Source organism: Barbus barbus (genome assembly GCF_936440315.1).
Source record: "Barbus barbus genome assembly, chromosome: 27".
NCBI lineage: Eukaryota > Metazoa > Chordata > Actinopteri > Cypriniformes > Cyprinidae > Barbus > Barbus barbus.
The window spans coordinates 1,422,391-1,566,569 of NC_136755.1; the positions used below are offsets into that span (position 1 = coordinate 1,422,391).

The following is a 144,179-nucleotide window of genomic DNA, read 5'->3' on the forward strand; positions in this document are numbered from 1 at the left end:
TAATATGCTTTGATACAACACTCTGTAAACAGCCACAGCTTTCAGTAATGACCCTCTGTGACTTACCCTCTTTGTGGAGGGTGTCAATGTTCATCTTCTGGATCATTGCCAAGTCAGCAGTCTTCTCCATTATTGTGGTTTCAAAGAACAAGAGATACCCAGAATTTATACAGTAGGATGGTCATTAATTGAAACTCAAATGTAAATATTCTAATATTTTGAGATACTGATTTTTGACTTTCATGAGAAGTAAGCTGTAATCATGAAAATTAAAACAAAAAAACTTTTGAAATGTTTTACTTGACATGTATGAATCTAAAATATATGAAAGTTTCACTTTTTGAAATAAGTTTTTTCACGATATTCTAATTTTTTTAGATGCACCTGTAAATCAATATACCAGAGGTATACTTTTTATATGACAACCAGGACTCAAAGTGAGCAAACTCTAGTTAGAAAATATATATCTAAAGCATAGTTGGGATGTTGAGATACACAACAACGCAGGAAAAGAGATTCCTGAACAATTAGATTTTATGGGTAAAGTGTCAGAGAGCAGGGACAGGTAACATTGTTTTTTTTTTTTGTTTTTTTTCAGTGGTTCAGGTAGATTTTATTATTGTTTTTAAATTTGGAGTTAGATTCATGCATTTTGCTTAATAAAAAAAAATGTATTTTAGAGTTCATTTTAAATGTACACACGTATATGTTCTCTGGTGTATATGTACTGTATACTTGTGAGATGTAGGCCTAATATGTGTAGCATTTTTTTTTTTTTTTTTTAATGTTAATTAGTAGTGGGATAGCAACATAAGTACAAAACCCTAAATTACTGACGTAAAAGCGTACTTCCTGGTCTCTGCTGTTTTGGAAGATTTGGAAAAGACAAACAAAATAGGCATACACATAACCACTGATCAAACTACATTAAACAGATGTCTTTTGATTAATAGGTCTGACTATTTTTTTTATTTTAAATAATAAGAGCTTTACTTTACTTCGCAAAGTAAATAAAAAGGAGTTTAGAATATTCTGTTCTGTTTCCTACAACACAGAGATAACAGCTCAAAACTAAATGATAAGGATTTTGATGTTGCAAAAATGTTCATCCAAATCTCCACACCTGAACACACCTCTGTGACGTCATGACCGTGATTCGGTAAGAGCGCGTGCAGTGACTGAGATGAGCTCGTGAACCTGCTCGGCTGTGAGAGGTAAGATTCAACTAATCTGTGCACAAAAATATGTGTTCAGTCTCAATATTATGAGTCGTGGAGCATCGGTTTATGCGTTTTCGGTTCGGACTTTGACATAAATGTATCGGTACTGACAAACACAAGCAGTATTTTGTGAAAGTTACATGATTAATTGGCTGATTTGTTGTAATGAATGATTACCGAAGTCCAATGAACCGTCCATATTTGAGCTTTAGTATATTTGAAAGAGCTCCGCGTGTCGCTGCGGTTAAACGAGTGCAACTAACTCGTTACATTTTATAACAAGCAATTGGTCGAAACAGTTTAAATCAGAAGATTATAGTCATGTGATTAATCTAATGATAATAGCCTGTCTTCAAGTTTCTCTACATGGTGTCAAATGATTTAGTTGTTTTATGTAGCGTATTTTAGAGATATCTGCGTGTATTATGGGTTTTTAATAATAGACAGTAAACTCATGTGCTGTGTGTGTGTGTGTGTGTGTGTGTGTGTGTGAGAGAGAGAGAGAGTGATGTGAAACTCTTAAACCTGATCTCATCTGAGCGGTCTGCTCACATTCCACACACACTCATCAGACCAGTCATGCCAAGTGTGTGTATGTATATATATATATATATAACACATTTTAATATTCAGTTAATGAATGGAGCATTCAGACTCAATCTCAGTGGGATTGCCATGATCACATTGCACTTGTGCTGTTTCTTTACTATTTCAGTTTCATTGTGAAGAAGTGCAACAGAAGCTTTCTGATCAGTAACTGCTGAACTCAGCAAACTTTACAAATAGTTTAAGAGAAACAACTTTTTTTTTTTTTCTTCCCAAACCTGTTTGTTCACGTTGCTCAAATTCAATGTCAAAGACTCACCGAGGTTAAACAGGCCTGCAATAAGTTTAGTTTGCACACAGTTCATTTTGTCATTTTAAACCGATTCGATGTTGGCCTTATTTTGAGCTTTGTTTCTACCTTACAGCATTCTAGCATAAATGTTTAACCTTTTTCTTATCGTCCTTTACATGTTTTGTTAGATTAACTGAACTGTTATGAATCAGCCCCCCCCCCCCCCCACACACACACACAGAGTTTTAATTTTACATAGTTCAAAATGGCAGACAATTCAAAATTCCTATTCGAAATCTTAGAAGGTTGTGTATTAGAAGGAAATGTATTTTCAAATGTATCACTGCCTTATTTCACTTTCCTCCATGGAGTCTATAGCAGCCCATAGAATCTTATAACAGAAGAATAATGAAAGTATTAATAGATTTAACAGGTGCCTTTGCATCATTAGCATTTGACCGCTATTTAATAAACATTAAAGTGATATTACCTTAAGACACGCATATTTTTATATACACAAATGTAATGTGCGTCTGAAATGTATTCTAAATGTTTTTTTGTTTTCCTGAATTCTTTTATTCTGAAGCTTCTGAATTTTTATAAGATGCTTTCCACTCATTTCCACTCATGTGTATGTTTGTGTAATGCATCTCAGAGCATATGTTATTTGATGGAAGCAGCCAACCTGGAATAGACTGACTTTTAAACACATACTGACTACATCAATGGCTGACTACGGACATCCTCTGGGTAGCAGCCAATCAGTGAGTGCTCTGGATAAATCAGTGCTCATCTCTGCTGTTAAACCCACTCACTCCCATAATGGCAGCACAGGATCTTCACGCCACTCACGACAGGTCAGTGAACAGCTCTCAGTATTTGTTCTGGTTCTTAACATCTGAAATGTTTGTAATTTCCTCTCAAAAACAAATGAATTATTATCGTAACTCCAAAAAAAAAAAAAAAAAATTATTTTCCCAATACAGAACTCCAGGGATTGGGAAGTAATATCAGATGCAGACTGTTCTTCACGTGTCGCAGGAACGAGTATGGCCAATAACACTGTTCCAGGCATTTGTGAGGGATTCCTCATGAAAAAGCGCAAGTATCCTCTCCAGGGCTGGCATAAGGTGAGTTGCATTGAGAAAATATCCATGGAAAAGATTGCCCACCATGACTTCTGGGGCCTGTACCATGATGGTGGTTAAAGAAACTCAGGGTTACACGATTAGTTCCGAGTTGACAAAACCAAACCAGTCCAATCCGGTTTTGTTGGTACCATGAAGCTGATCATCAGCTTTCTCTGTCAACTCAAGCTTGATTCTGAATGTGTGACATCAGTAATGAGCAGCCAATCACATGCCTTGAAACTGTGATTCACTTCTCGTGAGAGAGTCAGTGCGATTCACTACCAAAGATTAAACGATATGAAGAATTTAAACACATTTACACATCAAGATGAAACGATCTATCCGTGAAAGAGGAAAACTTGAAGAGAACATCTTACCATATAAGTAAAAGTTGTAAAGTTAGTTTATAATATTTATAGGTATAAAAACTAGTGCTGTCAATCGATTAAAAAAATTTACCAATTAATCGCAATTGTTTTCTGAAATTAATCTCACCTAACATTAAAGTTTTTAAATATAGTTTTATATTGCAATTTCGCATTCAATCTTCAAATGTACAAACAGCAAAGACAGTTTATTTTTAATATTTCTTTAATGGCATATTTTTTTATGATTGAAGGCCAGCATCACTGATATCAATACTACTGATGTCTCTATAAAATAGTTTTTTCCCCTGAATATTTAACCATTGACTGTAGCCATTCAGCATTACAGTATAACTGAGAGCTATCAATTTTAACATTAGATTTAACTTCTAATTTAAGTGAACTTAAAACAAACTTCAAATGAAACTATTATAATAAATGGCATGTTTACCTGCCCCTCAGCAGAAATATACAGCAAATGAATAGTTACCAAACACTAAATTCTAAATTAAATATATGAACCCCTTAACGCTATAAAAGTTAGTTTTCCTCCTTTTTCTTTTGTTCTTGGATTAATAGACATCACAGCAGCTGGTTATCTTATTTGCCTGGTTATTTACCTATTTGCTTTAAAAGCTGCTGCTGCTGAACGTGATGCGGATCTGACATCTTATTTTCTCACAACTCTCTTTACCTTTTCTGACCCACTTCAGGTCTTAAAGTCTCTACTAATGAGCGGATGAGTTGGATCGAGTGTTTTAGATGAGGAAGACGTGCCGGGGTGCCTCAGGACAGTTTTAAAACAGTTTCAGAGACATGTTCTTAAATGTGACGCATATATAACATATTGCATGCACACAGTTTTAAGGCAGCTTTAATTGCCATTTTGGTAACTTCATGCCTTAACTGACGGCATAACTACGACATTGCATGCACGTAGTTTCTTTTGCTGTTTGATTGATATCTTTGTGCGTGTATTTGAAGAGCGCGCGCTACGAGCACAGTATCTTTTACGCGCTCGTTTGACTTGCCCCTGGCGCGGAGGTGACGTTAGTTCTGCAATGCATCTAAATAAACTCCTTTTCAAGAAAAAAGTGATAGAGGCAGTAGTTGTGAATGGAGTGGCCAACCCTAGCGTTAATTGCGTTAAATATTTTTAACGCGTTAATCTGAAAAAATTAATCGCCTGCGTTAACACGCTAATTTTGACACCACTAATAAAAACACTTAAAATCTAAACTGAGTGTAATGTTTACAGCTATTGATTAAAAAAATATTTATATTGCATATTATCTATGTTTATATTTCAAATAAAAGCTTAATTACTAGGGCTGTCAAAAATGGCTGAAAAACTAAATTCAAATTTTCTACTTTAACAAAAATTTGACCTTATTTTGATAATATTTGAGGAAAAAAAGCTTTTGGCTTCTCTCCTGAGGTCACAAGAGGACGCATCGAGCAAAATATTACTAATCCACGGTTCTTCAAAGCAATAAAAAAACTTGACTATCTTTGAAAAATTCATAATGTTTATAAACCGTATATAATTAAGTTGCTTAAACAATCAGAAACAAAACGGCATCATGTCACAGTTTAATACAAAGCACGGAAAACCAATCACAAAGAGTAACGTTACTTTTTTTGTTTTTTTCATTTTAAAACATGAGATGCAATGGAATGGAGAAAGAACCACCCATAAATTTGAGACAGGTTTTTTCAAAGTTGAGCTTACAATAATTTTAACCGGCTTCCCTATAGAAAATGCGCAAAATATGCGTTCTGTGTGAACGGCTTGGTTTCAGTTTTGACGTAAACGATTGATGTTCTCCTTTTCTGCAATATTTTGAATGAAAAACATATCAACGTGGGTTCAAATGGATAGGCTAAAAAAAAAAAAAAATAATTAATTAATGCAATGACACCTACCTACATTTTCATCGCATCTCGTGCACCACTGATAAGGCTGCCTGACACACACCTATAATGTGGATTTTTTTTTTTTTTTTAATTCGACAAATATTTGACACTTATTTTTGACAGCCCTAATTACTATTAAACTAAGATGGCTTGTTAATGGATTAAGAGTATAAAAATTATATAAATAATTGTAAAATATAATCCTCTCTAAAAATCAGATGATTTTATCTTTAAAAATGTTTTACTATGTAGCATCCTTGGACTCCTGTAGAGTTAGAGAAACTGGAGGAGTGGCTTTATTACATCAGAGATGTCACTCTCTTTGAAGCTGATTGGTCAAATTTCGGTTTGAGATATCTAAACCAGAACATAGCCTGCCACGGAGCAGGTTAGCTGTGGAGCATAAGTTACTATGGCGATGAACGCTGCTAAAAGCCAAACCACTTTCATGGTACCTAAAACCCAGAGTTGGTGCAAACTAAACCGAAACTTACCTGGCTAGCCAGCTAAACCGGCTTCATGGTACAGGCCCCTGGTATCCTGTGACTCCTGTCCCAATGCAATGTTTTTCTCCTTTAGAGATATTTTGTATTGGATAAGGGGACTCTAATATATTCAAAGACTCAACAGGATGTAAGTAAAATTAATGACTTTTTGTAGTAATTATCTGCTTCCAGTGTTATTCTGTAAGTGTAACTTCTCACATCCTCAGATTGTCAGAGGCAAGATTCACGGAGCTTTAGATGTTAGTCTTGCGGTCATGTCTGTGAACCGGAAATCTAAGCGCATCGATCTCGATGCTGGCGACAGCTTGTACCATGTCAAGGTGTGTATATGTATGACTTAGAATGTTATAGTAGTAGTGTTTGATATTGTAAATCATCACAGCTGCCCACTTTAGCTGAATCTGAGTTAAATCCAGGTCAGTGATAAATCAAGAGCGTGCTCAAATTGCCAGGCTGTAAACTATTACAACAGTGCATTAATTCTATGCTTCAAGAAAAACAATGCACCAGTCTTCTAACAAAAATGTCCTGTTTTGTTTTGACTATCACAATTTAAATTACAAATGTTTTGTAATATTTGCTTGCACAGAAATTTGGTATGATTTTCATTGTCAGGGTTTTTTTTTCTTCATCAGCCGATTTGGCTACTATATTAATTTACCAGCCATTCAGAACTTTTAGCCAAAACGACTAAACCAGATTATTAGAGTTGCAGTTTTTGATTTAAATATTTATTATCTGATTCTGCTGTTAGTTTTTATGACATGCATTCATTGTTTGCATATAAATCCAACCTGTTGCAACCTGTCGATGATGAGTCTGACTCTCTAACCATTAGGCCACAACTTCCCCACCAGTAAATTAACCATTGTTTTTCAATGGTAGCAATATGGCATGTTGCAAAAAAGTCTTGGACATGCAGCATTTATCAAACACTAGGGGCTTGGAATGGGTTGAAAAAGTTGCCTCTCGTCTCAAAAAAAAAAAAAAAAAAATTTAAAAATTCGGCAGTGTTCAATGTGGACACTCTGTCTTTATGCATTGCTTTAAACCTAGGTCCCTTAATGTGGGAAGCCCCTCTTAGGAGAGTGGCTCTGATAGCGATGGCATACACAGTGATAAGAGTAGAATTTAATCGTAGTACAATAAATTTGCTTGTGAAAAACTCTCTAATTGTAACGATTTGTTTGTGGGTGCGTTGACTTGTCTTCTCCTTCCAGGCAAAGAGTGACGACAACTTCCAAATCTGGCTGACCAAACTGACTGCCCATCGGCAATTCAAGAAAAACGAGGCTATAAACATGCACCACGGGGTCCTTCAAGCCCTCTCGACAGGAACCAGCAGCACTTTACCTGCCATGGTGAGTCTTGCACAGAGAAACCGAGTGATGGTGGGCATTTGCATTGATCTTAAATGTGCTTGCATAGACAATATTTGTTACAATTGTTTTTTTGTTTTGTTTTTTCACTGCTTTAAATTTTTCCCCATTGAGCGGTTGTACATTTTCTCTTCTCTAGATTCCACATTATCAGAGCTCAGTATCAATGGTTGGGTCAGAGATGCAGGGTTCCCCATCAGCCTCTTCATCTCGAGGAAATACTAAAGTATCTGATTGGCTCAAACAGACTCGGGAAGCTGACTTGTGCCAGCAAGGTATGCACCTTCTAATACCTTTTAATTCAACATGAGGACATCGGGCCAGTGTGGGACAAGCCTACTAATTCTTCAGTATGGTCTATACAAATGATTTGGTAAACAAAAAATATTCAAATCAAAACTGTATATGAGCATTAAAGTTAATCATGTGTTTCCAAATGTTTGACCACTAGTGTGCACAATTTTAAATTGCACAGTTTCCTGTACACACTAGAGTAGTCAATATCAATAAACATTCTGGTAGCAGGAAGGTTGTGAGAAACTTCAGTATTTGCAATTATCATAGCCTGCTTTTGAAGTATCTTTTTTTTTTTTCTGTAGCAAGTTTGAACCAGTGCAAAGTAGCATCAAATGTTATTCAATGTAATGTTATTTGGACCACTTCTAAAAACAAACAAAAAAAACAGAAGAGCACAATTCCTTTCATTTAAAAAAAAAAAAACTACATTTGAATGTGCTTCACTTCCTCTAACATTCAGCCATTCATAACATGCACAGAACTTGCCAGGTGTCAGCTGGATTTAGCTGAGCTCTCGAGTTTAATCCAAAAACTTCACTGGCATGAGGGTGGTCTTCCCATCACAAACACGGACCTTGAACGTCGAATCAGCATGCAGGTGAGTCTGCTGTTGTAGATCTGACACGGAACGGACAGGACGTCTGTTGTCTTTGTGCAGCATAACACAAAACAAATGTGAGACGTAAAAATGGTGATGATTTTATGACAGTAGCAGTGTTAAATAGCAAAGAGGTAAATATGGTGCTTCTTTTTTAGAATCTTAGTCTTCAGAAACCCAAAAGGAAGTCTGGAAAGATCTGGGGTCACTCCCGAACGCTGTCAGGAGTCGAATCGCTTGGCTTTGTAAGTTCATAATGATATTCCTTGTTTGAGATTGAATACATTTTTCTAGTGCTGGGTAACGATTAATCGCATCCAAAAAAAATGTGTACGTGTGTGTGTACGGTGTATATGTATGTATATGTAAATACACGCATGCATGTATATATTTAAGAAATGTTGTTTTATATTAAATGTATAATATAAATTATATGAATAAATATATGCATGTAAATATTTTCAAAACATATACTGTACATGTATGTCTCTTTGTATACATGACATTAAGATGATGTGACTGCATCACTCCATGTAAGAGATTTCAGCACAACCTCTCCATTTTTCTTTTTTTATTTTTTATTTTTATTTATTTTTTAAATAGACCACACATAGTAGTTAAATCATTTTTATTCATATAGCACTCACAATCCTTGTATGTTTCATTGCAGCCTAAATGTAAATGTGTGTGAAACCCTCCTGTGGCGAGGTTTCTTCAACCATAATCTGTGCAAAACTCTTTATTAATCTGAATCAGAGTTAATGTAGGATTATTTTCTAATAATAATATGTAACATTTTGGTTTAATGCCTTCGATTCCTAGGCCACCAGGAGTGCCCCCCCCCCCCCATTAAGTGGTCTTTTTTTTTTTTTTTTTTTTTTTTTTTCCCTCCATGAGAACATTGTTCAAATACATATGTATGCAGGGTTGAATGAAGAACACAGTTGGGTTGAATGCCTTTCCATTTTTTTTTCTCTGAACTACTGCTTCTGTTTCCTGTTGTAATTCTATTTCCATCTCTGACTTTTGGAGCAGTTTTCTTCGAGCCACTTGGGCACATCAGCTGGCTTGGCTGCTTCCCTTCAGTCCATCCCAGATTACGTTTACTCCCAGCTGTCCACACCTGCGGTCTCCTCACCAGAAGGAAAGCAACTGCAGTTAGACATCTGTGCCTTGTGTGACAAAGGTACATGATTTCTTTCCTTCTGATTAGATGCTTATGTAAATTAGTATAGAACAAATTCAGTTAGTTTCCAAGAAGAGACACCCAGTATATTCATACCTGTATTGTGGAGGCATGAGACCTTCACAAATAAGAGGAAAAATCCTGTACTGGCTCTTGCGCAATGGTCTGAAAAAATGGACGGGGATGAAGAGTACTGAAAATTTACACACTGTACAGGTTTTTTTTTCTCCAAAAAATGAGTAAAGGTACATCTAAAAAAAAAATATATATATATATATATATATATATATATATATCTCGTGAAAGGTCTTTTTTTTTTTTTTTTTTTTTTTTTTTTTTTTTGTAACATTTCAAAAAGTGAGTTTTATATATTTTATATTCATAACATGTAAAGTAAAACATCTGAAAAGTTTGTTTTAATTTTGATGATTAGAGCTTACAGCTCATGAAAGTCAAAAATCCAGTATCTCAAAATATTAGAACATTTTACATTTGAGTTTCAATTAATGACCATCCCTACTGTATAAATTCTGGCTATCTCTTGTTCTTTGAAACCACAATAATGGAGAAGACTGCTGACTTGGCAATGATCCAGAAGACAACATTGACGCCCTCCACAAAGAGGGTAAATCACAGAGGGTCATTACTGAAAGGTGTGGCTGTTTACAGAGTGCTGTATCAAAGCATATTAAATACAAAGTTGATTGGAAGGAAGAATTTGGGTAGGAAAAGGTGCACAAGCAAGAAGGTTGACCACAAGCTTGAGAATACTGTCAAGCAAAGCTGATTCAAACACTTGTGAGAGTTTCACAAGGAGTGGACTGAAGCTGGAGTCAGTGCATCAAGAGTCTCCACGCTCAGACGTCTTCAGGAAAAGGGCTACCAAGCCACTTCTGAACCAGAGACAGCGTCTTACCTGGGATGTGGAGGAAAAAACTGGACTTTTGCTCTGTGGTCCAAAGTCCTCTTTTCAGATAAAAGTACATTTTGCATTTCATTTGGAAATCAAGGTCCCAGAGTCTGGAGGAAGAGTGGAGAGACACAGAATCCTTGTTGCTTGAAGTCCAGTGTGAAGTTTCCACAGTCAGTGATGATTTGGGCTGCCATGTCATCTGCTGGTGTTGGTACATTGCGTTTTCTGAAGTCCACAGTCAACGCAGCCATCTACCAGGAAATTTTAGAGCTCCTTTTCATGCTTCCTTCTGCTGAGAAGCTTTATGGAGATGCTAATTTCATTTTCCAGCAGGACTTGGCACCTGCCCATACTGCCAAAGGTACCAAAAGCTGGTTCAATGACCATGGTGTTACTGTGCTTGATTGGCCAGCAAACTCGCCTGACCTGAATATTGTCAAGAGGAAGATGAGTCACTAGACCCAACAATGCAGGTGACCTGAAGGCCGCTATCAAAGCAACCTGGGCTTCCATACCACCTCAGCAGTGCCACAGGCTGATTGCCGCCATGCCACATTGATGCAGTAATTCATGCAAAAGGAGGCCCAATAAAGTATTGAGTGCATGGAAATGAACATACTTTTCAGAAGCCTGACTTTTTTTTTTTTAAATTGAGCTTATTCTATTTTTCTGAGAGACTGAAATTTGGGTTTTCATTATCTGTATGCCATAATCATCAATTTCAAGAAAGAAAGGCTTGAAATATTTCACTGTGTAATGAATCTATGTAATATATGGGTTTCACTTTCTGAAATGAGTGCCAAAAAAATTGCCCTTTTTCATGATATTCTAATTTGAGATGTACCTATAGGTGTTGGTCTTGTGCTGAGATATTCATCCTGATTACGTAATAAGAGGTACAAAATTTGTCGTTTGGCAGCTTTGTTTCGGTAAAAGCTGTTTTTGCACTTACAAGGAAGTTTTGAGATCTGAAACTTACAGTAATGCTTAAATGTTCCCTTCATCTAAACTTGATGGCTCTTCTCACACTAGATCTAGAAAATAAAAAAAATAAATGGAAGCAATATCTGCTATGTCAGTGTGGGGAAAAACTGTGTACTACATTTACAATATCTCTCATGTTCACAAATACACACACTTGTATATGTGGTTTATGGAAACCGTCCATAGGTTATAATGTTTTGGTTTACCGGGCTAATAATTTTTTTTTTTTTTTAAACCTCTTAATCCCACCCCTAAACAGCCCTTAGAGAAAATTCTGGCTTTTTTTTTTTTTTTGGTAAATGCTGCTTAGTATGTTTAAGCCATTTCGTTTGAGGGCATAGGCAATATCCTTGTAAACCATGTTAATGCTGTAATACCCCTGTTGTTATACAAAAATAAAGTAAAAATAAGTTTACTTTACAACTAAGCTTATATCTTTAAATTGTACTGAAGTATTAAAGTAACCTAGTGATACGAAACAAAACGGCAGACATTGCATTAATATAAACTGATTCAAGGTTGTTTTTTTTTTTTTTTTGGAATGACATTTTCAAGGTTTGGTTAATTTGGTAAAAAACCTAAGCACAGTGGCCTGTTGCATGAAGCTAGCTGAACAAACTCAGTTTCAGAGTAGGTTTACAGTTGACAAAACCAAACAAACCCAGCCTGGTTTAGATCAGGGGCCTGTTTCGTAAAACAAGTTTACCAAATAAGCCAGGTTTATTGTCAGTTCATTTGGTTCAAAATAAGTCAGACTAACTGAAATAAGCCTGGCTTATTTGGTAAACCTGTTTTATAAAACAGGCCCCAGGTTTAGTGGGCTCACAAAGCTCAATATAAACGTTCTCCGTCAACTCCACAGCCGCAGTTTGATTCACTTCTCATGAATGTCATTGCAATTCACTTTTTTTACTGAAGGTTAAGAGATGTTCTTAAAAATAATGAATTTTAAAGCTTTTACAAGGCAGGAATAAACGCTGCTTGCAGCAAAAGTTTGAGAAGGCAGCAGAAAGAAAATGTCTATGGAATTGAATCTTATAATAATAATAATAAAACAAAGTTATAATATATAGGTTTGTTTATGCAAATTATGAAAATTTGCTAGAAGAAAAAGCCATAAATCTAATATCTAACCGAATTGCCTCGATACCACCGAGTATCGAAAAACGTCTTGTAGTTCGGTACCAAATTTCGATACCTACGGGGTTAATCTCATTAACGTCAGTGAGCCAATAAACCTGCAGCACTAGGTGTGTTTGACTAGAAGTGACGCGGTGCTGATAGATCAGTGTTTGACCTCCGCGAGAGCAATTCGAAAGCGTACGGAGCAGTCTGCTCGGTCCGTGTACGTTTTGATAGTTTGTTTTCCAATTTGAAATGAAATAAGCAGAAACGAGAAAACGGCACCTTTATTCGTTTTTTCATTTTTTTGAAAAAAACTAAAAAACGAGATTTCGGGTTGATATTTCGTTTTTTAGTTCAGAGGCATAAAACGAATAAATGACTTCAAAATTCGTTTTCCACATGTGGGCGGTCCTGAGACGCCCCCTTCCGCCGATTGGTCAAGCAAATCTGAGCATGTGACGTCATCAGTAGTCGCTCAGGTCTGTTCAACAAAATAATAGTCCTCTAACGTTACTATGGCTACCGATTCTTAAACTGTACAGGGCAGGTCCCGTTGGGCTTTCTTCTGTGCAACTTTACGCGTTTCACAGAAATCTTTACATCAGAAATATTAAATATTAGTCTGCCACCAGCCCGTTTTATTTAGCTGTGCAGAGTTAAATCTGTGTGGTGAAGCTGCGCTAGACAGCGCCGAGCGAGAGAGGATCACTGACCAGTGTTCAGTCAGCAGTCAGAACTTGGGTATACATTTTTACTGAAAATGACCCGTGAGTATGATTGACAGGACGATAGCGGAGGCAATTAAAAGCGCAATATAACTTCTGTTAACAAAAACATAATTTTTTTTTTTTTTTTTTTTTATATAAGTGGCTTTGTCTTTGTTTTAATCAAATAATTGTGAACCACAAACCGAGCCTTCGTTTTAAAGGGCGATTTCCAAATATATTTTATTTATTTGTTATAATATGGGTATTATGTCACCCGTCTTATTAGTTTGATTATAGTAGGCTATACACAAGTTTTTTTTATTGTACTATTTTACTGTTGTTTTTTAATTAACAATATATCATAACTTATAAAGATCAAAATCTACAGAAGAGATTAACAAATAACATTGGTGTTGTCATAAGTTAACTAATCAATGGGAAAATTTCCTCACCGGCACAACCCTATTCTTAATGTTGGCTACATGTTACAGATTTAATGTTGAGCACATAATGTTAAAGGCTTCTTAAATACCATTACACTCGGTTGAAGAGTCAAGAAGGATGTTAATTTACTGTAGATTTCAATCTGTCATTGGTTGGTGACCCGGTGTAATTATAATAGCATAAATAAAAACAAATACACGTAATAGGCTATGTATGCCAATAGGCAAAACACATCTGCTTTTCCTCTAGATCACTTTACTATGGAAGCCCGTTTCCGCCAATGAATAAAAAATAAAACAAGGTAATTGCGACTTTTTATCTCGCAATTCTGACTTTATAACTCGCAATTCTGAGATATAAACTCGCAATTCTGACTTTTTTTCTCACAATTGCGAGTTTATATCTCACAACTCTGACTTTCTCGCACCATAGCAAACCACTCTCCGTGTAAGGCTTTTGGACGCGGTTGGACAGTAGCCTATTACCGCCGGGCTTTCAGACACAACATTCTTCATTTCTTTATAGTTCTGAGTTTGAGGCAGCTTCTATCTCGTTATTTTAATAACAGCTGTCAAGTCAAAAACTTATTATTGTAACACTATTATTGATAGCTCATCGGCAGCTTTATTTCCAGAAATCCCTTTATGTGCTGGTACAGCAGAATCCGACTGTCCTTCGAGAGCATAATACTTCATTCATACTTCATTTATAGCTACTGCAAAGTTTAGCATCAACCCAAATACACACGGTTCAGCTATAAATCTGAATAAAAAAAATACAAAATAAAAAAACAGTGTTTTTGAGCAGGGTTGGAACTAAATTCTGCAGGGCTGTGGTCCTCAAGCAACTGAATTTTGCACCCCTGAATTAGATTGCATTTATCTGGAATATGGCTTCCTGTGTTTGGACATTTTCATAAACGTTTTCCTGAATATGCTTCTAAGATTTTACAATAGTTTACAGCCAGAACTGCAACCAGAACGAAACCAACTTATATTATTATTGTCTATAGCAACGATAATTTAATCACATAAGTATTATAGGCCTGTAGTCTATATGAAGAGTTCAGATGCAAAAGCCTCTAAGTGCCATCTGAAATTTTCTTCTAAAATGAGCATTTTTCTCAGGTACAGGTTCTTTTCATTGTTATTAAAGTAAAATAACTGAATATAAACGAAAAATACAAATTTTAGAAGAATTTCAGATGGCATTTAAGCTTTTGCATCTGAATTCTTCATATATAATTGACTAAATAATTTTCATTTATTTATAATTTATTTATAATTTTCATTGGGGATGTCTTGCTTGGTCGATATCTTACAACATTAAATACAGGAGATAAGATAATTCTATAGCAAGAACATAGAGATGAAAGCGCGCTTTATGCGAGAGTGAAGGAAATCCACCTGGGTGCATTCATATATATCCACTCTCGTGTTACAATAATACGCGCTTTACTTGACAGCTGTTATTAAAATAACGCGATAGAAGCTGCCTCAAACTCAGAACTATAAAGAAATGAAGAATGTTGTGTCTGAAAGCCCGGCGGTGTCCAACCGCGAGCGCAAAACATAGAAATAAAGAATGAGTCATTTTTATGTTTGTTCAAAAATCATATTCGGACGCAACATTCAACTAGTTAAATATATAGTTCAGCTAATTGAACAAAGTACTGCAAAGCCTTACACGGAGAGTGGTTTGCTATGTGCGAATTGCGAAGTTCATATCGCAGAATTGCGAGTTATAAAGTCCGAATTGCGAGATAAAAAGTCGCAATTACCTTGTTTTATTTTTTATTCATTGGCGGAAACGGGCTTCCATAGTAAAGTGATCTAGAGGAAAAGCAGATGTGTTTTGCCTATTGGCATACATAGCCTATTACGTGTATTTGTTTTTATTTATGCTATTATAATTACACCGGGTCACCAACTAATGACAGATTGAAATCTACAGTAAATTAACATCCTTCTTGACTCTTCAACCGAGTGTAATGGTATTTAAGAAGCCTTTAACATTATGTGCTCAACATTAAATCTGTAACATGTAGCCAACATTAAGAATAGGGTTGTGCCGGTGAGGAAATTTTCCCATTGATTAGTTAACTTATGACAACACCAATGTTATTTGTTAATCTCTTCTGTAGATTTTGATCTTTATAAGTTGTTATGATATATTGCTAATTAAAAAACAACAGTAAAATAGTACAATAAAAAAACTTGTGTATAGCCTACTATAATCAAACTAATAAGACGGGTGACATAAAATACCCATATTATAACAAATAAATAAAATATATTTGGAAATCGCCCTTTAAAACGAAGGCTCAGTTTGTGGTTCACAATTATTTGATTTAAAACAAAGACAAAGCCACTTATATAAAAAAAAAAAAAAAAAAAAATTGTTTTTGTTAACAGAAGTTATATTGCGCTTTTAATTGCCTCCGCTATCGTCCTGTCAATCATACTCACGGGTCATTTTCAGTAAAAATGTATACCCAAGTTCTGACTGCTGACTGAACACTGGTCAGTGATCCTCTCTCGCTCGGCGCTGTCTAGCGCAGCTTCACCACACAGATTTAACTCTGCACAGCTAAATAAAACGGGCTGGTGGCAGACTAATATTTAATATTTCTGATGTAAAGATTTCTGTGAAACGCGTAAAGTTGCACAGAAGAAAGCCCAACAGGACCTGCCCTGTACAGTTTAAGAATCGGTAGCCACAGTAACGTTAGAGGACTATTATTTTGTTGAACAGACCTGAGCGACTACTGATGACGTCACATGCTCAGATTTGCTTGACCAATCGGCGGAAGGGGGCGTCTAAGGACCGCCCACATGTGGAAAACGAATTTTGAAGTCATTTATTCGTTTTATGCCTCTGAACTAAAAAGCAAAAAATCAAGCCGAAATCTCGTTTTTTAAAAAAAACGAAAAAACTAATAAAGGTGCCGTTTTCTCGTTTCTGCTTATTTCGTTTCAAATTGGAAAACAAACTATCAAAACGTACACGGACCCTGCTCTCTATATCGCGCAGTTTCGCTTACTTGACACCATAGGCGTAATTTACGGGTGGGACGGGTGGGACATGTCCCCACCACTTTTTACCAGGCTCGATATTGTCCCCACCACTTTTAAAAAGTAACTGAAAAATAGATTGCGTAAGGTATGTATTAAGGAAAAGCACCATCTACAAATCGTCACTCTTCATAATCTAATTAATTAATTTAACAATTTTTTCCGCCGGTCAGAAGCTTTTCAACATCCTCAAAGATGAATATTAAGTCTCGTTGTGAAACTATCGCGAGATACGCGATATGCGTCATGGGATGTAGTTTCCTTTCCCTATAATTAATTAGTCTACAGATCATGTACCTCTTTTAAAATTTGTTTGTAGTCTACAATGTTAATACTGTATTTTAGTCTTAAGGTCTCTGCACACTGAGTCCGAAATTTTCGCATGCGTTTTTTCGCATTCGCAATCTTAAAAATTCGTCACGCACAGATACCTTGCACACTGAGTCCAATGCGTTTTAATTAATCCGTTGCGAAAGAATTCGCAATACTATACAAAATGTCTTCAAGCAGTGAGGATGATTTTGTTGGCCTCTCTCTTTTTAAAAAAAGAAAAAGGAAATATTGGGTCCATCCAATCCTTAGATTGCGCAGAGAGGAAGGAGAGTTCCACCTCCTTATCAAAGAGCTGCGGGATTATCCCGAGAGATTCAAAGTTTATTTCAGGATGTCAGTGCCTCAGTTTGATACTTTGCTAGCGATACTGAATCCACATATTAAAAAGAAGACCATCAATTTCCGTGAACCAATTTATCCTGAACAGACTGTCTGAGGTATGGATACAGACACAGACACACTCACACACAGACACACACACACCCCGAACTGCGGCATCGGAAAGGTGCGCGCCAGGCATAATAAAATAGGCAACAGCAGTTCTTTATATTCTGTATCTTTGTATTCCGCAATTTGTTTGTCATAAAGTGCTCTGTGCTGCAAGACGAAGTGTATTAATTTGTTTGACAACATTTTGGATTTTGGCTTTCGCTTGTACGGTGGCTCTGAATGGTCAAAACACCTTCTCAAAGCATCTCAAAATGCTTTATACGGATGCGAAAAACGCAAAAAATCGAACCCGATCCGATTTTTTTTTTGACGGACGACAATTTCGGAGGCAGTGTGCAAACGTGATTGACAACGTGAGGTCGTATTTATTTTTCAACGGGCGAAAATTTCGGACGAAAAATTCGGACTCAGTGTGCAATGGCCTTTACTGTGCGTGGCTGCTTCACTAAAAAGCTTCTTATATCACTTCCACACTTTCTTTTGGACATTTTGTTGATGTTTTAACATTTATGCTATAGGTAGCTACATTTACCGTTAACTAGCCTTTACATGTGGGGTGGGGGAGGAAAAAATATAGCTTTTATAAAAACGTCATAAAAAAAGATTCGTCAAAACAATTTAATTTATTTAATTATTTAATTAATAAAGGTAGTTTAACTATTTCAAACACAAATGAACTCTCATTCATGTTTTACACAAGGTTTTGCGTAGTTCAGGATTGGTTAAATTATTTGATTGGATGAGGAAACATTTTGTGGGCTTGTCTTGACTCTTGACGTAATGTTGATTCTTCGTTCAACGCGTGCATTGATCACACCTACTTTTACTAGCAAGTTGTCCTTTTAGCAAGTTGTTCCACATTGTGAATGTTACGTTTTGCTTATTTGGATGTTTATAGACATATTTGTGAATGTGATGCATGTGTGGAAATTAAGTGCATTTCCAACTCTGAACTCAGTCCCCAAGTAAATTCGGTTATTAAATAAACAAATTGCAAAACGTTTTGTGCGGTGTCCCCACCACTTTTCAAAGCAAAGTTACGCCACTGCTTGACACAGACTGAAGCTCGCGTGATTATTTCAGCGTCTGCCGTCTCACTAAATGAGGACATAAACACATGAACAACAGCTCCAGAACTGCTCTGAGAGTCACTTCGTGAGCATTTTACCGTTTGATTTGAGTAAAACTTGCGTCATATTCACACAGAACTGTAAAGGTATTCCCGGAAACCCGTCAAAATAAAAGTTCGGTTTAACTTGGAAGACACTGCAGTAGAAATATATTAATATTGTTCAGCAGAGTGTACATACTGCTACTATTACAATTATTAAAACTCTTATTTGTTTAAGTAATTCACACAACATTTCTTCCATGTTTTAATTTTAATAGTAACATTTTGTTTGCCAAAATAAATAAAGTTTTATTTTCAATAATTTAAAAGAAAAATGAAATTAATGTTTTTTATGCCTTCATTTGAAAACCAGATACAGAACACAGAATTTCTGAGGAAAAAGAAATCATTTCATAAGGCGGTTTTAAGAATAAATTTGAATAAACTTAGTTTTTATGCATTCAAATAATTAGACCTACTACAACACAGAATTTAATAACAATAAAACATATTGTGAAAGAAAATAAAACACTTAAGATTTTAAATTTCTTGAAGTCTTTAACAACCTAGAATAAATGAATAGAAATGATGATTCTGTCTGAGCTATGTGTTTTAAAACGAGCACGCACTAGTGTAAACTGAAAACTATTTGAGCTTTATTAAAATTATTTGTACTGATTTATTGTGTTGTCTATATTTTGTTCCTTTGTGCAGTGGCTCGAGAGATGAGTCCTTGAGTCTGTGTACATGTCAACAAGCTGAAAAGAATAAAACCAAAGTTTTTTGAGATAATGTAATCTTGTTAAAACTGTTTTCATAAAATTGGTATCGAAAAAAGTATCGTTCAGGAACCGGTATCGAACTCAAGGTATCGATATCGAACATTTTTGAACGATACCCAGCCCTAGTTAGGACAATATTTGGCTGCGATACAACTGTTTGAAAATCTGGAATCTGAAGGTGCAAAAAAATCTAAATATTGAGAAAATCACCTTTTAAAGTTGTTCAAATGAAGTTCTTAGCAATGCATATTACTAATCAAAAGTTAAGTTTTGATTATATTTTATGGCAGGAAATTTACATGTATTACATATATCTTCATGGAGCATGATATTTACTTGATGTCCTAATGATTGTTGGCATAAAAGAAAAATCAGTAATTTTGAACCATACAATGTATTTTTGGCTATTGCTTATTTGCTACCTAGCGACTCAAGACTGGTTTTGTGGTCCAGGGTCACGTGTGTTTACTGTGTATATTTATTATGTGTGTGTATATAAATACAAACACATGCATGTGTATATATTTAAGAAAAATGCTATGTTTATATATTAAATATATTTATGTATTATATAAATGTATATGCATGTAAATATTTTCAAAATACTATGTATTTATATATACATAATAAATATACACAGTTACACATACTGTATTATGTAAACACAAACTTTTATTTGAAATTTGACAGCACTGTTTTATAGTTAAACGGCCCTGGGATTAAAAATTGCAGTTTCAATGGGGATATTTTTGTCCTTAAGGTCCTCAGTGTAATTAATCTCACAAGGTACACACGATGGTTACAGAAAATGTAGAGCAAATACTAAAATTCTAATAAAAATATTGGAATTAACACAGGCAAAATAATTAACTTTTTTTAAAAAAAATTTTAAATTTTTTATTTTTTATTTTTTTAGTTAAAGACTGTTGCGCAAGGTAGTCAGTGAAAGTACAGTAATGTCAGAACCACAGACTGGGTCAGAGCTCAAAAGTATTACAATGACAACTCTATACAAGCAAAACAACTCTTGTCACATCCTTGTCTTTATTTTTCATATTTCCTGTGCATAATTTTGCTGGCCTCTGCAGCAGATCACACTATAAATTAAAGCATAATCGCTTACTCTATGTCCTCTGTTTACTTCTGTATGACTGCGTAAGTGTTGCCAAGTCCACAATTTTCCTGCAGAATTGGGCTACCTTTTCCACTGTTTTTCAACTCCGTGGGTGGAAGCGACCCCACTAATGTGATATTGAGCACTAACAAAAAGAGCAAGCTAAGATAACCCGATCAAAAGAGAACCCAATCAAACAAATGAGAAATATATACCTTGCCATTTATTTATTCAGAAAAAATGTAATATTAAATATCTGTGAGTGGCAAACGTATGTGAATCTATAGGATTAGCAGTTAATTAGTAGGTGAAATTAGAGTCCATCTGTTCAGAGGTGTTTTCAGTCAATGGCATGAATAGCAGGTGTCAGTGCTTGGCCTTTTTTATTTAAAGAACGGAGGTCTATCAAAGTCTGATCATGTTTGTGGAAGTGAATCTTGGCACAAACAAGGAGACCACTCTACGAGGCTGCTGAATGCTTTGAAGGGGCATGTTTTCATAAAATATTCTTCCTGAGGAGGAGAGACACAGAGACGTGCCATCGAGAGTCCGTTGGAAGACCTCACAAAATTTGTGAATTCGAGTGACCAACCGAAATGTTGGTGACATGCTACTGCAGTAGACGTATCTTGCCAACCGTTAATATTCATTGGGAATGTGTAAATTGACATCTCTAGTGGTTTTAGAAAGATACCATTTGCAATTAACTACCTAAAAGCTTACAACTTGATGGTGCTATGAGGTTATTTTTTTTGCTCCATAACGCAAGATACTTTGATTTTAAATTTGTATTTTCTTTCATTCTTTTGTCTTTTATAGTACATTCATCTTTAAAATCCATCCATGAATCCCTGGCTCTAGAGCGTGAGCGTGTCAGACAGGCTTGGGCTGGACCTGACCTTCGGCAGTCAACCTCATATCAGTTGGCCACATTGTGCACAACCCTCTCAGAGGTAAATCTTTCCTCCCAGTTTGAGATGGTGCTAGTGTACTAGTACACTTCTGACTACACTGTGAGCTGCTGCTACTACTAGTATCAACTATAAACTGTTTTTGTTACTGCAGACTAGGGGATAAGCTGAATATCTTGTAGTAATTGAAAGAATGCTAGCCCTTTTGTTTTAAAATCACTTGTTTATGCAGTAAGAGGTGTGTGTGTGTTAAACCATTTTATGTCCTGATTCATTTAAATTATACACTGTATGTACTGTCTGTCATGTATGCTGTCTCTTGCCTTACATGCTTAAATTTGTGTTAGTTACTGACTTAACTTGTGTTTAGCTTGAGCTGCAGTCCCATTTAACCAGAGTTCACTCTGTGTCACTGTCATCTGATTCGTCAGATGAGTCCTACAGCACTGTGCGCCAGGATCAGGTGTGCTTCCCTACGTCTGAACTTCTAAATTCAATGTTTTTTATTTATTTATTTAAAATCTGTTGTTGTCAATATGCAGGACACCCCCTCTCAGGACCGTAAGCTATATCGTACACCTTCATTAGCAGACTCTACAGCAGAGTATTTTGATGCCAGTGAGGGGGTTTGTGAGAATTTATCTGAAAATGAAACATCCGACGAATCTGGATTGAGTGATGTCACCACAAGCAACTCTGAACCCGAGGAAGGCCACAGTACGTCTACAATTGGCTAAAATGCCTAGTTTCTACCCTACCTTCAAGTGTCATTTATAGGTGTTTTCAGTTTTGTACATATTCACTCATTTATTGGTGTGGTATTTCTTTTTTTTTTTTTTCAGAAACTGCAAATATGAAGTACAGAGCCAGTGTATCCAGCACAAATGATTTGGCTTCTAATGCTCAGGCCAGTGGGCAACGCACAGTGCTTCCTGCACACAGCACTGATAACAGCCATATTGGTATCCTCAACATCCTGTACAACAACATCGGGAAGGATTTGTCACGGGTCTCCATGCCAGTGGCTCTCAATGAACCGCTTGGTTTATTACAGCGTGTCAGTGAAGAGCTGGAATATTCTGAACTCCTGGATATTGCCAACCGCATAGATGACCCTTTTGAAAGAATGGTAAGAGTCCGGAGCATTGTGCATAAAACTTTGCATACATTTTATCCTAATTGTGTGTACCAACAAAGGGCTGATTTTGCATTTTTTCAGATTTATAAAAGCCCTTTGACAAGTGCACCTGTAGTTTGTGCGTAACCACGTTTAAATATAATTTGCGTATGCATATTCCCATCCATTTGATTCTATGTGAATGCTATGGTCACAAGCCTCCACTAGCTTTCATGGTTGTGGTTCCCAGATGTCAGGGTTTAAATCCCCCAATCAGAGCATGTATCTTAAAAAAGAAATTTTCTGCCTAATGGTTTACTTCATTTCGTCATTATCTAAGCCCAAAAAGTCTGCCATTTTTGGATTGTGTGTTTTTTTTTTTTTTTTTTTTTTTTTTTTTTTTAAACAACCAAGGGGATTTGTTATTCTCACCAAAACTTGGTCAGCGGTAGTCCAGTCTATTTAATAGTTATCAGTGTTTCCCACAGACTTGCACTCTATTTGTGACCATGTCTGTGAAATCCCAGCTAAAGTCTTTATTTTATTTATTTATTTATTTATTTTTTATTTACGGTTTTCTAAATAATCATCCTTCATAAGGTAAAGAACATTCTGTGAAAATATAATTTTGATATCTTTATTACTGACTATGACCATGTCAAAGATTGAAGTCATAGTGAAATAAATGGTTGAAATCAAACTTTGATGCTAATTATGAGAGATCATAAGTAGATTGAGACTTTAGACAGTCGAATTCCTTCAGTGCTATAAAAACACCCGCATGGGGTTTCGATTTTGGAAACGTGCAGTGCTCATGTTTATTTAACGATGTCAAAGCCTTTTGAAAAATCTATTTGTGGCGGTCAGTTTTGATATTGTGGCGGGCGCCACAAATAAATGAATGTATGGGAAACACTATTCACAATTGTATTAATAGAGTTGAGAGTTGAGTGTCATTGGTATAGCAGTGATATGAAAAGCCATGTTTCTTAATGATAGAGCCTAGTGATGCCATGTAGACAGAGAAGAGAAGTGGTCCAAGAACTGAGCCCTGATGCACCCCAGTAGCTAGATGTTGCGACTTGGATACCTCACATCTCCAAGATACCTTGAAGGACCTATCTGAGAGGTAAGATTCAAACCACTGGAGTGTGGTTCCTGAGATGCCCTTTCCAATAGGGTTGACCGTAAGATCTGGTGGTTGACTGTATCAAAAGCAGTGGACAGATCTAGCAAGATAAGTTATGAAGACTTGGAAGCCGGTCTTGCAAGTCTAGCAGTTTCGGTCGAATATCCACTTCTGATGCCAGATTGGTTGCTGTCCAGGAGGTTGTTCTGCATTCGATACGTGTTGGTTACAGACGTGACAGAATTATGCAATAGAATGATCTTATGCTAATTTTTATGCAGACAGTCTCTCTGCCTTTCTGAGAGTGGTGAGGAATTCACTCCTGTGAGGAAGAGGCCAAAACATTTCAAGATGGAGTCTGGTTTAGCTCTCTGTCCTGGGTGGGAGAAACTTGAGTTCAGAGTCGCAATGGCTCTCATTCACGAATAGAGTAGCTTATTCGTGTTCATATGCACATTCAAACTTCTCACAGAAACGTTCATATGCACATGAATTTGTTCTTAACCTTATCCTAATTTGTCAATTTGGAGTATTCTAAATGAGCAGCCGCATGCACAAGGTTAGTCATTTGCATAAAACACGCCCAGACCATCTCCATATAAGGGCTTTCCGCACACGCTTTCCTTCACAGCCTTTCATCACTCTCGTCAAAGATACTCCATGCAACCCCATGTGTGCGCTGTTTGCAGATGCGCTCTCGCCGGACCTTTGATCAAGACAAAGTGTGCAGTCCTTAAAATCAATTCATATGCAATAAAAAAAAAACTTTTTATATAGACGCAGTTTACAGAGCTTTCATTAGCCAGCTGTACAAACGTTGTTATTCAGAGAAACCTCGCAGCGCAAGCTATAATGTAAAGCAGCTTTTCTTTCACTGTATGTGATAATCATTTTAAGATAAAATATACATTATACAGTGGGGAAAAAATAATTTGATCCCCTGCTGATTTTGTATGTTTGCCCACTGACAAAGATATGATCAGTCTATAATTTTAATGGCAGGTTTATTTGAACAGTGAGAGACAGAATAACAAAAAATCCAGAAAAACGCATTTCAAAAAAGTTATAAATTGATTTGCATTTTAATGAGTCAAATATGTATTTGACCCCTTGGCAAAACATGACTTGGTACTTGGTGGGAAAACCCTTGTTGGCAATCATAGAGGTCAGATATTTCTTGTAGTTGGCCACCAGGTTTCCACACATCTCAAGTCATTAAGGTTTCGAGGCTGACGTTTGGCAACTCAAACCTTCAGCTCCCTCCACAGATTTTCTACGGGATTAAGGTCTGGAGACTGGCTAGGCCACTCCAGGACCATAATGTGCTGCTTCTTGAGTCACTCCTTTGTTGCCCTGCCATGTGTTTTGGGTCATTGTCATGCAGGAATACCCATCCATGACTCATTTTCAATGCCCTGGCTGGATTCAATGCCCTTGCCCTGACGGTGCATGGCCCCATCCATTGTTCCTTTTGATGTGGTGCAGTTGTCCTGTCCACTTAGCTGAAAAACACCCCCAAAAAAGCATAATGTTTCCACCTCCATGTTCGACGGAAGGTATGGTGTTCTTGGGATCATAGGCAGCATTCCTGTTGATGCCAAAGAGCTGGATTTTGGTCTCATCTGACCACAACACTTTCACCCAGTTCTCTGAATCATTGGCAAATTTCAGACGGGCTATACATGTGCTTTCTTGAGTAGGGGGACCTTGCGGGCGCTGCAGGATTTCAATCCTTCACGGTGTAGAGTGTTACCAATTGTTTTCTCAGTGACTATGGTCCCAGCTGTCTTGAGATCATTAAGATCTTCCCGTGTAGTTCTGGACTGATTCCTCACTGTTCTCATGATCATTGAAACTACACGAGGTGAGATCTTGCATGGAGCCCAGTCCGAGGAAGACTGACAGTTATTTTGTTTCTTCCATTTGCGGATAATCACACCAACTGTTGTCACCTCACCAAGCTGCTTGGCGATGGTCTTGCAGCCCATTCCAGCCTTGTGTAGGTCTACAATCTTGTCCCTGACATCCTTGGACAGCTCTTTGGTCTTGGCCATGGTGGAGAGTTTGGAATCTGATTAATCGATTCTGTGGACAGGTGTTTTATACAGGTAACAAACTGAGATTAGGAGCACTCCCTTTAAGAGTGCGCTCCTAATCTCTGCTCCTTACCTGTATAAAAGACACTTGGGAGCCAGAAATCTTGCTGAATGATAGGGAATCAAATACTTTATTTGACTCATTAAAATGCAAATCAATTTATAATTTTTTTTTTTTTTCTTTTTTCGGATTTTTGTTATTCTGTGTCTCACTGTTCAAATAAACCTAAAGATGTTGCATTGCCAAATTATAGACTGATCATTTCTTTGTCAGTGGGCAAACGTACAAAATCAGCAGGGGTTAAAATAAGTTTTTTTCTTACTGTATAACTATTATCCTAAGGTGAGTTTTCTTTTTTTTTTTTTTTTTTTCTTTTTTTAAGAATACATTTTAGGATGAAAGTTTGAACCCTGATTTTTTCGTAAAAAATGTTCATATGCAGGTTTCACGCACAAATTTGTGTGTACTCATGCTTCGTGAATGCGACCCAATCTGTTGTCTTTTTGACCGTTTGTCTCAGGCTAACTGCCTTAAGTTGGCGACGTTTGGGCCATCTCATACTAGCATCCTCTGTTTTAAAGCTGTGAGGAGTTTGTTAGTTCGCTTCAGATTTGCTGGCACCAGGATCCCTGACTTTTATGGTCCTCCCATATTTATTTTTGGGTTCTCCTGGAATTTAATTATTGGTTCGTTTCAGTTCTGATCACATCACTATTAAACATATCTTAACGCAAAACAAACAAAGCAAGTCCTTCACTGAAGAAAATTAGCAAATCATTTATTTGCGAAATGCAGGAAACTAAACTGCCTTTGATTCAACTACAATTTAGTAATCCTCTTAATCAGCATTGACATATGGCGTTAAAAATTTAGAATTATAGATTCATAATCTTTCTTTGATTTTCACAAAATGGGTTCTAAATAATATAGCAATGGGGAATGACATTTTCCACCCAAAAAAAAAACCCTTAAAAATATTTTGATTAAATCAACAAGTCACTTTTATGACGATACTGTGATTTCTATATCTGTGTAGATCAAAATGTCCAACCTGGTCACCCAATCATTCTTTAATTCAATATTTATGTGCAATTCATGCTTTAACCCTCTGGGGTCTGAGGGTGTTTTGGGGGCCTGGAGAACTTTCGACATGCCCTGACATTTGTGCTTTTTTCAGTTGCTTATAAAAATATAAATGGCTAAAGTCTAATAACTCTGTAAACCGCACAAAATGGGCTACAATAATATGTTAGCAGCATTTATGTACATGATTGTGTTTGTTATGAGTGTATACAAATAAAAGTAGACCTCTTACAGATTCGAATGGTGTATTGCTCTTATCTGAACGATCAAAAATGGCAGAGTAATTCAAGCTCATTTCTGCCTTATCAGGAAAATCTACCCCCAAAATGCGTATACGCGTTTGTCAACCCCAGAGGGTTAATACACAGTTATCTTAGTTAACAAAAATCTAAATCTCTGCAGTGGATCAGTTGTTTCCCAGGGATAAGGAGATACAAATGCAGGTTATAATACTTATAATAAGAAGGTTATAAGAGTCTCCCACAATAACAGAGGCTTTCCTTTTTTAATGTCACAGTATAGAGATCAGTGTGACTTTCACCTATTATTTTACTCGAAGCGTTTATAATCTTTAAGAGTCTGTTTTTGCTTTTAACAGAAATTAAATTAAAACCGGATACAATATTAAGAACCGATTCAATAAGAGATTTATATACAACTACCAGAATGCCCTTTTCAATGTTAAAACTCCTCAGTTTCCTCAAACATTCAGACAGTGTTTTTAAATGAAAATTGGGAGTCAGTCTCTGTACCTAAACATTTAAAACGCATTCCTTTAGTTTTACTAATATTAAGCCATTAAGCCGCATATAACTCGCCTCAATTTTGTTAATTTTAAATCACAAATTGGATGAAGTATTTAATGATTGGAAATCCTTCACACATCCTACCAGCGCCACACCATCTGCATATTTTAGAAGCTTCAAATTATCATTATAGGTCATTTCATTTGTATAAATAGATTTGGTGATAAAACAGCTGTGGAATTATTTTTTTAAAGATTCAAACAATGTTTAAGATCCTTTGTAATCCTTTGACTAATTAATTGTAGCGTAACACAATAGTGCTTATGGTGCATTTAAGTCATATCGGATAGATCGTATTTACGAGTTGAATGCACTTGAATGGTACCACAAAGTCATTATTACAAGTGGGAAACTCAATTTTCTTTAAGCCCCAAGTTTCTGAGTTGGTTGCATGTCAGTAAAAAAACTTGTCTGACGCAATGGACGCAGGCAAAGAATATAGATATGCAGCGTCTTTATTGATGGTAAATTTGTAAAAAAATTTAATAAAAAAAAATTCAACAATGTACAATAAAACTATGCAAGTTACATATACAAAATATTATATTGTTTAATTACCACAAAAAAACAATTAAAAAAAATGCTGTCTCTTAAAACAAAATGCACGGACCTAATACTGACATGCATCCGGGTTCTTTCTCTGTCGGTTATGTCTTAAGTGAATGTAAACAGCGGTGTTATCTGTAATACTAGTTTTATACACAGTTACCCACTTACAGTGGTGGAAGTTTACATTGACCGGTTTATAAATGCTTCCCATTGCAAAGCTAAAATACTGGTAAAATAAGTAAACTATCTCCAGAAATTTTGGAAATTTAAGCTAAGGTAAAAAGTGTATAAATAGTGGAGATGTTGCATTGCCAAATGTATCTTATAAGTGTTATAATACAACTTATCTGATCTGATACTGCTCGTGGATGGCATTTGTAATGTCAAAATAATGGCCACTGGATATTAAAAAGACTTATAAATATTAAAGTCTGGATAAAATTTTAAACCTGGAAAACATGGTCAGTATAATGCCATTGGAGTTTCATGTTTATTAATGTTAGTTCATGTATTGCAGGGGATTTCCAATTTTTGTCAGCTGAATGTAAAATTTGTTTTTAAAACCTCTGAGATTAAGGCAGTAATTCAGATTTAGATTCAGTAATTCAGATGTGCCAATATGTTGATTAAATTATTGCTGTCGGTTAATGACAATGACACTGGTAGGTCATAGAGAGCCACTATCCTGCAGAGTTTAGCTCCAACCCTGATTTAAAAAAAAATAACTCCGTTGCATTAGTAATCCTGAAGATATTGATTAGCTTGTTCAGGTGTGTTTGATTAGGGTTGGAGCTAAACTCTGCAGGACAGCGGCTCTCTATGACCGAACTTGCCTACCCCTGCTATGTCATGTTGAGGTTAACAATTTGTGTAATTTTTCATAGATTTAATTCTTAACTCTCAACCCCCCTGCAGTTCCTTCATGAACCTCAGTTTGGGAAACCCTGATGTAATGTCATGCATTAATGTTGTTTTAATGATGGCTTACTCGTAAAAACAGACCCTTGCCACCACCTACTGGCATAACAATTAAACTGCATTGACTGATGCTGATAGCTACTGCTGAAATGGATAGTCAGTGGCATAAAATGATTTAAAAAGACCATAATATTATTCATCATGATTATTTCTGAGGCAATATATCGCTGTGACTGGCCTGCAAAGCACCTGTAAAGTATAGCTGCTATGCATCATAAGTTGCATGCAGAGGTGGGTAGTAAGTTACATTTACTAATTTACATTTACTTGAGTAATATTTTGGGGTAACGAATACTTTTAGACTATATTTTAAAATAGGTACTTTTACTAATTACTCAAGTACATTTTTTGTGAATCTGTACTTTTACTTCGTTACTATGGGCGACGCTCCTCTCGTTACTTTATCTTAATGTAATACAAGTTAAAAATCCTTCAATTTATTCCAAACGCGCCGTTTACTGTTCTCTGGGCAATGCCCGTTCGCGAACGATTCATTCTTTGGAGTCAATTCTGTTCGAAGGCTTGATTACACCAGTGAATCGGTTCGCGAATCAGTTTGAATGATTTGTTCAGTTTCCTGCCGCACGCGCGGAGTCGTCTGAAGCGGTTCTCACTCAGCTGTAACAAAGTTTAAAGGGCATATTGCAGGTTAGAGACTCCAGATGTATAGAAAAATACTGTAGGTATACTTATGTAAAATATACTTTAAAATGCGCTATTAAGGCTTCTGGAGTCGTTTTTGTGAGAATTTTATTTACGCATCTGAAACGCGCCAAAACCGGAAGTGACGCATCAAAAGGGAGAGCGGTCCATTTAAACCACAGGAAAACAATGGATCCAATGACAGTTTGGCCGCTGAGGAAATGTTAAATGTGTATTTACACTCATATGACGGACCACAGATAAAATGATGAGCCTGCTATGCAGCCAAGAGAGCAGGACAGGCCAGGATTAGACAGAACAACGGTCAGAGAAGACAAATTGAGTTGATGTGAGGAGAACAGGGCAGGTGTTTGGTGAGAGATCAGTGTTAGCTTACAGATATACACACGTCAGCTAATGTAATCAGGCAATAGCAATGCTAGTATTGATACTACCAGTAATAGAAACTAATAAGCGTTGACCAGGCGTGTCACACTCGTTAATATCCCACACTAACGTTACGTGATAGTGGTTTCTTATCAACGCAGCAGAGAGAGATAAACACGTTTTTGATTCATAGGTGCTTGTGTGGGAGATGCGAGGAAAGTATAGACCTCTCCAGGCCAGCAGACACATGTTTTAGGGCAGAAATCATTTATTACTCTAAGATAAATACTTGTATACATGTATAAATACATTAAAGATTTTAATATTAAAACAGTCTGAATAATTTTGATTCTCAATTACAAGTTAACTCTATTTAGGTCATGACATACCAGTGGCATCAAAAAGTGTTACTTCTAGGTAAACACAATCAATAATGACAGCATACAGACAGGTTGTCCGCTGGGCCTATGGTGCATGTGTTGTCAGCCATTAGAAGATAGTTTACAGAGGAAGGAGGACTTTATAAAGGTTTTGAATGGCCCCATTTTGTTGACAATTAATAAAAAATAAATCACAATCAAGCAGATCTGCATTTATGGTTAAATCAATTCAGTTTTATTTATACAGCACTAAATTATAAATATTATTTCATACCCAACTCAAAACACATCTCAACTGTTAATAAATATATATGTATGTGTATGTGTATATGTATATGTATATATGCCAAACATATACTACCAAAAGAAATACCATCTGACCCATTTAAAAACATTTAACAATCTTTCAGTCTGGGTATCACACTAATGTGTTGTTAAAGTGTGTTAAATGGTGAAGGCTGTGCTAGATATACACCAACAGCCTCATCATGTTGATCCTCTGACTGGAGGGATCTGGAGAGAGGAGCAGGTGTAGTGGACATGACTGGAGGGATCTGGAGAGAGGAGCAGGTGTAGTGGACATGACTGGAGGGATCTGGAGAGAGGAGCAGGTGTAGTGGACATGACTGGAGGGATCTGGTGAGAGGAGCAGGTGTAGTGGACATGACTGGAGGGATCTGGTGAGAGGAGCAGGTGTAGTGGACATGACTGGAGGGATCTGGAGAGAGGAGCAGGTGTAGTGGACATGACTGGAGGGATCTGGAGAGAGGAGCAGGTGTAGTGGACACGACTGGAGGGATCTGGAGAGAGGAGCAGGTGTAGTGGACACGACTGGAGGGATCTGGAGAGAGGAGCAGGTGTAGTGGACACGACTGGAGGGATCTGGAGAGAGGAGCAGGTGTAGTGGACACGACTGGAGGGATCTGGTGAGAGGAGCAGGTGTAGTGGACATGACTGGAGGGATCTGGAGAGAGGAGCAGGTGTAGTGGACATGACTGGAGGGATCTGGAGAGAGGAGCAGGTGTAGTGGACATGGCTGGAGGGATCTGGAGAGAGGAGCAGGTGTAGTGGACGTGACAGTGCTGTGTTCTCCTGGAGCCTGTGGTGACCTGCAGTATTCCTCTCTCAGACGGCATATGCTTGGGAGAAGGAAACACAATTTAGATCACATTCACTGCTGACCATGCTTTTCCACTTGGCCTCCATCACATCTGTTAAGTTACACACCACCGCGGTGTTTGAAGCAGATGTATTAGTGAAGTCCAGTTTCTTCAGCTGCACTAACGCACCGAGGCCCGGAAGATACCGTCCTATTTCTTGTTAGGAAACCTGTGGACTCGATGTCCTGACAGGCTGGAGTTTGTGCAACCTCCACAAACACAATAATTTACCATGACAATGATAAATTGAAAAAAAATAACTACCGAAAACACACTGACTCGCGCGCGCTCAAAGCAGAGTGCGGCACACGACTCCCTTATGTGACGTAATATGACGCGATGTTGAGAAAAATTGTTTTTTGAGAACTGTCAAGGAAAGCCTCGCTTTTTTTTTTTGTCTATATTTGTGCCCTCGTGTCTTGTAAAACATTTTCAAATCCTGCATTAACGGTTCATGTGGTATTTTCATACAAGGTTATATATTCATTTGAAAAAAATGTTTAATCTGCAATTTGCACTTTAAGAACATCAAGAGCGTTGAAGATGTGGCTTTGGATCTACAGTCAGTTGAAAGCAAATCTGCAAAAGCTATTGTTTGCTAGCTATGAAGATCTTTATTAGATGAACACCGCATGTGCTGTCGGTTCCACAGGTATAGATTCGATTACAGTACACAATACCATGACATTACCAGTTTGTTGTACATGTACCTTACACATTAAATACAATGTGACAGCTTATTTAATGAATAAATTATACAGGGTATGAAATCAACACCTGCAAAACCCGCGTTAGTTCCAGGAGGAATGCCTTTGCCTAGACATAATACTGATAGTTTCACAATATTACGCTTGCAGAAATAAGCTACATTTGTTTACATTTTGCAGAACAGACGGAAGAGGATCCGTCATATGCATTTGTTTCGTTATGTTGAGATGTTCTGTAGCAGTCATGTGAGGAGTTTTCACTCTTCTCTGTGTCAGAGGTTATATACATAAATACATTTATAATACATAATATACTTTAAAATATAATTTAATTCAGTGATGCAAATCAGAATTTTTATCAGCTGTTACTCCAGTTTGCAGTCATATGATCTTTCAGAAATCATTGTTTCACAAACCATTGTTGTTGAAAAAACAGCATATGCTGGTTATGTATGTTTTGAATCTGGGATGCTGGTTTAAGATGGTCTTTAGCTGGTAATGTGCTGGTCTTAAGCTGGTCGGAGCAGTTTAAGACCAGCACATGACCAGCTAAGGACCATCTTAAATCAGCTCAAACAGCATCCCATGCTTCAAAACATACCTTACCAGCATATGCTGTTTTATATATTTATGTATGTACTGTGTGTATATACATTTTATCTAAATATCTGTATATCTAAATAAAAATAGACTACATTAAGTATATGATCCAAGGTAACTAACTACTTGTAGGTTTTTTTTTTTTTCTTCAATTTTTACTCCAACTATTCAGACTTACTTTTACTTGAGTAAATATTTCAAGTACTTCTACTTTAGTACAGTTTTTAGGTACTCTACCCACCTCTGGTTGCATGTGTGTAAAAGAACAATGACAGGTTTCACTTTAACACTCCGTCCACCTGACTTGTATAAATTCTAATTTTTTTTTTTTTTATTGTTTTTGTTCATTTATTTATTTAACTTATTTTTTTGGTTTTGAACTTTTGTCTTTGTTTTAGTTTATGAAGATAACCTTAAATAAGTGGACTTGGCTGCATGTGCAGCATTAGCCTGAGGTATTATTTGTAATTTGCCTTTTTCCCCTCTCTCTTTCAGGTTTATGTGGCTGTGTTCTCTATTTCAGGCTATGCCTGGGCCAGCTGGCGTAATCGTTACAAACCCTTTAACCCTGTTCTTGGGGAAACATATGAGAATGTGCGGGAGGACCGTGGATTCCGTTATATCGCAGAGCAGGTATGAGTACTTAATATATAGGTCATACAATATGAAGAACTGTAATTGACGTAATTGCGTTTTAACACAAATTTTCTTCCCCTCTTTCTAGGTCAGTCATCACCCACCTCTGTCTGCCTGCCATGCAGAGTCTGATAACTTCAGCTTTTGGCAAGGTAACGGTTCAAAGTTTTATTAATTTTTCATGTGGGATGTTACATTTAATTTATTTCAAACTAGAGATGCCCAATAAGCAATTATAATGAAACACCTTTTGATGCCAAGCAGTGATGTTTCCTATGGCTTTTGGTGCATTTTAAACATCAGACACCCTCTTCCAGCTTAGCTAAAACTGATTAGACCCTTCACCCAAGCAGCAATTGTTGAGGAAAAATGCCCTCTTGATAGCTATTTCAAGGCTCTCTCTGCAGCATCTGTGCTCTTCGAGATGGCTCTTCATTTATTTTCCTGTGGTGTCAAATACAGATTAGGTCTGGCAGAGCTAGGCCTGTTGTGTTAATCACTATACCGACTTATCGCGGTCACATCCATATACTGTGCGATAAGTTTTAGTGATGCAATATATCACCCATTGTGTTTACATGCATGTTTGTTTACATTTAAAAAAATAAATACATTTCACTGAAATGTAGCAGATTATGCTGCCTCTGTCATGTCTCATCTACTATCTGTGTCTGAGACGGGACTGGATTCGGATCTGTCAAATGGATTTGTGGAATATCATACTCTTGTTGCCTTGTTGGCAATGGTAAATTTGAGATCTCTTCATAACTTTTTTTTTTTTTAATATCCTAAAATCCTTGCTCTGAACTTTTAATTTTACCTAATCTTAGTTCTGCATTTGATTCAGTTGATCACGCTACTCTGCTTAATCTTTTAGGGGATGAAGTTGGCATCAGGGGCATGGCATTAGATTCTCTTCATCTCTCTCTGATAGATCAGTAAAGGGGATGATTGGAAATCCGTCCTCTCCTTTCGCACCACTCACACATGGTGTACCTCAGGGGACCCTTTTGGGTCCTATTTTATTCTGTTTGAATATGCTTCCCTTGGGTTCTATCATGAGGAAATATATTTCATATCATTGCTATGCTGAAGATACTCCGATTTACATTCACCTTAGTTCTGAGAACTCTTACTATGAGCTCCTCAAATGTTTACAGATTAAATGCTGGACAGCAAGAAACTTTCTCTAATTAAATGAAAGCAAAACTGAGGTTGTTGTTTTTGGGACTTCTGGTGCTGTCTCCGATATTTCTAGTAATCTAGATTTTGTCTTCCAGTATTCACCCTTTTGCTAACAATTTAGGTGTAACTATTGACACAGATTTGAATTTTGAAAAACAGATAAGTGCAGTGGCGGAGAGCATGTTTTTCCAGTTAAGGCAAACAGACATTGAAACCTATGCTCTCATGTGAGGATTTGGAGATTATCCATGCATTCATTTCCTCCAGACTAGACCACTGCAATGCCCTCAATATGGGTCTCAATCAATCTTTGTTGTATTGCTTACAGTTACAGCTTACATCTTGCATGCCGGCTAGTGTTTTGCATTCTTACTTTACTTTTTTACTTTTGTCATTTAGCAGACGCTTTTGTCCAAAGCGACTTACAAATAAGAAATAGTAACTAAAACTAAAAGTTACAACTCTATAAATATTAAATACCCACATATTTAAGAAAATAAAGAAATTAAATAAAATTGACATGCATATAACAACATTTCAATAATAAACATATAAAAGAATAAAACTAAAATAAAAAGCGATACTTCTATCCCGTGTCCCTGCCCGGTGGAGTCGCACGGTAGAGTTGATGGTCTTTACACTCTTCGGTCTTCACACTAAGAGGGCTTCACACGACGACTGCTGCGACCGCTGCCGCGCGGTATAATAAACTTTTTTTTTTTTTTTTTTTATACCAATCCAACAAATCACCATTTCAATTCAGCTGGACCCACTTTCCTGTTTATCAACTAAAAATGGCCAAGCAAGTGCACACACTGACAAGATACGCGATACAGTATGAGACCAAACGCGATTTCAGCACCTCTCAACACAGTAAACAAAAATAAGCGTTTCCTAGCAACGGCAAATGCCTGAGACAAGTAAATACACTTACGAGCTGATTTTAAACTTCCGCTGATAGACTGATTCTCTTAAAGACTATTTCATTACACTGCGTTCTGCTGGCGCTTGAACCCACTTTCCTGTTTATCAACTAAAAATGGCCAAGCAAGTGCCATGTGTGGTTTATTAGCCTGTACCCACTGAGGGGTTCTCTTACAAAAATCTGTGAAGAGAGGAGCCACAAACTGGGCTGAGTGTCTAATCAAAATGAGGAATCTGCTGTGCCATGGGTGTTTTCAGAGTTTTGCCTGCCCTGTCAAGCAAGCGTCAAAGTGGATTAGGGTCTGGACTAGGGCTGAACGATATATCGTTATCGTATCTATATCGAGATATGAACTTTCAAGATATTACTATCGAAAAAAGCAACGATATAGACGATATAGATTTCCCCTCTCCGCGCTCGCCCCGCCCTGCATACAACTCTGGCAGTCACACAACGAACATCAGTTTTACGAGTGCCCTTGAATGCACCGCTGAGGTCCCTATTCGACCGCAAACTTGTATGGTATAGCTCTGGAAATTCAGACACACAGAGAATCAGCTGTTCATCCATTTTGAGTTCGGCGCTTGTTTGGATGCCCCGTTTCTATTGGCCGCGCGGGGAAACGTCACAGAGCGCAGCGGCAAAAGTTGAACTATTTTGAACTTTGACCGCGGCGCGCGCGCAAGCTCGCCGCTGGTGCGCTCCGCTGCGCGTGCGCTTTGGTCGGCGCAGCAACTAACCGCCCTCGCGCAGCGCAAGCCATTGAAATGAATGGGTTTCATAGCGCAGCGCATGCCGCGTCCTGTGTGAAAGGGCCTTTACGCCGGTTTCACGCCGGTTTCACACTGCAAGCGTAAGCAGGGCGTAAGCAGCGCGTATTTTTTTCGGCGCCCATGTTAACGGATGAGAGTGTTCACACAGCACGCAGGAGCGGCGCGGCAGCGCGTAGCAGGAGCGGCAGTGCCGCGATCGTTTCGGCGCCGAGTCTATTTTTGCTGTGCTGCTTACGCTCAATTAAAGTGACAAAGCATTGATTATGGACAAAATACACACGAAAAAGTGAAATTGTTCCCCAGAATGTAAATTAATGACATCTACTACGTTGTAAATAGAGTATAAACTTCAGTAAAAAAAAAAAATAATAATAATACTATAGGTCTATATTACAAAAAACTAAATAAAGTTTTTGCTCTAATCACTAAAATTTGTTTAAATTTATACTGTTATTTCAGCTTAAGTCACTGGTTAATTGTATTAATGATGTTAGCCTATATGTGTTTTAACTATATAGTAAGTTGCCGTAAGAACAGGTGTCATGTTGACATCATGATGACGGTACTAGTGCAAATGCAAAGAAGACAATCATGGACGACACTCGTCTAATCGTGGAGGTTGAGAAGCAGACAGTTATTTATGATCCTCATAATTTACTATATAAAGACTTGCAGGCGAAGGAAAAAGCATGGGAGGAAGTTGCATCAGCACTCGGTGCAGAAAGTAACTAACCTTTCTTTCTTTTTTGTTTTCAATTTTTAGCATGCCCACGTACGAACAAATTAATAGCTAATTAACTAAATACAATAGACAGAATAAGGTCACACATGCTACATACATCTACGCTGTAGACTACTATGTCTATTTCAGACTTAATTCTCGATAAATTGATCATTAAAAAACGTGTCTAATAAGAATAAGGTTACTTATTACAGACATTTTTTGGATTTTCTATTTTTGATGGGTAATGTATGTAAATTTTCTGTTTATAAGATAGATAAAAACTACAAATGATTTTCTTAGTAATGTTTTTTTTGTAATGAAATAGGTAATTTATATCATAATTCATATATCAAATTATTAGCATTTAAATTATTCTACTACACATATATAAAATATGTAAAAGCAATTACTGTGCAAGGTTAATGACAACCTCAAAAGCACTGTCAATACTACAATGTAATGTTCAGGATAAAGCATTGTGTTGGCCTCAGCCATGCAAATCCAATCAGTACAGTTTTTGAAGTATTACAATCAGTAAAGAAACAACACTGATGAAATAAAACATTTATTTAAAAATGGATACTTTTCACACAATAATCACACATATATAAGAAATATGAGATACGTATACAATTAAATGTTTCAAGTTGAGGAGGAAGGTAGGCTATTCTTCCTTCATCTTACATTGTGTGTAAACTGCATAGTGTACCCAAAGTCTGCGTCTCATCCTTTTTCGTAGTCTTCTTAACAACATATATAGCGCGATTGCCTTCCTTCTGTCAACAACTCTCACTACACGCCAACAAAGCATAAAAGAAAATTGAAAACAAACTTATATTTCGTAATTTATTAAAAAAATAAGCTTCTTGACACGTTTTCCCTCTGTAATGTATTTTAAATAGAAATAAAACAAAGCTAACTTATTACCCATTATTGAGAAATCTGTACAAAATCCGCGGTTCAGGTGCGCGCTGCAAACGCTGCCGGTGTGAATGCATAATGGATACGCGCTGCTTCTGCTCTGCTTCTGTCCTGCTTGCGCGCTGCGTACGCCCTGCTTACGCTTGCAGTGTGAAACCGGCGTCACACTGCAAGCGTAAGCAGGGCGTAAGCAGCGCGTATTTTTTTCGGCGCCCATGTTAACGGATGAGAGCGTTCACACAGCACGCAGGAGCGGCGCGGCAGCGCGTAGCAGGAGCAGAGCAGGAGCGGCAGTGCCGCGATCGTTTCGGCGCCGAGTCTATTTTTGCTGCGCTGCTTACGCTCAATTAAAGTGACAAAGCATTGATTATGGACAAAATACACACGAAAAAGTGAAATTGTTCCCCAGATTGTAAATTAATGACATCTACTATGTTGTAAATAGAGTATACTTCAGTAAAAAAATAATACTATATATTACAAAAAACTAAATAAAATAAAGTTTTTGCTCATCACTAAAATTAGTTTAAATAATTTATACTGTTATTTCAGCTTAAGTCACTGGTTAATTGTATTAATTATGTTAGCCTATATGTGTTATAACTATATAGTAAGTTGCTGTAAGAACAGGTGTCATGTTGACATCATGATGACGGTACTAGTGCTAATGCAAAGAAGACAATCATGGACGACACTCGTCTAATCGTGGAGGTTGAGAAGCAAACAGTTATTTATTATCCTCATAATTTACTATATAAAGACTTGCAGGCGAAGGAAAACGCATGGGAGGATCACTCGGTGACATCAGCACTCGGTGCAGAAAGTAATAACCTTTCTTACTTTTTTGTTTTCAATTTTGTAGCATGCCCACGTACGAACAAATTAATAGCTAATTAACTAAATACAATAGACAGAATAAGGTCAGACATGATACATAGATCTACGCTGTGGACTACTGTATGTATTTCAGACTTAATTCTCGATAAATTGATCATTAAAAAACGTGTCTATTAAGAAGTTTAAGGTTACTTATTACAGACATTTTTTGGATTTTCTATGTTTTTGATGGGTAATGTATGTACATTTTCTGTTTATAAGATAAAAAATACAAATGATTTTCTTAGTAATGTTTTTTTTGTAATGAAATAGGTAGCATTTAAATTATTCTACATATAAAATATATAAAAGCAATTAGGCTACTGTGCAAGGTTAATGACAACCTCAAAAGCACTGTCAATACTATAATGTAATGTTCAGGATAAAGCGTTGTGTTGGCCTCAGCCATGCAAATCCAAGCAGTACAGTTTCTGAAGTATCAGTAAAGAAACAACACTGATGAAATAAAAACATTTATTTAATAATGGATACTTTACACAATAATCACACATATATAAGAAATATGAGATGCATACGTATACAATTAAATGTTTCAAGTTGAGGAGGAAGGTAGGCTATTCTTCCTTCATCTTACATTGTGTGTAAACTGCATAGAGTACCCAAAGTCTGCGTCTCATCCTTTTTCGTAGTCTTCATAACAACATATATAGCGCGATTGCCTTCCTTCTGTCAACAACTGCAAACAAAGCATAAAAGAAAGTTGAAAACAAACTTATATTTCGTAATTTATTAAAAAAATAAGCTTCTTGACACGTTGTCCTTCTGTAATGTATTTTAAATAGAAATAAAACAAAGCTAACGTATTACCCATTATTGAGAAATCTGTACAAAATCCGCGGTTCAGGTGCGCGCTGCAAACGCTGCCAGTGTGAATGCAAAATGGATACGCGCTGCTTCTGCTCAGCTTCCGTCCTGCTTGCGCGCGGCGTACGCCCTGCTTACGCTTGCAGTGTGAAACCGGCGTTACGCCGTACGAGTCGACGTCCACCAGTGAGTTCTTAAAAATAAAACTACACTTTCCAAATTTTTTTGTATTATGATGTTTTTATTTTTCTGAGAAATGCTTGGTTTTCACCGAACCCGTAGTCATATCGTATCGATATCGAGATATCTGGCATGAAAATCGAGATATGAAATTTTGTCCATATCGTTCAGCCCTAGTCTGGACCTGACAGTCAAGCCAGCTCAATGTCTTCTGTCATGTTCAGTCATGGTAAGGTGTTTCCATATCTCCATCATATAGGGCGAAGTCATATGGGGCACTTACCACCGGAACGTCTCCATAAGGCTTCCTTTTTAAGAATTCAGTTCAAGAATTAAAGGGTATTGCATGGCTTTTCCCCATGGTCATTTGTCCGGTCAACAACTGTACATGAGTTCTGTTTAAAGAGACTGTCACAGGCTAGCGTCATGTGCTGTCATGAATAATTAAGCTGAAATGACAGCATCATCTTACAAGGCCACGCAGTCTCGGATATAACGGAGATGCTGACACATCATCAGTGTACTAGTGTTTTGCAACGTCACATCCTCATTTTTTTTAACCCAAAATGTAAAATAATTATATTAGGGATGCACGATATGAAAAATTTAACCGATAATTAAGTCCTTCTCATGGCCGGTACTGATAAATTCATATTTTTATATTATAATTTTCATATAATCTGTAGTTTGTGCACCCAGGAGAATACAAAATCTAAGATTCACTGATTAAAGTGATATTTTAGTAGCTCTGGCCTAACTATAGCAAACATCAGTCCTGACTTTTCAATAATAAGTCGTGGAATAAGGGAAGTCGTGGCCTAATGGTTAGAGAGTCGGACTCGTAATCCAAAGGTTGCGGGTTCGAGTCTCGGGCCGGCAGGGATTGTAGGTGGGGGGGGTGAATCTCCAGCGCTCTCTCCACCCTCAATACCACGACTGAGGTGCCCTTGAGCAAGACACCGAACCCCCAACTGCTCCCCGGGCGCAGCAGCATAAATGGCAGCCCACTGCTCCGGGTGTGTTTTCACGGTGTGTGTGTGCACTTTGGATGGGTTAAATGCAGAGCACGAATTCCGAGTATGGGTCACCATACTTGGCCGTATGTCACTTCACTTCACTTCAATTTTTTGTGTAAGGCACCACAATACTTTGTACCAGAAATGGTTTAACAGAATTATGACAGACCTATGGTTTATCTGCAATTAACAACACATTTATATTCAAATATTTCATGCATAAAGAAATGCATCTGTTCAACGTTTTTAGTGCACGAGGATGAGAAAGTTATATAGTCTTTAAGCAGTGTTGGGAGTAAGGCGTTACAAAAGTAATGCATTACAGTAACGTATTACTTTTTGTTGTAACGCAGTAGTGTAAGGCATTACTAATCAATTTTAAGTAATATTTTACTCTGTACATGTTCAGTAACGCTTGCATTACAACACACTTTTAGCCCCCTATTATTATTATTATTATTTTAAATTTAACTTAGTCAGGCTCCTACTTTATGTCCCTAGGGCCGGGCTTCGGGCCAATATTCACGTCATAGTTCAGGCGCGGGCCGGTCCTCGGGCCTGTTTTAGGCTTCTCCTTATCTTTCATATTTTAGCCATCCATCAATTATTGATATAAAAAATTTGCCGCGCTGGTGGAAACAACATGAGTCCGTGCTGAGTCCGTCCGTGCTTTATTGCGTGTATTTGAAGCAGAACTCTTCAGCTGTGCTGACGACCCGCTGCTGCGGGACACTAAACACCATCGAGCCGCTCTTGACAGTCGCGGGACTGTCAAGAGCGGCTCGATGGTGTTTAGTGTCCCGCAGCAGCGAGTCGTCAGCACAGCTGAAGAGTTCTGCTTCAAATACACGCAATAAAGCAAAAACCCCAGCAAAAGTAATTACCATGAATGTGTCCGGAGGAAATGGTAAGGATTCGCCATCTCCTCGTTAGACGTGCCTTTAGAGAGAAGTGAATCTTCACGGATAACGATTGTATTGGTTTTTGTTTTCGTTTTTATTTATTTTGTTTTTATTTCGTTAAGTAGCAATTTAAAGCTTTCTTTAGATATATTTATCATGTCTGTGAGGCATGTATTTCGGTTCATTTTTGTGAACGAACGACAGTCGCGCATCACAGATCAGATTTAATTTATCACCTGAGGAGAGGGAGTCGAGCTGACTGACGAGTGAGGGGAAAAAGACAAGACAATGGCAGAAGAGTTTCAAAACGAAATGTAAAAGCGCCTGTTTTAAAAATATTTTTGGATTTTGAAAAGCCTGTTGACCTGCCATTTATCATTTGCCATTAAGGTGATATTGGAAGGTCTGTTTATTTATTTATTTATTTTTTAAACATTCGTTTCTCATTTAGCCTATTTGGTTCCACAGTATTTGCTGATTTTTATTTTATTTAAACTGTGATATTTTTCCCATTATTTTACATCAAGGTGTATGCAGTCTGTGCCTCAAAACTTTCCATCTGACTAATAAACGTTCTACGTTTTATAATTATTTGTTCCTCAGTCTTTAAAAACAAACAACTGCTTGACGCCGAATTGCCACTAATTTAAGAGTGAAAATAAAACGCGCACAGAGCTTACAAGCTATTTAAAACTGAAGGAAACGAGGAAAAGAGAGAAGACTCATACGACGTCTCCCCCCCCCATCCACCGAGGTGATACCGGTAAGGTGTTGACACACGTCGATTAACCAGTGGGAACATTTCTTCACTGTCACAACCCTACTTGATGCCTTTTTTCCTCCTTTCGGAATCCTTGCTGAACATGCGTTGGAAATAGCAATGGCATTGTCGTCCTCTGCCACCGAGAAAAACTTCCAGACCGGCGAAGACATGTTCGCAAATGATGGCATAATGAGCACAACACATGCTGAGAGTCACTGCAGTTTAAAGTTGCAATCACTTGCACTCGGAAAGATGAATCTCAGATTCAGTTCGGATCGGATCCAGTTATCGGATTTAATTTATTTATCGGAGCAATAAAAATGACGTAATTTTCTCTCATATCGGTCGATAATTTATCAGTCCGATAAATATCGTGCATCCCTAAATTATATAGTACATTCAACATTACATGACATTTGACAGTACAGTGTCATTCTAACATTGACAAGGAATGTTTTTGAGACACTGCAGATGAGCCATTCCTTACTTTAAAATAATGAAACTACCAAAGGAAATCGCACACCTCAAATATTTAATATAACTATTTTTTTATTCTGGTTTGTTTTTGTTTGTTCGTTCATTTATTGTCACTAATTCAGTCATTCAACATTTTCAGACCAGAGATGGAAGAATAAGTTCTGGGGGAAGTCAGTGGAAATCGTTTCAACCGGACTGGTTAATGTCACTCTGCCAAAGTGAGTATGGTTCAACTGAGCTCTCTACACAGTTGAGAATCATATTTTATTTAACTTAAAATAGTCAGTTATTGAGAGATGTTAAGTGTCTTTGAATATTTTCCTTCAGTTTTGAGTTTTATATCCAGATGTAGCCATTAAAATGCACATTGAAGGGAAAGGGTCACACGGTAGCACACAGGGCCACCAGGATTTAGTGTTGTCAAAAGTACCAACGTAAAAGTACTTGTCAAAAGTAAGAAGCTGTTGTATTTTTTATCTTCTATTTTTTAGTTTGTATAGGGTAAATATCTGTCAGTAGGTTAGTTGTGTATAGGTTTATATTGTTTTCTTACTTCATTGTTGTATGTCTGTATTTATGTAGCACCGTGGTCCTGCGAGGCACGACATTTCGTTCCACTGTATGTCCCCACATGTAGCGGAATGACAAGGCTCGACTTGACTTGATAACTGTGATGCAGAAATTGTTTATTTCATTACTTAGGTGTTTAAAACAATTATAACAAGTGCTGAACTGTACAATCTTTATTTAAAAAATTTTATAGAACTGTCAATACTGTAGTTTCACCCTTATTTTTAGATCAATAAATAGAGCGGTCTGATACTGAAAGAAACAAAATAAAATTAAAAAAGGGACACGGTCATTAATGTTTTTGTTAAATAAAAGCTTTGATCCGATAAACAAACAGGTACCAAATAAAGAACAAAAAATGATTCTAACAAATTAAAAAAACAAACAAAAACATTCTTAACCATCTGAATGGGGAAAAAAAAAATGTTTTGCTACTTAATGTGGATTGTAGCAGCAATGATATTAAAAATACACAGGTTTTACAAACTCTTTTAAATTGTTGTAAATGGACTCCCCTGCCATTTGTGTTCTCTATCAAAATTGCATAAATGTAATTAATTTTAAACCACAGTTTTAAAACAATTAGTATCTGCAGTCTAAAACTAGGGTGTGTGTTTAATAGGCTGAAGTGTGAAGCCAGATGCTGGAGTAAGTATACATTATGAAGAAAACGGTGAAAACGTGATTGGAAACCGAGTCCATCCCAACTGGCATGTTATCAGAAACATCATACTCATAAACTCAAATGACTGCTTTACAAGAGTCTGTTGCATAAAGAAAGAGTTCAATTTAAGCCGTATGGTTTCCAACATGCACTTATTTAAGTCGGTCTTATTTAACTAATGTAAAGTTGCATCTTTGGGACATGTAATGCATTACATGGGTTTCTAAATTTTTCAACACCAAGCTTAAAATACATATCAGTCATTTATGTAACTCCTCATTTGTGCATTATTGGATGATATAATAAAGTAGATCAATTAAAGCAAATTTAGTTATTTTACCTGCAAACGCCGTTGACTAGTCTCTCCTCTAGATGCAGAGCCATAACACGGTCTTGCTCACAATTCTCAATAAGCAAACAAGATGCCACCATATGTCAGTGGATCAGATATTACAAACTTGATATCTGACAATGGAAATCGACCGAAAATCGTTTTTCCTGATATTTAAGCCTTTCTTTACTCTAGACTCCACCATGGGGAGGTTGTGTGATGCACAACACATTATTTAAATTCTAAGAAGCCTGCCTGCAGGGTGCTCCATGATGACACGTGACTAATTGCATGCTGCCGTGTGAATTTTTATATATATATTATAATAATTTTTTTAAATACGTGCCTTTTAAAGGATGTTTCATCCAAGACCCAAAGAAATCCAAGGAAATTGTTTTTTTTTTTTTCCTAAAATGAGCAAAATAATCTGGTCTGTCACTGTTATTTTTTCTGATCTTTCCTCTTCAGCTACGGCGATCATTATGAGTGGAATAAAGCAGTCACTTGCATCCACAATGTGTTCACTCAGCAGAGATGGCTCGAGCACTACGGTGACGTCGTCATTCGTAACCTCAACAACGATGAGTGCACCTGCAAGATCACATTTGTCAAAGTGAGTTTGTTGTTTTCTCTTCACTTAAATTAAAATTCAGTCATTATTTACTCACCCTGATGATGTTTAATGCTTTCTTATTCAGACCACAAAAGGAGCGTGCACTCCATGTAATGGAAGTTAACAGTGACCAGCTTCAAGCGTTAAAAGAAATGCAGAAGTATCAAAGAATGATCGTATATGACTCGTGCCATAAGTGTTCTGAGGGTATCCTATAGGATTTGGTTTAAAAAATAAACAGAATAAATGAATAGCCTAGTGTTTTACTTTGGGAAAATCCTGGCCTTGGTTATTGGTCACTAGCACAGCAAGCAAGTGCACACAGTTTTGAGTAGTCAGGATTAATCTAAACAATGCATAAAACGCAACACCAAAAAGTATAAAAGTGCATATTAGGTTTCTTCTAAGGTTATATCTCCGGACTAGAATTCTGTTAATAGAAGTCTGTTGACAAATGTCAATGTGAGAACTTTGCTGTTGTTGAAGCTGGTCACTATTCAGTTCCATCATATGGACCAGCAAAGCTTTTATTTCTTTTGTGGTCTGAAAAACAAAGGCATTAGAAAACACCAGGGTGAGTGAACAGTGACTGAAATTTGAGTGAATGTTCCCTGAACTTTTATTTTTTCTTTTGTAGTCATGATCTGTCAAGATTGCAATTTCATTCTCACTGCACTTTTCACAAGACAGATCTTTATGCAGAGACTTTGAATAGCATTGCTGTAGAATAGTAATTAGCTGGTGAAGTGGTTTTACCTGTTGTAGAATTAACAAAAGTTATTGTGCATTGTGGTGATTGAAGCATCTGTCCTAACAATTGTCAATAGACGGTAAGATTTTCAAATGAGCAGTTCATAAATTTGTATGCTTACATTCACACTGTGGAAATATAAACAGGAAGACAGAAGGCAATGAGCACGTTTGACATCTTTACTACACTTTTTGTTAGTTAATGACGTAATCAAACAGACAGTGAACACTAATAGCAATGATTGTTGCGATCTCACTTATAGCAAATTTTGGTAGTTTTGCATGTTGTTTCAGGGTTGACATCATGTGAAGTGAAGTGATGTGACATACGGCCAAGTATGGTGACCCATACTCGGAATTCGTGCTCTGCATTTAACCCTTCCATAGTGCACACACACAGCAGTGAACACACACCCGGTGCAGTGGGCAGCCATTTATGCTGCAGCGCCCGGGGAGCAGTTAGGGGTTCGGTGCCTTGCTCAAGGGCACCTCAGTCGTGGTATTGAGGGTGGAGAGAGCGCTGGACATTCACTCCCCCCACCTACAATCCCTGCCGGCCCGAGACTCGAACTCCGACTCTCTAACCATTAGGCCACGACTTCCCTTTTGAGGTCCTCTGTAAATTCTTTGTAAGGGTTTGATCCAGACTGAAGCTTGTGAAATTCCTAGTTGCCTCAGGATGCCAGTCCTGTGGCAGAAAAATTAGCGTAGCTGCTGTTCAACCCAAGCAAAAGAATGTGCATTTGATCAGATGCAACTGAAGTACAAGGTTATGATATACATTATGTGAATGCTTGGCTACAGAGATGTTTTTAATCTAGATTTAAACAGAGAGAGTTTGTCTGAACCCCAAACGTTATCAGATCTATTCCAGAGTTTGGGAGCCAAATGTGAAAAAGCTCTACCACCTCTAGTGGATTTTGCTATCCTAGGAACTACCAAGAGTCCAGAGTTTTGCGACCTTAAGGAGCAGGATGGATTGTAGCATGATTAGACTAGTGAGGTACGCAGGAGCTAAACCATAAAGGGCCTGTAGAGACTGTAAAAATGTGGTAATATGAACATTTTCTTGACCTGGTAAGGACTCTTGGGATATGTATACCTAATGCGATTGTCCCGTATTTTCCTTTTCTGAAGTTGACAACCCTACATGACATGTACAGATAAGAATGCACATTGAGAAATGGCGGTTAACTCATTTGAGCTAGTAATCAGGGCTGTATTATCCATTTAGCTGTTAGCCAGCTTACATTTGATTTACAGTTACTGCTATCATAAAAATATACTTAAATGTAGGATTAAAATTCTACATGTCACATTTAATGTCCAGTAACAAATTTTAGCAAAACTTATATTTTACTCAGAATTATTGCGCTCCTATCGCATTCCATCTGTTTAGCGCACAAATGTTTAGCATTCCCTCGCATAAGCCTCACTCTCTCCTGACAGCAAAATGGATAAATTTGCATGACTTTCTAACATTTACAGATTAAGAATATCACTGTGATAAGTCTGTTATGCAACACATCTCAAATGCATTAAACAGCACATGTATTTGCTATTTGCCATGGTGTAGGGATGAGCGAGTACAGCATTATCTGTATCTGTATCTGTTAACCATATGAATTATCTGTATCTGTACTCGGACTGGGCGGGGCCTAACCCGGAAGTATGCGGGATTTAACCTGGAAGTGGGTCGGGTTGTCTTGAAATGGGCGGGCTTTAACCGGTATGTTATTTTAAGCATGCAATAGGCCCTTTTCACATGACGTCACAACTTCCGTTTTGACGCGAAGCAGGGTAATCTTACTTCCGCCTTCATTCAGTAAATTATGTCCTGCTTAATACAGCGCCTGTATGTACAAGAATAGTTCAACATAAGTTTGTACTATTTAAATATCAATAAAATGAGGTCTATAATGTTCCCTTTTATTTTTATAACAATGTAATAAAAAAATATTAAATATATTTTTACATTATTGTTTTTTTTTTACTTTTTAAAAAAAATAAATGCGAGTATTTGTGTAAATGAATATAAAACGCACGTCAGTTGTTTTTTAACATCACATTGCATATATCCTGTAACGAAAATAAAATACAATCGATCATATTAATCAATAATAATACACAGAGAAAAAAACAGGGTATACATGTAGTTAAAGTGAATGGAGGATTTGAAGTAATTGTAGAAGTCCAAGGTCTGTAGCACTACGCGGCGGTCCTTTTTGCATTGTTTCAACATTAAGCATTTTATTCTTGAACTGGATAATGGGCTTCTTTTCAGACCACTTGCATTTATGGATGTGAAATTTGCCATGTAGTAAAAAGATTTAATATAAAAATATGATTTGTGTCCATGTCATTTTCCCATAGTAAATAAAAACAGAATCACACTGTTTTTCTTTTTATTGCGGAACTATACGGGGAATTTAATTTACACAGTGTACTCCCAAATAAACTATCCAAGGAATTACATAAACCGAAATAACAAGTGAAAAGATTTCAAGTATATATTTGTGAATACATGTCATACGAATGTGAAAGCAAGCAGTTGGGCAAGCAAGCCTCCCATCTAAGGCAGATGCAGAAAAACGTTCGCAAAAGAATCCGACTGGAAGTACATTAACATTATTAGTCTTAACTCTTAACCAACGCCTTTCATATTTCAAGTTTTTCCCACATTCTCCCGAGAAGTCTTCGGTATAAAGTTAGGGCTGGGACTCGATTCCAAAAAGAATCGATTCCGAGGCGTTGGGAATTGAGTCGATTCCATTAAGGGGAATCGACTCATCTTTTAAGATCTTTTTTCCTTTTTTTTTTTTTTTTTTTTAGTTTAGGATGAAGTCAAGTACTGCCGAAAGAGATGAGTTTTCAGTTGTTGCTTGAAGATTGCCAGGGATCCGGCGTTCCGGATAGGGGTGGGAAGATTATTCCACCAGCCAGGAATGGTGAACAAGAATTTTCTGGAGAGTGATTTTGAGCCTCTCTGTGATGGTACCACAAGGCGTCGCTCACTAGCAGATCTCAGACTTCTGGAGGGGATGTAGGTTTGTAATAGTGAGTGGAAGTAGGAGGGTGCTGAGCCTGTGGTATTTCTGTACGCAAGCATCGGTGTCTTGAACTTGATGCGAGCTGCCACTGGTAGCCAGTGCAAGGAGATGAAGAGAGGTGTAACATGCGCTCTTTTGGGCTCGTTGAAGATCAGTCGTGCCCCTGCATTCTGAATCATTTGTAGAGGTTTGATTGTTTGATGGCAGACCAGCCAGAAGAGCATTGCAGTAGTCCAGTCTAAAAACAACAAGGGCCTGGACAAGAAGTTGCGCAGCATGCTCTGTCAGAAAGGGCCTGATCTTTCTGATGTTGTGTAGTGCAAACCTGCAGGATCGAGCAGTCTTTGCAATGTGCTCTTTGAAGGTCAGCTGGTCATCAAAGATTACACCAAGATTTCTGACCGAAGTTGATGGGGTAATCATTGATGAGCCTAACTGAATCGTGAAGTCATGCTGTAGAGTCGGAGTGGCAGGGAAGACCAGAAGTTCCGTCTTTGCCAGGTTGAGCTGTAGGTGATGTTCTTTCATCCATGCCGAGATGTCCGCCAGGCAGCCTGAGATCCGTGCAGCTACCGTTGGGTCATCTGGTTGAAAAGAGAGATAGAGCTGTGTGTCATCGGCGTAGCAGTGATAGGAGAAGCCATGTGCATGTATAATGGGACCCAGCCATGTAGTGTATGTGGAGAAGAGGAGGGGTCCAAGAACCAATCCCTGAGGAACTCCAGTGACCAGTTGATGTGGTTTGGATACCTCCCCTCCCCAGGCCACCCTGAAGGATCTACCGGTGAGATAGGATTCAAACCAGCGAACTGGAATCCCAGTGATGCCCAGTGATGAGAGGTTAGACAGGAGAATCTGATGATTGACAGTGTCAAAAGCAGCAGAAAGATCCAGCAGAATAAGGACTGACGATTTGGAATCAGCCTTTGCAGTTCGCAGGGCTTCAGTGACTGGGAGTAGCGCAGTCTCTGTTGAATGGCCACTCCTGAAACCTGACTATTTAGCATCCAGTTTGTTGTACTGTGAAAGAAACCGTGAGAGCTGGTTGAAGACAACTCTTTCGAGTGTTTTCCCTACGAATGGAAGGAGAGAGACAGGTCTGTAGTTATCTAAAAGAGAAGTGTTTAATGTAGGTTTTTTGATGGGGGGGGTTACCTGAGCCTGCTTGAATGCTGTGGGGAAGATGTCTGTGAGGAGAGATGTGTTGATAATGTGTGTGAGTGCCGGTAAGAGTGTGGGAGAGATTGTTTGGAGAAGGTGTGAGGGGATTGGGTTGAGAGGACATGTTGTAGGATGGCTGGAGAGGAGAAGTTTGGATACTTCTGCCTTGGTGAGGGGACAGAAGGAGAAGATGGGAGTTAGACATTTATGCATTTTTAGAGCAGTGGATGTAGTTGTTTGGAGGTTGTCCTGTGGAGTTGAGAACTGGTTACTGATTGCCTCTTTTTTCACAGACAAAACTAGAACAAAGTCATCAGCGGTTATCAAAGTGGTGGGAGGTGAAGGAGGGGGACAGAGGAGAGAATTAAATGTTCTGAAGAGATTACGCATGTCTGGAGCGCTGGTGATCTTGTTGTGGAAATGTGAGGATTTGGCAGTGTGGACTTCAGTAGAGAAAGATGAAAGCAAAGATTGATACCTACTCCGGTCCGACTGATTGTTTGATTTGCGCCATTTTCTCTCTGCCACTCTAAATTTGGTCCGATTCTCACAAAGAACATCGGATAACCAGGGGTTAGAAGGAGCAGCCTGTGCTGGCCTGGAGGAGAGAGGACAGATGTCGTCTAGACAAGAGGTTAAGGAAATGGTGTCAGTGGCTGCATTTACATCCAGAGAAGAGAAATGGGTAGGCAAGGGAAGAGAGGAGGATACTACAGAGGAAAGAAGGGAGGGGGAAAGGGAGCGTAGGTTGCGTCTGAAAGTAACCTGCAATCCAATATAGGGATATAGTGGATTGCAGGATTACAAGCAGTTGTTTAATTAGGGATCGGTCATAACTCTGTTCCTGGAGGACCATTGTCTAACAATGTTGCCCATCCCTGCTGTAGACTAAAAGCAAACTTTTTTTTTTTCTTTTTTTTTTTTACTTTCATTATTGTAAAGTTTTTTTTAAAAAAGGTTTATGATGTATTACTCTTTTACTATGCGTCTTAGGTTTACATGGTGATGGATTTAGTGATCGTCAGGTTAATCAACTGACTTTAGAGAATTTGCATTTTTGGGTGGAGCGTCTCTCTAAGAATCTAATAGCGTACTCACCTCATCACCAGATGTATATGACTTTAGTGCATATAACACTAATGTGATTCTCCTTTGTCCAGTCGCGTTACTGGGGTGACGATAGCAGCAAGAATGAAGTGCAGGGCACCGTCCTTGACCGTGCTGGCAAAGTGCTTCACCGCTTCGGGGGATCGTGGCATGAAGGCATCTTCTGTGATACACTTCCCAACCCACAATGCATTTGGAAGCCCAGTAAGTGACCATGCACACAGTAGTGTTAACCAATTTACATTGTTTAGTTTGTTGAATTTGTCTGTCTGTCTATATCGTAATTCACAGGTCCTCAACCAGATGATTACTTTGACTACTTTGGCTTCTCCCAGTACGCCAGAGAGCTCAATGACCTGACGCCTGATATAAAGGATAAATTGCCCCCGACAGACTCTCGTTTCCGTCCAGACCAAAGGTATGTGGCCAGTAATTAGAGATAAAGCGAGATCTGTTTGACGGTTGGCACTGTAATTTGTACTTCCAAACAGTGTTGGGAGGTTACTTAGGGTAATTTGTTATCTGTAACCTATTACATTTCCAATTTAATATATAATAAGTAGTGTAACTTTCAGTTACTTAAAGTAATCATTACATTACTTTTTGATTACTTTTCAACATTTCTAGCGAATGTTTTCAACTGTTAATCATTTTCAAACTTTTAAAGCAGGCAGGGTTAACCTTACAGTAGTAATCAACTCTGATTACTGTCAGACAAAATTCTTCATCACTTAAATTAAAATTATAAGCACAACCACCACAAAATCAGACTTTAGAACCTATTTTTACTTTGAGATCGCTCTGAGGTTAAATACTGATTTAGGCAAGGCAAGTTTATTTATATAGCACATTTCATACACAGTGGTAATTCAAAGTGCTTTACATAAAAGAAAGTGAAATGGTCATTAAAAATAATAATCACAGCAATAAAAACAGGGAATTAAAAAAAATTATAAAAACAAGGAATTTTAAAATGATAGAAATTGATTTTAAAATTGATTTCTATTTAAGAATAGAAAATGATTACATAAAATACAGTGCAGTCAGTTCGGACATAGCACAGTGCTCATTCAACAAATGCACAGCTAAATAGATGAGTTCTGAGTCTGGATTTAAATGTGGCTAAAGTTTTAGCACTATCTGATCTGTTCTGGAAGCTGGTTCCAACTTTGGGCAGCATAATAGCTAAAAGTGGAAAAGTACTTTAAAATAAATCCTAAATGTAACTGGAAGCCAGTGTAAGGACCTGAGGACTGGTGTGATATGCTCATATTTTCTGGTTCTAGTCAGAATCCTGGCAGCAGCGTTCTGGATGAGCTGCAGTTGTCTAATGGTCTTCTTGGGAAGGCCGGTGAGGAGACCATTACAATAATCCACCCTACTGGTGATAAAGGCATGAACAAGTTTCTCCAAGTCTTGACTGGAAACAAAACATCTAATTCATGCAATGTTTTTGAGATGATAGTATGCTGATTTAGTTACTGCTTTGACATGACTACTAAAACTAAGGTCTGTCTCCAGAATTACCCCAAGATTTTTGACTTGATTTTTAGTTGTTTGACCCCTAGAGTCAAGGTATGCATTCACCTTGAACTTCATCTTTGTTTCCAAATGCAATGATTTCAGTTTTCTCCTTGTTTAACTGAAGAAAGTTTTGGCACATCCAACTGTTAATTTAATCAATGCATTGTCAGTCTCTCAACAGTCGCAAAAAGAGTGTGAGTGTTGTTTAAGTTACTGTTTATAAGGTTTGAGAAGGTCTGTCTAGCTGTGGCTAGTTCCAGATTGAAAGCATGAAGGCTGTCTTTATAGATGCTATAGTGAATTTCGAGTTTCGACGTCCGCTCAGCTTTTCTGCATTGGTCTTTTCATACTCTGAACTGCTGTTGATTTTCTCAATTATTTTTGTCTGCCAGTCTTCTTGCTGACTTTTATCGGAGCAATATCATCAATAACATTCTTAACTTTTGAGTTAAATTAATCCAGGAGAAGATCAACAGGGTCTGCAGAAATGCTTGGTGTTAGAGATATTGCCTTCATAAATAGCGCACTAGTGTTCTCATTAATGCATCACTTTCTGACAGAGACAGATCTAGATTCAGTGGTGACAGAGATCAATATATCAAAGAAAATACAGAAGTGAACAGATAGTGCTACATCCTTAATAACAATGGATGAAATGTTTAGACCTCTACTGATGAGTAAATTTAGAGTGTGTCCACGATTGTGTGTGGGTCCATGCTGACTCGGGTCAAAAGTGTTTAAAACGGCTATAATTTATTTTGTAGTTTTGATTTCTACATTATCTATGTGAATATTAAAATCCCCTGTAATAGCAAACCAGTCAAACTCTGTTGAAGAGCTCACTGAACTGTTTTCTCAAAGGCTGGAGAATATTTTAGGAGGCCTGTAAATAATGATAAACTGAGTGCGTGGAGCTCCTTTCAGCACAATACTTAGGTAATCAAAAGACAGACACTGACCAAATGACACTTGCTTGCATTGATAAACATCTTTAAACAGAGCAGCTTTTTTTTTTTTTTTTAGTGAGCGAATGTTTAAAAATGCTAGCTTGATGGAATTACATTTTGTCTCTACAGCAATCTTAGATTGATGCATTATAGGCTGGAGATTAGATTGGTCAGACGTACGGCTTGAGAAGGCCTTAGACTTTCTATCACGTGATAAAACAGAAATAGAGGAGGCTATAGCACTTGATCCCGCTTGATCTGCATTTGTGAATGTTGCTGCTAATATAGCGGGGACCCGACACATATCACTGAGAGCTGTTATCAGTTGTTTTTGGTTCACCTACAGCTGATGGAGGAGGGTTTGAGCTCTGGCGTTGTGGCAACGAAGGATATTATAGTTTTGAATTTTTAAATTAGTTTTTATATTAATATAGTTTTCAAATTTACTATCATTTCAGTTTAGTTTTGGTTAGTTTCATTAATGGTTTTGTTAGTTTTAGTTTAGTTTTTATTTTGTGAACCCATTTCTATTTAGTTTTTATATATTTTAGTTTCAGTTTTAGTAATTATAGATTAACAGAGTTAACAGAGTGTAGAACAAACCAAGACATTTAATTTTAGCAAAGTTGAATGTTTGCAGTTTACAGTTAACTCTTGTGCAAACCTCTTAATAATGAAAATAAAATAATTCTTTACAATTCAGAATCAGAATGAGCTTTATTGGCCAAGTATGTTTACACATACAAGGAATTTGTTATAGTGACAGAAGCTCCACAGTGCAACAGAAAGACAGTAACAGGACAGGACACAGGTAATAAAACAAAATAACAAGAAATAGCCAATAACCAATGTACAAAGCAGCAAAAAAATAAAAAATACACAATATATAATATAGGCGACTATGTATGTACAGGTCAAGTAGTGCAAATTAGAAATGAGAAAATAAAAATAAAATAAGTGAGTGTGGTGAATGGATAATGAATTAGTTGTGTGTTCTACGTTTATTTATTGAGTGTTCATGAGATGTATTGACTGAGGGAAGAAACTGTTCCTGTGTCTGGTCGTTCTGGTGCTCAGAGCTCTGTAGCGTCGACCAGATGGTAACAGTTCAAAGAGGTTGTGTGCTGGATGTGAGGGGTCCAGAGTGATTTTACCAGCCTTTTTGCTCACTCTGGATAAGTACAGTTCTTGGAGAGTGGGGAGGGTTGTACCAATGATTCGCTCAGCAGTCCAGACTACCCTCCGTAGTCTTCTGAGGTCAGATTTGGTAGCTGAGCTGAACCAGACAGTTATTGAGGTGCAGAGGATGGATTCAATGATGGCAGAGTAGAACTGTTTCAGTAAGTCCTGTGGCAGGTTGAACTTCCTCAGCTGGCGAAGAAAGTACAACCTCTGCTGGGCCTTCCTGACAATGGAGTCAATGTGAATATCCCACTTCAGGTCCTGAGAGATGGTGGTGCCCAGGAATCTGAATGACTCCACTGCAGTCACAGTGCTGTTCATAATGGTGAGTGGGGGGAGAGCAGGGTGGTTTCTCCTGAAGTCCACGATCATCTCCACAGTTTTGAGCGTGTTAAGCTCCAGGTTGTTAAGACTGCACCAGACAGCCAGCTCCTTAATCTCCTGTCTGTAAGCAGACTCGTCACCGTCCTGGATGAGGCCGATCAGTGTGGTGTCGTCTGCGAACTTCAGGAGCTTGACAGAGGGGTCTTTTAGATGTGCAGTCGTTGGTGTAGAGGGAGAAGAGCAGTGGGGAGAGAACACAGCCCTGAGGAGCTCCAGTGCTGATGGTTCGAGTGCTGGATGTGAATTTACCAAGCTTTACTAACTGCTGTCTGTCTGTAAGGAAGCTGTTGATCCACTGGCAGACGGAGGTGGGGACGGAGAGCTGAGTTAGTTTATTTTGAAGGGTTTCTGGGATAATGGTGTTAAAAGCAGAGCTGAAATCCACAAACAGGATCCTCACATAAGTCCCTGGTCTGTCCAGATGCTGCAGGATGAAGTGCAGTCCCATGTTGACTGCATCATCCACAGACCTGTTTGCTCTGTAGGCAAACTGCAGGGGGTCCAGTAAGGGTCCGGTGATGTCCTTCAGATGAGCCAAAACCAGTCTTTCGAATGATTTCATGGCTACAGACGTTAGGGCCACAGGTCTGTAGTCATTAAGTCCAGTAATTTTGTATTTCTTTGGGACGGGGATGATGGTGGAGCGTTTGAAGCATGAGGGGACTTCACACAGCTCCAGTGATCTATTGAAGATCTGTGTGAAGATGGGGGCCAGCTGCTCAGCACAGATTTTTAGGCAGGCTGGTGACACACCATCTGGACCAGGTGCTTTCCTTCTTTTGTTCTTCCAGAAGACCTGGCACACATCATCTTCACTGATCTGAATTGTAGGTGTGGGGGAGAGAGGGGTTGCTGGAGGTGTGAATGGTTGTGTGGAGGGGTGTTCTGGGTGGGTGTGGGGGGATCGTTCAAAACGACAAAAGAACTTGTTTAAGTCGTCTGCCAGGTGTTGATTCTTCAGAGTGCTGGGGGGTGGTGTTTTGTAGCTGCTGATGTCCTTCAATCCTAACCACACTGAAGCCGGATCACTGGAAGAGAATTTGTTCCTGAGCTTGTCAGAATAATTCCTCTTTGCCACTCTGATCTCCTTTTCCAGTGTGTATTTGGCCTGTTTGTACAATACTTTATCCCCCTTTCTGTGAGCATCTTCTTTGGCCTGACGGAGCTGTCTGAGTTTGGCAGTGAACCATGGTTTGTCATTGTTGTAGAATAGATGAGTCCTGGTAGGAATGCACATGTCCTCACAGAAACTGATATAAGATGTTACAGTCTCTGTGAGCTCGTCCAGGTCATTTGCCGCAGCTTCAAAAACAGTCCAATCAGTCAGGTCGAAACAGGCTTGTAAATCCCGCTCTGTTTCGTTAGTCCATCTTTTAACAGATCTTAATACAGGCTTTGCAGACTTAAGTTTCTGCCTGTAGGATGGAATAAGATGAACCAAACAGTGATCAGAGAGTCCTAAAGCTGCTCGTGGAACCGAGTGTATGCGTCCTTTATTGTTGTGTAACAGTGATCCAATATATTACTGTCTCTGGTGGAACATGTGATGTGCTGTCTGTATTTTGGCAGTTCACGGGAGAGATTTGCTTTATTAAAGTCCTCGAGAATGATTAAAACAGAGTCCGGGTGTTGTTGTTCACTCTCTGTGATCAGATCAGCGAGTTTCTGTAAAGCTGTGCTCACGTGCGCTTGCGGTGGAATGTAAACATTAGAACGGCTTGCAGTTAATGAAGAGTGTTTCTAGATCTGAACAGCACATCTTCTTTAACACAGTTACATCTGTACACCACCTCTCATTGATGTAGAAGCACGTCCCTCCGCCGCGCGATTTCCCCGTTGATTCTGTGTCCCGATCTGCTCTGATCAGCTGGTAATTAGGCAGATGAATCGCGCTGTCCGGTATGTCGCCATTCAACCAGGTTTCCGTGAAACACAGAGCAGCAGAGTTAGAAAAGTCCTTGTTTGTCCGGGAGAGCAGAAGGAGTTCGTCCGTTTTGTTGGGTAGAGAGCGGAGATTCGACAAATGGATGCTAGGTAACGCTGTTCTAAATCCGCGCTGACGAAGTTTCACGAGCGCGCCGGCTCGCTTTCCCCGTCTGCGCCTCCTGTAGCGTTTGACCAGAGCTACGGCTCCACCAACTACAATGTCCAGCAAAACGTCCGAAAAATCAAAAACCGGTAGAAGGTTTTGTGGTGTGTTCTGCCGAATGTTCAGCAGATCATCCCTGGTAAAACTGATCTTATTTGAAAAACAAAAAACAGGAAAAACAAACAAAAACAATACAAACACTGAGGAGCAACGCACAATAGCTGCCATCAGCGGCGCCATTTTGAACAACAATTCAACAACAATTCAACCAAAGCCCAAAATATGCAACCTATATTTATACAATTTATTAATTCATATTCATTCATATTGTTTAATATGCCAATAGTTTACAAACAACAAGCTAATCAAGGTTTTCAGAGTTACTAGACAGTATCAGGCAGTTGAGTTTTTATCAGGGTTGGAGCTAAATTCTGAAGGAAAATGGCCAGTGCTGGATTTGAGGAAACATGCCCTGCATCCCAGTGTGCATACTATCCACTCTGTCGGCCCTAAATAGTATTAAAAATGACTATCACATAGAATTTAGCATGGACAGTGTGCACACTGTGATGCAGGCATGTTCTTTGCAATCGTCATTGAAACTCTAAACTTTATTTTTGTCGATCTGTGATTTCAATGCATTAATTTGTTGGATCTTTTGCACAGCCCCACCGGTGCACACTATAGTATATAGTCTTTGGAATACTGTACGTGCCGTCTCTCCCTCTATGAACGTACACAATAAGAAGAAACAATATAAAATGCTTTGAAACCTCATACTATTCAAAATAAATGCGATATGGTGATTTTAAATGATGTTTGCACTTTACTTTGACGAGCCGCTCCAGCACGCACGTGCTTCAGATGAGCAACGCACTCAATCCCGGTTCTAAAGCCCCTTTTACACAACACCGCAAGCGCTGAAAACACAGTGCGGCTTTCTCTCATTTTGGATGAGTTTTATACAGTCAAGGCTGTGCTCGTGTCATGGACTCGAGGCAGACGTTACCATAGTAATCGCAAAGTGTGACACAATGATTCTTCACTAAAGTCAGCTCATCCAAAAATGTTAATTCTGTGTCCATTAACTCACTCTCATGTTGTTCTCGCATGGCAAGCACGCTTTTAAACGTTCGTGCGCTGTAAGGTGTGCATTATTATTTCCCATGTCATAGTCCGTGTCTTTTTTTTTGTATTTGTTTTTTAATAAAGCAAAAACGCATTTGACTCCGCTCACGTGCATGAATCACTCTATTTCCCTAAACAACCACAGGTCCGATTTTCTGACACAGAACGAATACGATTATTTATTTTTGCTAATTATTTTAGTTAGTTTTTCAGTTTACTGTTAGTTTCGTTTAGTTTTTTCATTTATTTAGAAAGTTTAATTTTATTTCAGTTTAATAGTTTTAGTCTTGGTTTCAGTTTTAATTTACGAAAATAACCTTGGTGGCAGCGGTCGGAGAGCGCTCACAGGAGGAGGAGGGAGAGCTGGGCCTACAGTCTTTGGTGGTTGGGGGGCCCGCCGTTTTTTATTTGATATCTGGGGGCTTGCAGCGAAAGAGTAGGAGAGTTTGGTCCCAGCATACACCAGTTCCTCCATTTTCTGTGAGAAGCTTAGAAGTGGAGATGCTGGAGAGAGGGATAATGTGTCTAGTGAGATGGGCTCTGGCTCTTGTGTTTCCGGTGGCTGTGATATGTTGTCTTGGCTGTTTTCCAGAAATTCGTCCTTGGGTGCGGAGTCTTGGAGCTGTTGTAATACATCACAGTCTGCTTTAGGGGTGGACGATATGGCAAAAATATCATATCACAATCTTTTTATAAATTTCACGATTTTATCACGATTCTTTGTCTTGTTGGTTTTACTATTTTTCTCTGAGCAGTGCAGCCAAAATAATATCCCTGTTATAAAGACAAAGCCTTTTAAGGTAACAAAATATAAAAAAGTATGGCAGATATTTAGACCAAAGTGAGAGAAGATAAAAAATCTTAGTCATTATTTTATCTTTGTTAATAGAAATAACAAAGATGCACATTACAAATGCACATAATATACAAATAAAATAAACTGTTTTATTTTCAGGTACATTAGGTGTATTTAGCAGGAGCATTCAAGAAACTGTATAAACAAATATAAAAATAATACACTATATAGATTGATTCCTATTAACCTGTTAACGTTCACCAGAGCGACCTCGCACTGAACGATCATTGTTTGCATGTGTCATTGTTTTCTAATAGAATAAATGAAACGGGACAAAGTTAATCTTGTCAAACTATATATCATTCTGAGGGTCTAAGCCTCAAGCATCGACGACAGATCGCTGTTTTTCGATGGAAAGCTTATAAGGAATGAGTGGCACAAATTTGCTACATTTGTGTAAGCAGTACACATCCAAACACGCAGAGTAAAAAAGCCGTACGTACCTTTATCATTGTAATAACGAGCCACAAACGCGTCCACTGCTGAAATCCCAGTTTAGTTAGAGAGGTAAGGGTCCACAGAACAACATCCCAGCGAGCACTTTTAGTCCAGCGAAACAATAACGTTGTAATAAGGATGAATATTCCTTTGTTTACGTTTCATTTCTTCAGAGAGTTATTGTTCGCGTCCGTTATGGAATAAATTACGCTCAAAAACAGCGTCTTGGTGGTAAAAAAACAACACGGTGTTACAGCATACGGTTGTACAAAAATAATGAGACCGTCTACGGAAAAAAAAAGTCTCAGAAAAGCGGAATATAGATTATTTGAATTTGGCGCTCCCTCCTGCCGGCAGTGACGCACGCTACTGTGACGCAACTGTCATCTGAGCGGGGCATAACTTAGCGATCTGCTTTATCCATAAAAAACTGTTTTTTTTTTTCTTCTACATTTTTTATATGTGTGTATTGTGTGGGGAATGTGGCCGTGTCTGCATGATTATAATATGTATGGACGCACATCAGCGTGTTTATTAGCGACTCTATGACGGCTATCATTGTGATTCATTGATCAGCTATTATTGATTTATATGGCCCATCTGTATGATCATCATCTGAATGGAAGCACATCAGCGTGTGTTTACTGACTCTATGACCATGTCTGCCAATATCACTTCACGTCTGGCAGTGATATTTATCATTGTAATAACGAATAACGAAGAATACTTCAGTATACATACTATATACAAAGCATTTTTTTTCTATTTTTTTTTCCTTTTTATTACTCAGATTTATTTGAGCACTAAAAAATACAAAAATAATTATTTGTCTATTATTTTATAATTGAAAAACTATGCAGGAACATGTATAATGACTAAAATAGCTTGTATAATTCTGTAATCCATTTGGTGGTTATTTTTCCTCAAACAGGGGGGTGGGGGGGGACTATAAATAGTTTCAGAAAAAATCTTGCAGGAATCTCATTTTTCATGGTATCTTCTTCAAATTTGAAATATGAACTCATGAGACACGTGGCTTTCGATCCATTACTTTTCTGGATTGCTCCAGGACTTATTTCATGTATTTGTATATGAAATAAAAAAAACATTCAGTGTGGAAAAATATTTTTCAAGGCACGTCAGTGCCTATAACTTATCTTTTTGAGCATTATCAACTCTGGATGATAGATAGTAAAGCCCAGAGTCTCTTCTTTCCAAAGATACCTAATTTGTTTGTGTAAGCACACTTTGTCACAAACTGTTACCATTTTAATTTAGGTAGGTTATTTTCACCTGCGAGGCCACAAATGGCAGTGAAGGTTAACAGGTTAAAGTATCTGTATTCTAATTTTTTTTCTGTCGAGTAGCGAGTTTTTTTTTTGTGTGTTTTTTTTTTTTTTTTTTGCGCTTTGTTTTAACATTGAAGAGAAAAAATTGTCATTTGTCTGTCGATTCTGTCATAGTGTTTTATATTTATACCATCTACTCACTCAAGGTTAGTTTTAAACCTGAATGAGTTTCTTTCTTCTGTTGAACGTTCATTTCAGGTGTACGGGCTCAGAAAAAGCGCATGTCAGAACAGTGCGAGAATGAAAAGCTAAACCGGCAAGGCTTTAAAACACGCATATGTACTTTTGTGATTGGTTAAACTCTCGCGGAACACTGCACTTATTCGCAAAGTGTATAGTCTTTGCTTTAACTGAAACGCTGAGTTAACACTGATGGGAATGTATGTGGCGTTGTACAGTATATGACGGAGGCGCCAGAACTGTAACTGATAGAAAATGCGCTGTAGCACGATACTACAATATCTCTCCAAAAGCAGATCGTGGAGACATTTTTATCGTCCACGATCAAAAATCGTCATATCGCACACCTGAGCTGTGATGAGCTCTGTGGGCAGGGCTCAGACGGGATGTCCAACCACATGATGACTCAAGCTGATATGAATTCCTGTGGTCACTCAAGTTCTGTCTAGGTGTGTGTGTGCCATTCAGGCAGAGTGGATTGGCACATACCACTGAAGGATGACGGAGCGAGAAATATATATTGTGCTTTAGCACTCTTGCACCAAGTTTGTTTGGGTGGAGGCCATCCAGTCTAAACGGTTGTCTGTGGCCCCAGAAAAGATTGAAGTTGTAGAGGATACTATGGCAGCAATACAAGATACTCGTGACAATCTGACGTCTCGAGTGCCTTTGGGTCTCTCTCCCGGTTTGTGCCATCGATTAGTCTGTCGATCGGTTTCAACACTTTGTATTAACTGTTGAGATTCACTAGATTTACAGGACAGGGCTGTATGCTGAGGGGATCCGTGGTGACCATCTGCTGTGTGTTCCTCCTGTTTTGGAAGTCCAGCAAGTAACTTTGTTTCAAGAACCGCAATCCTTTGTAGAAGTTTGTGGCAGTTCATGCAGCAAATAGATTCCACGAGAGGCATTTTCTCTCGTCTGTTTGAATGTCGACAGCTGTGTTTTTCCATCTCCGGAATGTAAACTGCTGACAGTGGGAGGCAAAGAGTCTTTTTCCAAAAACTGAAATGATGGGGTTGCATGACTTTGTTCCAGAGAGTTGTGTAAAGGGTGGGTTTTAGTGAAGTGCAGCGGAGCTTCTGGTCCAACGGTGGAAACACATCGTGATTTTTGGCCTCCTAAAGTTAATGTTAAGGCATCATTGCCAGTAAATAATTTGTAAAGTTTGGTGTCAGTATCACCTTTGTCTAACAGTACTAATCTTTATTGCAGGTTAATCAACTGACTTTACGCTATTAGATACTTAGATACTCAACCCAAAAATGCTAATTCTCTCATCTCATCACCAGATGTAAATGACTTTCATCATATGTGAAGTGTAATGTAAGCGCGTTGTGAAACATTTTGTAACCGTAATAATCCTCTGTTCTTCTGCATCACTTCTCATTTTCTAAACATTTTTTTCAGTCTTTGTGTTCATTTAAAGAAAATCAGTCTATACATCTGGGACAGCATGTGGGTGAGGAAAATGAGAATTTACATTTTTGGGTGGAGTAAAGTTTTATTCATTGTACTTTGTATCTCATTTCAGTTATCAAAGTTTTGTATTTTGCCATTTTGGTCAAATTTACTTGAATGTCATTGTTTTAGTGCCTAGAACATAGCAAGTGAAGAAATCGAGATGGCTGGAAAATGTATTTGAGTTAGATATTTATTTTCCTTTTAGGCTTCTTGAAGAGGGCAAAGTGGAGGAAGCCGATAAATGCAAGGATGAAATAGAGGAGAAACAACGTGAAAGACGTAAGGCAATGACCAAGAGGGGCGAAGAGCATGTTCCACGTTTCTTTGTGTGAGTCCCAGTATTTATTCCATATTTCTGCTTCTAAAAATCTGCTGCCAATCTGAAGCAATTAATTCAGATTAAATTAAATTCTAATCCTCAGATTAATTTTACCAGAGGACCACATATGATAATGGAATATATTCTGTAGATAACATCAATATTTAGAAAAGCCATGAATGTCTGCATATTCAGAGTGAATCAACACAGATGATTCATGAACTAATACAGTTAAAGTGGAATTGTAAATACCTTATTTAAAACAATTTACAAATATTTCTTTCATCAGAAAAACCTTAGATCATGCTGGAAGAGAGGCGTGGGTGACAAATAAAACTTACTGGAAGATTCGAGAAAATCCAGGATTTGCCTGCACTGAAAATCTGGATTTGTGGTGTTGATGGATTTGAAGTCCTGAGATTTGTGACATCCCAGTGTTCTGTTAGAGAAACTCATGAATTTTGGCATGTCAGTATGGTTAGTATATGTGTATAATTATATTTTATATTACTGTTGTGAATTTTAGCATAAACCAAAGACTTCACAGGCAATGTAGGAATGGAGTTTTGGTGCTTTTTAGTCTAAATTGTGATATTCCTAAAGCCATACCACCCTCATTTTTAGTGATTTATTTAAAAATAGGTGTGTGTTAATCAAAAATACTCTCCATATTATGTGTAATGAATAGATGTCTTAATATTTTATTTTTATTTTTTTTATTGAAAGATAAGGTTTAATGTCAGGGACTTTGATATACATCATAGAATTGTCCTCCCAGGCAGTAATGGACTTTGGGACATTACACTAAGGGACATGTACTGATCGTGTTAATATATCCATCTTGGCTAACTATAGTGATTTAGTACAGAATGTTTCCCATTTTACTAGACCTGTATTTGTAAATAATGCATGTCTATACTGTTTGCTGTAAGTTATGTTTTTTTACCAGATGGATTTAATTAATTCTGGTAGAAAATCTTGCATGATCTCACTGTATAAAATAGTTTGTGCTAGATAATTCCTCAAATTAACATAACGAACTTAATTAACATAAATAACTAAATGATTTTCAACCAAATCTACTGAAAATATTTTGGTGACGTGTAATTGGGTTATGTGCAATTTCTTGTGCATTTCTAATCAGATGAGACTTGAATAAATATTAAATTTGAACACAAGTTTGCAATTGTTTTTGTCATCTGAGTGGGAGGAGGAAGGGGAGCTCTGAAAGCATATATCTGTAAGGAGGAGTGACTGCAGTGGAGGGAGAAGAGACTAGGCTTTGGGACACTTTGTGTGTGTGTGTGAAGCAGCTGCCACTTCTTTTGGGTTATTTTGTGAATTAAAACTTTTTTTTGTTTTTTTGCATTTTCCACCTTCCCCAATTCTTTCAACTTCGTTACAGCTATTGTAAGGGGAAAAAAAACTGAAGTTGAAAATCTTGATTAAAAGGTTAATTGCAGTATAGCAGTGACTAAGTATGTAGTACCTTGGGTTCAACTGAGCAGCACGGGTGAACGGAAAACCCCTGCAGTGCGTGTGGGCCCCAATCACAGAACATTCTAAAAGGCATTCACAAATCACACATGGTTTTGCTTTGAAAAGATGTTATATAAAATGGGGCCTACAACAGGTGTTTGTGTATTATTATTATTGTTGTTGAGGAATCCTCCTGTTATTGCTGAAATCAAATCGAATGACTAAAATCACTGCATATTATATGGCCTATACAATGTTATGTAAAAAAATAGATTTGAACGCCATGTCAATAACTACTTTTATTTGGCTCCACTCTCCAATCAAACACAACACACCTCACCTTTTTTGCACTAACAGTTACATGGTAACAAAGCATAACAGTAAACAGTCATTTAACAACGTAAATGGGGACAGCCATTACTAACATTTAACAAAAGCTGCCCATATTAAAAATGTTTCTTACATATTAAATGAAATCTTATTTGCAATGCAGAAAGAACTTCTTGTGCGTAGAACTTCTAACACATTAAGAATCTTGTTTGGTACTGGGGGGAAAGAGAAAAAAAAAAGGAAAAAACAGAGACGACAAGAAAAGCATGGGGGAAAAATAAGGCACAAGACAGTTTACCCAAAATCCCTGACCCTGAGTTGGAGCTGATTAACTCCCGTTGGCAGATTCCTGATAATTTTAGGCAGTTGCAAAAATCAGACATTACTTTACAGCCCCTGTTCCAAAAGCTGTGTGAGGTAGATGGCAAGGCTGTGGGTGTACCAAAATTTTGGGGGGATCGGTACATTTTAAAGAACAGCCTCTTGTACCTTGCTGATATAGAGAGTCCTAGATTGGTAATACCCAGAGCACTGCATCAGATGATCCTACATCTAGGTCACACCATTCCTTGGTCATGACATTTAGGTCAACAGAAAACATACGAACGAATCAGTCAAAGATTTTACTGGCCAAAAATGTATCAAGATGTGCAAGAATATGTAAAACTTGTTCTGAATGTCAAATGGTAGCACCGGTTCGTAAATCAGATAGAAGTTATCTACAACCTTTGCCTATAATTGGAATCCCATTTGATCGTATAGGGATGGATATAATAGGCCCTTTGGTAAAGAGTAGTTCAGGTCACCAATTTGCACTCGTAATCTGTGACTATGCTACTAGATTCAAGATTCAAGAGTTTTATTCGTCACATACACAATTATACAGAGTATAACCAGCAGTGAAATGTAGGTCAGGTCCGCTCCAAGGACAGTGCAATTATAAAGTATACAAATATTAAGAGAAGAAAAGTAGAAAAAAATAAAAAAAATAAAATAAAAAGAATAAAATAAAAAGATAGATAAAAAATATAAATATAAATGTGCAGGTCAGTATGTTGTTGACTTAAATAGTACTAAGAGGAATGTGCAAAATAATGTGCAAAAAAGTTGTACAGGGTATATAATAGCAGCAATATGAGGTAGAAAAAATTATGAATAGCTTATTGATATGGTGATATTTACATGGAGTCAAGTGATGTTATGACACAGAGTTAGAGTTTAGGAGCCTGATGGCCTCCTAAGTCTCTCAGTTTTTGCCATCAGGCTACGGAAGCGCTTACCAGATGGAAGCAAAGTGAATAGCTGGTTACCAGGGTGATTTGAGTCCTTGATTATTTTGACAGCTCTATTTTTGCAGCGTTTGAGGTAGATGTCCTGCAGAGAGGGGAGAGCAGACCCTGAGATGCGCTCAGCTAAGCGCACAACTCTCTGTAGTGCTTTGCAGTCCTGATTGGAGCTGTTTCCATACCACACTGAGATGCACTGAGTCAATACACTTTCTATGGTCCCTGAATAGAAAGTTTTCAGGATTGCTGGTGAGACCCTGAATTTCCTCAGCTGTCGCAGATGGTACAGTCTTTGCCTGGCTTTCTTTACCTGAGTTTGGATGTGTGTAGTCCAAGTCAGGTTCTCGGAGATGTTTACACCGAGGTACTTGAAGCTACTCACCCTCTCCACAGGGGTCCCACTGATCATAAGAGGTGTGTAGGGCTGCTGCTGTCTCTTCCTGAAGTCCATGATCAGCTCTTTAGTTTTGCTCACATTCAGAGAGAGACAGTTGTCCTGGCACCATGATGTGAGTCTCTCTACCTCGTCCAAGTATGCGGTCTCATCGTTGTTGGAGATGAGGCCCAGAACCACAGTATCATCAGCGAATTTGACAATAGATGTGGAGCTGTGAGAGGACACGCAGTCATGCGGGTAGAGAGAGTAGAGCAGGGGACTCAGGACACAGCCCTGTGGGGCTCCTATGTTCAGAGTGATGGAGTTTGAGGTGAACTGGCCAACTTTCACCACTTGAGGTCTGCCGGTGAGGAAGTCTTGAATCCAGTCACAGAGTGAGGAGTTTAGGCCGAGGTCTGTGAGTTTAGATGCCAGCTTGATGGGGACTATAGTGTTGAAAGCTGAGCTATAGTCAATGAATAGCAGCCTTGCATAATTTCCATTGTTGCTATCCAAGTGTGTGAGGGAAGAGTGGAGAACGTGAGAAATGGCATCGTCCGTGGATCTGTTTGGGCGATAGGCAAACTGAAGAGGGTCCAGAGTATCAGGGATGGAGGAGCAAATGTGGCTCTTTACAAGTCTCTCAAAAACCTTCATGACTATAGATGTGAGGGCAACTGGGCGATAGTCATTCAGGCAAGAGGGTTTATTGTTCTTTGGCACAGGGATAATGATGGATTTTTTGAATGAGGTGGGAACCACGGCGGTAGCAAGGGACTCATTAAAGATAGAAGTGAGCAAACCAGCGAGCTGATCGGCGCAGGACCTCAGAACACGGCCGGTTATCCCATCAGGTCCGGCTGCTTTCCTGACGTTCACTCTCTTTAGCGCCCTCCGAACCTCATCCTCCGACACGGTGATTACAGGATCATCGCTGCTCTGCCTGTTGCTTCCAGACGCGCTGGTCGGCAGAAACGCGCCACCGCCGTTGCCATCGAAGCGGCCGTAGAAGATAATTAACTCGTCGGCCAGCAACGGATCTGCTCTCGCCTCCGCGGAGGATTTGTTTCCGAAGTCACAGATGGTCCTCAGTCCCTGCCACATCCGTCGAGAGTCGTTGAGCTGGAAATGAGACTCAATTCTCTCTCTGTATCTGTGTTTGGCGGCTCTTACTGCGCGTCGGAGAGCATAGCACGATGCTTTGTACTCGCTCGTATTCCCAGACAGAAGAGCCTCATTGTAAGCGGCGGTGCGTGTGTTAACCGCGGCACGGATTGTTCTGTCCACCCACGGTTTCTGGTTGGAGAATGTCCTTATCGTTATTGTTTCTGTAGCTTGCTCGGTTAGCGTGTTTACGAAGCTTAATGCTACATCCGTGAACTCGCTGACGTCAGAAGAACTCGCCCGGAACATGTCCCAGTCGACGTCATCAAGCGCCGCCTGCAGCATAGTCTCTGAGTGGGAGGACCAGCGCGTCACTACTCTCTGCACCGGAGGTTCCTGAACGAGCCTTTATTTGTATCTCGGTGTTAGAAAGATGGCGGCATGGTCCGATTTGCCAAAAGCCGGTAGTGAGCGGGCTTTGTAGGCATCCTTGAACTGAGTGTAGCAATGATCCAGTGTGTTTGGTCCTCTAGTTGGACAGGATACATGTTGGTAAAAGTTCGGCTTGACCTGCTTGAGGTTGGCTTTGTTAAAGTCCCCCGCGATGATGAAGGCAGCGTCAGGATGTTTGTTAATGTGGCCGCTGAGCACATCGTGAAGTTTAGACAAAGCCAAGCCAGTGTCCGCCTGTGGTGGAATGTACACAGCAGTAACAATTATCGATGAAAACTCCCGGGGCAGATAAAATGGGCGGCAGATAATGGAAAGATGTTCCAGATGAGGCGAGCAGGAACGCGACAGAATGGAGATATTCCTGGGGTCACACCATTTCTTGTTGATCATGAAACATACTCCTCCACCCCTGGATTTACCGGCCTCTGCTGTTCTGTCCGTCCGAAAGACAGAGAAGTTATCACTCGGCATTACAGCAGTGTCCGGGACCGAGGACGAAAGCCACGTTTCTGACAAACAAAGGATGTTACAGTCCCTAATGTCCCGTTGGAAACTAATCCTGGCTCTAAGATCGTCCATCTTATTCTCCAAGGATTGGACATTAGCGAGGAGAATGCTTGGGAGAGGAGGACTGTGAGCCCTTTTCCGGAGTCTGACTCGAATTCCAGGGCGCTTCCCGCAGTGTTTCTTGATCCGTCGCCTCGGGGGGGTGTTGTTTATCTCCGCGTTCCGAAGAATCTCCAGAGGCCACGCAGGATTCGTGGATAAAGTGTCCTGAAACAGGTTGGTGTAGCGGTTTCCAATGTCCAAAAGTGTTTCTATGTTGTAGGTGATCAGTGCCGACGTGAGATGTGTAAAAAGAGAAAGTAAAACTAAGTAAAAAGGAAGGTAGAAGCAAATTCTCAGTGGAGCGAACCTAACGGCGTCCGAACACAGCGGCGCCATCTTGTGAGATACCAGAAGATCCCTTAGATATCCAGAGGTGTATCCTTTGCGTTCAATCCAAGTTAAACACATTGTGAGATGTCTGATTAGCCAGAGTTGGTGTTCCCTCTGAAATTATTACCGATCAGGGGACAAATTTTATGGCTAAACTGATGAAACTACTGTACAATCAACTAGGCATTAAAGGTGCCATAGAATGAAAAACTGTCTTTACCCTGGCATATTTAAATAATAACAGTTCTGTACATGGAAATGACATACAGTGAGCCTCAAACACCATAGTTTTCTCCTTCATATGTAAATCTCGTGATTAAAAAAGACCACTGAAAAAGAGGCGAATCAGAACATAACACCGACTGTGACGCAACAGTCAGGATCACTACGCCCCCAACATTTGCATAAACCCGTCCTTGTTCTAAGCCGGCCGAACTATCAGAAGCTCTGCAGGTATTGTAAATAAACAAGCGCGGACAACAGCGAAAATAACACAATAAATGTTATGTTCCAGGCCATGCAGGGGGTGTGAAGTGCAGGGATGGGTTGGTGTCTGTATTCAGAAAGGCACAGAAAGCAAATAACGCGAGCCACTAAAGGGACATGGTTAGCTCCTTGCTAGCGGTAGCCTGTTACAGTACATAAGATTTCACTCTCAGTAAGGAGAGATGAGGATGATGGCGAATGACTTACAGATCCTGAGCACCACTGACAAGCATCTGATCTTGTGAAATGTGTGGTAAGTACTGTTGCTCCATAATGTAAACATAGTTTGTGTGATCACGTCTCTTGAAAGTGAACGATCGATGGATCGTTCAAAAGCAGTTTCAATGCCTCGCATATTAATAACGGCTCCCTGATGCCCGCGTTTTATATACAGTATAATTACCCGACGATATAACTGCGAGAGAAAGTATTTAAATATATATTTTCCTCCCTGTGCTTCCTTCTTGCTGATGAGCCGTACTGTGAAACAGCCAATCAGAGCAGAGCTCATTATTATTCATGACCCTGCCAAATAAGCCAATAACAGACCGTTTCATTCTAGGCAGAAATCCTAGGGTTGTAAATGGACATGTAAAATCGTTTCTGGAGATTTTTTGCCCTTACCTAAGCCACATACCTTCTGTGTAGATATCAGAGAACAATTTAAAATACTGTATCAAATGCATTCTATGGCACCTTTAAGGGAATTAGAACTACGCCATTTCACCCTCAAACCGATGGCCTCGTAGAACGCTTTAACTGTACATTGAAAAACATGCTTAAGAAGTTTGTTGACGAGTCTGGGAGGGATTGGGATAAATTACTTCCTTTTCTTCTCTTTGCATATAGAGAGGTCGCTCAATGCTCAACTGGTTTCTCTCCTTTTGAGCTTTTGTTTGGCAGGAAAGTTCGTGGCCCTCTGGATGTGCTCAAAGAGGGATGGACAGCAGAGAAACCAACCCAGTGTAGTATCGCCTCTTATATCTTACAGATGAGGGACAAGTTGGAGACTTTTAGGTCTCTGGCCAAAGAAAATCTACTTGCTGTTCAGCAAAGACAAAAAGTATGGTATGACACACATGCTAGGGAACGGGACTTGAAACCTGGACAGAAAGTTCTGGTATTGTTACCCTCAGGCACAAGCAAATTGTTGGCCAAGTGGCAGTATGTTGTTCCTTGAAAATTGGGCTCACTAACCTATGAAATTGTATGCCCTGAAAGAAAGCAGCCTAAGCAGGTCCTACACGTAAATCTCTTGAGGGAATTCAAGGAGAGAGTGTCTGATCTTGAGGGCCCTCAAGATCTAAAAGACCAAGTGATGATGGTGAGAGCAGTAGTGGAGGAAGAGGATGAAACTGATATGGAGCCAGTTCGATCACCTCAGGAGGTTCCAGGAGACCTCTCACAATTGGAAAACCATCAACAAATGCAATTAAGCAAAGTAGTCCAATCTTTTCCCTTTCTTTTCCAGAGGGGTATTCCAGAAAGCTTGGTTAACTTACCATTTGGTAAATCATAACCTCTGGGTTGATTTACCCCAAACCCGCATACCATGAGTATGTCGGTTCCAAAACACCTGAGAAGAGTTAGTTTAATCAACCTCCTACTGGTTACCCAGAGTTAATGCGCGTACATAAAGGCGTTTTCAATGGATCGCCGATTTCACGAGTCAAAATGGAAAATGACAACGAAAAAAAGAGAGCGGCATACTTTACTGAGGCGGAGTTGGAGGTTTTAATGCACGCATACGAAGAATTCAAGCCAATATAATGAAAAAAAGCATCACGGCTGCATGGGCTAAAGAAAGAGAGTTGGCTTGGCAAAAAATAACGGACAGAGTAAATGCGTGAGTGTATTAAATTGCAAATTTGATATTGCCTCCCCTTTTATTATAGTGCACAATAATTAAACACCCCTTCCGCATCCTTTTGACTGTTAAATCACTACGAAAGCATTTACTTTTCCTGCCATTCATTTCTTTAGATTAAAATACCAGTGTATATTGACTAGGAATATATGGTTTCTTATTTAATAAGGTGTAATCCTTCTGGAGCCAGAAGAACTTTGAGCCAAGTCAAAATGAAACACAAACATTCTGAAAAAAGGTAATATTTGATTACACAATTACTGAACTATTTATTAAACACGATTTAGTATATTCTTTCTGTCATGTAGCTAATAGAAAGAAGGCTGAAGCCCGTCTAACTGGGGGGGCCCACCACCATCTCCCCTCACCCCATCTGAGGAGCTGGCTCTGTCCCTTAATAAAGGGCGACCAGTGGTTGCTGGCATTCCAGGGGGCACTTCATCACACACACCATGCACCACAAGTAACATGGTGAAATGTGATTTGTTCTCATTATGACTTAATATATTACTCTGTCACTTATAAAGGCTTTTTGAACATGCTTAACGTTTTTATGCAGGCTTACTTTATTTAACTACATATGATGTATAGGCTACTGTGGTCTTAGTTATATTGCTTTGATATTTTTTCCTGCATTATTGGTTTCTCTTTGATAATATTGAGAATTGTATGGGTTGTATTTTCTTATAGATGCTGACAGAGGGATTGTATTATTGGACCCTACAGAAAGAACACAGTCTGTCACAGCTGTAAGTGTTTTGTTGTCAGGTACCTTTAGATATTTTTTTATGTTTATTTTTGCCAGATAATGTATACTTGCATATTTCCACTGAAGGATGAAGATGACAATGAAGAGACCACATCTGCTGTGACAGAAGTGGACAATGCTGGTAGATCCACTGAGGTATGATGCACACCATTATAATGCATGCCCCCTTTTTACATTAGAGTAACAAACTGTCATTGTCCTTTCACAGTACATACCTGGGGATTTGCCCACAGATGAAGGTCCTTCAACCTCAGCGCACAATCTAACTGGAGTAAGAATTTGAGTGCAGAATTTGAGTGAATATTGTCTGACTGAATCTCACTTATTTAACTTTTTTTGCCTTCCTAGTTGCCAGCAAAGGAGCTGTATAAGGTCCATCTTCAAAAACAAATAAGAAAAAGTGACATGGAGATGGACCTTATACAGCTTCAAATTAAAAAAGCAAAACTTGAAATTTAATAACTGGAGCATCGCCTTAAGGTGAGAACTTCTGATTAAGCTGTTGCATGTTAAAAGTGTTGTGTATATAAAGCATTGTAATAAAAAAAACCATTTTATTTCATTTTTACTTTCATTGTTTTGCAAGAAATGAACTGCAGAGCAGACCAGTGCAAACATTTTAATAAAAGTAATTTTGACAAATCCTGTCTCTCAATAATCTTCCATCTCTGTTGTGTGCAAAACCCTGTTGGGGGTCCTCTGGGCCATCTTCCTCAATCCAAGGAGGGTGGCTCTCTCCTCTTATAGTGGCAATGTTGTGAAGCACAACACAAGCCACTATGATGTCGCATGCCCTCTCTGGACTGACCCGGAGCCCACGCAGACACTGAAACCTAGACTTCAGGATCCCTATGGTCCTCTCCACCTTGGCCCGTGTTCGGCTGTGAGCCAGGTTAAAGCGAGTCTGTGGTCCGGGATCAGGTTCAGGGTAGGGTGTCATTAAATAGGGCAGACAAGGGTATCCTCTGTCCCCCAGCAAGTAACCATTGTACTGTCCTGTAATGATTCAAGTGTACAATACAAATATAGTAAAAAAAAGAATTTGTATACAGCAAAGCATACCCTCCTGAAATGACTGACATAATGATGACTCGCGGAAAATTCTGGCATCATGCACAGATCCTGGCCATTTTGCCTCCACATTAGTAATGATGTGGGTTGCCTCACATATTACCTATAGTTAGTGGGAAAAAGTAATGAGTTTAATGATTTTAACAAGACAAAAAATTAGGAACACAAAATGAAATTGTTACCTGCACATTGATACTATGAATAGATTTCCTATTAACATAGTCTCCCTCATTTACTGAAGAAGCTTTAATAGGAATGTGTGTGCCATCAATGCACCCAATTACATTTGGAAATCCTGAAATAGAAAGTCATATATGGAAGTTTAAAGTGTGTGTGTGTGTGTGTGTGTGTGTGTGTGCAGGATGAATACATAGATATAAATAGTATGACTACATATTTAATATGCGTCATAGATTTTACTACAAAGGACAAACCTGTCACTCTGTGGAATTCCTCTTTAATAACACGCAGAGGTTTATGCCCAGGGAACTGTACAAACGTGTGTAAGAATCGTTTAAGTGCCAGACATACTGTGCGAACGGCTCTACACACAGTTGCCTTTCCCACATGCTCTGCATCGCCCACATTGTACAAAAAATGCCCTGACACGAAAAACCGAAGTGATATGCACAGAATGTTCTCTGTTCTAAGCGCAGACCCGCGGTTTGGGATATTTGCAATATGTGGTCTCAAGAGATGTGTTAAATAAATTAACGAATCTTTTGAAAATCGATAACGCTCTTTCAAATAATCATTAGGAAATGAAAATACATCAATTCGCGGTCTTATAACTCTCTCCCGGCTAAAAAAACCTCGTATAATTTGTGCCTCGATGTCCACAGGATCGTCATCAAAAGGGCACGCCATGCTCAGTAACCTTCTGAAACAAACTAACCCTGGAACATAACCTGCTACCGAGCAGGTTATCTTCAGAGAGTAAGTTCCTATGGTTACATACATACCCAGAAAGTTACCTCCGTTTTTGGAACCGAAAGTTTAGGTTATCCACTAACTTAACCTTAAACTTACCCGGGTATGTCACATAACCTGCTTTCTGGAATACCCCCCAGGAAAGACCTGGCCGTACAGAGATCCTTACCCATAACATCATCTTGAAAGACACCACTCCTGTTCGGCAGAAACCCTACCGAGTTTCGGAGAAGATGGTAGAACGGCTAAGAACCGAGATTGAGACCATGCTGAAAATGGGGATTATAGAACCGTCCAACAGTGAGTGGTCAAGTCCCATACTACTGGTCCCTAAAAAGGATGGAGGAATTAGGTTCTGCACTGATTTTAGAAAGTTAAACAGTGTATCGTGTTTTGATTCCTATCCAATGCCTCGCATCGACGAGTTGATTGACAGACTGGGTAAAGCATCCTATATGACTACCTTAGATTTATGTAAAGGATATTGGCAAGTGCCACTTGAGCCCTCTTGCAAGCCCTATACTGCATTTCGATCTCCCACTGGGTTATACCAATATACAGTTATGCCCTTTGGTTTACATGGAGCACCGGCCACGTTCCAAAGGTTAATGGATCGTGTACTGGCAGGATGTGAGCAATATGCAGCTGCCTACCTTGACGATGTGGTGATTTACAGTGGATCGTGGCAGGAACATCTGCAGAATCTTACTGACATTCTGAAGAGGCTTCAGGAAGCTGGGCTCACGATTAACACAACCAAATGTTCTTGGGCTCAGACGGAGGTGAGGTACTTGGGGTACTTACTACGACATGGACAGATCAGACCACAAGTTGAAAAGCTCAAGGCTCTTCAAAACGTTACTAGCCCTCAAACTAAAAACAGGTGAGGTCCTTTCTTGGTCTAATTGGCTGGTATCGGCGATTTATTCCCCATTTCGCTTCATTGGCTACTCCTCTGACAAATTTGACCAAGAAGAGTCCTGCAAAATTTTGTTGGACCAATGATTGTGAAGAAGCCTTCAATTCTCTTAAAGACTTATGTCATGAACCAGTGTTGCAGAGTCCCGATTTCTCTAAGAGATTTATTGTACAAGTGGACGCATCCGATGTTGGGTTGGGAGCAGTACTGATCCAAGGAGAGGAGTATGAAGAAAGACCAGTACTGTTTCTGAGTAGAAAACTATTTGAAAGAGAGCAGAGATACTCAACAATTGAGAAGGAAGGTCTTGCCATTAACTGGGTGGTGGACTCCTTGCGTTACTACCTGCTGGGACGTGAATTCACGTTACGGGCTGATCATCGGTCATTGAAATGGATCCAAACAATGCAGAACAGTAATTCAAAGATACTGCGCTGGTGTTTGACTCTGCAGCCATATGTGTTTACAGTTGAGCACTGTCCAGCTAAAAAAATTATTTTATTGCTGATTATTTATCCCGTTTGCCTAACTCAGACCATCCAGAGGGGGAGAAGGGGAGAAAATGTGATGTGGCACTCATGGTGCAACTCAAAGAAAAACCCAGACCAAACTGTTTTGGAAGGTCTTTATTTTGTTAGTTCTTTTCAAGCGGCGGTCACATGAAAGGTGCACATTCCATGGTGACTGTTGTTAGAGAGAAATATTCAGGATGAAGTTGGACAAATAATGGTTATATATTAATGTTCATGTCTTTTTGTCTTACCGGTTCCTGAAGCTGCCTACTAGGAGTGGCCCGCAAACAGGAAGCCGATTATATGCTACTTTGCAGGGGAGGGGTTGGTCTATTAAGAATGTTTAGACCTAATCATAAATGGTTGTTTATCTGCTTTTTAAGGTAATAATATAACTTGTTAGGGGTGATTTATTATTAAAGTGCTGTCTGTAAGCTTATAAATCCTCTGTAACTTGTATAATGTACCGTTAGTACCTGATGAGGGGTTACGATTGGTCAGTTTGAAAATGGAGGAGATTAAAAGAGAAGGGTGTTCGTTGGGTCAGTAGCCAACGGTGTATCCTATTTTTGATATGAATTGAGTTGTATTTTGAACAGTTCTTTTGTTAGTTTTTTTTCTCTTGGGTAAAGTCTTAATTTATATTGGATATTTTGCTATGGTCCTTGAGACACCTTTGTGGAATTTGTAGCATGTGGAATTAAAAAAACAATTTTTTCCATGGACCATTCTGGAGTTTTTGTTTTTTTTGCTGTTTGCTTAGCCACTGCATCGACCATCTTACCACAGAAACATCTTTCATGTACTTGAGCTTTACTCAAGGGTGGTGTTTACCCTTTACCCTTTACTAAGGGTGGTGATGGCGCAGTGGATAAGACACATGCCTTTGGTGTGAGAGACCCGGGTTCGAATCCACTGTGAGACACCAACGTGTCCCTGAGCAAGACACTTAACCCCTAGCTGCTCCAGAGGCGTGCAACCTCTGACATATATAGCAATTGTAAGTCGCTTTGGATAAAAGCGTCAGCTAAATGAATAAATGTAAATGTAAATGTACTCTTAAAATTGCATAAACCAACTTTCTCTCACTGAGAAAGGAGCTTTTTAGCAAATCTGGCCTTGCTTTGTCTTCATTTGCCTAGTTGCCCTTAAACACAGCATTAGTGTTCTTAGAAGGTTTAAACCTTCATTTGCTTTCTCTTCATTTGCTTACTTGCACTAAACACAGCATTAGAGTTCTTAGAAGGTTTAAACTAGTGATAATGTGCTTGGATGCTCAAACATGACCTGCTCTGCAAAAAAACTTTAACACATGAAAATCTGTCTTCAAAAAGCAAATAACATTACATTTCATGAGAAAGAAACATATTTCATGTACTTGAGCTTTACTCATAAAATTGCATAAACCAACTTTCTCTCACTGAGAAAGAAGCTTTGCAGAAAATGTGGCATTGCTTTCTCTTCATTTGCCTAGTTGCACTTAAACACAGCATTAGTGTTCTTAGAAGGTTTAAACTAGTGACAGTGTGCATTGAAGCTCAAACATGACCTGTTCTGCAAAAAAACTTTAACACATGAAAATCTGTCTTCAAAAAGCAAATAACATTACATTTCATGAGAAAGAAACATCTTTCATGTACTTGAGCTTTACTCTTAAAATTGCATAAACCAACTTTCTCACACTGAGAAAGAAGCTTTTCAGCAATTAAAGTTGTGGCTTTGCATTCTGTTCATTTGCTTAGTTGCACTAAACACAGCATTAGTGTTCGTAAAAGGTTTAAACTAGTGATAATATGCATTGAAGCTCAAACATGACCTGCTCTGCAAAAAAACTTTAACACATGAAAATCTGTCTTCTGCATTGCAAATAACATTACGTTTCATGAGAAAGAAACATCTTTCATGTACTTGAGCTTTACTCTTGAAATTGTATAAACCAACTTTCTCTCACTGAGAAAGAAGCTTTTCAGCAAATGTGGCCTTGTGTTCTCTTCATTTGCTTATTGCACTAAACACAGCATTGGTGTTCTTAGAAGGTTTAAACTAGTGATAATGTGCATTGAAGCTCAAACATGACTTGCTCTGCAAAAAAACTTTAACACATGAAAATCTGTCTTCTGCATTGCAAATAACATTACATTTCATGAGAAAGAAACATCTTTCATGTACTTGAGCTTTACTCATAAAATTGCATAAACCAACTTTCTCTCACTGAGAAAGAAGCATTGCAGCAAATGTGGCCTTGCTTTCTCTTCATTTGCCTAGTTGCACTAAACACAGCATTAGTGTTCTTAAAAGGTTTAAACTAGTGATAATATGCATTGAAGCTCAAACATGACCTGCTCTGCAAAAAAACTTTAACACATGAAAATCTGTCTTCTGCATTGCACATAACATTACATTTCACGAGAAAGAAATATCTTTCATGTACTTGAGCTTTACTCTTAAAATTGCATAAACCAACTTTCTCTCACTGAGAAAGAAGCTTTTCAGCAAATGTGGCTTTGCGTTCTCTTCATTTGCTTACTTGCACTAAACACAGCATTAGTGTTCTTAGAAGGTTTAAACTAGTGATAATGTGCATTGAAGCTCAAACATGTCTTGCTCTGCAAAAAAACTTTAACACATGAAAATCTGTCTTCTGCATTGCAAATAACATTACGTTTCATGAGAAAGAGACATCTTGCATGTACGTGAGCTTTACTCTTAAAATTGCAAAAACCAACTTTCTCTCACTGAGAAAGAAGCTTTTCAGCAAATGTGGCTTTGCGTTCTCTTCGTTTGCTTAGTTGCACTAAACACAGCATTAGTGTTCTTAAAAGGTTTAAACTAGTGATAATATGCATTGAAGCTCAAACATGACCTGCTCTGCAAAAAAACTTTAACACATGAAAATCTGTCTTCTGCATTGCAAATAACATTACATTTCATGAGAAAGAAACATCTTTCATGTATTTGAGCTTTACTCATAAAATTGCATAAACCAACTTTCTCTCACTGGGAAAGAAGCTTTGCAGCAAATGTGGCCTTGCTTTCTCTTCATTTGCCTAGTTGCACTTAAACACAGCATTAGTGTTCTTAGAAGGTTTAAACCTTCATTTGCTTTCTCTTCATTTGCTTACTTGCACTAAACACAGCATTAGAGTTCTTAGAAGGTTTAAACTAGTGATAATGTGCATTGAAGCTCAAAGATGACTTGCACTGCAAAAAAACTTTAACACATGAAAATCTGTCTTCTGCATTGCAAATAACATTACATTTCATGAGAAAGAAACATCTTTCATGTACTTGAGCTTTACTCATAAAATTGCATAAACCAACTTTCTCTCACTGAGAAAGAAGTTTTGCAGCAAATGTGGCCTTGCTTTTTCTTCATTTGCACTAAACACAGCATTAGTGTTCTTAGAAGGTTTAAACTAGTGATAATGTGCATTGAAGCTCAAACATGTCTTGCTCTGCAAAAAAACTTTAACACATGAAAATCTGTCTTCTGCATTGCAAATAACATTACATTTCATGAGAAAGAAACATCTTTCATGTACTTGAGCTTTACTCATAAAATTGCATAAACCAACTTTCTCTCACTGAGAAAGAAGCATTGCAGCAAATGTGGCCTTGCTTTCTCTTCCATTGCTTATTGCACTAAACACAGCATTAGTGTTCTTAAAAGGTTTAAACTAGTGATAATGTGCATTGAAGCTCAAACATGTCGTGCTCTGCAAAAAAACTTTAACACATGAAAATCTGTCTTCTGCATTGCAAATGACATTACATTTCATGAGAAAGAGACATCTTGCATGTACGTGAGCTTTACTCTTAAAATTGCATAAACCAACTTTCTCTCACTGAGAAAGAAGCTTTTCAGCAAATGTGGCTTTGCGTTCTCTTCGTTTGCTTAGTTGCACTAAACACAGCATTAGTGTTCTTAAAAGGTTTAAACTAGTGATAATATGCATTGAAGCTCAAACATGACCTGCTCTGCAAAAAAACTTTAACACATGAAAATCTGTCTTCTGCATTGCAAATAACATTACATTTCATGAGAAAGAAACATCTTTCATGTACTTGAGCTTTACTCATAAAATTGCATAAACCAACTTTCTCTCACTGAGAAAGAAGCTTTGCAGCAAATGTGGCCTTGCTTTCTCTTCATTTGCCTAGTTGCACTTAAACACAGCATTAGTGTTCTTAGAAGGTTTAAACCTTCATTTGCTTTCTCTTCATTTGCTTACTTGCACTAAACACAGCATTAGAGTTCTTAGAAGGTTTAAACTAGTGATAATGTGCATTGAAGCTCAAAGATGACTTGCACTGCAAAAAAACTTTAACACATGAAAATCTGTCTTCTGCATTGCAAATAACATTACATTTCATGAGAAAGAAACATCTTTCATGTACTTGAGCTTTACTCATAAAATTGCATAAACCAACTTTCTCTCACTGAGAAAGAAGTTTTGCAGCAAATGTGGCCTTGCTTTTTCTTCATTTGCACTAAACACAGCATTAGTGTTCTTAGAAGGTTTAAACTAGTGATAATGTGCATTGAAGCTCAAACATGTCTTGCTCTGCAAAAAAACTTTAACACGTGAAAATCTGTCTTCTGCATTGCAAATGACATTACATTTCATGAGAAAGAGACATCTTGCATGTACGTGAGCTTTACTCTTAAAATTGCATAAACCAACTTTCTCTCACTGAGAAAGAAACTTTTCAGCAAATGTGGCTTTGTGTTCTCTTCGTTTGCTTAGTTGCACTAAACACAGCATTAGTGTTCTTAAAAGGTTTAAACTAGTGATAATATGCATTGAAGCTCAAACATGACCTGCTCTGCAAAAAAACTTTAACACATGAAAATCTGTCTTCTGCATTGCAAATAACATTACATTTCATGAGAAAGAAACATCTTTCATGTACTTGAGCTTTACTCATAAAATTGCATAAACCAACTTTCTCTCACTGAGAAAGAAGCTTTGCAGAAAATGTGGCCTTGCTTTCTCTTCATTTGCCTAGTTGCACTTAAACACAGCATTAGTGTTCTTGGAAGGTTTAACTAGTGATAATGTGCATTGAAGCTTAAACATGACTTGCTCTTCAAAAAAACTTTAACACATGAAAATCTGTCTTCTGCATTGCAAATAACATTACATTTCATGAGAAAGAAACATCTTTCATGTACTTGAGCTTTACTCATAAAATTTCATAAACCAACTTTCTCTCTCCCAAGAAAGAAGCTTTGCAGCAAATGTGGCCTTGCTTTCTCTTCATTTGCCTAGTTGCACTTAAACACAGCATTAGTGTTCTTGGAAGGTTTAACTAGTGATAATGTGCATTGAAAGCTTAAGCATCTTTCATGTATTTGAGCTTTACTCATAAAATTGCATAAACCAACTTTCTCTCACTGGGAAAGAAGCTTTGCAGCAAATGTGGCCTTGCTTTCTCTTCATTTGCCTAGTTGCACTTAAACACAGCATTAGTGTTCTTAGAAGGTTTAAACCTTCATTTGCTTTCTCTTCATTTGCTTACTTGCACTAAACACAGCATTAGAGTTCTTAGAAGGTTTAAACTAGTGATAATGTGCATTGAAGCTCAAAGATGACTTGCACTGCAAAAAAACTTTAACACATGAAAATCTGTCTTCTGCATTCCAAATAACATTACATTTCATGAGAAAGAAACATCTTTCATGTACTTGAGCTTTACTCATAAAATTGCATAAACCAACTTTCTCTCACTGAGAAAGAAGTTTTGCAGCAAATGTGGCCTTGCTTTTTCTTCATTTGCACTAAACACAGCATTAGTGTTCTTAGAAGGTTTAAACTAGTGATAATGTGCATTGAAGCTCAAACATGTCTTGCTCTGCAAAAAAACTTTAACACATGAAAATCTGTCTTCTGCATTGCAAATAACATTACATTTCATGAGAAAGAAACATCTTTCATGTACTTGAGCTTTACTCATAAAATTGCATAAACCAACTTTCTCTCACTGAGAAAGAAGCATTGCAGCAAATGTGGCCTTGCTTTCTCTTCCATTGCTTATTGCACTAAACACAGCATTAGTGTTCTTAAAAGGTTTAAACTAGTGATAATGTGCATTGAAGCTCAAACATGTCTTGCTCTGCAAAAAAACTTTAACACATGAAAATCTGTCTTCTGCATTGCAAATGACATTACATTTCATGAGAAAGAGACATCTTGCATGTACGTGAGCTTTACTCTTAAAATTGCATAAACCAACTTTCTCTCACTGAGAAAGAAGCTTTTCAGCAAATGTGGCTTTGCGTTCTCTTCGTTTGCTTAGTTGCACTAAACACAGCATTAGTGTTCTTAAAAGGTTTAAACTAGTGATAATATGCATTGAAGCTCAAACATGACCTGCTCTGCAAAAAAACTTTAACACATGAAAATCTGTCTTCTGCATTGCAAATAACATTACATTTCATGAGAAAGAAACATCTTTCATGTACTTGAGCTTTACTCATAAAATTGCATAAACCAACTTTCTCTCACTGGGAAAGAAGCTTTGCAGCAAATGTGGCCTTGCTTTCTCTTCATTTGCCTAGTTGCACTTAAACACAGCATTAGTGTTCTTAGAAGGTTTAAACCTTCATTTGCTTTCTCTTCATTTGCTTACTTGCACTAAACACAGCATTAGAGTTCTTAGAAGGTTTAAACTAGTGATAATGTGCATTGAAGCTCAAAGATGACTTGCACTGCAAAAAAACTTTAACACATGAAAATCTGTCTTCTGCATTGCAAATAACATTACATTTCATGAGAAAGAAACATCTTTCATGTACTTGAGCTTTACTCATAAAATTGCATAAACCAACTTTCTCTCACTGAGAAAGAAGTTTTGCAGCAAATGTGGCCTTGCTTTTTCTTCATTTGCACTAAACACAGCATTAGTGTTCTTAGAAGGTTTAAACTAGTGATAATGTGCATTGAAGCTCAAACATGTCTTGCTCTGCAAAAAAACTTTAACACATGAAAATCTGTCTTCTGCATTGCAAATGACATTACATTTCATGAGAAAGAGACATCTTGCATGTACGTGAGCTTTACTCTTAAAATTGCATAAACCAACTTTCTCTCACTGAGAAAGAAACTTTTCAGCAAATGTGGCTTTGTGTTCTCTTCGTTTGCTTAGTTGCACTAAACACAGCATTAGTGTTCTTAAAAGGTTTAAACTAGTGATAATATGCATTGAAGCTCAAACATGACCTGCTCTGCAAAAAAACTTTAACACATGAAAATCTGTCTTCTGCATTGCAAATAACATTACATTTCATGAGAAAGAAACATCTTTCATGTACTTGAGCTTTACTCATAAAATTGCATAAACCAACTTTCTCTCACTGAGAAAGAAGCTTTGCAGAAAATGTGGCCTTGCTTTCTCTTCATTTGCCTAGTTGCACTTAAACACAGCATTAGTGTTCTTGGAAGGTTTAACTAGTGATAATGTGCATTGAAGCTTAAACATGACTTGCTCTTCAAAAAAACTTTAACACATGAAAATCTGTCTTCTGCATTGCAAATAACATTACATTTCATGAGAAAGAAACATCTTTCATGTACTTGAGCTTTACTCATAAAATTTCATAAACCAACTTTCTCTCTCTGAGAAAGAAGCTTTGCAGCAAATGTGGCCTTGCTTTCTCTTCATTTGCCTAGTTGCACTTAAACACAGCATTAGTGTTCTTGGAAGGTTTAACTAGTGATAATGTGCATTGAAGCTTAAACATGACTTGCTCTGCAAAAAACTTTAACACATGAAAATCTGTCTTCTGCATTGCAAATAACATTACTTTTCATGAGAAAGAGACATCTTGCATGTACGTGAGCTTTACTCTTAAAATTGCATAAACCAACTTTCTCTCACTGAGAAAGAAGCTTTTCAGCAAATGTGGCTTTGCGTTCTCTTCGTTTGCTTAGTTGCACTAAACACAGCATTAGTGTTCTTAAAAGGTTTAAACTAGTGATAATATGCATTGAAGCTCAAACATGACCTGCTCTGCAAAAAAACTTTAACACATGAAAATCTGTCTTCTGCATTGCAAATAACATTACATTTCATGAGAAAGAAACATCTTTCATGTATTTGAGCTTTACTCATAAAATTGCATAAACCAACTTTCTCTCACTGGGAAAGAAGCTTTGCAGCAAATGTGGCCTTGCTTTCTCTTCATTTGCCTAGTTGCACTTAAACACAGCATTAGTGTTCTTAGAAGGTTTAAACCTTCATTTGCTTTCTCTTCATTTGCTTACTTGCACTAAACACAGCATTAGAGTTCTTAGAAGGTTTAAAATAGTGATAATGTGCATTGAAGCTCAAAGATGACTTGCACTGCAAAAAAACTTTAACACATGAAAATCTGTCTTCTGCATTGCAAATAACATTACATTTCATGAGAAAGAAACCTCTTTCATGTACTTGAGCTTTACTCATAAAATTGCATAAACCAACTTTCTCTCACTGAGAAAGAAGCTTTGCAGCAAATTTGGCCTTGCTTTTTCTTCATTTGCACTAAACACAGCATTAGTGTTCTTAGAAGGTTTAAACTAGTGATAATGTGCATTGAAGCTCAAACATGTCTTGCTCTGCAAAAAAACTTTAACACATGAAAATCTGTCTTCTGCATTGCAAATGACATTACATTTCATGAGAAAGAGACATCTTGCATGTACGTGAGCTTTACTCTTAAAATTGCATAAACCCAGGGCCGGCGCTCCGCACACGCACATCACGCACTGCGCGTAGGGCACCAAGTGCTTGGGGGGGGCACCAAAAAATCTGGGTCGTGAAAATATCATCACAATATAGGCTACTAGTATAAATAACAAATAAAATATTTCTAGCATGTTAATATACAAACGCAATACAAAAGTAATATAGGCCTAGACCAAATTAGTCGAGAAAAAGGTGAATCTCTGTGCCAGTCTCCCTCTGGTGCCCCCCCCTTCCCCACCTCCCAGTGGTCTGTTCAATTATGCTTCAATCAATTTCAAATTTGGCCGACACCGACCTCAGACATGGCCTCGAAAAGGCACCAAGAGTCGGGGGCGGAAAAAAGAAAAAAGAAGAGACAGCGGGATGATGCTCGCGCGTCGCTTGCAGGTAAGACAATGTTTTAAATAAAAATGTTAGTTTTGTGCGTGTAGTATGCATGTCCAGGGGCGTCGGCGCGTCCGCGTCGCTAGTAGCGCAAAAGATCCGGGGCTTTAGCCCTGCATGTTGAGTCTTTTATTTTAACGGGGTCCGGCGGTTTCTCCCCCGGGAAATTTTGAAACTTGGGCTGTTAAAGATGCAGTTTGTTTGAGAAGGAAAGGAAGGCCAATCGTTGGGGTCCTCATCGTCATATTTGAATGACAAATAAAGCTAATTTTCCCCCTAGGTAGGCTATACGTTACAGATGTGTGTGCATATAGCTATTAGTGCAGAACGTTCCCTATTGTAATTTCTTCGCTTCAATATAATGCCTATCTGCCTCTTGGTAAGGTGAACTTTAGAAAAACCCTGCAACTGAACGTGATGTGATTTTGCCAAATTAGACCGCTTAGATAAAGTTTTTTCGTTGTTGTTCTATGCGGTCATTTTCAAGAGGTTCGGCCAAGGGCGACATCTGTTGGTGAAACTGAAATTAGAAAAAAAAAAACCACAATCTCAGTGTTTGTATATTTTCATATTCACAGAGTTGTCAAATTATTAGGGCTGGGAAAAGATTAATCTCGATTAATCGCATCCAAAATAAAAGTTTGTGTCTACATGATATATGTGCGTGTACTGTGTATAATTATTTTGTATATAGAAATTATATATACAAAATAATTATACAAAATTATATATACAAAATAATTATACAAATTATATAAATTATATATACAAAATAATTATACACAGTACACGCACATATATCATGTAGACACAAACTTTTATTTTGGATGTGATTAATCGCGATTAATCTTTTCCCAGCCCTACAAATTATGTACAGAATTATTATATTGTGCCTCATCAGACCTCTTTTAAAGGTAAAATAGAGTTTTGAATTTTAAATGTTCCAGTGACACATAGGCCTATATAAAAGACTAATGTGTGCAATATTTTTGTATGATGGTTGATGGTTCAATCAAAAATGCATTTCAGTAGAATCCCTGAATATTGTGTCTTGTATTTCTGAATGCAGGGTCAATGCTAAAATACATGCAAGGAGCAACTCAAGGCCAGGAGTATGTAGAAGTAAATTCTACTGTGCAGTTATGTATGGTTATTTGCAGTTTAAAATGTGCACTTTAAAATTCATACTTCATAAAATTCATACACTTATACTGTTATTTGCACTTTAAACTTTTTTTGCACTTTTAACTTTCTGTGTTTACATTGTTCTGTTCCAATTATTTATTTGCAGCAGTTATTTTGGAAGTAAAGAGAACCTAACTAAGAAATTCTGAATGGTAGTTATTTCTTTGGTGGTGGTGGGGGGGGGCACCGCCAAGCGTTTGTGCTTAGGGCACCCAAATGGCTAGCGCCGGCCCTGCATAAACCAACTTTCTCCCACTGAGAAAGAAGCTTTTCAGCAAATGTGGCTTTGCGTTCTCTTCGTTTGCTTAGTTGCACTAAACACAGCATTAGTGTTCTTAAAAGGTTTAAACTAGTGATAATATGCATTGAAGCTCAAACATGACCTGCTCTGCAAAAAAACTTTAACACATGAAAATCTGTCTTCTGCATTGCAAATAACATTACATTTCATGAGAAAGAAACATCTTTCATGGACTTGAGCTTTAGTCTTAAAATTGCATAAACCAACTTTCTCTCACTGAGAAAGGAGCTTTTTAGCAAATCTGGCCTTGCTTTCTCTTCATTTGCCTAGTTGCACTTAAACACAGCATTAGTGTTCTTAGAAGGTTTAAACCTTCATTTGCTTTCTCTTTATTTGCTTACTTGCACTAAACACAGCATTAGCGTTCTTAGAAGGTTTAAACTAGTGATAATGTGCATTGAAGCTCAAACATGACTTGCACTGCAAAAAAACTTTAACACATGAAAATCTGTCTTCTGCTTTGCAAATAACATTACATTTCATGAGAAAGAGACATCTTGCATGTACGTGAGCTTTACTCTTAAAATTGCATAAACCAACTTTCTCTCACTGAGAAAGAAGCTTTTCAGCAAATGTGGCTTTGCGTTCTCTTCATTTGCTTAGTTGCACTAAACACAGCATTAGTGTTCTTAAAAGGTTTAAACTAGTGATAATATGCATTGAAGCTCAAACATTACCTGCTCTGCAAAAAAACTTTAACACATGAAAATCTGTCTTCTGCATTGCAAATAACATTACATTTCATGAGAAAGAAACATCTTTCATGTACTTGAGCTTTACTCATAAAATTGCATAAACCAACTTTCTCTCACTGAGAAAGAAGCTTTTCAGCAAATGTGGCTTTGCGTTCTCTTCATTTGCTTACTTGCACTAAACACAGCATTAGTGTTCTTAGAAGGTTTAAACTAGTGATAATGTGCATTATTGAAGCATAAACATGTCTTGCTCTGCAAAAAAACTTTAACGCATGAAAATCTGTCTTCTGCATTGCAAATAACATTACGTTTCATGAGAAAGAGACATCTTGCATGTACGTGAGCTTTACTCTTAAAATTGCAAAAACCAACTTTCTCTCACTGAGAAAGAAGCTTTTCAGCAAATGTGGCTTTGCGTTCTCTTCGTTTGCTTAGTTGCACTAAACACAGCATTAGTGTTCTTAAAAGGTTTAAACTAGTGATAATATGCATTGAAGCTCAAACATTACCTGCTCTGCAAAAAAACTTTAACACATGAAAATCTGTCTTCTGCATTGCAAATAACATTACATTTCATGAGAAAGAAACATCTTTCATGTACTTGAGCTTTACTCATAAAATTGCATAAACCAACTTTCTCTCACTGAGAAAGAAGCATTGCAGCAAATGTGGCCTTGCTTTCTCTTCCATTGCTTAGTTGCACTAAACACAGCATTAGTGTTCTTAAAAGGTTTAAACTAGTGATAATATGCATTGAAGCTCAAACATTACCTGCTCTGCAAAAAAACTTTAACACATGAAAATCTGTCTTCTGCATTGCAAATAACATTACATTTCATGAGAAAGAAACATCTTTCATGTACTTGAGCTTTACTCATAAAATTGCATAAACCAACTTTCTCTCACTGAGAAAGAAGCTTTTCAGCAAATGTGGCTTTGCGTTCTCTTCATTTGCTTACTTGCACTAAACACAGCATTAGTGTTCTTAGAAGGTTTAAACTAGTGATAATGTGCATTATTGAAGCATAAACATGTCTTGCTCTGCAAAAAAACTTTAACGCATGAAAATCTGTCTTCTGCATTGCAAATAACATTACGTTTCATGAGAAAGAGACATCTTGCATGTACGTGAGCTTTACTCTTAAAATTGCAAAAACCAACTTTCTCTCACTGAGAAAGAAGCTTTTCAGCAAATGTGGCTTTGCGTTCTCTTCGTTTGCTTAGTTGCACTAAACACAGCATTAGTGTTCTTAAAAGGTTTAAACTAGTGATAATATGCATTGAAGCTCAAACATTACCTGCTCTGCAAAAAAACTTTAACACATGAAAATCTGTCTTCTGCATTGCAAATAACATTACATTTCATGAGAAAGAAACATCTTTCATGTACTTGAGCTTTACTCATAAAATTGCATAAACCAACTTTCTCTCACTGAGAAAGAAGCATTGCAGCAAATGTGGCCTTGCTTTCTCTTCCATTGCTTATTGCACTAAACACAGCATTAGTGTTCTTAAAAGGTTTAAACTAGTGATAATGTGCATTGAAGCTCAAACATGTCTTGCTCTGCAAAAAAACTTTAACACATGAAAATCTGTCTTCTGCATTGCAAATGACATTACATTTCATGAGAAAGAGACATCTTGCATGCACGTGAGCTTTACTCATAAAATTGCATAAACCAACTTTCTCTCACTGAGAAAGAAGCATTGCAGCAAATGTGGCCTTGCTTTCTCTTCATTTGCCTAGTTGCACTAAACACAGCATTAGTGTTCTTAAAAGGTTTAAACTAGTGATAATACGCATTGAAGCTCAAACATGACCTGCTCTGCAAAAAAACTTTAACACATGAAAATCTGTCTTCTGCATTGCAAATAACATTACATTTCACGAGAAAGAAATATCTTTCATGTACTTGAGCTTTACTCTTAAAATTGCATAAACCAACTTTCTCTCACTGAGAAAGGAGCTTTTTAGCAAATCTGGCCTTGCTTTCTCTTCATTTGCTTATTGCACTAAACACAGCATTAGTGTTCTTAGAAGGTTTAAACTAGTGATAATGTGCATTGAAGCTCAAACATGACTTGCTCTGCAAAAAAACTTTAACACATGAAAATCTGTCTTCTGCATTGCAAATAACATTACATTTCATGAGAAAGAAACATCTTTCATGTACTTGAGCTTTACTCATAAAATTGCATAAACCAACTTTCTCTCACTGAGAAAGAAGCTTTGCAGCAAATGTGGCCTTGCTTTTTCTTCATTTGCACTAAACACAGCATTAGTGTTCTTAGAAGGTTTAAACTAGTGATAATGTGCATTGAAGCTCAAACATGTCTTGCTCTGCAAAAAAACTTTAACACATGAAAATCTGTCTTCTGCATTGCAAATGACATTACATTTCATGAGAAAGAGACATCTTGCATGTACGTGAGCTTTACTCTTAAAATTGCATAAACCAACTTTCTCTCACTGAGAAAGAAGCTTTTCAGCAAATGTGGCTTTGCGTTCTCTTCGTTTGCTTAGTTGCACTAAACACAGCATTAGTGTTCTTAAAAGGTTTAAACTAGTGATAATATGCATTGAAGCTCAAACATGACCTGCTCTGCAAAAAAACTTTAACACATGAAAATCTGTCTTCTGCATTGCAAATAACATTACATTTCATGAGAAAGAAACATCTTTCATGTACTTGAGCTTTACTCATAAAATTGCATAAACCAACTTTCTCTCACTGGGAAAGAAGCTTTGCAGCAAATGTGGCCTTGCTTTCTCTTAATTTGCCTAGTTGCACTTAAACACAGCATTAGTGTTCTTAGAAGGTTTAAACCTTCATTTGCTTTCTCTTCATTTGCTTACTTGCACTAAACACAAGCATTAGAGTTCTTAGAAGGTTTAAACTAGTGATAATGTGCATTGAAGCTCAAAGATGACTTGCACTGCAAAAAAACTTTAACACATGAAAATCTGTCTTCTGCATTGCAAATAACATTACATTTCATGAGAAAGAAACATCTTTCATGTACTTGAGCTTTACTCATAAAATTGCATAAACCAACTTTCTCTCACTGAGAAAGAAGCTTTGCAGCAAATGTGGCCTTGCTTTCTCTTCATTTGCCTAGTTGCACTTAAACACAGCATTAGTGTTCTTGGAAGGTTTAACTAGTGATAATGTGCATTGAAGCTTAAACATGACTTGCTCTTCAAAAAAACTTTAACACATGAAAATCTGTCTTCTGCATTGCAAATAACATTACATTTCATGAGAAAGAAACATCTTTCATGTACTTGAGCTTTACTCATAAAATTTCATAAACCAACTTTCTCTCTCTGAGAAAGAAGCTTTGCAGCAAATGTGGCCTTGCTTTCTCTTCATTTGCCTAGTTGCACTTAAACACAGCATTAGTGTTCTTGGAAGGTTTAACTAGTGATAATGTGCATTGAAGCTTAAACATGACTTGCTCTGCAAAAAACTTTAACACATGAAAATCTGTCTTCTGCATTGCAAATAACATTACTTTTCATGAGAAAGAGACATCTTGCATGTACGTGAGCTTTACTCTTAAAATTGCATAAACCAACTTTCTCTCACTGAGAAAGAAGCTTTTCAGCAAATGTGGCTTTGCGTTCTCTTCGTTTGCTTAGTTGCACTAAACACAGCATTAGTGTTCTTAAAAGGTTTAAACTAGTGATAATATGCATTGAAGCTCAAACATGACCTGCTCTGCAAAAAAACTTTAACACATGAAAATCTGTCTTCTGCATTGCAAATAACATTACATTTCATGAGAAAGAAACATCTTTCATGTATTTGAGCTTTACTCATAAAATTGCATAAACCAACTTTCTCTCACTGGGAAAGAAGCTTTGCAGCAAATGTGGCCTTGCTTTCTCTTCATTGGCCTAGTTGCACTTAAACACAGCATTAGTGTTCTTAGAAGGTTTAAACCTTCATTTGCTTTCTCTTCATTTGCTTACTTGCACTAAACACAGCATTAGAGTTCTTAGAAGGTTTAAAATAGTGATAATGTGCATTGAAGCTCAAAGATGACTTGCACTGCAAAAAAACTTTAACACATGAAAATCTGTCTTCTGCATTGCAAATAACATTACATTTCATGAGAAAGAAACCTCTTTCATGTACTTGAGCTTTACTCATAAAATTGCATAAACCAACTTTCTCTCACTGAGAAAGAAGCTTTGCAGCAAATTTGGCCTTGCTTTTTCTTCATTTGCACTAAACACAGCATTAGTGTTCTTAGAAGGTTTAAACTAGTGATAATGTGCATTGAAGCTCAAACATGTCTTGCTCTGCAAAAAAACTTTAACACATGAAAATCTGTCTTCTGCATTGCAAATGACATTACATTTCATGAGAAAGAGACATCTTGCATGTACGTGAGCTTTACTCTTAAAATTGCATAAACCCAGGGCCGGCGCTCCGCACACGCACATCACGCACTGCGCGTAGGGCACCAAGTGCTTGGGGGGGGCACCAAAAAATCTGGGTCGTGAAAATATCATCACAATATAGGCTACTAGTATAAATAACAAATAAAATATTTCTAGCATGTTAATATACAAACGCAATACAAAAGTAATATAGGCCTAGACCAAATTAGTCGAGAAAAAGGTGAATCTCTGTGCCAGTCTCCCTCTGGTGCCCCCCCTTCCCCACCTCCCAGTGGTCTGTTCAATTATGCTTCAATCAATTTCAAATTTGGCCGACACCGACCTCAGACATGGCCTCGAAAAGGCACCAAGAGTCGGGGGCGGAAAAAAGAAAAAAGAAGAGACAGCGGGATGATGCTCGCGCGTCGCTTGCAGGTAAGACAATGTTTTAAATAAAAATGTTAGTTTTGTGCGTGTAGTATGCATGTCCAGGGGCGTCGGCGCGTCCGCGTCGCTAGTAGCGCAAAAGATCCGGGGCTTTAGCCCTGCATGTTGAGTCTTTTATTTTAACGGGGTCCGGCGGTTTCTCCCCCGGGAAATTTTGAAACTTGGGCTGTTAAAGATGCAGTTTGTTTGAGAAGGAAAGGAAGGCCAATCGTTGGGGTCCTCATCGTCATATTTGAATGACAAATAAAGCTAATTTTCCCCCTAGGTAGGCTATACGTTACAGATGTGTGTGCATATAGCTATTAGTGCAGAACGTTCCCTATTGTAATTTCTTCGCTTCAATATAATGCCTATCTGCCTCTTGGTAAGGTGAACTTTAGAAAAACCCTGCAACTGAACGTGATGTGATTTTGCCAAATTAGACCGCTTAGATAAAGTTTTTTCGTTGTTGTTCTATGCGGTCATTTTCAAGAGGTTCGGCCAAGGGCGACATCTGTTGGTGAAACTGAAATTAGAAAAAAAAAAACCCACAATCTCAGTGTTTGTATATTTTCATATTCACAGAGTTGTCAAATTATTAGGGCTGGGAAAAGATTAATCTCGATTAATCGCATCCAAAATAAAAGTTTGTGTCTACATGATATATGTGCGTGTACTGTGTATAATTATTTTGTATATAGAAATTATATATACAAAATAATTATACAAAATTATATATACAAAATAATTATACAAATTATATAAATTATATATACAAAATAATTATACACAGTACACGCACATATATCATGTAGACACAAACTTTTATTTTGGATGTGATTAATCGCGATTAATCTTTTCCCAGCCCTACAAATTATGTACAGAATTATTATATTGTGCCTCATCAGACCTCTTTTAAAGGTAAAATAGAGTTTTGAATTTTAAATGTTCCAGTGACACATAGGCCTATATAAAAGACTAATGTGTGCAATATTTTTGTATGATGGTTGATGGTTCAATCAAAAATGCATTTCAGTAGAATCCCTGAATATTGTGTCTTGTATTTCTGAATGCAGGGTCAATGCTAAAATACATGCAAGGAGCAACTCAAGGCCAGGAGTATGTAGAAGTAAATTCTACTGTGCAGTTATGTATGGTTATTTGCAGTTTAAAATGTGCACTTTAAAATTCATACTTCATAAAATTCATACACTTATACTGTTATTTGCACTTTAAACTTTTTTTGCACTTTTAACTTTCTGTGTTTACATTGTTCTGTTCCAATTATTTATTTGCAGCAGTTATTTTGGAAGTAAAGAGAACCTAACTAAGAAATTCTGAATGGTAGTTATTTCTTTGGTGGTGGTGGGGGGGGGCACCGCCAAGCGTTTGTGCTTAGGGCACCCAAATGGCTAGCGCCGGCCCTGCATAAACCAACTTTCTCCCACTGAGAAAGAAGCTTTTCAGCAAATGTGGCTTTGCGTTCTCTTCGTTTGCTTAGTTGCACTAAACACAGCATTAGTGTTCTTAAAAGGTTTAAACTAGTGATAATATGCATTGAAGCTCAAACATGACCTGCTCTGCAAAAAAACTTTAACACATGAAAATCTGTCTTCTGCATTGCAAATAACATTACATTTCATGAGAAAGAAACATCTTTCATGGACTTGAGCTTTAGTCTTAAAATTGCATAAACCAACTTTCTCTCACTGAGAAAGGAGCTTTTTAGCAAATCTGGCCTTGCTTTCTCTTCATTTGCCTAGTTGCACTTAAACACAGCATTAGTGTTCTTAGAAGGTTTAAACCTTCATTTGCTTTCTCTTCACCTGCTTACTTGCACTAAACACAGCATTAGAGTTCTTAGAAGGTTTAAAATAGTGATAATGTGCATTTAAGCTCAAACATGACTTGCACTGCAAAAAAACTTTAACACATGAAAATTTGTCTTCTGCATTGCAAATAACATTACATTTCATGAGAAAGAAATATCTTGCATGTACTTGAGCTTTACTCTTAAAATTGCATAAACCAACTTTCTCTCACTGAGAAAGAAACTTTTCAGGAAATGTGGCTTTGCGTTCTCTTCATTTGCTTACTTGCACTTAAACACAGCATTAGTGTTCTTAGAAGGTTTAAACCTTCATTTGCTTTCTCTTTATTTGCTTACTTGCACTAAACACAGCATTAGCGTTCTTAGAAGGTTTAAACTAGTGATAATGTGCATTGAAGCTCAAACATGACTTGCACTGCAAAAAAACTTTAACACATGAAAATCTGTCTTCTGCTTTGCAAATAACATTACATTTCATGAGAAAGAGACATCTTGCATGTACGTGAGCTTTACTCTTAAAATTGCATAAACCAACTTTCTCTCACTGAGAAAGAAGCTTTTCAGCAAATGTGGCTTTGCGTTCTCTTCATTTGCTTAGTTGCACTAAACACAGCATTAGTGTTCTTAAAAGGTTTAAACTAGTGATAATATGCATTGAAGCTCAAACATTACCTGCTCTGCAAAAAAACTTTAACACATGAAAATCTGTCTTCTGCATTGCAAATAACATTACATTTCATGAGAAAGAAACATCTTTCATGTACTTGAGCTTTACTCATAAAATTGCATAAACCAACTTTCTCTCACTGAGAAAGAAGCTTTTCAGCAAATGTGGCTTTGCGTTCTCTTCATTTGCTTACTTGCACTAAACACAGCATTAGTGTTCTTAGAAGGTTTAAACTAGTGATAATGTGCATTATTGAAGCATAAACATGTCTTGCTCTGCAAAAAAACTTTAACGCATGAAAATCTGTCTTCTGCATTGCAAATAACATTACGTTTCATGAGAAAGAGACATCTTGCATGTACGTGAGCTTTACTCTTAAAATTGCAAAAACCAACTTTCTCTCACTGAGAAAGAAGCTTTTCAGCAAATGTGGCTTTGCGTTCTCTTCGTTTGCTTAGTTGCACTAAACACAGCATTAGTGTTCTTAAAAGGTTTAAACTAGTGATAATATGCATTGAAGCTCAAACATTACCTGCTCTGCAAAAAAACTTTAACACATGAAAATCTGTCTTCTGCATTGCAAATAACATTACATTTCATGAGAAAGAAACATCTTTCATGTACTTGAGCTTTACTCATAAAATTGCATAAACCAACTTTCTCTCACTGAGAAAGAAGCATTGCAGCAAATGTGGCCTTGCTTTCTCTTCCATTGCTTAGTTGCACTAAACACAGCATTAGTGTTCTTAAAAGGTTTAAACTAGTGATAATATGCATTGAAGCTCAAACATTACCTGCTCTGCAAAAAAACTTTAACACATGAAAATCTGTCTTCTGCATTGCAAATAACATTACATTTCATGAGAAAGAAACATCTTTCATGTACTTGAGCTTTACTCATAAAATTGCATAAACCAACTTTCTCTCACTGAGAAAGAAGCTTTTCAGCAAATGTGGCTTTGCGTTCTCTTCATTTGCTTACTTGCACTAAACACAGCATTAGTGTTCTTAGAAGGTTTAAACTAGTGATAATGTGCATTATTGAAGCATAAACATGTCTTGCTCTGCAAAAAAACTTTAACGCATGAAAATCTGTCTTCTGCATTGCAAATAACATTACGTTTCATGAGAAAGAGACATCTTGCATGTACGTGAGCTTTACTCTTAAAATTGCAAAAACCAACTTTCTCTCACTGAGAAAGAAGCTTTTCAGCAAATGTGGCTTTGCGTTCTCTTCGTTTGCTTAGTTGCACTAAACACAGCATTAGTGTTCTTAAAAGGTTTAAACTAGTGATAATATGCATTGAAGCTCAAACATTACCTGCTCTGCAAAAAAACTTTAACACATGAAAATCTGTCTTCTGCATTGCAAATAACATTACATTTCATGAGAAAGAAACATCTTTCATGTACTTGAGCTTTACTCATAAAATTGCATAAACCAACTTTCTCTCACTGAGAAAGAAGCATTGCAGCAAATGTGGCCTTGCTTTCTCTTCCATTGCTTATTGCACTAAACACAGCATTAGTGTTCTTAAAAGGTTTAAACTAGTGATAATGTGCATTGAAGCTCAAACATGTCTTGCTCTGCAAAAAAACTTTAACACATGAAAATCTGTCTTCTGCATTGCAAATGACATTACATTTCATGAGAAAGAGACATCTTGCATGCACGTGAGCTTTACTCATAAAATTGCATAAACCAACTTTCTCTCACTGAGAAAGAAGCATTGCAGCAAATGTGGCCTTGCTTTCTCTTCATTTGCCTAGTTGCACTAAACACAGCATTAGTGTTCTTAAAAGGTTTAAACTAGTGATAATACGCATTGAAGCTCAAACATGACCTGCTCTGCAAAAAAACTTTAACACATGAAAATCTGTCTTCTGCATTGCAAATAACATTACATTTCACGAGAAAGAAATATCTTTCATGTACTTGAGCTTTACTCTTAAAATTGCATAAACCAACTTTCTCTCACTGAGAAAGGAGCTTTTTAGCAAATCTGGCCTTGCTTTCTCTTCATTTGCTTATTGCACTAAACACAGCATTAGTGTTCTTAGAAGGTTTAAACTAGTGATAATGTGCATTGAAGCTCAAACATGACTTGCTCTGCAAAAAAACTTTAACACATGAAAATCTGTCTTCTGCATTGCAAATAACATTACATTTCATGAGAAAGAAACATCTTTCATGTACTTGAGCTTTACTCATAAAATTGCATAAACCAACTTTCTCTCACTGAGAAAGAAGCTTTGCAGCAAATGTGGCCTTGCTTTTTCTTCATTTGCACTAAACACAGCATTAGTGTTCTTAGAAGGTTTAAACTAGTGATAATGTGCATTGAAGCTCAAACATGTCTTGCTCTGCAAAAAAACTTTAACACATGAAAATCTGTCTTCTGCATTGCAAATGACATTACATTTCATGAGAAAGAGACATCTTGCATGTACGTGAGCTTTACTCTTAAAATTGCATAAACCAACTTTCTCTCACTGAGAAAGAAGCTTTTCAGCAAATGTGGCTTTGCGTTCTCTTCGTTTGCTTAGTTGCACTAAACACAGCATTAGTGTTCTTAAAAGGTTTAAACTAGTGATAATATGCATTGAAGCTCAAACATGACCTGCTCTGCAAAAAAACTTTAACACATGAAAATCTGTCTTCTGCATTGCAAATAACATTACATTTCATGAGAAAGAAACATCTTTCATGTACTTGAGCTTTACTCATAAAATTGCATAAACCAACTTTCTCTCACTGGGAAAGAAGCTTTGCAGCAAATGTGGCCTTGCTTTCTCTTAATTTGCCTAGTTGCACTTAAACACAGCATTAGTGTTCTTAGAAGGTTTAAACCTTCATTTGCTTTCTCTTCATTTGCTTACTTGCACTAAACACAAGCATTAGAGTTCTTAGAAGGTTTAAACTAGTGATAATGTGCATTGAAGCTCAAAGATGACTTGCACTGCAAAAAAACTTTAACACATGAAAATCTGTCTTCTGCATTGCAAATAACATTACATTTCATGAGAAAGAAACATCTTTCATGTACTTGAGCTTTACTCATAAAATTGCATAAACCAACTTTCTCTCACTGAGAAAGAAGCTTTGCAGCAAATGTGGCCTTGCTTTCTCTTCATTTGCCTAGTTGCACTTAAACACAGCATTAGTGTTCTTGGAAGGTTTAACTAGTGATAATGTGCATTGAAGCTTAAACATGACTTGCTCTTCAAAAAAACTTTAACACATGAAAATCTGTCTTCTGCATTGCAAATAACATTACATTTCATGAGAAAGAAACATCTTTCATGTACTTGAGCTTTACTCATAAAATTTCATAAACCAACTTTCTCTCTCTGAGAAAGAAGCTTTGCAGCAAATGTGGCCTTGCTTTCTCTTCATTTGCCTAGTTGCACTTAAACACAGCATTAGTGTTCTTGGAAGGTTTAACTAGTGATAATGTGCATTGAAGCTTAAACATGACTTGCTCTGCAAAAAACTTTAACACATGAAAATCTGTCTTCTGCATTGCAAATAACATTACTTTTCATGAGAAAGAGACATCTTGCATGTACGTGAGCTTTACTCTTAAAATTGCATAAACCAACTTTCTCTCACTGAGAAAGAAGCTTTTCAGCAAATGTGGCTTTGCGTTCTCTTCGTTTGCTTAGTTGCACTAAACACAGCATTAGTGTTCTTAAAAGGTTTAAACTAGTGATAATATGCATTGAAGCTCAAACATGACCTGCTCTGCAAAAAAACTTTAACACATGAAAATCTGTCTTCTGCATTGCAAATAACATTACATTTCATGAGAAAGAAACATCTTTCATGTATTTGAGCTTTACTCATAAAATTGCATAAACCAACTTTCTCTCACTGGGAAAGAAGCTTTGCAGCAAATGTGGCCTTGCTTTCTCTTCATTTGCCTAGTTGCACTTAAACACAGCATTAGTGTTCTTAGAAGGTTTAAACCTTCATTTGCTTTCTCTTCATTTGCTTACTTGCACTAAACACAGCATTAGAGTTCTTAGAAGGTTTAAAATAGTGATAATGTGCATTGAAGCTCAAAGATGACTTGCACTGCAAAAAAACTTTAACACATGAAAATCTGTCTTCTGCATTGCAAATAACATTACATTTCATGAGAAAGAAACCTCTTTCATGTACTTGAGCTTTACTCATAAAATTGCATAAACCAACTTTCTCTCACTGAGAAAGAAGCTTTGCAGCAAATTTGGCCTTGCTTTTTCTTCATTTGCACTAAACACAGCATTAGTGTTCTTAGAAGGTTTAAACTAGTGATAATGTGCATTGAAGCTCAAACATGTCTTGCTCTGCAAAAAAACTTTAACACATGAAAATCTGTCTTCTGCATTGCAAATGACATTACATTTCATGAGAAAGAGACATCTTGCATGTACGTGAGCTTTACTCTTAAAATTGCATAAACCCAGGGCCGGCGCTCCGCACACGCACATCACGCACTGCGCGTAGGGCACCAAGTGCTTGGGGGGGGCACCAAAAAATCTGGGTCGTGAAAATATCATCACAATATAGGCTACTAGTATAAATAACAAATAAAATATTTCTAGCATGTTAATATACAAACGCAATACAAAAGTAATATAGGCCTAGACCAAATTAGTCGAGAAAAAGGTGAATCTCTGTGCCAGTCTCCCTCTGGTGCCCCCCCTTCCCCACCTCCCAGTGGTCTGTTCAATTATGCTTCAATCAATTTCAAATTTGGCCGACACCGACCTCAGACATGGCCTCGAAAAGGCACCAAGAGTCGGGGGCGGAAAAAAGAAAAAAGAAGAGACAGCGGGATGATGCTCGCGCGTCGCTTGCAGGTAAGACAATGTTTTAAATAAAAATGTTAGTTTTGTGCGTGTAGTATGCATGTCCAGGGGCGTCGGCGCGTCCGCGTCGCTAGTAGCGCAAAAGATCCGGGGCTTTAGCCCTGCATGTTGAGTCTTTTATTTTAACGGGGTCCGGGGGTTTCTCCCCCGGGAAATTTTGAAACTTGGGCTGTTAAAGATGCAGTTTGTTTGAGAAGGAAAGGAAGGCCAATCGTTGGGGTCCTCATCGTCATATTTGAATGACAAATAAAGCTAATTTTCCCCCTAGGTAGGCTATACGTTACAGATGTGTGTGCATATAGCTATTAGTGCAGAACGTTCCCTATTGTAATTTCTTCGCTTCAATATAATGCCTATCTGCCTCTTGGTAAGGTGAACTTTAGAAAAACCCTGCAACTGAACGTGATGTGATTTTGCCAAATTAGACCGCTTAGATAAAGTTTTTTCGTTGTTGTTCTATGCGGTCATTTTCAAGAGGTTCGGCCAAGGGCGACATCTGTTGGTGAAACTGAAATTAGAAAAAAAAAACCACAATCTCAGTGTTTGTATATTTTCATATTCACAGAGTTGTCAAATTATTAGGGCTGGGAAAAGATTAATCTCGATTAATCGCATCCAAAATAAAAGTTTGTGTCTACATGATATATGTGCGTGTACTGTGTATAATTATTTTGTATATAGAAATTATATATACAAAATAATTATACAAAATTATATATACAAAATAATTATACAAATTATATAAATTATATATACAAAATAATTATACACAGTACACGCACATATATCATGTAGACACAAACTTTTATTTTGGATGTGATTAATCGCGATTAATCTTTTCCCAGCCCTACAAATTATGTACAGAATTATTATATTGTGCCTCATCAGACCTCTTTTAAAGGTAAAATAGAGTTTTGAATTTTAAATGTTCCAGTGACACATAGGCCTATATAAAAGACTAATGTGTGCAATATTTTTGTATGATGGTTGATGGTTCAATCAAAAATGCATTTCAGTAGAATCCCTGAATATTGTGTCTTGTATTTCTGAATGCAGGGTCAATGCTAAAATACATGCAAGGAGCAACTCAAGGCCAGGAGTATGTAGAAGTAAATTCTACTGTGCAGTTATGTATGGTTATTTGCAGTTTAAAATGTGCACTTTAAAATTCATACTTCATAAAATTCATACACTTATACTGTTATTTGCACTTTAAACTTTTTTTGCACTTTTAACTTTCTGTGTTTACATTGTTCTGTTCCAATTATTTATTTGCAGCAGTTATTTTGGAAGTAAAGAGAACCTAACTAAGAAATTCTGAATGGTAGTTATTTCTTTGGTGGTGGTGGGGGGGGGCACCGCCAAGCGTTTGTGCTTAGGGCACCCAAATGGCTAGCGCCGGCCCTGCATAAACCAACTTTCTCCCACTGAGAAAGAAGCTTTTCAGCAAATGTGGCTTTGCGTTCTCTTCGTTTGCCTAGTTGCACTAAACACAGCATTAGTGTTCTTAAAAGGTTTAAACTAGTGATAATACGCATTGAAGCTCAAACATGACCTGCTCTGCAAAAAAACTTTAACACATGAAAATCTGTCTTCTGCATTGCAAATAACATTACATTTCACCAGAAAGAAATATCTTTCATGTACTTGAGCTTTACTCATAAAATTGCATAAACCAACTTTCTCTCACTGAGAAAGAAGCATTGCAGCAAATGTGGCCTTGCTTTCTCTTCCATTGCTTATTGCACTAAACACAGCATTAGTGTTCTTAAAAGGTTTAAACTAGTGATAATGTGCATTGAAGCTCAAACATGTCTTGCTCTGCAAAAAAACTTTAACACATGAAAATCTGTCTTCTGCATTGCAAATGACATTACATTTCATGAGAAAGAGACATCTTGCATGCACGTGAGCTTTACTCATAAAATTGCATAAACCAACTTTCTCTCACTGAGAAAGAAGCATTGCAGCAAATGTGGCCTTGCTTTCTCTTCATTTGCCTAGTTGCACTAAACACAGCATTAGTGTTCTTAAAAGGTTTAAACTAGTGATAATACGCATTGAAGCTCAAACATGACCTGCTCTGCAAAAAAACTTTAACACATGAAAATCTGTCTTCTGCATTGCAAATAACATTACATTTCACGAGAAAGAAATATCTTTCATGTACTTGAGCTTTACTCTTAAAATTGCATAAACCAACTTTCTCTCACTGAGAAAGGAGCTTTTTAGCAAATCTGGCCTTGCTTTCTCTTCATTTGCTTATTGCACTAAACACAGCATTAGTGTTCTTAGAAGGTTTAAACTAGTGATAATGTGCATTGAAGCTCAAACATGACTTGCTCTGCAAAAAAACTTTAACACATGAAAATCTGTCTTCTGCATTGCAAATAACATTACATTTCATGAGAAAGAAACATCTTTCATGTACTTGAGCTTTACTCATAAAATTGCATAAACCAACTTTCTCTCACTGAGAAAGAAGCTTTGCAGCAAATGTGGCCTTGCTTTTTCTTCATTTGCACTAAACACAGCATTAGTGTTCTTAGAAGGTTTAAACTAGTGATAATGTGCATTGAAGCTCAAACATGTCTTGCTCTGCAAAAAAACTTTAACACATGAAAATCTGTCTTCTGCATTGCAAATGACATTACATTTCATGAGAAAGAGACATCTTGCATGTACGTGAGCTTTACTCTTAAAATTGCATAAACCAACTTTCTCTCACTGAGAAAGAAGCTTTTCAGCAAATGTGGCTTTGCGTTCTCTTCGTTTGCTTAGTTGCACTAAACACAGCATTAGTGTTCTTAAAAGGTTTAAACTAGTGATAATATGCATTGAAGCTCAAACATGACCTGCTCTGCAAAAAAACTTTAACACATGAAAATCTGTCTTCTGCATTGCAAATAACATTACATTTCATGAGAAAGAAACATCTTTCATGTACTTGAGCTTTACTCATAAAATTGCATAAACCAACTTTCTCTCACTGGGAAAGAAGCTTTGCAGCAAATGTGGCCTTGCTTTCTCTTAATTTGCCTAGTTGCACTTAAACACAGCATTAGTGTTCTTAGAAGGTTTAAACCTTCATTTGCTTTCTCTTCATTTGCTTACTTGCACTAAACACAAGCATTAGAGTTCTTAGAAGGTTTAAACTAGTGATAATGTGCATTGAAGCTCAAAGATGACTCGCACTGCAAAAAAACTTTAACACATGAAAATCTGTCTTCTGCATTGCAAATAACATTACATTTCATGAGAAAGAAACATCTTTCATGTACTTGAGCTTTACTCATAAAATTGCATAAACCAACTTTCTCTCACTGAGAAAGAAGCTTTGCAGCAAATGTGGCCTTGCTTTCTCTTCATTTGCCTAGTTGCACTTAAACACAGCATTAGTGTTCTTGGAAGGTTTAACTAGTGATAATGTGCATTGAAGCTTAAACATGACTTGCTCTTCAAAAAAACTTTAACACATGAAAATCTGTCTTCTGCATTGCAAATAACATTACATTTCATGAGAAAGAAACATCTTTCATGTACTTGAGCTTTACTCATAAAATTTCATAAACCAACTTTCTCTCTCTGAGAAAGAAGCTTTGCAGCAAATGTGGCCTTGCTTTCTCTTCATTTGCCTAGTTGCACTTAAACACAGCATTAGTGTTCTTGGAAGGTTTAACTAGTGATAATGTGCATTGAAGCTTAAACATGACTTGCTCTGCAAAAAACTTTAACACATGAAAATCTGTCTTCTGCATTGCAAATAACATTACTTTTCATGAGAAAGAGACATCTTGCATGTACGTGAGCTTTACTCTTAAAATTGCATAAACCAACTTTCTCTCACTGAGAAAGAAGCTTTTCAGCAAATGTGGCTTTGCGTTCTCTTCGTTTGCTTAGTTGCACTAAACACAGCATTAGTGTTCTTAAAAGGTTTAAACTAGTGATAATATGCATTGAAGCTCAAACATGACCTGCTCTGCAAAAAAACTTTAACACATGAAAATCTGTCTTCTGCATTGCAAATAACATTACATTTCATGAGAAAGAAACATCTTTCATGTATTTGAGCTTTACTCATAAAATTGCATAAACCAACTTTCTCTCACTGGGAAAGAAGCTTTGCAGCAAATGTGGCCTTGCTTTCTCTTCATTTGCCTAGTTGCACTTAAACACAGCATTAGTGTTCTTAGAAGGTTTAAACCTTCATTTGCTTTCTCTTCATTTGCTTACTTGCACTAAACACAGCATTAGAGTTCTTAGAAGGTTTAAAATAGTGATAATGTGCATTGAAGCTCAAAGATGACTTGCACTGCAAAAAAACTTTAACACATGAAAATCTGTCTTCTGCATTGCAAATAACATTACATTTCATGAGAAAGAAACCTCTTTCATGTACTTGAGCTTTACTCATAAAATTGCATAAACCAACTTTCTCTCACTGAGAAAGAAGCTTTGCAGCAAATTTGGCCTTGCTTTTTCTTCATTTGCACTAAACACAGCATTAGTGTTCTTAGAAGGTTTAAACTAGTGATAATGTGCATTGAAGCTCAAACATGTCTTGCTCTGCAAAAAAACTTTAACACATGAAAATCTGTCTTCTGCATTGCAAATGACATTACATTTCATGAGAAAGAGACATCTTGCATGTACGTGAGCTTTACTCTTAAAATTGCATAAACCCAGGGCCGGCGCTCCGCACACGCACATCACGCACTGCGCGTAGGGCACCAAGTGCTTGGGGGGGGCACCAAAAAATCTGGGTCGTGAAAATATCATCACAATATAGGCTACTAGTATAAATAACAAATAAAATATTTCTAGCATGTTAATATACAAACGCAATACAAAAGTAATATAGGCCTAGACCAAATTAGTCGAGAAAAAGGTGAATCTCTGTGCCAGTCTCCCTCTGGTGCCCCCCCTTCCCCACCTCCCAGTGGTCTGTTCAATTATGCTTCAATCAATTTCAAATTTGGCCGACACCGACCTCAGACATGGCCTCGAAAAGGCACCAAGAGTCGGGGGCGGAAAAAAGAAAAAAGAAGAGACAGCGGGATGATGCTCGCGCGTCGCTTGCAGGTAAGACAATGTTTTAAATAAAAATGTTAGTTTTGTGCGTGTAGTATGCATGTCCAGGGGCGTCGGCGCGTCCGCGTCGCTAGTAGCGCAAAAGATCCGGGGCTTTAGCCCTGCATGTTGAGTCTTTTATTTTAACGGGGTCCGGGGGTTTCTCCCCCGGGAAATTTTGAAACTTGGGCTGTTAAAGATGCAGTTTGTTTGAGAAGGAAAGGAAGGCCAATCGTTGGGGTCCTCATCGTCATATTTGAATGACAAATAAAGCTAATTTTCCCCCTAGGTAGGCTATACGTTACAGATGTGTGTGCATATAGCTATTAGTGCAGAACGTTCCCTATTGTAATTTCTTCGCTTCAATATAATGCCTATCTGCCTCTTGGTAAGGTGAACTTTAGAAAAACCCTGCAACTGAACGTGATGTGATTTTGCCAAATTAGACCGCTTAGATAAAGTTTTTTCGTTGTTGTTCTATGCGGTCATTTTCAAGAGGTTCGGCCAAGGGCGACATCTGTTGGTGAAACTGAAATTAGAAAAAAAAAACCACAATCTCAGTGTTTGTATATTTTCATATTCACAGAGTTGTCAAATTATTAGGGCTGGGAAAAGATTAATCTCGATTAATCGCATCCAAAATAAAAGTTTGTGTCTACATGATATATGTGCGTGTACTGTGTATAATTATTTTGTATATAGAAATTATATATACAAAATAATTATACAAAATTATATATACAAAATAATTATACAAATTATATAAATTATATATACAAAATAATTATACACAGTACACGCACATATATCATGTAGACACAAACTTTTATTTTGGATGTGATTAATCGCGATTAATCTTTTCCCAGCCCTACAAATTATGTACAGAATTATTATATTGTGCCTCATCAGACCTCTTTTAAAGGTAAAATAGAGTTTTGAATTTTAAATGTTCCAGTGACACATAGGCCTATATAAAAGACTAATGTGTGCAATATTTTTGTATGATGGTTGATGGTTCAATCAAAAATGCATTTCAGTAGAATCCCTGAATATTGTGTCTTGTATTTCTGAATGCAGGGTCAATGCTAAAATACATGCAAGGAGCAACTCAAGGCCAGGAGTATGTAGAAGTAAATTCTACTGTGCAGTTATGTATGGTTATTTGCAGTTTAAAATGTGCACTTTAAAATTCATACTTCATAAAATTCATACACTTATACTGTTATTTGCACTTTAAACTTTTTTTGCACTTTTAACTTTCTGTGTTTACATTGTTCTGTTCCAATTATTTATTTGCAGCAGTTATTTTGGAAGTAAAGAGAACCTAACTAAGAAATTCTGAATGGTAGTTATTTCTTTGGTGGTGGTGGGGGGGGGCACCGCCAAGCGTTTGTGCTTAGGGCACCCAAATGGCTAGCGCCGGCCCTGCATAAACCAACTTTCTCCCACTGAGAAAGAAGCTTTTCAGCAAATGTGGCTTTGCGTTCTCTTCGTTTGCCTAGTTGCACTAAACACAGCATTAGTGTTCTTAAAAGGTTTAAACTAGTGATAATACGCATTGAAGCTCAAACATGACCTGCTCTGCAAAAAAACTTTAACACATGAAAATCTGTCTTCTGCATTGCAAATAACATTACATTTCACCAGAAAGAAATATCTTTCATGTACTTGAGCTTTACTCTTAAAATTGCATAAACCAACTTTCTCTCACTGAGAAAGGAGCTTTTTAGCAAATCTGGCCTTGCTTTCTCTTCATTTGCCTAGTTGCACTAAACACAGCATTAGTGTTCTTAGAAGGTTTAAACTAGTGATAATGTGCATTGAAGCTCAAACATGCCTTGCTCTGCAAAAAAACTTTAACACATGAAAATCTGTCTTCTGCATTGCAAATAACATTACATTTCATGAGAAAGAAACATCTTTCATGTACTTGAGCTTTACTCATAAAATTGCATAAACCAACTTTCTCTCACTGAGAAAGAAGCTTTGCAGCAAATGTGGCCTTGCTTTTTCTTCATTTGCACTAAACACAGCATTAGTGTTCTTAGAAGGTTTAAACTAGTGATAATGTGCATTGAAGCTCAAACATTACTTGCACTGCAAAAAAACTTTAACACATGAAAATCTGTCTTCTGCATTGCAAATAACATTACATTTCATGAGAAAGAGACATCTTGCATGTACGTGAGCTTTACTCTTAAAATTGCATAAACCAACTTTCTCTCACTGAGAAAGAAGCTTTTCAGCAAATGTGGCTTTGCGTTCTCTTCATTTGCTTAGTTGCACTAAACACAGCATTAGTGTTCTTAAAAGGTTTAAACTAGTGATAATATGCATTGAAGCTCAAACATTACCTGCTCTGCAAAAAAACTTTAACACATGAAAATCTGTCTTCTGCATTGCATATATTACATTTCATGAGAAAGAAACATCTTTCATGTACTTGAGCTTTACTCATAAAATTGCATAAACCAACTTTCTCTCACTGAGAAAGAAGCTTTTCAGCAAATGTGGCTTTGCGTTCTCTTCATTTGCTTACTTGCACTAAACACAGCATTAGTGTTCTTAGAAGGTTTAAACTAGTGATAATGTGCATTATTGAAGCATAAACATGTCTTGCTCTGCAAAAAAACTTTAACGCATGAAAATCTGTCTTCTGCATTGCAAATAACATTACATTTCATGTGAAAGAAACATCTTTCATGTACTTGAGCTTTACTCATAAAATTGCATAAACCAACTTTCTCTCACTGAGAAAGAAGAATTGCAGCAAATGTGGCCTTGCTTTCTCTTCATTTGCCTAGTTGCACTAAACACAGCATTAGTGTTCTTAAAAGGTTTAAACTAGTGATAATACGCATTGAAGCTCAAACATGACCTGCTCTGCAAAAAAACTTTAACACATGAAAATCTGTCTTCTGCATTGCAAATAACATTACATTTCACCAGAAAGAAATATCTTTCATGTACTTGAGCTTTACTCTTAAAATTGCATAAACCAACTTTCTCTCACTGAGAAAGGAGCTTTTTAGCAAATCTGGCCTTGCTTTCTCTTCATTTGCTTATTGCACTAAACACAGCATTAATGTTCTTAGAAGGTTTAAACTAGTGATAATGTGCATTGAAGCTCAAACATGACTTGCTCTGCAAAAAAACTTTAACACATGAAAATCTGTCTTCTGCATTGCAAATAACATTACATTTCATGAGAAAGAAACATCTTTCATGTACTTGAGCTTTACTCATAAAATTGCATAAACCAACTTTCTCTCACTGAGAAAGAAGCTTTGCAGCAAATGTGGCCTTGCTTTTTCTTCATTTGCACTAAACACAGCATTAGTGTTCTTAGAAGGTTTAAACTAGTGATAATGTGCATTGAAGCTCAAACATGTCTTGCTCTGCAAAAAAACTTTAACACATGAAAATCTGTCTTCTGCATTGCAAATGACATTACATTTCATGAGAAAGAGACATCTTGCATGTACGTGAGCTTTACTCTTAAAATTGCATAAACCAACTTTCTCTCACTGAGAAAGAAGCTTTTCAGCAAATGTGGCTTTGCGTTCTCTTCATTTGCTTACTTGCACTAAACACAGCATTAGTGTTCTTAGAAGGTTTAAACTAGTGATAATGTGCGTTATTGAAGCATAAACATGTCTTGCTCTGCAAAAAAACTTTAACGCATGAAAATCGGTCTTCTGCATTGCAAATAACATTACATTTCATGAGAAAGAAACATCTTTCATGTACTTGAGCTTTACTCATAAAATTGCATAAACCAACTTTCTCTCACTGAGAAAGAAGCATTGCAGCAAATGTGGCCTTGCTTTCTCTTCATTTCCCTAGTTGCACTTAAACACAGCATTAGTGTTCTTAGAAGGTTTAAACTAGTGATAATATGCATTGAAGCTCAAACATGACCTGCTCTGCAAAAAAACTTTAACACATGAAAATCTGTCTTCTGCATTGCAAATAACATTACATTTCACGAGAAAGAAATATCTTTCATGTACTTGAGCTTTACTCTTAAAATTGCGTAAACCAACTTTCTCTCACTGAGAAAGGAGCTTTTTAGCAAATCTGGCCTTGCTTTCTCTTCATTTGCTTATTGCACTAAACACAGCATTAGTGTTCTTAGAAGGTTTAAACTAGTGATAATGTGCATTGAAGCTCAAATATGACTTGCTCTGCAAAAAAACTTTAACACATGAAAATCTGTCTTCTGCATTGCAAATAACATTACATTTCATGAGAAAGAAACATCTTTCATGTACTTTAGCTTTACTCATAAAATTGCATAAACCAACTTTCTCTCACTGAGAAAGAAGCTTTGCAGCAAATTTGGCCTTGCTTTTTCTTCATTTGCACTAAACACAGCATTAGTGTTCTTAGAAGGTTTAAACTAGTGATAATGTGCATTGAAGCTCAAACATGTCTTGCTCTGCAAAAAAACTTTAACACATGAAAATCTGTCTTCTGCATTGCAAATGACATTACATTTCATGAGAAAGAGACATCTTGCATGTACGTGAGCTTTACCCTTAAAATTGCATAAACCAACTTTCTCTCACTGAGAAAGAAGCTTTTCAGCAAATGTGGCTTTGCGTTCTCTTCGTTTGCTTAGTTGCACTAAACACAACATTAGTGTTCTTAAAAGGTTTAAACTAGTGATAATATGCATTGAAGCTCAAACATGACCTGCTCTGCAAAAAAACTTTAACACATGAAAATCTGTCTTCTGCTTTGCAAATAACATTACATTTCATGAGAAAGAAACATCTTTCATTACTTGAGCTTTACTCTTAAAATTGCATAAACCAACTTTCTCTCACTGAGAAAGGAGCTTTTTAGCAAATCTGGCCTTGCTTTCTCTTCATTTGCCTAGTTGCACTTAAACACAGCATTAGTGTTCTTAGAAGGTTTAAACCTTCATTTGCTTTCTCTTCATCTGCTTACTTGCACTAAACACAGCATTAGAGTTCTTAGAAGGTTTAAAATAGTGATAATGTGCATTTAAGCTCAAACATGACTTGCACTGCAAAAAAACTTTAACACATGAAAATCTGTCTTCTGCATTGCAAATAACATTACATTTCATGAGAAAGAAACATCTTTCATGTACTTGAGCTTTACTCTTAAAATTGCAAAAACCAACTTTCTCTCACTGAGAAAGAAGCTTTTCAGCAAATGTGGCTTTGCGTTCTCTTCGTTTGCTTAGTTGCACTAAACACAGCATTAGTGTTCTTAAAAGGTTTGAACTAGTGATAATATGCATTGAAGCTCAAACATTACCTGCTCTGCAAAAAAACTTTTAACACATAAAAATCTGTCTTCTGCATTGCAAATAACATTACATTTCCTGAGAAAGAAACATTTTCATGTACTTGAGCTTTACTCATAAAATTGCATAAACCAACTTTCTCTCACTGAGAAAGAAGCATTGCAGCAAATGTGGCCTTGCTTTCTCTTCATTTGCTTATTGCACTAAACACAGCATTAGTGTTCTTAGAAGGTTTAAACTAGTGATAATGTGCATTGAAGCTCAAACATGACTTGCTCTGCAAAAAAACTTTAACACATGAAAATCTGTCTTCTGCATTGCAAATAACATTACATTTCATGAGAAAGAAACATCTTTCATGTACTTGAGCTTTACTCATAAAATTGCATAAACCAACTTTCTCTCACTGAGAAAGAAGCTTTGCAGCAAATGTGGCCTTGCTTTTTCTTCATTTGCACTAAACACAGCATTAGTGTTCTTAGAAGGTTTAAACTAGTGATAATGTGCATTGAAGCTCAAACATGTCTTGCTCTGCAAAAAAACTTTAACACATGAAAATCTGTCTTCTGCATTGCAAATGACATTACATTTCATGAGAAAGAGACATCTTGCATGTACGTGAGCTTTACTCTTAAAATTGCATAAACCAACTTTCTCTCACTGAGAAAGACGCTTTTCAGCAAATGTGGCTTTGCGTTCTCTTCGTTTGCTTAGTTGCACTAAACACAGCATTAGTGTTCTTAAAAGGTTTAAACTAGTGATATTATGCATTGAAGCTCAAACATGACCTGCTCTGCAAAAAAACTTTAACACATGAAAATCTGTCTTCTGCATTGCAAATAAAATTACATTTCATGAGAAAGAAACATCTTTCATGTACTTGAGCTTTAGTCTTAAAATTGCATAAACCAACTTTCTCTCACTGAGAAAGGAGCTTTTTAGCAAATCTGGCCTTGCTTTCTCTTCATTTGCCTAGTTGCACTTAAACACAGCATTAGTGTTCTTAGAAGGTTTAAACCTTCATTAGCTTTCTCTTCATTTGCTTACTTGCACTAAACACAGCATTAGAGTTCTTAGAAGGTTTAAACTAGTGATAATGTGCATTGAAGCTCAAACATGACTTGCACTGCAAAAAAACTTTAACACATGAAAATCTGTCTTCTGCATTGCAAATAACATTACATTTCATGAGAAAGAGACATCTTGCATGTACGTGAGCTTTACTCTTAAAATTGCATAAACCAACTTTCTCTCACTGAGAAAGAAGCTTTTCAGCAAATGTGGCTTTGCGTTCTCTTCATTTGCTTAGTTGCACTAAACACAGCATTAGTGTTCTTAAAAGGTTTAAACTAGTGATGATATGCATTGAAGCTCAAACATTACCTGCTCTGCAAAAAAACTTTAACACATGAAAATCTGTCTTCTGCATTGCAAATAAAATTACATTTCATGAGAAAGAAACATCTTTCATGTACTTGAGCTTTACTCATAAAATTGCATAAACCAACTTTCTCTCACTGAGAAAGAAGCTTTTCAGCAAATGTGGCTTTGCGTTCTCTTCATTTGCTTACTTGCACTAAACACAGCATTAGTGTTCTTAGAAGGTTTAAACTAGTGATAATGTGCGTTATTGAAGCATAAACATGTCTTGCTCTGCAAAAAAACTTTAACGCATGAAAATCTGTCTTCTGCATTGCAAATAACATTACATTTCATGAGAAAGAAACATCTTTCATGTACTTGAGCTTTACTCATAAAATTGCATAAACCAACTTTCTCTCACTGAGAAAGAAGCATTGCAGCAAATGTGGCCTTGCTTTCTCTTCATTTGCCTAGTTGCACTTAAACACAGCATTAGTGTTCTTAGAAGGTTTAAACTAGTGATAATATGCATTGAAGCTCAAACATGACCTGCTCTGCAAAAAAGCTTTAACACATGAAAATCTGTCTTCTGCATTGCAAATAACATTACATTTCACGAGAAAGAAATATCTTTCATGTACTTGAGCTTTACTCTTAAAATTGCATAAACCAACTTTCTCTCACTGAGAAAGGAGCTTTTTAGCAAATCTGGCCTTGCTTTCTCTTCATTTGCTTATTGCACTAAACACAGCATTAGTGTTCTTAGAAGGTTTAAACTAGTGATAATGTGCATTGAAGCTCAAACATGACTTGCTCTGCAAAAAAACTTTAACACATGAAAATCTGTCTTCTGCATTGCAAATAACATTACATTTCATGAGAAAGAAACATCTTTCATGTACTTGAGCTTTACTCATAAAATTGCATAAACCAACTTTCTCTCACTGAGAAAGAAGCTTTGCAGCAAATGTGGCCTTGCTTTTTCTTCATTTGCACTAAACACAGCATTAGTGTTCTTAGAAGGTCTAAACTAGTGATAATGTGCATTGAAGCTCAAACATGTCTTGCTCTGCAAAAAAACTTTAACACATGAAAATCTGTCTTCTGCATTGCAAATGACATTACATTTCATGAGAAAGAGACATCTTGCATGTACGTGAGCTTTACTCTTAAAATTGCATAAACCAACTTTCTCTCACTGAGAAAGAAGCTTTTCAGCAAATGTGGCTTTGCGTTCTCTTCGTTTGCTTAGTTGCACTAAACACAGCATTAGTGTTCTTAAAAGGTTTAAACTAGTGATATTATGCATTGAAGCTCAAACATGACCTGCTCTGCAAAAAAACTTTAACACATGAAAATCTGTCTTCTGCATTGCAAATAACATTACATTTCATGAGAAAGAAATATCTTTCATGTACTTGAGCTTTAGTCTTAAAATTGCATAAACCAACTTTCTCTCACTGAGAAAGGAGCTTTTTAGCAAATCTGGCCTTGCTTTCTCTTCATTTGCCTAGTTGCACTTAAACACAGCATTAGTGTTCTTAGAAGGTTTAAACCTTCATTAGCTTTCTCTTCATTTGCTTACTTGCACTAAACACAGCATTAGAGTTCTTAGAAGGTTTAAACTAGTGATAATGTGCATTGAAGCTCAAACATGACTTGCACTGCAAAAAAACTTTAACACATGAAAATCTGTCTTCTGCATTGCAAATAACATTACATTTCATGAGAAAGAGACATCTTGCATGTACGTGAGCTTTACTCTTAAAATTGCATAAACCAACTTTCTCTCACTGAGAAAGAAGCTTTTCAGCAAATGTGGCTTTGCGTTCTCTTCATTTGCTTAGTTGCACTAAACACAGCATTAGTGTTCTTAAAAGGTTTAAACTAGTGATGATATGCATTGAAGCTCAAACATTACCTGCTCTGCAAAAAAACTTTAACACATGAAAATCTGTCTTCTGCATTGCAAATAAAATTACATTTCATGAGAAAGCAACATCTTTCATGTACTTGAGCTTTACTCATAAAATTGCATAAACCAACTTTCTCTCTCTGAGAAAGAAGCTTTTCAGCAAATGTGGCTTTGCGTTCTCTTCATTTGCTTACTTGCACTAAACACAGCATTAGTGTTCTTAGAAGGTTTAAACTAGTGATAATGTGCGTTATTGAAGCATAAACATGTCTTGCTCTGCAAAAAAACTTTAACGCATGAAAATCTGTCTTCTGCATTGCAAATAACATTACATTTCATGAGAAAGAAACATCTTTCATGTACTTGAGCTTTACTCATAAAATTGCATAAACCAACTTTCTCTCACTGAGAAAGAAGCATTGCAGCAAATGTGGCCTTGCTTTCTCTTCATTTTCCTAGTTGCACTTAAACACAGCATTAGTGTTCTTAGAAGGTTTAAACTACTGATAATATGCATTGAAGCTCAAACATGACCTGCTCTGCAAAAAAGCTTTAACACATGAAAATCTGTCTTCTGCATTGCAAATAACATTACATTTCACGAGAAAGAAATATCTTTCATGTACTTGAGCTTTACTCTTAAAATTGCATAAACCAACTTTCTCTCACTGAGAAAAGAGCTTTTTAGCAAATCTGGCCTTGCTTTCTCTTCATTTGCTTATTGCACTAAACACAGCATTAGTGTTCTTAGAAGGTTTAAACTAGTGATAATGTGCATTGAAGCTCAAACATGCCTTGCTCTGCAAAAAAACTTTAACACATGAAAATCTGTCTTCTGCATTGCAAATAACATTACATTTCATGAGAAAGAAACATCTTTCATGTACTTGAGCTTTACTCATAAAATTGCATAAACCAACTTTCTCTCACTGAGAAAGAAGCTTTGCAGCAAATGTGGCCTTGCTTTTTCTTCATTTGCACTAAACACAGCATTAGTGTTCTTAGAAGGTTTAAACTAGTGATAATGTGCATTGAAGCTCAAACATGACTTGCACTGCAAAAAAACTTTAACACATGAAAATCTGTCTTCTGCATTGCAAATAACATTACATTTCATGAGAAAGAGACATCTTGCATGTACGTGAGCTTTACTCTTAAAATTGCATAAACCAACTTTCTCTCACTGAGAAAGAAGCTTTTCAGCAAATGTGGCTTTGCGTTCTCTTCATTTGCTTAGTTGCACTAAACACAGCATTAGTGTTCTTAAAAGGTTTAAACTAGTGATAATATGCATTGAAGCTCAAACATTACCTGCTCTGCAAAAAAACTTTAACACATGAAAATCTGTCTTCTGCATTGCATATATTACATTTCATGAGAAAGAAACATCTTTCATGTACTTGAGCTTTACTCATAAAATTGCATAAACCAACTTTCTCTCACTGAGAAAGAAGCTTTTCAGCAAATGTGGCTTTGCGTTCTCTTCATTTGCTTACTTGCACTAAACACAGCATTAGTGTTCTTAGAAGGTTTAAACTAGTGATAATGTGCATTATTGAAGCATAAACATGTCTTGCTCTGCAAAAAAACTTTAACGCATGAAAATCTGTCTTCTGCATTGCAAATAACATTACATTTCATGTGAAAGAAACATCTTTCATGTACTTGAGCTTTACTCATAAAATTGCATAAACCAACTTTCTCTCACTGAGAAAGAAGAATTGCAGCAAATGTGGCCTTGCTTTCTCTTCATTTGCCTAGTTGCACTAAACACAGCATTAGTGTTCTTAAAAGGTTTAAACTAGTGATAATACGCATTGAAGCTCAAACATGACCTGCTCTGCAAAAAAACTTTAACACATGAAAATCTGTCTTCTGCATTGCAAATAACATTACATTTCACCAGAAAGAAATATCTTTCATGTACTTGAGCTTTACTCTTAAAATTGCATAAACCAACTTTCTCTCACTGAGAAAGGAGCTTTTTAGCAAATCTGGCCTTGCTTTCTCTTCATTTGCTTATTGCACTAAACACAGCATTAATGTTCTTAGAAGGTTTAAACTAGTGATAATGTGCATTGAAGCTCAAACATGACTTGCTCTGCAAAAAAACTTTAACACATGAAAATCTGTCTTCTGCATTGCAAATAACATTACATTTCATGAGAAAGAAACATCTTTCATGTACTTGAGCTTTACTCATAAAATTGCATAAACCAACTTTCTCTCACTGAGAAAGAAGCTTTGCAGCAAATGTGGCCTTGCTTTTTCTTCATTTGCACTAAACACAGCATTAGTGTTCTTAGAAGGTTTAAACTAGTGATAATGTGCATTGAAGCTCAAACATGTCTTGCTCTGCAAAAAAACTTTAACACATGAAAATCTGTCTTCTGCATTGCAAATGACATTACATTTCATGAGAAAGAGACATCTTGCATGTACGTGAGCTTTACTCTTAAAATTGCATAAACCAACTTTCTCTCACTGAGAAAGAAGCTTTTCAGCAAATGTGGCTTTGCGTTCTCTTCATTTGCTTACTTGCACTAAACACAGCATTAGTGTTCTTAGAAGGTTTAAACTAGTGATAATGTGCGTTATTGAAGCATAAACATGTCTTGCTCTGCAAAAAAACTTTAACGCATGAAAATCGGTCTTCTGCATTGCAAATAACATTACATTTCATGAGAAAGAAACATCTTTCATGTACTTGAGCTTTACTCATAAAATTGCATAAACCAACTTTCTCTCACTGAGAAAGAAGCATTGCAGCAAATGTGGCCTTGCTTTCTCTTCATTTCCCTAGTTGCACTTAAACACAGCATTAGTGTTCTTAGAAGGTTTAAACTAGTGATAATATGCATTGAAGCTCAAACATGACCTGCTCTGCAAAAAAACTTTAACACATGAAAATCTGTCTTCTGCATTGCAAATAACATTACATTTCACGAGAAAGAAATATCTTTCATGTACTTGAGCTTTACTCTTAAAATTGCGTAAACCAACTTTCTCTCACTGAGAAAGGAGCTTTTTAGCAAATCTGGCCTTGCTTTCTCTTCATTTGCTTATTGCACTAAACACAGCATTAGTGTTCTTAGAAGGTTTAAACTAGTGATAATGTGCATTGAAGCTCAAATATGACTTGCTCTGCAAAAAAACTTTAACACATGAAAATCTGTCTTCTGCATTGCAAATAACATTACATTTCATGAGAAAGAAACATCTTTCATGTACTTTAGCTTTACTCATAAAATTGCATAAACCAACTTTCTCTCACTGAGAAAGAAGCTTTGCAGCAAATTTGGCCTTGCTTTTTCTTCATTTGCACTAAACACAGCATTAGTGTTCTTAGAAGGTTTAAACTAGTGATAATGTGCATTGAAGCTCAAACATGTCTTGCTCTGCAAAAAAACTTTAACACATGAAAATCTGTCTTCTGCATTGCAAATGACATTACATTTCATGAGAAAGAGACATCTTGCATGTACGTGAGCTTTACCCTTAAAATTGCATAAACCAACTTTCTCTCACTGAGAAAGAAGCTTTTCAGCAAATGTGGCTTTGCGTTCTCTTCGTTTGCTTAGTTGCACTAAACACAACATTAGTGTTCTTAAAAGGTTTAAACTAGTGATAATATGCATTGAAGCTCAAACATGACCTGCTCTGCAAAAAAACTTTAACACATGAAAATCTGTCTTCTGCTTTGCAAATAACATTACATTTCATGAGAAAGAAACATCTTTCATTACTTGAGCTTTACTCTTAAAATTGCATAAACCAACTTTCTCTCACTGAGAAAGGAGCTTTTTAGCAAATCTGGCCTTGCTTTCTCTTCATTTGCCTAGTTGCACTTAAACACAGCATTAGTGTTCTTAGAAGGTTTAAACCTTCATTTGCTTTCTCTTCATCTGCTTACTTGCACTAAACACAGCATTAGAGTTCTTAGAAGGTTTAAAATAGTGATAATGTGCATTTAAGCTCAAACATGACTTGCACTGCAAAAAAACTTTAACACATGAAAATCTGTCTTCTGCATTGCAAATAACATTACATTTCATGAGAAAGAAACATCTTTCATGTACTTGAGCTTTACTCTTAAAATTGCAAAAACCAACTTTCTCTCACTGAGAAAGAAGCTTTTCAGCAAATGTGGCTTTGCGTTCTCTTCGTTTGCTTAGTTGCACTAAACACAGCATTAGTGTTCTTAAAAGGTTTGAACTAGTGATAATATGCATTGAAGCTCAAACATTACCTGCTCTGCAAAAAAACTTTTAACACATAAAAATCTGTCTTCTGCATTGCAAATAACATTACATTTCCTGAGAAAGAAACATTTTCATGTACTTGAGCTTTACTCATAAAATTGCATAAACCAACTTTCTCTCACTGAGAAAGAAGCATTGCAGCAAATGTGGCCTTGCTTTCTCTTCATTTGCTTATTGCACTAAACACAGCATTAGTGTTCTTAGAAGGTTTAAACTAGTGATAATGTGCATTGAAGCTCAAACATGACTTGCTCTGCAAAAAAACTTTAACACATGAAAATCTGTCTTCTGCATTGCAAATAACATTACATTTCATGAGAAAGAAACATCTTTCATGTACTTGAGCTTTACTCATAAAATTGCATAAACCAACTTTCTCTCACTGAGAAAGAAGCTTTGCAGCAAATGTGGCCTTGCTTTTTCTTCATTTGCACTAAACACAGCATTAGTGTTCTTAGAAGGTTTAAACTAGTGATAATGTGCATTGAAGCTCAAACATGTCTTGCTCTGCAAAAAAACTTTAACACATGAAAATCTGTCTTCTGCATTGCAAATGACATTACATTTCATGAGAAAGAGACATCTTGCATGTACGTGAGCTTTACTCTTAAAATTGCATAAACCAACTTTCTCTCACTGAGAAAGACGCTTTTCAGCAAATGTGGCTTTGCGTTCTCTTCGTTTGCTTAGTTGCACTAAACACAGCATTAGTGTTCTTAAAAGGTTTAAACTAGTGATATTATGCATTGAAGCTCAAACATGACCTGCTCTGCAAAAAAACTTTAACACATGAAAATCTGTCTTCTGCATTGCAAATAAAATTACATTTCATGAGAAAGAAACATCTTTCATGTACTTGAGCTTTAGTCTTAAAATTGCATAAACCAACTTTCTCTCACTGAGAAAGGAGCTTTTTAGCAAATCTGGCCTTGCTTTCTCTTCATTTGCCTAGTTGCACTTAAACACAGCATTAGTGTTCTTAGAAGGTTTAAACCTTCATTAGCTTTCTCTTCATTTGCTTACTTGCACTAAACACAGCATTAGAGTTCTTAGAAGGTTTAAACTAGTGATAATGTGCATTGAAGCTCAAACATGACTTGCACTGCAAAAAAACTTTAACACATGAAAATCTGTCTTCTGCATTGCAAATAACATTACATTTCATGAGAAAGAGACATCTTGCATGTACGTGAGCTTTACTCTTAAAATTGCATAAACCAACTTTCTCTCACTGAGAAAGAAGCTTTTCAGCAAATGTGGCTTTGCGTTCTCTTCATTTGCTTAGTTGCACTAAACACAGCATTAGTGTTCTTAAAAGGTTTAAACTAGTGATGATATGCATTGAAGCTCAAACATTACCTGCTCTGCAAAAAAACTTTAACACATGAAAATCTGTCTTCTGCATTGCAAATAAAATTACATTTCATGAGAAAGAAACATCTTTCATGTACTTGAGCTTTACTCATAAAATTGCATAAACCAACTTTCTCTCACTGAGAAAGAAGCTTTTCAGCAAATGTGGCTTTGCGTTCTCTTCATTTGCTTACTTGCACTAAACACAGCATTAGTGTTCTTAGAAGGTTTAAACTAGTGATAATGTGCGTTATTGAAGCATAAACATGTCTTGCTCTGCAAAAAAACTTTAACGCATGAAAATCTGTCTTCTGCATTGCAAATAACATTACATTTCATGAGAAAGAAACATCTTTCATGTACTTGAGCTTTAGTCTTAAAATTGCATAAACCAACTTTCTCTCACTGAGAAAGGAGCTTTTTAGCAAATCTGGCCTTGCTTTCTCTTCATTTGCCTAGTTGCACTTAAACACAGCATTAGTGTTCTTAGAAGGTTTAAACCTTCATTAGCTTTCTCTTCATTTGCTTACTTGCACTAAACACAGCATTAGAGTTCTTAGAAGGTTTAAACTAGTGATAATGTGCATTGAAGCTCAAACATGACTTGCACTGCAAAAAAACTTTAACACATGAAAATCTGTCTTCTGCATTGCAAATAACATTACATTTCATGAGAAAGAGACATCTTGCATGTACGTGAGCTTTACTCTTAAAATTGCATAAACCAACTTTCTCTCACTGAGAAAGAAGCTTTTCAGCAAATGTGGCTTTGCGTTCTCTTCATTTGCTTAGTTGCACTAAACACAGCATTAGTGTTCTTAAAAGGTTTAAACTAGTGATGATATGCATTGAAGCTCAAACATTACCTGCTCTGCAAAAAAACTTTAACACATGAAAATCTGTCTTCTGCATTGCAAATAAAATTACATTTCATGAGAAAGAAACATCTTTCATGTACTTGAGCTTTACTCATAAAATTGCATAAACCAACTTTCTCTCACTGAGAAAGAAGCTTTTCAGCAAATGTGGCTTTGCGTTCTCTTCATTTGCTTACTTGCACTAAACACAGCATTAGTGTTCTTAGAAGGTTTAAACTAGTGATAATGTGCGTTATTGAAGCATAAACATGTCTTGCTCTGCAAAAAAACTTTAACGCATGAAAATCTGTCTTCTGCATTGCAAATAACATTACATTTCATGAGAAAGAAACATCTTTCATGTACTTGAGCTTTACTCATAAAATTGCATAAACCAACTTTCTCTCACTGAGAAAGAAGCATTGCAGCAAATGTGGCCTTGCTTTCTCTTCATTTGCCTAGTTGCACTTAAACACAGCATTAGTGTTCTTAGAAGGTTTAAACTAGTGATAATATGCATTGAAGCTCAAACATGACCTGCTCTGCAAAAAAGCTTTAACACATGAAAATCTGTCTTCTGCATTGCAAATAACATTACATTTCACGAGAAAGAAATATCTTTCATGTACTTGAGCTTTACTCTTAAAATTGCATAAACCAACTTTCTCTCACTGAGAAAGGAGCTTTTTAGCAAATCTGGCCTTGCTTTCTCTTCATTTGCTTATTGCACTAAACACAGCATTAGTGTTCTTAGAAGGTTTAAACTAGTGATAATGTGCATTGAAGCTCAAACATGACTTGCTCTGCAAAAAAACTTTAACACATGAAAATCTGTCTTCTGCATTGCAAATAACATTACATTTCATGAGAAAGAAACATCTTTCATGTACTTGAGCTTTACTCATAAAATTGCATAAACCAACTTTCTCTCACTGAGAAAGAAGCTTTGCAGCAAATGTGGCCTTGCTTTTTCTTCATTTGCACTAAACACAGCATTAGTGTTCTTAGAAGGTTTAAACTAGTGATAATGTGCATTGAAGCTCAAACATGACTTGCACTGCAAAAAAACTTTAACACATGAAAATCTGTCTTCTGCATTGCAAATAACATTACATTTCATGAGAAAGAGACATCTTGCATGTACGTGAGCTTTACTCTTAAAATTGCATAAACCAACTTTCTCTCACTGAGAAAGAAGCTTTTCAGCAAATGTGGCTTTGCGTTCTCTTCATTTGCTTAGTTGCACTAAACACAGCATTAGTGTTCTTAAAAGGTTTAAACTAGTGATAATATGCATTGAAGCTCAAACATTACCTGCTCTGCAAAAAAACTTTAACACATGAAAATCTGTCTTCTGCATTGCATATATTACATTTCATGAGAAAGAAACATCTTTCATGTACTTGAGCTTTACTCATAAAATTGCATAAACCAACTTTCTCTCACTGAGAAAGAAGCTTTTCAGCAAATGTGGCTTTGCGTTCTCTTCATTTGCTTACTTGCACTAAACACAGCATTAGTGTTCTTAGAAGGTTTAAACTAGTGATAATGTGCATTATTGAAGCATAAACATGTCTTGCTCTGCAAAAAAACTTTAACGCATGAAAATCTGTCTTCTGCATTGCAAATAACATTACATTTCATGTGAAAGAAACATCTTTCATGTACTTGAGCTTTACTCATAAAATTGCATAAACCAACTTTCTCTCACTGAGAAAGAAGAATTGCAGCAAATGTGGCCTTGCTTTCTCTTCATTTGCCTAGTTGCACTAAACACAGCATTAGTGTTCTTAAAAGGTTTAAACTAGTGATAATACGCATTGAAGCTCAAACATGACCTGCTCTGCAAAAAAACTTTAACACATGAAAATCTGTCTTCTGCATTGCAAATAACTACATTTCACGAGAAAGAAATATCTTTCATGTACTTGAGCTTTACTCTTAAAATTGCATAAACCAACTTTCTCTCACTGAGAAAGGAGCTTTTTAGCAAATCTGGCCTTGCTTTCTCTTCATTTGCTTATTGCACTAAACACAGCATTAGTGTTCTTAGAAGGTTTAAACTAGTGATAATGTGCATTGAAGCTCAAACATGACTTGCTCTGCAAAAAAACTTTAACACATGAAAATCTGTCTTCTGCATTGCAAATAACATTACATTTCATGAGAAAGAAACATCTTTCATGTACTTGAGCTTTACTCATAAAATTGCATAAACCAACTTTCTCTCACTGAGAAAGAAGCTTTGCAGCAAATGTGGCCTTGCTTTTTCTTCATTTGCACTAAACACAGCATTAGTGTTCTTAGAAGGTTTAAACTAGTGATAATGTGCATTGAAGCTCAAACATGTCTTGCTCTGCAAAAAAACTTTAACACATGAAAATCTGTCTTCTGCATTGCAAATGACATTACATTTCATGAGAAAGAGACATCTTGCATGTACGTGAGCTTTACTCTTAAAATTGCATAAACCAACTTTCTCTCACTGAGAAAGAAGCTTTTCAGCAAATGTGGCTTTGCGTTCTCTTCATTTGCTTACTTGCACTAAACACAGCATTAGTGTTCTTAGAAGGTTTAAACTAGTGATAATGTGCGTTATTGAAGCATAAACATGTCTTGCTCTGCAAAAAAACTTTAACGCATGAAAATCGGTCTTCTGCATTGCAAATAACATTACATTTCATGAGAAAGAAACATCTTTCATGTACTTGAGCTTTACTCATAAAATTGCATAAACCAACTTTCTCTCACTGAGAAAGAAGCATTGCAGCAAATGTGGCCTTGCTTTCTCTTCATTTCCCTAGTTGCACTTAAACACAGCATTAGTGTTCTTAGAAGGTTTAAACTAGTGATAATATGCATTGAAGCTCAAACATGACCTGCTCTGCAAAAAAACTTTAACACATGAAAATCTGTCTTCTGCATTGCAAATAACATTACATTTCACGAGAAAGAAATATCTTTCATGTACTTGAGCTTTACTCTTAAAATTGCGTAAACCAACTTTCTCTCACTGAGAAAGGAGCTTTTTAGCAAATCTGGCCTTGCTTTCTCTTCATTTGCTTATTGCACTAAACACAGCATTAGTGTTCTTAGAAGGTTTAAACTAGTGATAATGTGCATTGAAGCTCAAATATGACTTGCTCTGCAAAAAAACTTTAACACATGAAAATCTGTCTTCTGCATTGCAAATAACATTACATTTCATGAGAAAGAAACATCTTTCATGTACTTTAGCTTTACTCATAAAATTGCATAAACCAACTTTCTCTCACTGAGAAAGAAGCTTTGCAGCAAATTTGGCCTTGCTTTTTCTTCATTTGCACTAAACACAGCATTAGTGTTCTTAGAAGGTTTAAACTAGTGATAATGTGCATTGAAGCTCAAACATGTCTTGCTCTGCAAAAAAACTTTAACACATGAAAATCTGTCTTCTGCATTGCAAATGACATTACATTTCATGAGAAAGAGACATCTTGCATGTACGTGAGCTTTACCCTTAAAATTGCATAAACCAACTTTCTCTCACTGAGAAAGAAGCTTTTCAGCAAATGTGGCTTTGCGTTCTCTTCGTTTGCTTAGTTGCACTAAACACAACATTAGTGTTCTTAAAAGGTTTAAACTAGTGATAATATGCATTGAAGCTCAAACATGACCTGCTCTGCAAAAAAACTTTAACACATGAAAATCTGTCTTCTGCTTTGCAAATAACATTACATTTCATGAGAAAGAAACATCTTTCATTACTTGAGCTTTACTCTTAAAATTGCATAAACCAACTTTCTCTCACTGAGAAAGGAGCTTTTTAGCAAATCTGGCCTTGCTTTCTCTTCATTTGCCTAGTTGCACTTAAACACAGCATTAGTGTTCTTAGAAGGTTTAAACCTTCATTTGCTTTCTCTTCATCTGCTTACTTGCACTAAACACAGCATTAGAGTTCTTAGAAGGTTTAAAATAGTGATAATGTGCATTTAAGCTCAAACATGACTTGCACTGCAAAAAAACTTTAACACATGAAAATCTGTCTTCTGCATTGCAAATAACATTACATTTCATGAGAAAGAAACATCTTTCATGTACTTGAGCTTTACTCTTAAAATTGCAAAAACCAACTTTCTCTCACTGAGAAAGAAGCTTTTCAGCAAATGTGGCTTTGCGTTCTCTTCGTTTGCTTAGTTGCACTAAACACAGCATTAGTGTTCTTAAAAGGTTTGAACTAGTGATAATATGCATTGAAGCTCAAACATTACCTGCTCTGCAAAAAAACTTTTAACACATAAAAATCTGTCTTCTGCATTGCAAATAACATTACATTTCCTGAGAAAGAAACATTTTCATGTACTTGAGCTTTACTCATAAAATTGCATAAACCAACTTTCTCTCACTGAGAAAGAAGCATTGCAGCAAATGTGGCCTTGCTTTCTCTTCATTTGCTTATTGCACTAAACACAGCATTAGTGTTCTTAGAAGGTTTAAACTAGTGATAATGTGCATTGAAGCTCAAACATGACTTGCTCTGCAAAAAAACTTTAACACATGAAAATCTGTCTTCTGCATTGCAAATAACATTACATTTCATGAGAAAGAAACATCTTTCATGTACTTGAGCTTTACTCATAAAATTGCATAAACCAACTTTCTCTCACTGAGAAAGAAGCTTTGCAGCAAATGTGGCCTTGCTTTTTCTTCATTTGCACTAAACACAGCATTAGTGTTCTTAGAAGGTTTAAACTAGTGATAATGTGCATTGAAGCTCAAACATGTCTTGCTCTGCAAAAAAACTTTAACACATGAAAATCTGTCTTCTGCATTGCAAATGACATTACATTTCATGAGAAAGAGACATCTTGCATGTACGTGAGCTTTACTCTTAAAATTGCATAAACCAACTTTCTCTCACTGAGAAAGACGCTTTTCAGCAAATGTGGCTTTGCGTTCTCTTCGTTTGCTTAGTTGCACTAAACACAGCATTAGTGTTCTTAAAAGGTTTAAACTAGTGATATTATGCATTGAAGCTCAAACATGACCTGCTCTGCAAAAAAACTTTAACACATGAAAATCTGTCTTCTGCATTGCAAATAAAATTACATTTCATGAGAAAGAAACATCTTTCATGTACTTGAGCTTTAGTCTTAAAATTGCATAAACCAACTTTCTCTCACTGAGAAAGGAGCTTTTTAGCAAATCTGGCCTTGCTTTCTCTTCATTTGCCTAGTTGCACTTAAACACAGCATTAGTGTTCTTAGAAGGTTTAAACCTTCATTAGCTTTCTCTTCATTTGCTTACTTGCACTAAACACAGCATTAGAGTTCTTAGAAGGTTTAAACTAGTGATAATGTGCATTGAAGCTCAAACATGACTTGCACTGCAAAAAAACTTTAACACATGAAAATCTGTCTTCTGCATTGCAAATAACATTACATTTCATGAGAAAGAGACATCTTGCATGTACGTGAGCTTTACTCTTAAAATTGCATAAACCAACTTTCTCTCACTGAGAAAGAAGCTTTTCAGCAAATGTGGCTTTGCGTTCTCTTCATTTGCTTAGTTGCACTAAACACAGCATTAGTGTTCTTAAAAGGTTTAAACTAGTGATGATATGCATTGAAGCTCAAACATTACCTGCTCTGCAAAAAAACTTTAACACATGAAAATCTGTCTTCTGCATTGCAAATAAAATTACATTTCATGAGAAAGAAACATCTTTCATGTACTTGAGCTTTACTCATAAAATTGCATAAACCAACTTTCTCTCACTGAGAAAGAAGCTTTTCAGCAAATGTGGCTTTGCGTTCTCTTCATTTGCTTACTTGCACTAAACACAGCATTAGTGTTCTTAGAAGGTTTAAACTAGTGATAATGTGCGTTATTGAAGCATAAACATGTCTTGCTCTGCAAAAAAACTTTAACGCATGAAAATCTGTCTTCTGCATTGCAAATAACATTACATTTCATGAGAAAGAAACATCTTTCATGTACTTGAGCTTTAGTCTTAAAATTGCATAAACCAACTTTCTCTCACTGAGAAAGGAGCTTTTTAGCAAATCTGGCCTTGCTTTCTCTTCATTTGCCTAGTTGCACTTAAACACAGCATTAGTGTTCTTAGAAGGTTTAAACCTTCATTAGCTTTCTCTTCATTTGCTTACTTGCACTAAACACAGCATTAGAGTTCTTAGAAGGTTTAAACTAGTGATAATGTGCATTGAAGCTCAAACATGACTTGCACTGCAAAAAAACTTTAACACATGAAAATCTGTCTTCTGCATTGCAAATAACATTACATTTCATGAGAAAGAGACATCTTGCATGTACGTGAGCTTTACTCTTAAAATTGCATAAACCAACTTTCTCTCACTGAGAAAGAAGCTTTTCAGCAAATGTGGCTTTGCGTTCTCTTCATTTGCTTAGTTGCACTAAACACAGCATTAGTGTTCTTAAAAGGTTTAAACTAGTGATGATATGCATTGAAGCTCAAACATTACCTGCTCTGCAAAAAAACTTTAACACATGAAAATCTGTCTTCTGCATTGCAAATAAAATTACATTTCATGAGAAAGAAACATCTTTCATGTACTTGAGCTTTACTCATAAAATTGCATAAACCAACTTTCTCTCACTGAGAAAGAAGCTTTTCAGCAAATGTGGCTTTGCGTTCTCTTCATTTGCTTACTTGCACTAAACACAGCATTAGTGTTCTTAGAAGGTTTAAACTAGTGATAATGTGCGTTATTGAAGCATAAACATGTCTTGCTCTGCAAAAAAACTTTAACGCATGAAAATCTGTCTTCTGCATTGCAAATAACATTACATTTCATGAGAAAGAAACATCTTTCATGTACTTGAGCTTTACTCATAAAATTGCATAAACCAACTTTCTCTCACTGAGAAAGAAGCATTGCAGCAAATGTGGCCTTGCTTTCTCTTCATTTGCCTAGTTGCACTTAAACACAGCATTAGTGTTCTTAGAAGGTTTAAACTAGTGATAATATGCATTGAAGCTCAAACATGACCTGCTCTGCAAAAAAGCTTTAACACATGAAAATCTGTCTTCTGCATTGCAAATAACATTACATTTCACGAGAAAGAAATATCTTTCATGTACTTGAGCTTTACTCTTAAAATTGCATAAACCAACTTTCTCTCACTGAGAAAGGAGCTTTTTAGCAAATCTGGCCTTGCTTTCTCTTCATTTGCTTATTGCACTAAACACAGCATTAGTGTTCTTAGAAGGTTTAAACTAGTGATAATGTGCATTGAAGCTCAAACATGACTTGCTCTGCAAAAAAACTTTAACACATGAAAATCTGTCTTCTGCATTGCAAATAACATTACATTTCATGAGAAAGAAACATCTTTCATGTACTTGAGCTTTACTCATAAAATTGCATAAACCAACTTTCTCTCACTGAGAAAGAAGCTTTGCAGCAAATGTGGCCTTGCTTTTTCTTCATTTGCACTAAACACAGCATTAGTGTTCTTAGAAGGTTTAAACTAGTGATAATGTGCATTGAAGCTCAAACATGACTTGCACTGCAAAAAAACTTTAACACATGAAAATCTGTCTTCTGCATTGCAAATAACATTACATTTCATGAGAAAGAGACATCTTGCATGTACGTGAGCTTTACTCTTAAAATTGCATAAACCAACTTTCTCTCACTGAGAAAGAAGCTTTTCAGCAAATGTGGCTTTGCGTTCTCTTCATTTGCTTAGTTGCACTAAACACAGCATTAGTGTTCTTAAAAGGTTTAAACTAGTGATAATATGCATTGAAGCTCAAACATTACCTGCTCTGCAAAAAAACTTTAACACATGAAAATCTGTCTTCTGCATTGCATATATTACATTTCATGAGAAAGAAACATCTTTCATGTACTTGAGCTTTACTCATAAAATTGCATAAACCAACTTTCTCTCACTGAGAAAGAAGCTTTTCAGCAAATGTGGCTTTGCGTTCTCTTCATTTGCTTACTTGCACTAAACACAGCATTAGTGTTCTTAGAAGGTTTAAACTAGTGATAATGTGCATTATTGAAGCATAAACATGTCTTGCTCTGCAAAAAAACTTTAACGCATGAAAATCTGTCTTCTGCATTGCAAATAACATTACATTTCATGTGAAAGAAACATCTTTCATGTACTTGAGCTTTACTCATAAAATTGCATAAACCAACTTTCTCTCACTGAGAAAGAAGAATTGCAGCAAATGTGGCCTTGCTTTCTCTTCATTTGCCTAGTTGCACTAAACACAGCATTAGTGTTCTTAAAAGGTTTAAACTAGTGATAATACGCATTGAAGCTCAAACATGACCTGCTCTGCAAAAAAACTTTAACACATGAAAATCTGTCTTCTGCATTGCAAATAACTACATTTCACGAGAAAGAAATATCTTTCATGTACTTGAGCTTTACTCTTAAAATTGCATAAACCAACTTTCTCTCACTGAGAAAGGAGCTTTTTAGCAAATCTGGCCTTGCTTTCTCTTCATTTGCTTATTGCACTAAACACAGCATTAGTGTTCTTAGAAGGTTTAAACTAGTGATAATGTGCATTGAAGCTCAAACATGACTTGCTCTGCAAAAAAACTTTAACACATGAAAATCTGTCTTCTGCATTGCAAATAACATTACATTTCATGAGAAAGAAACATCTTTCATGTACTTGAGCTTTACTCATAAAATTGCATAAACCAACTTTCTCTCACTGAGAAAGAAGCTTTGCAGCAAATGTGGCCTTGCTTTTTCTTCATTTGCACTAAACACAGCATTAGTGTTCTTAGAAGGTTTAAACTAGTGATAATGTGCATTGAAGCTCAAACATGTCTTGCTCTGCAAAAAAACTTTAACACATGAAAATCTGTCTTCTGCATTGCAAATGACATTACATTTCATGAGAAAGAGACATCTTGCATGTACGTGAGCTTTACTCTTAAAATTGCATAAACCAACTTTCTCTCACTGAGAAAGAAGCTTTTCAGCAAATGTGGCTTTGCGTTCTCTTCATTTGCTTACTTGCACTAAACACAGCATTAGTGTTCTTAGAAGGTTTAAACTAGTGATAATGTGCGTTATTGAAGCATAAACATGTCTTGCTCTGCAAAAAAACTTTAACGCATGAAAATCGGTCTTCTGCATTGCAAATAACATTACATTTCATGAGAAAGAAACATCTTTCATGTACTTGAGCTTTACTCATAAAATTGCATAAACCAACTTTCTCTCACTGAGAAAGAAGCATTGCAGCAAATGTGGCCTTGCTTTCTCTTCATTTGCCTAGTTGCACTTAAACACAGCATTAGTGTTCTTAGAAGGTTTAAACTAGTGATAATATGCATTGAAGCTCAAACATGACCTGCTCTGCAAAAAAACTTTAACACATGAAAATCTGTCTTCTGCATTGCAAATAACATTACATTTCACGAGAAAGAAATATCTTTCATGTACTTGAGCTTTACTCTTAAAATTGCGTAAACCAACTTTCTCTCACTGAGAAAGGAGCTTTTTAGCAAATCTGGCCTTGCTTTCTCTTCATTTGCTTATTGCACTAAACACAGCATTAGTGTTCTTAGAAGGTTTAAACTAGTGATAATGTGCATTGAAGCTCAAATATGACTTGCTCTGCAAAAAAACTTTAACACATGAAAATCTGTCTTCTGCATTGCAAATAACATTACATTTCATGAGAAAGAAACATCTTTCATGTACTTTAGCTTTACTCATAAAATTGCATAAACCAACTTTCTCTCACTGAGAAAGAAGCTTTGCAGCAAATTTGGCCTTGCTTTTTCTTCATTTGCACTAAACACAGCATTAGTGTTCTTAGAAGGTTTAAACTAGTGATAATGTGCATTGAAGCTCAAACATGTCTTGCTCTGCAAAAAAACTTTAACACATGAAAATCTGTCTTCTGCATTGCAAATGACATTACATTTCATGAGAAAGAGACATCTTGCATGTACGTGAGCTTTACCCTTAAAATTGCATAAACCAACTTTCTCTCACTGAGAAAGAAGCTTTTCAGCAAATGTGGCTTTGCGTTCTCTTCGTTTGCTTAGTTGCACTAAACACAACATTAGTGTTCTTAAAAGGTTTAAACTAGTGATAATATGCATTGAAGCTCAAACATGACCTGCTCTGCAAAAAAACTTTAACACATGAAAATCTGTCTTCTGCTTTGCAAATAACATTACATTTCATGAGAAAGAAACATCTTTCATTACTTGAGCTTTACTCTTAAAATTGCATAAACCAACTTTCTCTCACTGAGAAAGGAGCTTTTTAGCAAATCTGGCCTTGCTTTCTCTTCATTTGCCTAGTTGCACTTAAACACAGCATTAGTGTTCTTAGAAGGTTTAAACCTTCATTTGCTTTCTCTTCATCTGCTTACTTGCACTAAACACAGCATTAGAGTTCTTAGAAGGTTTAAAATAGTGATAATGTGCATTTAAGCTCAAACATGACTTGCACTGCAAAAAAACTTTAACACATGAAAATCTGTCTTCTGCATTGCAAATAACATTACATTTCATGAGAAAGAAACATCTTTCATGTACTTGAGCTTTACTCTTAAAATTGCAAAAACCAACTTTCTCTCACTGAGAAAGAAGCTTTTCAGCAAATGTGGCTTTGCGTTCTCTTCGTTTGCTTAGTTGCACTAAACACAGCATTAGTGTTCTTAAAAGGTTTGAACTAGTGATAATATGCATTGAAGCTCAAACATTACCTGCTCTGCAAAAAAACTTTTAACACATAAAAATCTGTCTTCTGCATTGCAAATAACATTACATTTCCTGAGAAAGAAACATTTTCATGTACTTGAGCTTTACTCATAAAATTGCATAAACCAACTTTCTCTCACTGAGAAAGAAGCATTGCAGCAAATGTGGCCTTGCTTTCTCTTCATTTGCTTATTGCACTAAACACAGCATTAGTGTTCTTAGAAGGTTTAAACTAGTGATAATGTGCATTGAAGCTCAAACATGACTTGCTCTGCAAAAAAACTTTAACACATGAAAATCTGTCTTCTGCATTGCAAATAACATTACATTTCATGAGAAAGAAACATCTTTCATGTACTTGAGCTTTACTCATAAAATTGCATAAACCAACTTTCTCTCACTGAGAAAGAAGCTTTGCAGCAAATGTGGCCTTGCTTTTTCTTCATTTGCACTAAACACAGCATTAGTGTTCTTAGAAGGTTTAAACTAGTGATAATGTGCATTGAAGCTCAAACATGTCTTGCTCTGCAAAAAAACTTTAACACATGAAAATCTGTCTTCTGCATTGCAAATGACATTACATTTCATGAGAAAGAGACATCTTGCATGTACGTGAGCTTTACTCTTAAAATTGCATAAACCAACTTTCTCTCACTGAGAAAGAAGCTTTTCAGCAAATGTGGCTTTGCGTTCTCTTCGTTTGCTTAGTTGCACTAAACACAGCATTAGTGTTCTTAAAAGGTTTAAACTAGTGATATTATGCATTGAAGCTCAAACATGACCTGCTCTGCAAAAAAACTTTAACACATGAAAATCTGTCTTCTGCATTGCAAATAAAATTACATTTCATGAGAAAGAAACATCTTTCATGTACTTGAGCTTTAGTCTTAAAATTGCATAAACCAACTTTCTCTCACTGAGAAAGGAGCTTTTTAGCAAATCTGGCCTTGCTTTCTCTTCATTTGCCTAGTTGCACTTAAACACAGCATTAGTGTTCTTAGAAGGTTTAAACCTTCATTAGCTTTCTCTTCATTTGCTTACTTGCACTAAACACAGCATTAGAGTTCTTAGGTTTAAACTAGTGATAATGTGCATTGAAGCTCAAACATGACTTGCACTGCAAAAAAACTTTAACACATGAAAATCTGTCTTCTGCATTGCAAATAACATTACATTTCATGAGAAAGAGACATCTTGCATGTACGTGAGCTTTACTCTTAAAATTGCATAAACCAACTTTCTCTCACTGAGAAAGAAGCTTTTCAGCAAATGTGGCTTTGCGTTCTCTTCATTTGCTTAGTTGCACTAAACACAGCATTAGTGTTCTTAAAAGGTTTAAACTAGTGATGATATGCATTGAAGCTCAAACATTACCTGCTCTGCAAAAAAACTTTAACACATGAAAATCTGTCTTCTGCATTGCAAATAAAATTACATTTCATGAGAAAGAAACATCTTTCATGTACTTGAGCTTTACTCATAAAATTGCATAAACCAACTTTCTCTCACTGAGAAAGAAGCTTTTCAGCAAATGTGGCTTTGCGTTCTCTTCATTTGCTTACTTGCACTAAACACAGCATTAGTGTTCTTAGAAGGTTTAAACTAGTGATAATGTGCGTTATTGAAGCATAAACATGTCTTGCTCTGCAAAAAAACTTTAACGCATGAAAATCTGTCTTCTGCATTGCAAATAACATTACATTTCATGAGAAAGAAACATCTTTCATGTACTTGAGCTTTACTCATAAAATTGCATAAACCAACTTTCTCTCACTGAGAAAGAAGCATTGCAGCAAATGTGGCCTTGCTTTCTCTTCATTTGCCTAGTTGCACTTAAACACAGCATTAGTGTTCTTAGAAGGTTTAAACTAGTGATAATATGCATTGAAGCTCAAACATGACCTGCTCTGCAAAAAAGCTTTAACACATGAAAATCTGTCTTCTGCATTGCAAATAACATTACATTTCACGAGAAAGAAATATCTTTCATGTACTTGAGCTTTACTCTTAAAATTGCATAAACCAACTTTCTCTCACTGAGAAAGGAGCTTTTTAGCAAATCTGGCCTTGCTTTCTCTTCATTTGCTTATTGCACTAAACACAGCATTAGTGTTCTTAGAAGGTTTAAACTAGTGATAATGTGCATTGAAGCTCAAACATGACTTGCTCTGCAAAAAAACTTTAACACATGAAAATCTGTCTTCTGCATTGCAAATAACATTACATTTCATGAGAAAGAAACATCTTTCATGTACTTGAGCTTTACTCATAAAATTGCATAAACCAACTTTCTCTCACTGAGAAAGAAGCTTTGCAGCAAATGTGGCCTTGCTTTTTCTTCATTTGCACTAAACACAGCATTAGTGTTCTTAGAAGGTTTAAACCTTCATTAGCTTTCTCTTCATTTGCTTACTTGCACTAAACACAGCATTAGAGTTCTTAGAAGGTTTAAACTAGTGATAATGTGCATTGAAGCTCAAACATGACTTGCACTGCAAAAAAACTTTAACACATGAAAATCTGTCTTCTGCATTGCAAATAACATTACATTTCATGAGAAAGAGACATCTTGCATGTACGTGAGCTTTACTCTTAAAATTGCATAAACCAACTTTCTCTCACTGAGAAAGAAGCTTTTCAGCAAATGTGGCTTTGCGTTCTCTTCATTTGCTTAGTTGCACTAAACACAGCATTAGTGTTCTTAAAAGGTTTAAACTAGTGATGATATGCATTGAAGCTCAAACATTACCTGCTCTGCAAAAAAACTTTAACACATGAAAATCTGTCTTCTGCATTGCAAATAAAATTACATTTCATGAGAAAGAAACATCTTTCATGTACTTGAGCTTTACTCATAAAATTGCATAAACCAACTTTCTCTCACTGAGAAAGAAGCTTTTCAGCAAATGTGGCTTTGCGTTCTCTTCATTTGCTTACTTGCACTAAACACAGCATTAGTGTTCTTAGAAGGTTTAAACTAGTGATAATGTGCGTTATTGAAGCATAAACATGTCTTGCTCTGCAAAAAAACTTTAACGCATGAAAATCTGTCTTCTGCATTGCAAATAACATTACATTTCATGAGAAAGAAACATCTTTCATGTACTTGAGCTTTACTCATAAAATTGCATAAACCAACTTTCTCTCACTGAGAAAGAAGCATTGCAGCAAATGTGGCCTTGCTTTCTCTTCATTTGCCTAGTTGCACTTAAACACAGCATTAGTGTTCTTAGAAGGTTTAAACTAGTGATAATATGCATTGAAGCTCAAACATGACCTGCTCTGCAAAAAAGCTTTAACACATGAAAATCTGTCTTCTGCATTGCAAATAACATTACATTTCACGAGAAAGAAATATCTTTCATGTACTTGAGCTTTACTCTTAAAATTGCATAAACCAACTTTCTCTCACTGAGAAAGGAGCTTTTTAGCAAATCTGGCCTTGCTTTCTCTTCATTTGCTTATTGCACTAAACACAGCATTAGTGTTCTTAGAAGGTTTAAACTAGTGATAATGTGCATTGAAGCTCAAACATGACTTGCTCTGCAAAAAAACTTTAACACATGAAAATCTGTCTTCTGCATTGCAAATAACATTACATTTCATGAGAAAGAAACATCTTTCATGTACTTGAGCTTTACTCATAAAATTGCATAAACCAACTTTCTCTCACTGAGAAAGAAGCTTTGCAGCAAATGTGGCCTTGCTTTTTCTTCATTTGCACTAAACACAGCATTAGTGTTCTTAGAAGGTTTAAACTAGTGATAATGTGCATTGAAGCTCAAACATGACTTGCACTGCAAAAAAACTTTAACACATGAAAATCTGTCTTCTGCATTGCAAATAACATTACATTTCATGAGAAAGAGACATCTTGCATGTACGTGAGCTTTACTCTTAAAATTGCATAAACCAACTTTCTCTCACTGAGAAAGAAGCTTTTCAGCAAATGTGGCTTTGCGTTCTCTTCATTTGCTTAGTTGCACTAAACACAGCATTAGTGTTCTTAAAAGGTTTAAACTAGTGATAATATGCATTGAAGCTCAAACATTACCTGCTCTGCAAAAAAACTTTAACACATGAAAATCTGTCTTCTGCATTGCATATATTACATTTCATGAGAAAGAAACATCTTTCATGTACTTGAGCTTTACTCATAAAATTGCATAAACCAACTTTCTCTCACTGAGAAAGAAGCTTTTCAGCAAATGTGGCTTTGCGTTCTCTTCATTTGCTTACTTGCACTAAACACAGCATTAGTGTTCTTAGAAGGTTTAAACTAGTGATAATGTGCATTATTGAAGCATAAACATGTCTTGCTCTGCAAAAAAACTTTAACGCATGAAAATCTGTCTTCTGCATTGCAAATAACATTACATTTCATGTGAAAGAAACATCTTTCATGTACTTGAGCTTTACTCATAAAATTGCATAAACCAACTTTCTCTCACTGAGAAAGAAGAATTGCAGCAAATGTGGCCTTGCTTTCTCTTCATTTGCCTAGTTGCACTAAACACAGCATTAGTGTTCTTAAAAGGTTTAAACTAGTGATAATACGCATTGAAGCTCAAACATGACCTGCTCTGCAAAAAAACTTTAACACATGAAAATCTGTCTTCTGCATTGCAAATAACTACATTTCACGAGAAAGAAATATCTTTCATGTACTTGAGCTTTACTCTTAAAATTGCATAAACCAACTTTCTCTCACTGAGAAAGGAGCTTTTTAGCAAATCTGGCCTTGCTTTCTCTTCATTTGCTTATTGCACTAAACACAGCATTAGTGTTCTTAGAAGGTTTAAACTAGTGATAATGTGCATTGAAGCTCAAACATGACTTGCTCTGCAAAAAAACTTTAACACATGAAAATCTGTCTTCTGCATTGCAAATAACATTACATTTCATGAGAAAGAAACATCTTTCATGTACTTGAGCTTTACTCATAAAATTGCATAAACCAACTTTCTCTCACTGAGAAAGAAGCTTTGCAGCAAATGTGGCCTTGCTTTTTCTTCATTTGCACTAAACACAGCATTAGTGTTCTTAGAAGGTTTAAACTAGTGATAATGTGCATTGAAGCTCAAACATGTCTTGCTCTGCAAAAAAACTTTAACACATGAAAATCTGTCTTCTGCATTGCAAATGACATTACATTTCATGAGAAAGAGACATCTTGCATGTACGTGAGCTTTACTCTTAAAATTGCATAAACCAACTTTCTCTCACTGAGAAAGAAGCTTTTCAGCAAATGTGGCTTTGCGTTCTCTTCATTTGCTTACTTGCACTAAACACAGCATTAGTGTTCTTAGAAGGTTTAAACTAGTGATAATGTGCGTTATTGAAGCATAAACATGTCTTGCTCTGCAAAAAAACTTTAACGCATGAAAATCGGTCTTCTGCATTGCAAATAACATTACATTTCATGAGAAAGAAACATCTTTCATGTACTTGAGCTTTACTCATAAAATTGCATAAACCAACTTTCTCTCACTGAGAAAGAAGCATTGCAGCAAATGTGGCCTTGCTTTCTCTTCATTTGCCTAGTTGCACTTAAACACAGCATTAGTGTTCTTAGAAGGTTTAAACTAGTGATAATATGCATTGAAGCTCAAACATGACCTGCTCTGCAAAAAAACTTTAACACATGAAAATCTGTCTTCTGCATTGCAAATAACATTACATTTCACGAGAAAGAAATATCTTTCATGTACTTGAGCTTTACTCTTAAAATTGCGTAAACCAACTTTCTCTCACTGAGAAAGGAGCTTTTTAGCAAATCTGGCCTTGCTTTCTCTTCATTTGCTTATTGCACTAAACACAGCATTAGTGTTCTTAGAAGGTTTAAACTAGTGATAATGTGCATTGAAGCTCAAATATGACTTGCTCTGCAAAAAAACTTTAACACATGAAAATCTGTCTTCTGCATTGCAAATAACATTACATTTCATGAGAAAGAAACATCTTTCATGTACTTTAGCTTTACTCATAAAATTGCATAAACCAACTTTCTCTCACTGAGAAAGAAGCTTTGCAGCAAATTTGGCCTTGCTTTTTCTTCATTTGCACTAAACACAGCATTAGTGTTCTTAGAAGGTTTAAACTAGTGATAATGTGCATTGAAGCTCAAACATGTCTTGCTCTGCAAAAAAACTTTAACACATGAAAATCTGTCTTCTGCATTGCAAATGACATTACATTTCATGAGAAAGAGACATCTTGCATGTACGTGAGCTTTACCCTTAAAATTGCATAAACCAACTTTCTCTCACTGAGAAAGAAGCTTTTCAGCAAATGTGGCTTTGCGTTCTCTTCGTTTGCTTAGTTGCACTAAACACAACATTAGTGTTCTTAAAAGGTTTAAACTAGTGATAATATGCATTGAAGCTCAAACATGACCTGCTCTGCAAAAAAACTTTAACACATGAAAATCTGTCTTCTGCTTTGCAAATAACATTACATTTCATGAGAAAGAAACATCTTTCATTACTTGAGCTTTACTCTTAAAATTGCATAAACCAACTTTCTCTCACTGAGAAAGGAGCTTTTTAGCAAATCTGGCCTTGCTTTCTCTTCATTTGCCTAGTTGCACTTAAACACAGCATTAGTGTTCTTAGAAGGTTTAAACCTTCATTTGCTTTCTCTTCATCTGCTTACTTGCACTAAACACAGCATTAGAGTTCTTAGAAGGTTTAAAATAGTGATAATGTGCATTTAAGCTCAAACATGACTTGCACTGCAAAAAAACTTTAACACATGAAAATCTGTCTTCTGCATTGCAAATAACATTACATTTCATGAGAAAGAAACATCTTTCATGTACTTGAGCTTTACTCTTAAAATTGCAAAAACCAACTTTCTCTCACTGAGAAAGAAGCTTTTCAGCAAATGTGGCTTTGCGTTCTCTTCGTTTGCTTAGTTGCACTAAACACAGCATTAGTGTTCTTAAAAGGTTTGAACTAGTGATAATATGCATTGAAGCTCAAACATTACCTGCTCTGCAAAAAAACTTTTAACACATAAAAATCTGTCTTCTGCATTGCAAATAACATTACATTTCCTGAGAAAGAAACATTTTCATGTACTTGAGCTTTACTCATAAAATTGCATAAACCAACTTTCTCTCACTGAGAAAGAAGCATTGCAGCAAATGTGGCCTTGCTTTCTCTTCATTTGCTTATTGCACTAAACACAGCATTAGTGTTCTTAGAAGGTTTAAACTAGTGATAATGTGCATTGAAGCTCAAACATGACTTGCTCTGCAAAAAAACTTTAACACATGAAAATCTGTCTTCTGCATTGCAAATAACATTACATTTCATGAGAAAGAAACATCTTTCATGTACTTGAGCTTTACTCATAAAATTGCATAAACCAACTTTCTCTCACTGAGAAAGAAGCTTTGCAGCAAATGTGGCCTTGCTTTTTCTTCATTTGCACTAAACACAGCATTAGTGTTCTTAGAAGGTTTAAACTAGTGATAATGTGCATTGAAGCTCAAACATGTCTTGCTCTGCAAAAAAACTTTAACACATGAAAATCTGTCTTCTGCATTGCAAATGACATTACATTTCATGAGAAAGAGACATCTTGCATGTACGTGAGCTTTACTCTTAAAATTGCATAAACCAACTTTCTCTCACTGAGAAAGAAGCTTTTCAGCAAATGTGGCTTTGCGTTCTCTTCGTTTGCTTAGTTGCACTAAACACAGCATTAGTGTTCTTAAAAGGTTTAAACTAGTGATATTATGCATTGAAGCTCAAACATGACCTGCTCTGCAAAAAAACTTTAACACATGAAAATCTGTCTTCTGCATTGCAAATAAAATTACATTTCATGAGAAAGAAACATCTTTCATGTACTTGAGCTTTAGTCTTAAAATTGCATAAACCAACTTTCTCTCACTGAGAAAGGAGCTTTTTAGCAAATCTGGCCTTGCTTTCTCTTCATTTGCCTAGTTGCACTTAAACACAGCATTAGTGTTCTTAGAAGGTTTAAACCTTCATTAGCTTTCTCTTCATTTGCTTACTTGCACTAAACACAGCATTAGAGTTCTTAGGTTTAAACTAGTGATAATGTGCATTGAAGCTCAAACATGACTTGCACTGCAAAAAAACTTTAACACATGAAAATCTGTCTTCTGCATTGCAAATAACATTACATTTCATGAGAAAGAGACATCTTGCATGTACGTGAGCTTTACTCTTAAAATTGCATAAACCAACTTTCTCTCACTGAGAAAGAAGCTTTTCAGCAAATGTGGCTTTGCGTTCTCTTCATTTGCTTAGTTGCACTAAACACAGCATTAGTGTTCTTAAAAGGTTTAAACTAGTGATGATATGCATTGAAGCTCAAACATTACCTGCTCTGCAAAAAAACTTTAACACATGAAAATCTGTCTTCTGCATTGCAAATAAAATTACATTTCATGAGAAAGAAACATCTTTCATGTACTTGAGCTTTACTCATAAAATTGCATAAACCAACTTTCTCTCACTGAGAAAGAAGCTTTTCAGCAAATGTGGCTTTGCGTTCTCTTCATTTGCTTACTTGCACTAAACACAGCATTAGTGTTCTTAGAAGGTTTAAACTAGTGATAATGTGCGTTATTGAAGCATAAACATGTCTTGCTCTGCAAAAAAACTTTAACGCATGAAAATCTGTCTTCTGCATTGCAAATAACATTACATTTCATGAGAAAGAAACATCTTTCATGTACTTGAGCTTTACTCATAAAATTGCATAAACCAACTTTCTCTCACTGAGAAAGAAGCATTGCAGCAAATGTGGCCTTGCTTTCTCTTCATTTGCCTAGTTGCACTTAAACACAGCATTAGTGTTCTTAGAAGGTTTAAACTAGTGATAATATGCATTGAAGCTCAAACATGACCTGCTCTGCAAAAAAGCTTTAACACATGAAAATCTGTCTTCTGCATTGCAAATAACATTACATTTCACGAGAAAGAAATATCTTTCATGTACTTGAGCTTTACTCTTAAAATTGCATAAACCAACTTTCTCTCACTGAGAAAGGAGCTTTTTAGCAAATCTGGCCTTGCTTTCTCTTCATTTGCTTATTGCACTAAACACAGCATTAGTGTTCTTAGAAGGTTTAAACTAGTGATAATGTGCATTGAAGCTCAAACATGACTTGCTCTGCAAAAAAACTTTAACACATGAAAATCTGTCTTCTGCATTGCAAATAACATTACATTTCATGAGAAAGAAACATCTTTCATGTACTTGAGCTTTACTCATAAAATTGCATAAACCAACTTTCTCTCACTGAGAAAGAAGCTTTGCAGCAAATGTGGCCTTGCTTTTTCTTCATTTGCACTAAACACAGCATTAGTGTTCTTAGAAGGTTTAAACTAGTGATAATGTGCATTGAAGCTCAAACATGACTTGCACTGCAAAAAAACTTTAACACATGAAAATCTGTCTTCTGCATTGCAAATAACATTACATTTCATGAGAAAGAGACATCTTGCATGTACGTGAGCTTTACTCTTAAAATTGCATAAACCAACTTTCTCTCACTGAGAAAGAAGCTTTTCAGCAAATGTGGCTTTGCGTTCTCTTCATTTGCTTAGTTGCACTAAACACAGCATTAGTGTTCTTAAAAGGTTTAAACTAGTGATAATATGCATTGAAGCTCAAACATTACCTGCTCTGCAAAAAAACTTTAACACATGAAAATCTGTCTTCTGCATTGCATATATTACATTTCATGAGAAAGAAACATCTTTCATGTACTTGAGCTTTACTCATAAAATTGCATAAACCAACTTTCTCTCACTGAGAAAGAAGCTTTTCAGCAAATGTGGCCTTGCGTTCTCTTCATTTGCTTACTTGCACTAAACACAGCATTAGTGTTCTTAGAAGGTTTAAACTAGTGATAATGTGCATTATTGAAGCATAAACATGTCTTGCTCTGCAAAAAAACTTTAACGCATGAAAATCTTTCTTCTGCATTGCAAATAACATTACATTTCATGTGAAAGAAACATCTTTCATGTACTTGAGCTTTACTCATAAAATTGCATAAACCAACTTTCTCTCACTGAGAAAGAAGAATTGCAGCAAATGTGGCCTTGCTTTCTCTTCATTTGCCTAGTTGCACTAAACACAGCATTAGTGTTCTTAAAAGGTTTAAACTAGTGATAATACGCATTGAAGCTCAAACATGACCTGCTCTGCAAAAAAACTTTAACACATGAAAATCTGTCTTCTGCATTGCAAATAACATTACATTTCACGAGAAAGAAATATCTTTCATGTACTTGAGCTTTACTCTTAAAATTGCATAAACCAACTTTCTCTCACTGAGAAAGGAGCTTTTTAGCAAATCTGGCCTTGCTTTCTCTTCATTTGCTTATTGCACTAAACACAGCATTAGTGTTCTTAGAAGGTTTAAACTAGTGATAATGTGCATTGAAGCTCAAACATGACTTGCTCTGCAAAAAAACTTTAACACATGAAAATCTGTCTTCTGCATTGCAAATAACATTACATTTCATGAGAAAGAAACATCTTTCATGTACTTGAGCTTTACTCATAAAATTGCATAAACCAACTTTCTCTCACTGAGAAAGAAGCTTTGCAGCAAATGTGGCTTTGCGTTCTCTTCATTTGCTTACTTGCACTAAACACAGCATTAGTGTTCTTAGAAGGTTTAAACTAGTGATAATGTGCGTTATTGAAGCATAAACATGTCTTGCTCTGCAAAAAAACTTTAACGCATGAAAATCTGTCTTCTGCATTGCAAATAACATTACATTTCATGAGAAAGAAACATCTTTCATGTACTTGAGCTTTACTCATAAAATTGCATAAACCAACTTTCTCTCACTGAGAAAGAAGCATTGCAGCAAATGTGGCCTTGCTTTCTCTTCATTTGCCTAGTTGCACTTAAACACAGCATTAGTGTTCTTAGAAGGTTTAAACTAGTGATAATATGCATTGAAGCTCAAACATGACCTGCTCTGCAAAAAAGCTTTAACACATGAAAATCTGTCTTCTGCATTGCAAATAACATTACATTTCACGAGAAAGAAATATCTTTCATGTACTTGAGCTTTACTCTTAAAATTGCATAAACCAACTTTCTCTCACTGAGAAAGGAGCTTTTTAGCAAATCTGGCCTTGCTTTCTCTTCATTTGCTTATTGCACTAAACACAGCATTAGTGTTCTTAGAAGGTTTAAACTAGTGATAATGTGCATTGAAGCTCAAACATGACTTGCTCTGCAAAAAAACTTTAACACATGAAAATCTGTCTTCTGCATTGCAAATAACATTACATTTCATGAGAAAGAAACATCTTTCATGTACTTGAGCTTTACTCATAAAATTGCATAAACCAACTTTCTCTCACTGAGAAAGAAGCTTTGCAGCAAATGTGGCCTTGCTTTTTCTTCATTTGCACTAAACACAGCATTAGTGTTCTTAGAAGGTTTAAACTAGTGATAATGTGCATTGAAGCTCAAACATGACTTGCACTGCAAAAAAACTTTAACACATGAAAATCTGTCTTCTGCATTGCAAATAACATTACATTTCATGAGAAAGAGACATCTTGCATGTACGTGAGCTTTACTCTTAAAATTGCATAAACCAACTTTCTCTCACTGAGAAAGAAGCTTTTCAGCAAATGTGGCTTTGCGTTCTCTTCATTTGCTTAGTTGCACTAAACACAGCATTAGTGTTCTTAAAAGGTTTAAACTAGTGATAATATGCATTGAAGCTCAAACATTACCTGCTCTGCAAAAAAACTTTAACACATGAAAATCTGTCTTCTGCATTGCATATATTACATTTCATGAGAAAGAAACATCTTTCATGTACTTGAGCTTTACTCATAAAATTGCATAAACCAACTTTCTCTCACTGAGAAAGAAGCTTTTCAGCAAATGTGGCCTTGCGTTCTCTTCATTTGCTTACTTGCACTAAACACAGCATTAGTGTTCTTAGAAGGTTTAAACTAGTGATAATGTGCATTATTGAAGCATAAACATGTCTTGCTCTGCAAAAAAACTTTAACGCATGAAAATCTTTCTTCTGCATTGCAAATAACATTACATTTCATGTGAAAGAAACATCTTTCATGTACTTGAGCTTTACTCATAAAATTGCATAAACCAACTTTCTCTCACTGAGAAAGAAGAATTGCAGCAAATCTGGCCTTGCTTTCTCTTCATTTGCCTAGTTGCACTAAACACAGCATTAGTGTTCTTAAAAGGTTTAAACTAGTGATAATACGCATTGAAGCTCAAACATGACCTGCTCTGCAAAAAAACTTTAACACATGAAAATCTGTCTTCTGCATTGCAAATAACATTACATTTCACGAGAAAGAAATATCTTTCATGTACTTGAGCTTTACTCTTAAAATTGCATAAACCAACTTTCTCTCACTGAGAAAGGAGCTTTTTAGCAAATCTGGCCTTGCTTTCTCTTCATTTGCTTATTGCACTAAACACAGCATTAGTGTTCTTAGAAGGTTTAAACTAGTGATAATGTGCATTGAAGCTCAAACATGACTTGCTCTGCAAAAAAACTTTAACACATGAAAATCTGTCTTCTGCATTGCAAATAACATTACATTTCATGAGAAAGAAACATCTTTCATGTACTTGAGCTTTACTCATAAAATTGCATAAACCAACTTTCTCTCACTGAGAAAGAAGCTTTGCAGCAAATGTGGCCTTGCTTTTTCTTCATTTGCACTAAACACAGCATTAGTGTTCTTAGAAGGTTTAAACTAGTGATAATGTGCATTGAAGCTCAAACATGTCTTGCTCTGCAAAAAAACTTTAACACATGAAAATCTGTCTTCTGCATTGCAAATGACATTACATTTCATGAGAAAGAGACATCTTGCATGTACGTGAGCTTTACTCTTAAAATTGCATAAACCAACTTTCTCTCACTGAGAAAGAAGCTTTTCAGCAAATGTGGCTTTGCGTTCTCTTCATTTGCTTACTTGCACTAAACACAGCATTAGTGTTCTTAGAAGGTTTAAACTAGTGATAATGTGCGTTATTGAAGCATAAACATGTCTTGCTCTGCAAAAAAACTTTAACGCATGAAAATCTGTCTTCTGCATTGCAAATAACATTACATTTCATGAGAAAGAAACATCTTTCATGTACTTGAGCTTTACTCATAAAATTGCATAAACCAACTTTCTCTCACTGAGAAAGAAGCATTGCAGCAAATGTGGCCTTGCTTTCTCTTCATTTGCCTAGTTGCACTTAAACACAGCATTAGTGTTCTTAGAAGGTTTAAACTAGTGATAATATGCATTGAAGCTCAAACATGACCTGCTCTGCAAAAAAACTTTAACACATGAAAATCTGTCTTCTGCATTGCAAATAACATTACATTTCACGAGAAAGAAATATCTTTCATGTACTTGAGCTTTACTCTTAAAATTGCGTAAACCAACTTTCTCTCACTGAGAAAGGAGCTTTTTAGCAAATCTGGCCTTGCTTTCTCTTCATTTGCTTATTGCACTAAACACAGCATTAGTGTTCTTAGAAGGTTTAAACTAGTGATAATGTGCATTGAAGCTCAAACATGACTTGCTCTGCAAAAAAACTTTAACACATGAAAATCTGTCTTCTGCATTGCAAATAACATTACATTTCATGAGAAAGAAACATCTTTCATGTACTTGAGCTTTACTCATAAAATTGCATAAACCAACTTTCTCTCACTGAGAAAGAAGCTTTGCAGCAAATTTGGCCTTGCTTTTTCTTCATTTGCACTAAACACAGCATTAGTGTTCTTAGGAGGTTTAAACTAGTGATAATGTGCATTGAAGCTCAAACATGTCTGGCTCTGCAAAAAAACTTTAACACATGAAAATCTGTCTTCTGCATTGCAAATAACATTACATTTCACGAGAAAGAAATATCTTTCATGTACTTGAGCTTTACTCTTAAAATTGCATAAACCAACTTTCTCTCACTGAGAAAGGAGCTTTTTAGCAAATCTGGCCTTGCTTTCTCTTCATTTGCTTATTGCACTAAACACAGCATTAGTG

The 144,179-nt window shown here is 36.8% G+C and overlaps 1 protein-coding gene across 1 annotated transcript; it reads left to right on the top strand.

Moving 5' to 3' along the window:
• Window positions 1–1,114: 1,114 nt before the first annotated feature.
• On the top strand, window positions 1,115–64,504 carry LOC306847240 (oxysterol-binding protein-related protein 7-like). Its single transcript, XM_079381078.1, has 22 exons — window positions 1,115–1,214; window positions 2,714–2,915; window positions 3,045–3,188; window positions 6,050–6,103; window positions 6,183–6,296; window positions 7,197–7,337; window positions 7,495–7,630; window positions 8,132–8,250; window positions 8,409–8,495; window positions 9,286–9,436; window positions 21,293–21,426; window positions 21,755–21,847; window positions 21,927–22,101; window positions 22,227–22,513; window positions 33,515–33,652; window positions 33,744–33,807; window positions 43,362–43,440; window positions 45,256–45,400; window positions 51,522–51,672; window positions 51,760–51,886; window positions 63,215–63,337; window positions 63,618–64,504. The coding sequence occupies exons 2-22, from the start codon at window positions 2,784–2,786 to the stop codon at window positions 63,727–63,729; spliced, it is 2,706 nt and encodes a 901-aa protein (XP_079237204.1). The 5' UTR covers window positions 1,115–1,214; window positions 2,714–2,783; the 3' UTR covers window positions 63,730–64,504.
• The last annotated feature ends 79,675 nt before the right edge of the window (window positions 64,505–144,179 follow it).

Bases quoted from the DNA above. Each gene is read 5' to 3' on its own strand.
- LOC306847240 (XM_079381078.1), top strand. From the start codon at position 2,784: ATGGCTGACTACGGACATCCTCTGGGTAGCAGCCAATCAGTGAGTGCT. The intron at 7,631-8,131 runs GTATGCACCTTC...TAACATGCACAG, and splicing joins AGCTGACTTGTGCCAGCAAG to AACTTGCCAGGTGTCAGCTG. The intron at 8,251-8,408 runs GTGAGTCTGCTG...CTTCTTTTTTAG, and splicing joins AACGTCGAATCAGCATGCAG to AATCTTAGTCTTCAGAAACC.